Here is a 101,379-nt window from a genome sequence, read left to right as displayed (position 1 = left end):
GGGGGGGGGGACCCAAAAACTGCATTTTTCCAACACTACTGTGTCGATCTTAATTAAATTTTGCATGTACTATACAATAATGCGAATCCAATTTAAACACCTGGCTACGTAGTGTTTCAAAAATGTCATGATAGATAGATAGATAGATAGATAGATAGATAGATAGATAGATAGATAGATAGATAGATAGATACTTTATTAATCCCAAGGGCAAATTTACATACTCCAGCAGCAGCATACTGATAAAAACCAATATTAAACTAAAAAAGTAATAAAAATGCAGGTATAACAGACAATAACTTTGTATACTGTAATGTTAACGTTTCCCCCCCTGGGTGGAATTGAAGAGTCGCATAGTGTGGGGTCTCCTCAGTCTGTCAGTGGAGCAGGACGGTGACAGCAGTCTGTCGCTGAAGCTACTCCTCTGTCTGGAGATGATCCTGATACTGATAAGGAAGGGTGGTTATAAAATGGGGGAGCAAAACACATTAATCACACCAACAGCATGAAATTTTGCATGTGAATAATTGTTAATACTGCTTAAATTATAGATGTTAAGGCCCTTTAAAGGTTCCATTGAGAAATGGGGCTGTAATGAGTGGTGCAAAACCCAAACCATTAGGACACTAAATGGGTTCACCTGATGGTAATGAATTTGACAAACTATTGAAGTGATTATAGTGAAGGCTCCATTCTACATCAGAAATTCATTCAAAATGACAGTGGGGTGTTGTGATTGGGAACAAACACAAAAATCAGTCTGCTTTACAAAATTTGGTATTTAAATTACTGTCTATGAAGTTTAAAATATAGGAGTTTCATGAGTTTCATTGGGGGATTTTAATTGGTGGACCACCAGCACAAAAACCACACATTATCAAAAACAGTTGATTGGATTTTTGTGAAATTTTGCCGTTATATCATACCATACTAATTTTTAAGCTTGTGTAATCCTGAGTAAAATCGTGGGGGAGCAGCTATGTTATGGTTATCCCAATATAACATACAGAATTTATAGAGTTTCAAAGGATTAATCATAAATTGGCATTTAAAACAGGGAACAACACAAACATATAGGTTAGTCAGCTTACATGCTCTATCAATGATTCAACAGGCCATCCAGTTTATTATTGTTGTACTAAATGTCTGTTTGTGAAACCACAGGAAACCAGGAAATACCAAGAAGTTGTGTTCATGGTTCCAACCCAGCAAGTACTGCAACTATGGAGTCCAACCACACAAAAAGAACAAATTCTCAACTCATGAAAGAAGAGAGGTAGGGTGGATCATGGATGGGACACTTCCATTTCAGAGAGCAATGACTAAAGGGTTGCTTACCTTAACCCATGATAGAAATACTAACTGTGCTACCTGTCTATGATGGGTTGAAATCTAAATGAATGCAGAACTCAATGATAACATTTGTAGTGCATCACGCAATGCAAATGTCTCTGTTACATGCCGTTTGGTTTTGTCGTCGGTCGGTAGTAAGGATAGAAACTCAGCAGAGATTGTTGGTGTGCTAAATGGGTCACTCTGTTTACTCAAAAAGGTTTTTAAAAAAAGAACAAGTACTCAATGGGACAAAGTTAACCGAAATATATCCAGCGATTGCCTAACACAAGGATGCTTTTATGTTGCACTTAGAGTCGTGTTTCACAGCTACATATTGCGGGTTAATTGCATTCCAAATGAGACATGTCCTCCTGGAAGAGCCCTGTTTTTATTGCTTCTGGATTGGAAGTGTGGGATCTAGTTGCCCTAATTGGGCGTCTTCACAGATTTCTAGGTTGAAATGGAGATAGGTTAGTGATTGCACCCCCCGGTGTCCCAGGGTGATAGTACTTACCCTTGATGAGCACGGATGCGTGACAGTATGGATATTTTTAAAAGCAGTCGTAATGTATGTAATGTGCTATCTGTTGGAATGACCGACATAGCAAATGGACAGACAGACAGACAGACTAACAGACGCCTATCTTTTTATTTAGGTGGATAACCAGTCAATGCCAAGTACTCTGGCTAGTGTTTAATAAGGCCAAAAGGAAGCTCTCATAGTCACAAGTAATATTACTAGTATGTCAGAGGCTCTTATCTCTCTCTATTATAAAAAAAATCTTGGGATGAGACAAGACTTTTTTCCTAGTGATGAGACGTGATTTTTTGAATAGAGACAGTGAGACACTTTCACGTCCTACAAGATGGCCAAGTCACGTCATACTTGCAACCTTTGGAAGCAAGTCCCATGATACACATGCAGAGCAGGTTAGAGATAATGGAAGTAGGAAGATTCGAAAGTCTCAAAAAAATAAGGGTAAAGATCACATTAGCACAAACAAACGGAAAATATTACTCAATGAAATAACGGAATAGTGAAAAGAGATCGAATAGTGTTTGAGGATGTCTGGGGGAGAAGAGAGACAAGGCAGTGAGACAAAAGGACAGCTGCTGTACAGGCTTTTAAACATTCGAAGTGCTGTGCGAAATGCAGATCACGCGGCACAGCAGCAGCAGCAGCAAGCCAGTAGCTGATCGAGCAAAGAGAAGGTAAAAAAAAACAACTGTTATTTGTTTCCCATTGTATCACCGTTTAAGAGGGGTTTCGGGGGAGCGACCGCATCTCCTTGGGGTGCGTTCAGCCCCGTTCTTCACAACGGTGCATAGTGCTGGCCTAGGGGTTGGAAAGTGAAGCGAGCAGGGGGAAAAACCTCTTACTATTTATACAATACAACATCTATCTATCTGTATGTCTGTCCGCTTTTCATGAGCGAACTACTTAACAGATTTATATCATGTGTTTTTCAATAATTTCCTTGAACATTCCAGTTGATTTTGTGACTTCTCTCATTGCGCTAAATATCATAGCTGACTTGAAGGAGCAATTTATTCGTGCTAATCCGACACAGAGGCTGCGGGCCGTGGGGAGGGGGAAGCATAACATCAGGAGTAGGGAGCCGGGCACGGCCCTCCTCACTCACGCGCCAGCCTCCGTTCAAATTGATCTCCCTCTTGCCACATTTTGGAGTGGATCTTGCCACTGTTTAGCTAGCGATACCTTTTTGTTTATTGATTTTAAAGTTTGTCCTGTTTCATTACTATGCGGGAGGAGTCACCGGGGACAGCTAGTTATGCATAATATAAACAACCTTTCTATAATATTAATGCTTTGTGTTATTAAGGCTCACAAAAGCCTTTGTGAAGGTCTTATTACATAACTAGCTGTGTAAGTATAAAGTCCAGGGTCCTAGAAACTATTGAAATCATCAGAACAAAATTGAAATGTAGAGATGTCAGGTAATTGAAAGGAACTACTCTGGGCATCTCTCTCCTAGGAGGATTTGTTTTGCTGACATGCTTACATTAGTGGCGAAAGGAAAAGTAAAAGGGATACCGTTTTGCCAATGTTAGTGGCTAAGCAACTTTGTCTTTCTTCTGAGGTTTTATTTTGCTGACATGCTGACCTCGCTTGTGTTATTAGCAGCTAAGAGAGTTTTCTGTTTCCTCTGAGGTGGAGCACTTACCCCGATTCCACCTCTCACTTCCGAGCCAGACAGAAACACACACGCACTTCCAAGTGTAGACATTTATATATAAGATGTTTTGTGATTAACCGATGCACTATACTGTAGGTAGCATCTAATCCTAAGTGTTACCAGATTCCCTTAATGTTTCTATTTATTCAGTTGGTTTTTCAAATCATTGTAATTTTATCCCTGAATTTCTTTATTTATTAATCTGGTTAATTGTTATTTATTTTTTAAATTTTATTTTATTTGACATTAATTGTCAATTATTTTCAAGTAGTGTCATTTGTGGAGAACAACCTGACGACGTACTTCTGTGGTCCATTTGCTCAGAGTTACAGCTGCTAAGGCAGCTATAGGTTAATGTTTGAACCTTTAACCTTCAGGTTAAGACTGTAGTGTTTAAGGCCACTAGATCAAGTCTAGACTTGAGGTATACCATACTAATAATTGAATGAAAGAATAGATTTAAAAACATCATTGCCCCAAATTTGGTAGAAGGGGTAAAGCTGATTTCCTGCTGCTCCCCCCTGAAGAAGAAGCATTTATAAAGAACCACATTACAGCGATGTTGCCATCACCGCCAGGAAATACTTGATGAAGTCCACATGGAAATAAATGTAATTGGCTCAATCAATTCCACCTCGGAAACAAAGGCCCGTCCCGGGAGGAATTGGGCTCATTACTGTGACTCTGAGCGAGCAGACTGCCAATTCCGCATAGCCTGAAGGAGTACTGCAGTAAGCATCTGCTGGGCTGTGAGAAATGTGGGCTTGGGCTTTCTTAGGAAGCATGTGGCAGCTGCTTCTACTGCCTACTTGAGGTACACTTTGAAGAAAGGTGCTGCTTATAGCAGTGTTATTCTCCTTCAGAATATAAACATTTTCTTATTATATTGTTCTTCTTATGTTACTTCTAGGTTGTTTTATTACCTTTTTTCCATCCATCCGTTTCCTAACCTACTTTCTACTTTAGGGTCATAGGGAGCCCTAATGGCACTAGGAACATGGCAAGAACCATTGATCTGAGTCCATTGCAGAGAACTTTAACCCACACACTCACACTAAGCCAACTTAGATTCCACAATTAAGCTGAATTGCATGCCATGTAGGAAAAAAGCAGAGAATCCTAAAGAAAATCCGTAGAGATTTACTAGGAGAACTTGCAGACTAGACAGATAGCAACTGAGTGGAGATTTAAGCCACTGGTTCGTACGGCTGCATCACGGCACCAAGAGTCTGAAATCTAAGTAGTGCAGCCGATATAAAATGGAGGGAAGGGCAGAAGCTTCCATGGTGTGCTCAAATTGGGAGGAATACAATGAATTTTTAAATTGAAAATGGTTAAAAAGAAGATGAGAGCTTGAGATTCAGGTTCTGGGATTCTTTTCTATTTCGCCTAAAGAAGAAGCCTAACAGGATGGTGAATGAAAGCGAAAGATACTACATAAACTGATAACTGACTGATTGTATTCATTTCAACAGACTACTAGGTCCCATTCAGGCAGTTTCTGCTTTGCATCTGTTGCTGGTAGAATAGGCTCTGTTTCCTGGTCACCCTCACCAATATTTGGTTACCTGTCCCATATGTCCCTTTGACTCGGTAAACTTTCATCTATGAATCTAGACAGACGCTTTCCTTCAAAGACAGATCTTATGAGCATTGAATAGCAACAAGTCTATTGCACTTTACGATGCTGGCAGGATAGCACATGTTGTTTTATTTTCCATTACAAAAGTGCTGATTACTCTCAGCCATATGTCTTGAAAATCTGGTTTAAATTAAGATGAATTTACAGAAAACCCAAAATAGCAGAAACTGGCAAAACAACATCAAGAAGGGACCACCCGGCTGCTTCTTCGTGACATGAAATGTGCTGCACCTCTGTCCTCTGTCCTTCGAAGAGCTTCCTCACACATATGTGTGACATTCAAATAGATAAATCAGCTGACACTCAAAAGAGCCTTCATGAATAGCCTGGGGAGCTTGTGAAGTGTGCCACATGGTGCATTTTCATGCTCTTCACCACAAACTCTTGATTGTCTTAATTGTTGACTCAACCCTAAGGGGGTGAAGCCTCACATCTCAATTAGCAGGATGAAGAGAATGCAGCCCAAAGAAAAGTAAAAGGAGTCTGAGCTCCACTTACACAAAGGTGCAACCCATCTAATGGAGTGGAGAAATTATGGTCAGTAACATTCAATACTATAATCTTGGAGAGTCAGAAGGATGAGAAAAACAAAATGGACAAATTATTAAGCTGTGCCCATATTTAGGAAGCGTCTCAGAATTCCTCCTAGGAATTGCACCACAGTCTGTATAGGATAGTAATTTGTCCTGTCTCAGAGTAGGACATGAGAGGTTGTTATGAAGCATCCTACACCCACTCCCTGCAAGGTGCAGAAGTTCATATTTGAGAATGAATGACATCGCAGTTTTACAGCACCTCAAGCTGCAAACATAAAGGTGTTTTGTAGTTTCCTTGGAAATCATGATGTTGTTTTGTAGTTTTTTGATACTAATGCTAAGGCTTCATCACAAAGATTTTAATAGTAATAAGAAGAACATTCAAAAGCATGTGATTATGTACAAATTTAAGGTTTATGCTGCTCTGATGAAGTAGTCTAGAGTCGTGTGTTGCACTGGGCCACTTCGCAACAACATCAAGAATAATACTGTAATGAGTACTGAGATGGAAAGATCAAGACATACACCGCGTGACAGCTCAATAATGGGCACATTTATTTAACAGAATATGCCATCCTTCCAGAACAATCATCTTCCCACTGTTTAGTCCATGGGAATTGCCTTGCAACATAAGTTTGTGAAACTAGCCATGGCTATTCTTGTGCTGTTTCTGAAGTCACATAAATGTCTTCAAAGTCACGTGCAGTCACTTTCTCTGTAAACCAAAACTCTTATATTCTGCAAGATTCTATTTATCCAAGTCTTGGAACTGAACCTTCCTGGGCTTGTGCAACATGAAAGTTCTAGAGGCTCCTGCGCTGTGTACCTCTGTGATAGTTTGCTGTCAATCATCCATCCAGTCTACCAATCTTCAAGGTAACATGCTGGCTACTGCAATACAGTTTGCACCCAAGACCACCTGTGTACTTATACCACTTGCAATTCAATGTGTACTTATCCACACTTGGGGCGATGATCTTTATGAGTGTACAGTCAGTCAAACCATCATTTCAAGGATAAACGATTTGTATGAATGCGTCTTGCTTTAACATTGTCTCTAATAAAGAGGTGGAGAAATGTATAAATCTATGTATTACCTCCTGTGCTGTAAGGGCACTCAAAATTTTGGTTCAAAATACAGTTGACCCTCGATATACGACTGGCCTGACATATGAACAACTTGGTTTACGACCAAAATTTTTGTTTTGAATTACGACCAACGCCTTGGTTTACAACCCGAATGCAGTCACGTGTATTCGCTTGTGTGATTGTAAAGAAACAGCCGAGAGCATTCATAAGCGTCAGTGGGAGCCCAGATGCATATGTTTGCGGACATAATTTCACTCAGTGCAGTGATTTATATAATTTATTTCGATAATTGCTAAGGAAAGAAGAGAAGGTTACGAAGGTAAAGAAATCGATCACAATCGAAACGAAGAAGGAAATTGTGCGGAAATATGAGAGTGGCGCTCATGTGACCGATCTCGCTAATATGTACAGCATGTCGAAATCCACCATCTCGACAATTTTACAAAGAAAAGAGTTGTATAAGGAAGCTCCTTTCAAGCAATAACCATCTTCCATTTCATTCTCCTCCTCCTCCCTTCCTGCAAGCCAAAGATGTCAACTTAAAAGGTGAATACAGCATGAAATTTTGTTTCTGGCAGGCTAGGCACTTTTTATAACTTTTTGGCTAGTACATTGGAAAAATTATTGGTGTTTTTGGTAAATTATGTACATTATACAACCCTTTTTTTATTATGAAAAGGTTAAGTAAATGTTGCTGTGGGAGGTTCAGAACACATTATGGGTATTTCCATTATTTCTTATGGGAAAAATAGTCTTGACTTACAACCAACTTGAGTTACAACCAGCCCTCGTGAATGTATTAAATTCGTAAGTCAAGGGTCCACTGTACAGGGAGATTCTAATGGGCAGCCCCCCCGAGTTATGATGTGTTACTCACATAATAATGAGGAGATAGAAGCGAAATGAATACAGTGCATACCTTGATAGATGTGTAAGTGATCCAATCACATTCGGTGTTGGAAATGGTCGCCTTCTTATTGCAAACACAGATTGACATGGCACTCCATATTGGCAAAGGTATCCTCAAGCATTGTAGGGGTTATAGCAGCAATTTCCCGTTCAATGTTTTACTGTAATTGTTCTGCTGCTTGTCAACAGTCTCGACAGAAGAGCACCATGCCTCACTCGTTTGAACATTTATCCAGGAATACCATGATCTTTATTTCATTTGGATTTCTTCATTATTAAGACAGTAATCCGTCATAACTTGGGGTCCTGCTCATTAGAAATGGTTGGTTGTGACATACTGAAATCAATGCTATTGCAAAGCTACATTTTACATGCAGTTAAAACACATAACATGAGGTATCATTTTCATTTTGGCTAACAGTGCATGACTTGTCTGCATAGAGGGAGTAATCATGGGGCATACAAGATGTGCTGAGGGGGAAATTGAATTTACAGGCAGCCAGTGATTATCATCAGAACAGCACTAATTGTAATGCAAGAAGCAAATGTGGTGGACAGTACACTGGTCCTTTGCAGGACTCAACCACACAGCAATTCAGAAAAGAATGGGCAATTCATTAACAAAAAAATAAAAATAAAGTATCAGTTTATTATTAATTTATCTATTTGCTATAAATATTTTTAAAACGTGTGATCTGGTGGCCTATAGGCTGGTGTCCATACCACAAATATTTGTGGAGCTCGTCTTTGGGAATGGAGAACAAGGGATGAGTGTTATTTATTTCAAAGCTCATGAAAGACTAGCTGTATTTTGTTAATGGAGAAGTATTACCAGCATGTTTATAGTTTTCACTGTTAAAAACACGTAGTCATCCGCTGTTAAGCACACTCACTGATGCTAACAAATCCAGAAATACACTGGCCGACTCCATCCGGACACTGGCACTGTGAGGTAGGAATGCAGTGTCTGTGTTACAAATGTGCCAGTGTTAAAACATCTGCACTAAACTTACTAAACGTTAACCTGATTCAAACTAAATGTTTACTTATAACTTTTGTTCAGTTCTTGTTGCTCGATTGCAAGCTACACTTGTGCTTAATCTCTTCATCATAGGTGTTCCAAGTGCCAGGCAGGATTATGTGGCAATCTGCTCGGGAGAAAAGGGGGACCCTTGCTGAGAAGGGAAGCTGGAATAGGACAGTGATGGATTGGCATGCCATTTGGGATGGGTATTGGACCCTTACATGGGTGGGAATACAAAACAAAGGAGCATTGTGGGAAGGTTCCAGTTTTGAAATATGTTTACCTCCCATCCACTAGAAGTCAACATCCCAGGACCTCACTAACCATGTGGACACCTGCAGGGCATGATGGGGAATTGTAGTTCTGTGAGTCAGCCTTGATGAGTCCCATGGGTGCTGTCAGGGGATGCTGTAGGGATTCATGATCCCTATTTTTTGGAGCTTCTGTTTGACCCAGAAGTGCTTTCAGTGGGCTATGCCCTGGCACTGGAAGTACTCCCAGGTACAACATAAAAGAAAACCATCCAACCTTTTCCAGTTGAGTAAGAGATGGGAGGAAGGAAGGCAACACTCTTTGGAGGGAGGTGGACAGAGAAAGAGAGAGAGAAAAGAAAGGAAAATAGATTCATTGTGCTGAAAATGACTCTTGAAACCTTTTGGAGCAACCTTTGTGAGATATCTTTATCATAGAAAGCTCTGCTTTGAACCTGTGACTGTATTTGTGTTGGTTGTGTCCAGAGTTTGGGGTTCTGTGGTGCCCCCTATCTGTAAAAGTGCATATAGCAAACAAGTGCACAACAACATCGGCATTTTCTGATTTTTTCTAGCTTCAATGGGATACTTCACTCCTTGCTCATCCAACAGGAAGAGACATTGATTTCCCGTAAAAATGCTGCAAAAATGCTCTTTTTTAATCCAGCCCTTAACAAGCTTTACCATTCACTTCAATGGATGAAACATTTGGCTAAAAGCACCCAAAAACTACTGCAGACAGGAGATTACTAAACCATTCCCTGCTAAAATGCTTACATGTGAATAGTTTCATAAAAAATAATGGCAATTAACTTTACAAGCTGTGTAGGAGTGCACTGGTCTACTGCTGTTTAGGTGTAAATGGGTCCTTAAAGTTAACATGTGACACCATAAAAGGGCTGTATGCACTAACGCCTACAGTGTCACTTGGTTTAGTAATATTTTGTAAAGGTCTGCTTGCCTTAAGAATTTAAATGATTAAAGTTTTCCTCCAAGCCTAGGGGATTTTTTAATTGTTTCATTAATGACAAAGGAAGGTTTTTATTTATTGAACAGGGGATTTGTGTTGTTATTTATGCAGTTTCAGTTTTAACATTCCAACAACTAAGAGTTGCATTTGACTTTCTGAAGGTAAATTAAGTGCCTTGGTGAGACAATTTTGATGTGGTTACAGGAACAACAGAAATCCAAATGCATCCTTTAAGATATGGACAGAGTGATGTCTCTCAGGATAAGGATCTGCGCTGCTATCCAGGAGGTTGTCAGTTCAAATCCCCATTACTGCCAAAAGAGATCCTACTCTGCTGGACCCTTGAGAAAGGCCTTTAACCTGCAATTGCTCCAGGGGTACCGTACAATGGATGACCCTGCACTCTGACTCAAAGGGGTATGTGAAAATGAACATATTCCTAATGCAAGATATTGTATAAGGATTAATAAAGAACAAAATATATATAGATACATACAGTATATATTAAAATGTGAGAATTTCCTCCATATTGCATGTTTTATAGAATAACAGAAGCTGGTTATTTGTGATGATCAAATCAGGCAAGTTTCAGCTGACATACCATTGCATGGAATTACCACTAAAATTTATTATGCTGACAATTTCACAATTTCAAAATGCCAATCTTATTAAAAACTGATTTGAAGGCATTGTAGGTTTTTTAGGGCGAAAAACAAGAAATACTATTCCCTAATGGCTTATCCATACTTCTGTGTTTTCTTGTGCTCTTTTCTACAACAACATAATGCATATAATCTATCAGTCACTTGAAACATCAATTGTATTTATGTCTCTTTTTTTCACATCCTCGCAGAAGTACAGTGCATTCTTTTATTGTAATGGATTACATACGAAGTTGTAGTGGGGAGAATGAGAAGGCAGAATAAGTCCCAAAATAGCTGGGGTGCCAACTGGGCAAACCCTGTTTAATTTCAAACCAATAAAGAAAAGATAAAAGAACTTACAGTGATTTGAAAAACTATTTGCCCCCTTCCTGATTTCTTATTCTTTTGCATGTTTGTCACACAAAATGTTTCTGATCATCAAACACATTTAACCATTAGTCAAATATAACACAAGTAAACACAAAATGCAGTTTTTAAATGATGGTTTTTATTATTAAAGGAGAAAAAAAATCCAAACCTACATGGCCCTGTGTGAAAAGTAATTGCCCCCTGAACCTAATAACTGGTTGGGCCACCCTTAGCAGCAATAACTGCAATCAAGCGTCTGCGATAACTTGCAGTGAGTCTTTTACAGCGCTCTGGAGGGATTTTGGCCCACTCATCTTTGCAGAATTGTTGTAATTCAGCTTTATTTGAGGATTTTCTAGCATGAACCGCCATTTTAAGGTCATGCCATAGCATCTCAATTGGATTCAGGTCAGGACTTTGACTAGGCCACTCCAAAGTCTTCATTTTGTTTTTCTTCAGCCATTCAGAGGTGGATTTGCTGGTGTGTTTTGGGTCATTGTCCTGTTGCAGCACCCAAGATCGCTTCAGCTTGAGTTGACGAACAGATGGCCGGACATTCTCCTTCAGGATTTTTTGGTAGACAGTAGAATTCATGGTTCCATCTATCACAGCAAGCCTTCCAGGTCCTGAAGCAGCAAAACAACCCCAGACCATCACACTACCACCACCATATTTTACTGTATGATGTTCTTTTTCTAAAATGCTGTGTTCCTTTAAACCAGTTGTAACGGGACATTTGCCTTCCAAAAAGTTCAACTTTTGTGTCATCAGTCCACAAGGTATTTTCCCAAAAGTCTTGGCAATCATTGAGATGTTTCTTAGCAAAATTGAGACGAGCCCTAATGTTCTTTTTGCTTAACAGTGGTTTCGTCTTGGAAATCTGCCATGCAGGCCGTTTTTGCCCAGTCTCTTTCTTATGGTGGAGTCGTGAACACTGACCTTAATTGAGGCAAGTGAGGCCTGCAGTTCTTTAGACGTTGTCCTGGGGTCTTTTGTGACCTCTCAGATGAGTCGTCTCTGCGCTCTTGGGGTAATTTTGGTCGGCCGGCCACTCCTGGGAAGGTTCACCACTGTTCCATGTTTTTGCCATTTGTGGATAATGGCTCTCACTGTGGTTCACTGGAGTCCCAAAGCTTTAGAAATGGCTTTATAACCTTTACCAGACTGATAGATCTCAATTACTTCTGTTCTCATTTGTTCCTGAATTTCTTTGGATCTTGGCATGATGTCTAGCTTTTGAGGTGCTTTTGGTCTACTTCTCTGTGTCAGGCAGCTCCTATTTAAGTGATTTCTTGATTGAAACAGGTGTGGCAGGAACCAGGCCTGGGGTGGCTACGAAATTGAACTCCGTGTGATACACCACAGTTAGGTTATTTTTAACAAGGGGCAATTCCTTTTTCACACAGGGCCATGTAGGTTTGGATTTTTTTTCTCCCTAAATAATAAAAACCATCATTTAAAAACTGCATTTTGTGTTTACTTGTGTTATATTTGACTAATGGTTAAATGTGTTTGATGATCAGAAACATTTTGTGTGACAAACATGCAAAAGAATAAAAAATCAGAAAGGGGGCAAATAGTTTTTCACACCACTGTAAATGGGACACGATGGCACTAGCAAATAACACTGGCAATGGCCCTCTAATGTTGTTTTCTGGGTACTACAGGTCCTCACAGTTGGGCTCATTTTATTCCTTTCGGGGATGTCTCCATTTTGTATCGGTTGGACCAGAAGGGACAGGGCTTCTCCAGCTCCGTTGCCCTTAAGGGTTGGTTTCTTCAGTGCTGAGAGGGAACAAAGAGACAAGACTATTATTGACAGCACCCCCTCTCATCCTGGGGTGGTACCACATACCTTAGGTGAGCCTGGCATGCTCATGTGACGAGGTGTACACCTTAGAGCCACAAAAAGGATAGAAATGTCCCTGGTTCTCAACCTCCTGTGAAAGGCCATTATTATAAAATGTGAAAAGTCTGAAAAGTTACAGACAACAGCTTTACTTGCAAGCTGCAGTGTGACAGAATTGTTGGCGGAGTTATCCTGGCAGAGAGCAAATGCTGTGCCTTTCTTTACAGTTTTTAAAAATACTGGCAAGAAACTCACATTGTGGCATCTCTCTCTGTCCATGCTTGTAAATGCTTTCATGTCTATGATGCAAAATAAAACTTTCTAATGTTAAGACCGTAACTATATGCTAACTCTCAAGCTGTTTTTCTTCTGGGAAGCAGTATCTCAAACAGAGCAGAGATCTACTGTAAGTCTGATCGTCTTTGTTATTTTCTCGACCAATGAAGTTTTTTTAATTATTTTCTTCTCCAACAGTGCTTCCTAAGCACCACAGCCACAATAATACAGGCAGTCAACAATTATAATTATAATCACAAGCACTATTCTCTTTTCTCCTCCACACCACTTGGCAAGCTTTGTCCACCTCCACCCAACTCTGGTTCGTTCCTGGGTTCACTGCAGTCCTTTATATATGGTCCGACCAGGAAGTGCTTCTGTCCTTCTGTCCTTCCGTCCCCGTTACTTGCCAGGATTTCCGGGTCAGATGGAGAACTTGAGTTTTCTTCAGCCTAGAAGTACTTCAGGGCCTCATCCCCATGACTTGGTAGTACTTCTGGGCTACTCCTCGGTTTCTCTTGCAGCATCCCCTGGCAGCACCCATCGTACCCAGCAGGGCTGTGGTATTAAACTATATGTTCCATGGTGCCCTGCGGGAATCCAGAGAACCACTGTAATGTCTTGGGGGAAGTAGTGTCCCAAAGAGGATGCCCTCCCCCATCCTTCCATTCTGTGGTCGTCCTGGCCAGGTTGAGCTGCCGGCCGTCTGTTACAACAGATATTCCTTAAAACTCTTAGCCGCCCCCTTTTTGGGATCAGCCGCAGGTTTGCAGCCTTACTGTGTGACATGCCTCTTGCATGAGGTTTGGAACATTTGAAAGACCAAACCCCGGCCAACCTAATGGCTCACTCTCCTGTCCTCTCTCCCTCAGACTTTGTCTGCTCCAGTCGCTGCTTCTGAGCCATTGAACCCGCTTGATGAGGAGGACTTTGTGTTCTGCTTTCTGTGTGCTTTTCTGCTGTTCACAAACCCCTTCTGGATAAGGTCTTGTGTTTGTACCTGCCAGTTGAGCAATAAAGATTTTATTCCTTGGAAACCTGTTCCCTTTTCCAGTCTCCTGTGCATCTTTGTGACCCAAGCTTCACAATGCCTGTTTCTTATTTTCTTTCCAGTTTTGATATTTACTTGTTTACTGATTCTTTTCCTTTACCTTTTGGCCTGGCAACTACCATCTATGGCAGAACAAAGAGAGCAGAAATAAATTATTAAAAAAAAAAAGAGCAAAAAAGCGAAAAGCTCTCAATTGAAATGGGAATAAAGGATGATGAAAATAAACCATGAACTCCACACTTTCAGAGTTTAGCAACACAACTGCTCTGCTCTGGTTCCCTAACTATAATGTGTACCTAGTGAATAAGGCACAGTCTTATTTGACCACTTAATGAAACGTTTTACATGAAAGCAGTTCATGTAATGACTGAGATAGCCGTGTAATAAAACAGGCGCCCATACACTCATTTTCCTCTGCTGCAAGACTAAAAGAAATATACAATTTACTTAGACTGCCATTTGAATTTGAAATGTGGCAACCAGTGTGTGTCCTCACAGACTTGATTACAGCTTCCAACAAATGGTTTTAATCTGCAGGTACAAGAGCTGAGTTCAAACATTAAGCATACAGACCCAGTTTGCCTGAACTGAACCCGGCAGTGTTTAGCTTGCAGCTTCATTATTTCTAGGCTCCTTCTTAAAAGAGACAAACATTGAAGACATAGGTGCCCTCTATATCTCTGGCTCTTTTGCTAGTGTTATGTTCTTAAGAATTACTTATGAACGTTTTGAAATCCCTTCAGTTTTTGTTGTCTAGCCCCTCCTGACTGACTGGTAGGAGAAAACTGCCACATATGATGTATTGCTCAACTCGTCTTAATGTCTAGTTATCAGATGTTGAGATTTTTGAAGTTACCCCCACCTTTTTCCATCTATACCTAAAATACCCTGATTTGTGGGACATTGTTGTGTAACAACTGCGCTCATGCTGAGAAGGCAGCAAGTTACCTGCTCCAGAAGTCCCAAATGGGCCACATCAAACTGTACTTACCCTTTTGATCCTTACCTGCTCTCCATCCCAATTGACAGTAGAAACAAATAAGTTGGTCAAAGATTAAAGGTTAAGTATGTGAAAGAAATGAATATATTGGAAAAGGATGAAATATAATACAGATGCAAATAAATAAAAAATAAAACAGACACGGACCTGACCTCCCTTGCCCTCCCTTATCTTAACCAGAAAACATATATAATTCACAAAATGACAAACAAACATTCATATACTCAAAAATACCAATGAAATCATGGAAACCGGGGAGTCCTAATTGATGAAATGACAGAAAATCACGACATGGACAGTGCTATCTTGGAGTATGAACCAAACGGTCTCAGCGAAGACTCCAGAATGCAGCCTGACAGCTCTGGGATGTGGTTGATGAACAGTCCTAAGCCCCTTACTGCTGTGTGTGTGTAACAGGGAAAACAGTGATGGTCCGTTGATGCCTTCGATGCAACAATAGCAGTGCTTGGTATGATGGTTATTTGATGCTTCCTTTTTCTTCTTTTTTTTTTTTTGAAATGCATGGTCCTGAATTATACTGTACGTAACCCAGAAGTAACAGGAACCCACACCTCCTGAAGTGCCGTCAAGTGCCGTGCTTGGTGACGTTCTTTGAAGATGCAGCAATAAACTCTTCTTCAGGTATATATGTTTTAAACATGGAAAAGGTCAAACAAATATGGCTGACATTTTGTGTTACTCTGCTACAGCTGGTCCATTTAGTGTAGGAAATTACACCCTAATGATGAAGACTAAATCCATAAGTGTGTTCAGCAAAAATGATCAGAATGACTTAAAGTTGTGGATTCCACATCAGACAACCCCAGGGGTTAACTCCAGGGGTTCACCCCTTAATGGGATGCGAGGGGTCAACATTAGTCCTTTTCACAAAACCTTGAAAAAAATGATGGATTGGTAATATAGGTTATGTGGAGTGACGTTTAATGCTCTGTGGAGATTGATAATCATGGATATGATAATAGTTTTGATATTAACAGGTTGATTCTTAACTGCCATAAGGATTAAAAAGATGGATGTGAATCATTTTAGATCATTTCAAGATCAGTGATTAAGAATATGATGTTATTTTTGATCGTTTAAGTAGTGCCCCCAAATAAGAGAGTGATAAATGACCCATTTTTGTTACAATCAAGAATACCTGGACTTTAAAAATTGAAAATGAAGCATACATTTTCATATTTTCAAATGTCAAATTTTTTATGCAGCTGTTTTTGCTTATTTTGTACTTCTACCTCATGAAGAAAATCATTACATTTTGTTATGAACAAACTGAATTGGCACAGCTTATGCTAAATCAGACTTTTTTAAAAACTGTTTTGTTATCTCATGGCCTCTGCAGAGCTCAGTACCCTGCAGCTGCAAGAAAGAGTTGGTGAACTCTTTGGAAATACCTGACTTTCTGTCTTAATTAATCAAAAAATCCGGTCTCATCTTCAGCTAAGTTGCAGTTCCAGACAAACACAATCTCTAAAACTAATACACCAAAACAACCATACTAAAAATGAACATACTGTTTAAATGTTCATAGTGCAGGCTGGAAAAAATATTTGAATCTTTGTATTCCAAATCGGATTAAGTCCCTTTATTACCAATAACTTCAACCAAATGTTTCCTGTAGCTGCTGATTTGACTTGCACAACAATTAGGGGGATTCTAGACCATTTCTCTTTATGACAAGTCAAGTTAAGTCAAGTTGGGGAGCATGCACTGGTATAGTGCGTTGTTGCACCCACCACACGACAAAACAATTCAGGATCCTGGTTGGCAACCCCCCAGGAAGACACGCGGGCCAGACCTACCTTCTGGAAATGACCCTCTATCTGCCACAGCCAGGTGTTACGTGGGCGACCCCTTGGCCTGGTTCAGCCACTCAGGTCCCCAACAATGAGGATCTTACGAGCCGGATATCCCTCGGGGAAACGAGCCACATGGCCATAGTGCCGTAAGTGACGCTCCCTCACAATGCAGGTAATGTGCCTCATTCGGAACTCCATGAGCAACTGCTCATTCGACGCAAAGTCAAACCAACGGTACCCAAGGATTTTCAGGAGAGACAGTACCAAAGGAGTCCAGTCTTCATCTCAGGTCACTGGATAGCGTCCATGTCTCACAACCATATAGCAAGACAGGAAGCACCAGAAATCTAAAGACTTGGACCTTCATCCTTTTGCATAGATATCGGGAGCGACACAAACTCCTTTCCAGCGACATCATAACACCCCATGCTCTCCCAATCTGTCTACTGATTTCATAGGAAGAGTCACCAGAGACATAAATGTCACTGCCAAGGTAAGTAAACTTCTCGACAAGGTCGACACTCTCTCTGCAAACAGACACACTGTTGATGGCTGTGCCCAAGATGTCATTAAAGGTCAGGATCTTGATTTTTATCCAGGTCACTCACAAGCCCAGGCACTCAGACTCCTCGCTCAGTCTCTCGAGCACCCCAATCAGAGCTTCCATTGACTCAGCGAAGATCACTCTTTATGACACTGCATTAATATTTATTGGACTGCTTTTGTCAGTAGCTCTCTTCAGGCTCTGATTTTGTTGTGACTTATTCACATACCAAAAGGCTAAAACCTTACCTAACACACCTTTACCATAAATATGCACAATGCAAGTCTAGCATCAGAGACTGCTAAGCAGCTTATACACTTTAGTTATTTAAACAATTAGGCATACAGTAGTAATCAACATAGAGTGGATGAAGAAATTATTCAGACCCTTTAATTTTTTCATATTTTGTTATATTGAAGTTTTATGCTAAAATCATTCCTTTTATTGGTTAACAAAAAAGATTGTAATAGGTGAGGCAACTCAGGCCCCTTCTTAGTTAGTCAATAATAGGTGTAATTTTGCTTGACTTCTCACTACATCCATAATGGTTACAACACCCTAATACTGCTAAAATCATTTAGATTAATTTTGTATTCATCATACAATATTCTAGAATGTCAAAGTGAAAAAAGGACTTTAAGAATTTTTGCAAATTTATAAAAAATAAAAACCTGAAATATCACATTGAAGCAAGTATTCAGACACTTTGCTGTGACACTTGCTATCAGGCTGAGGCGTATCCCATTCTATTACTCATCCTTGAGATGTTTCTTTGCCTGGTTTGGAGTCTAACTGTGGTCAGTTCTATTGATTGAACATGGCTACTGAAAGTGCCACAGCCGACAATGTGTATCAGAACAAAAACCAAGCCATGAGGTTGAAAGAATTGCCTATACAGCTTAGAGAGAGGATTGTGCTGAGGCATAGATCTGGGGACAGCTACAAAAATAATTCAGCAGCACTGAACGTTTCCAAGAGCGCACTGGCCTGGGGAGTAAGTTTGGAACACTTACAACTCTTCCAAGAGCTGGTGACCTGACCAAAGTGAGCAATTTAGGAGAAGGGTCATGGTAAGAGTGGTGACCAAGAACCTGATGGCCACTCTGGCTGAGCTCTATAGAAAGTGTTTGGAGATGGGAGAAACTTCCAGAAGCTCAATCACCAGTGCAACACTCTGGGCTTGATGGCAGACTGACTAAATGAGATGTTAAAGTCCACTTGAAGCTTGCAAAAACGCATCTCAAGAACTTTCAAACTATGAGAAACAAAATTCTCTGGTCTGACCAAATGAAAATTGAACTGTTTGGCCTCATTTCTAAGCATCATGTCTGGTGGAATTCATTCAATTGCACAATATTATTCCAATGGTGAATCATGGTGGTGGCAGCATCATGCCATGGGGTTGTTTTTCAGAGACAGGGACTGGGAGACATACCGGAGTTGAGAGAAAACTGAACAGAGCAAAGTACAGAGTTTTCCTTAATCAAAATCTGCTTCAGAATGTTCTGGACATCAGACTGGGCCAAACGTTCAATTTCTTAACAGGACAATGACCCAGCACAACAGTGGAGTGGCTAAGAGACAAATCTGTGAATGGCCTTGAGTGGCTTAGCCAGAAGCCAAACAAACATCTCTGGAGAGACATAAAAATAGTCGTCCACTGACAGTCTGCATCCAGCTTGACAGAACCTGAAATGAGCTGTAGAGAGAAATGGAAGACATTTACCAAATCCAGAAGTATGAAACCTGTCACATCAGAACTAAGAAGACTCCGGGCTCTAATCACTGCTAAAGGTGTTTCAACTAAGTACTGAGTAAAGGGTCTGAATTCTTCTGTCAGAATTTTTAATAAATCTGCAAAAGATCCTAAAATTCTGTTTTTGTTTTGTCATTATGGGGTAAATAATGGAAAAATGAATTTAAACAATCTACCTTAAAAAAGGATATGTGTCTGTGTGTCTGTCTGGTTGCTATGTCCCTGTAATTCTAACAGATGGTGCATCACAAACATTTCTAGCATTAAAATCCACTGCATTAGTCATTCCAACACATGGTGCACCACAAACATTAACACGGCTTTTACGAATCCCGTACCAAATGTCATATAATTCAGACATATTCATTGCTTTTGTCAATGCAACTGTCACAAACCTTTGTAGTATGTAGAATGTTTCATCTGTTGGAAGGACAAATATTATGCATTTTATTTGTACATGCATTATAAAATATATTCCAACAGATGGTGCACTACAAATGTTAACGCTGAGTTTCGTATTTATTTTTTAGATTTCTTTCAGTCTTAGACAAGTAGAACAGCTAGAGAGATATGAAAATTTGAAGAAAGTGAAGTGGTCTGAATACTTTCTAAAGGTACTGCATGTATGTTTTTGATCAGTTTATGGAAAGATTGAAACGGTCACAACACCAGGAACAACCGAGTGCCCACGCCTATGCAGGTAGTCTACTGGACGGATTATCAAGTCTGTCAAACAGAATCTTGTTGAAATCAGCTCCTTCTCCCTCGAGACGTGTCTTAACTAGAGAATAGTACTGAACATTTCCTTTTTTTGTTTTTTTTCTTTGCCTTTAACAAAGAAAATGAGTATTTGCATATTTTTTTTAATAAGCACTAAGGCCACTCTATAATGGCTGAACTTTTCTTTTTTCTTTTGTTACTGGATTGTTTTCCTTTCAACCATTTAGACTCTAATTAAATGCTGGCCTGGGGTGCCCCTAGATTAGAGTTTACAGCTTCTTCCATCTGGTTGAGGACATGCAGTTGGATTGATGAGTGGCTCTGAAGTGACACTGTGTCTGAGAACCACTGGGCCCACTCTGAGGTGTGTTCTGCATGCCCACATCGTACCTGACCAAAATAAAGACAGTAAAAATAGTGGGAGAATTTATAATACTTTTGCACTTTCTGAAAGCAAATTGGGTAAGGAAATGACTGTTTATGCTCAAGTCCTCCACAATTCTGTAACATATAATACAAGCCTCTGTGAGCTGCGGGGGTTTAAAGAGAACCATTCAAAGTGATTAAATGTTGAAACTGCCCCCTACACTTATTTTGGGCCAAAAACTAAAATCCACTATAATAGGAACCATCTGCATAATGATTGCATTTTCTGATGTTATCCAAAGTACATTTTATATCCTTGCTTGCATGTGAAGGCCAATCTGTTTTGTACTTAAAAGAAAGTATTCCTAACTTTTCATTTTTTATTTAATCCGGTAAACATTGTAGAGGGGGATCTGGTAGGACGGGAACTGCAGGTGAGAAAAAATAATATGATGAAAGACAAGACTTTACAAGGCAGTAACAACAACACAGAAATATGCACTGGCAATATATAAGCATGTGGCCATGCCCGTCTGATAATGAGGGCACTGCCAGAAAGTGGTAGACCATGGGGTGGGTGTTTCAGAAGGGCACGAGAAATATAGTCAGACTTGGGCAGAAACATGTAACATTCCTACAATACTCTAGAAATAAGATGACCCAACATATGTAAGGGTGTCCTGACACAGAGTGAAACAAGAAGGAAATGGAGGACACATGTATCCATATTTATCAAGTGTCTAAGAGAAGGAAATGGTAGTAGCTGGCTTAAAATTCTCAGAGTGATGCAAAATAGTAGGAGTAAAAGCATTTTATCAGTTTCTCTAATTTAGAAATCTACTTCTAACTTCACCGGTGTTTAGGAGAGCTTGTGAGCTGTCCTGACATCCTAGAAGCTACCAGAATATGGCCTTCAGGTGGAGATTGGCACATGCATCCAGAGAATATTTTGGCAATGCTGGAAAAAATATTAATGATAAAACAATACACTTGTGAAAAGATATTGATCTGACGGAGATGGAAAAATATTTATAACAAATCTTATATGTGATGTGTTCAAACCATCTACGTGGAGAAACCATGCACTGTCAGCTGAAGTAAAATGTGTTGGTAACTTTACTTTTCTGCACACAGAGAAAATGCAGCTTTGCAAAACTGACGATTTTTATGTGTCACAACCAATCATTTCTAAAATTTTGCTCCAAACTTTGAATGCCCTAACAAGTGTGGTAGAATAAACATCACTAATACAAAAATAAAGACTGTCCCAGTATATTGTCGTCCAGACAATATGAGAAAATGCAGTAATTCAAAGTCTTGAAAGTACAATGAATGAATTTACTGATACAAAATGGCGGTTATATAGCAGAACAAAACATGTGACAGGAAATGGTTGGCATTGCAGCAGGAACCGGAAACAATGTCATTCTGATGAGTCAGAAGTGAGGTGGTTTGTGGGTGCCGGAAGTGGCGTCATAAAGGTTGGCGGGAAGTGACGTCATTGTGGCCATTTTGGAACCCGGAAGATACTCGATTATTTCTCTTCTTGTTTTCTGTTGATGAAAGAGAGTTCAGGTAAGCACCACGTGACAACCCCTTATCTCACGATGTTTTACTCATCTTTAGGCTCTTTGACTGCCTCCTAATCGTACATGTGTGACACAAGGCATGAGGTAATATGCAAATGCATACATTTTACCATGAGTCCACATAGAAATTAATATTAAAGTAAGCTGTATTTATGAAAAGACACATAAAGATCATTGCCCCAAGTGTGGATTTGCACCCACATGAGAACCTCAAGTGGCATCACAGTATCAACACATTAGGGCTCATGGATGTACTGTAAATGTACTGTGGTAGTCGACTTATTACCCTGTAGCTAGGTGTGGTAGGAAGAGTGATTAACATCAAAATGTCACACAGTTTTGCAGAGCTGTGCATACCATGATCCCTTGGAAGATTCGTGTTGCACAAGCCCGAGAAGATTAGAGAAGGTGGAGATTCTTGAGGCATTAGATAAATAAAGTCTCACCGAAGGTTAGCAAAGATCATGGAGAGAGCAACTGCATGCAAGATTGGAAGATGATTGTGAATGCTAGATGAGTGAATCCAACTTATAGCTGTACTAGTTTCAGTAACAATCACATTATTGAGCAATGTCAGTAGTGGAATGCTTTCTTAAACATCAACTTCAGAAAGGCCTTTGACAGCGTACACCATGACACTGTATGGAAGACTCTGCATGCTTACAGAATCCCTCAGAAGATGGTTACACTGATTGAATTATTCTATCTGCAGTCCGAGTGTAGTGTCAACCTTGATGGCAACCTATCATCTCACCAATCCTTTTCCTGGTAGCCATTTACTGGATCATGACACAGACAACATCAGACAAGCTTAGAGGTGTAAAGTGGACTCTCTTCCAACAGCTTGAAGACCTTGATTTCACAGATGATGTAGCAATTTTTGTCATACATGCAAGTCCACCTACAAGAGAAGACCAATAGACTGGGCAACTTTGCCAAGAAAATGGGCCTCAACATAAGCATCACCAAAACCAAAGCAATGTGCATCAATGCATGATCTGATGAACCCATTATTCTAAATGGAAGCCCACTTGAAGATGCTGAAGAGCTCATCTAACCTGGCAGCCTTTTGAGCAAGGACAATGTTGCAGCTAAGGACATTAAGACAATAATAGGTAAAGTCCACTGTGCATTTACTAGACTCTAGCTCATCTGTAAATCCACACAATATGGCCTTAGAACAAAGATAAGTCTATACAACAACAACATCAAATCTGTTCTGCTTGTTGGGTCAGAATGCTAGCATGTCATAAGACTGACAAGAAAAAGATTAAGGTATTCCTTAATAATTGCCTCCATAGAATTTGCTGTATCTTCTGGCCAGAGAAAATCTCACATGCAGAGTTATATGAGAAGACCAACTAACATAATGTGGTAATGGAGTGACAGTGACAGTGACAGTGTGGAATGGAATGGCTTGGGCATGTGCTCCAGATGGACCAGAACCACATCCCAAATGTAACTATGAGTTGGACACTACATGGGAAAAAGAAGCAAACAAGACCAAAAACAACCTGGAGGCGGACTGTAGAAGCTGAACTGAAAGAACTGCACCTCTCATAGGGCGAAGCGTAACATGCTGCCAATGATAAAACAAGATGGAAGGAGATTGTCATGGCCTCATGTTCTGTAGGGAACTAGGAGACATAAGTAAGTAGTACTTTATGAGGTGCTTCCTGTGACCATAACAGCGGGAAGGTTATTCTTCTGAAGGTATGGCTGTGAATCATTCATTGCTAAATAAACATGTGTCTTCATGTTTCGATCTTGGTGCTCTTTACAGTATTATTATTGATGTTGTTGCAGTCAAGGGGCAACAGTTACATCAAGCTTAGCTCAAAATCCTTTTGCTATATTTTCCTTCATTTTTTTCTTCTTTTTACTCTGATTATTATTACTATTTTACTATTACTATTATTATTTCCTATGTGGTAAAGCTTTAGCATTAGTATCAGAAAACTACAAAAAGTCATCTTGAGTGGCATTTTGCAAGAATGGGTTGTATAAAATTGTGACGTCACGCATTCTGAAACATAGCCTCCAACTTAATGCTGGAACTGGGAGTAGAATGCTTTGTAATTACTTCTCATGTGCTAGCAGGACAAATTCTTATCCTAGCCTGACTTTTAGTGCAATTCCTAGAAGTACTGTTCTTCTGAGGTGCTTGGAAAATATGAGCACTGAAATTTTTAAGGTAACAGAAGTCATTACAGTAGCCTAGTGTTAATGGGCCAATTCTAACCCTGGAAGTAATTCTGGTGTTTACCCAGAAGCAACCCTGGGCTGCCTCATGGCCAGTTTGAATATTCGAGTTATGAGAAGTGTCACTGTTAACGGTGTGCAAAATGACCGGTGGTAATCAGGGGGTTCTGTTAGTCCAGCTGGCTAAACACAGATATATTATGCTGATTCTATAAATTATTCTATTAGCTATGTGGAATGCTATCTGTTAGGATATGAATATCTTAAACAGACTAACAGCATTGTACACAAAACAAAAGCCATGAGACTTCATACTACGGTTTGCTAAAGAAAAAGCTGAGAAAATGAAAGGAAGCTTACAAAGCTAAAATAGAAAGCAAATTCACTCAGAATAACATGAAGGATGTCTGGGATGGACTGGGTATAATTACAGGACTCAAGCAATCCAGGGCTCAGGTGCTAGAAGGGGACGTGGACAAAGCTAATGCCCTGAACCTATTTTTAATAGATGTTCCCTCCCACTGACACCTTCTTCCAATTGCCAGTCTCCCCACACCATCTGTAATACATCAACAACTCCTACCACATCAACTGGAATGGCCACTGACAAGTCCACCACTCACCATCAGTGTGGACTGCCCATGACTTAAGACCAAATAAGGAGACAACCGAGGAAGCCACACACAGGAAAAGCTGCAGGACCAGAAGGAGGTAGTTTTCAAGTTCACCAACTTTGTGGTGTCCTCTGTCACCTGTTCATTCTGTCCGTAAGATTTCAGAAAGTACCACTGTTATGGAAAACATCTGCATTGTTCCTATTCCAAAGAAGATAGGCACCTCTTCACCTAATGACTCCAGACCTTTGGCACTTACATCTCACATCATGAAGACCATTGAGAGACTGGTTCTAGACTAGATGAGTCCTCTTATGGTAGGGGCTGCAGTTTGCCTATTAGACAAATACTGGAGTGGAGAATGCAATTATTCTTCTGCTCCACAAAACTTATTATCGTCTGGAAAAAGCTGGCAGCACAGTGATAATGATGTTTTTTTTAATTCTCTAGTGCTTTCAATACCATCCAGCCATCTCTGTCAAGAGGTAACTCAAAGATATGCAGGTAGATGAACCCATGGTGCCTTGGATAATGGACTATCTGTCACTCAAGGACTGTGTTTCTGATACGAATGTGAACATCACAAGGAACAGCCCTGTCTCTATTTTTACTCTGTACACCTCAGACTATAAATATAACAGCAGAACATGTCACTTGCAGAAATTGTCGGCTGATTCTGCATTTATTGGGGGTGTGTATTGGGGTGTGTTGATGAAAGGGATGAGATCGAGGAGAAGAGTCGAGTGAAAAAGGTTGTTTCTTCATGCAAAGAGAATTGTCTGCACAATTGTCTTAACATCACCAAAACCAAGGAGCTTGTTATTGACTTTCACTGCACCAAAGAACCTCTATGTCCAGTCACTATTCAAGAAGTGTGTGTGAGGTGGTCCACTCCTACAAATACTTGGGTCGACATTAATGACAGATTTGACTGGTCTCTGAACATAGAGGAACTGTGTAAAAAGGGCAGAGCAGGCTCTTTATCCTTAGGGGACCGCATTCATTTAATGTGGGAAGTGACATCTGTCACATATTCTATAACTCTGTGATGGGCAGTGTGATTTTCTAAGCTGTGGTGTGTTGGGCTGGTAACATCACTTCAAGAGAGGTCCTCTGAATCAACAAGATAATTAAAAGCTCAGTTAAAGCACACACTCTTGAAACCCTGAAGGTAGCAGCACATCAACCCACATGGAAGAAGAAGAAGAAGAAGAAGAAGAAGCTGGTCTTTTGACTTCAGATTCTCTTCCTTAGATTTTTGATTTGGCCCCTAGGTTTAGTCAATTTTTGGACATTGGCAATTAAAGGAACAAACTCCATGAGGAAATGTGAAACAAAAACCTGGTAGAAGAAAGTTAAGGATTTTAAAACATACAAAGTTTTGAATTTCTTGTAAGTGGAAGTAATACATTAGAATACTTTTCTGAATGCCAAATAAGAGAATAAATAATTAAACAATAAGATAAATTAGAAATAAGGAACACACCAGGGCTGAACTAAAGAGCCACTGTTTTACACCAGGCAATAAAAAACAAGGAAAGCAGATGAATTTAAAACAAAACTTGTTCCATATTTTTACAGTTGAAACCTTAGAAGGTTAAGCAACTCTCTTAGGATTACACCTTGTGTTAGAGGTTTGGGATGAATAAGTAACGTCATGTTTAACAGTCTACTACCTCAGCCATTTGGCCTCAAGTGAAATACTTCACTACAGTGCTGCTTTTTGTGAACATTTGCTGATTAATTTAAATACATTTATTCTTAGATGGCACTCTTAATGCAAGACTGGGTTTAGAGCATAGAGAGAAATTAACAAACTTAAAACAATAATACAAAAAGACATATTGTAACATATACATATATACTGTATATACACATACACACACACACACACACATATATATATATATATATATATATATATATATATAAAGACACACTTACATACATACATATATACAGTATATATATAGTGGACCACCAGGGGGCACACCTGTTGCTCCATCCCAACACAGACAGATGCCAGACACAAGAGCAAGCAGACACAGTTTTTATTTTCCTTTTCCTTCCCATAGGAAACGCCTTCACCTGTTCCTCACCAGTACAGCACAGCCACAAGTACTAAATACAATTCAGCACACAACCTTTTCTTCTACTCTTTCTCTTCCCTCCTCCTGACGAGCTTTGCCTTCTCCCACCCGGCTCTGGCTCCCAGAATGGAGCTCCTTTTACTCAAGTCCTGGGAGTGCTTCCAGGTGGCTCATCAGTATTATCTGGAATCACTCCCAGGTGTGGTAGAAGTCCATTATAAGGCTCTGCAGCTGCCCATGGCAGCACCCATGGAACCCATCAGGGCTGTACCAAACTCCAGCTCCCAGCGTGCCCTGCATGAGTCCGTGGTGTTACAGCCGCCCAGGAGGGCTGCCTTTTAGCGTGCCAGGCGAGGTACTGCCTTAGTGATGCTCTCTCCCCCGGTTTTTCCATTCCGTTGGCATCCTGAACAGGAAATATACATATATACACACACACACATATACATATACTGTACATATACATGGTGATATATATATATATTGTGAACGCTGGCCCAGACACACACAGACGGACATCTTTGTTTCACCCCACACACCGTTTATTTACAATATATACAAGCAACAGTCACGTGCACAAAACCCCAGTGCCTCTTGCACCGATTCCCCACAGTCCAGGCCTTACAGTCTCTGTGCCTTTTCCTTGACCGCCTCCCGTCCTCTCTCCAGCTCTGTCCACTTCCACCCGACATCCACCTGACTGGAGGGAGGCGGCCCCTTTTAACCCGGATGGGCTCCAGCTGCTTCTCCCACGGACACACCCCCGTGTGGCGGAAATGCCGGCTGCACAGGGTGTCCCCTGTCGTCTTCCCCACACCAGGAAGTGCCCGGCTCCCGAGATAATCAGGCACTGGGGCGCGGCCACGGGTCCCTACAGGGCTGGGCTTCCAAGCCCTTTACCCGAGGCCCCCAACATGACCAGGACGGACGCCCCCTCGCGGTCTGGAGGAGGCACAAGCCCTCCTCTCGTCCTCCTGGGTGTCCAGCCCCGGCCGGGGACCACAATATATATATATTGTCAGGAATGCCAGGGGCAACGACCTGGCCGGGACACCGTGAGGGACCGGATGTGGGTCTGCGCCCACCCTGGATCACGTGGGGGCCGCCGTCCTGGTTGCTTTGGGGGCCACAGGTTCAGGGCATGAAAGGCCCCACCCTGCAGGGGCCCGTGGTCTCTGCCAGGAGGCGCCCCAATGCCTTGGGGACCTGTTACCTCAGCACTTCCGCCACACCCAGAAGTGCTGGAGGGAAGATTTAAAAGGACACCCGGAGAGCTGCCGGGAGAACAGCCGGCACTTCCGCCACGCTGGGGCGTGGCCAACGGTGGAGTGTCGGGAACACCTGGAGTTCATCCAGGGTATGGATTAAAGGGGCCGTCTCACTTCATTCAGGGCTAGAGTCGGGTGGAAGAAGGACAAGGCAGAAGAGAGAGTGGAGGCGGCCCGAAGAGAGGCATTTTGTGGCCAGGACTGTGTGTTTGGGGTTTGTAAACTTGACTTTTGTAAATAGTTGCTGTGTAAATAAACGTGTGGTGGTGTTCTACAACATGTCCGCCTGTCTGTGTCCGGGCCGCGTCCACTATATATATATATATATATATAGTGATAAAGATGACAAAAAGACCAGTCTCACCACTCGTATATCAATACGGGCATCCTAGTTGTAGTTGCTGTGCTGTATATGTATACTAATAATACAAGAGGGAATAACAAAAAAATAGATTTTTGAAATAAAATGGTATGTCATAAAAATGTAAAAGGTGGATTTTGTATGTTATACCATAAATTATGTGGTTTTATCAGGCATTTCCTTTAGTACTGAATTTAGTATTATACTTGGGTTTATTATATTTAATGCTTTTGTATATTCTGTGTTTATTTGTTTATTGCTCTTTGCAGAAACTGTTTGTATCATTTTGTTTTATGAGCCTTGAGCATGACAAAGGCGCTATATAAATAAAATGCATCAGTATTATTATAATTTTTATTATCAGCAGACCAAAATCCTTAAGATACACCATGTTAAGGAAGCAAATGCTTCATTGTCCAATGTAACCTGAAGCAGCATTGCCCCCTAGTGGAAATAAACATTAAATGTACAGAATAACAACAAAGAAGGACGAGGGTTTGCTGTAAAATATTTATTGCAGTATTTACTCTTCTTCTTCCTCTTCTTCTTTCTGCTGCTCCCATTAGGGGTCACCACAGTAGATCATCTTCTTCCATATCTTTCTGTCCTCTGCATCTTGCTCTGTTACACCCATCACCTGCATGTCCTCTCTCACCCATCCATAAACCTTCTCTTAGGCCTTCCTCTTTTCCTGTTCCCTGGCAGCTCTATCCTTAGCATCTTTCTCCCAATATACCCAGCATCTATCCTCTGCACATGTCCAAACTAACACAATCTCGCCTCTCTGACTTTGTCTCCCAACCGCCCAACTTGAGCTGACCCTCTAATGTACTCATTTCTAATCCTGTCCATCCTCGTCATACCAAATACAAATCTTAGCATCTTTAACTCTGTTACCTCCAGCTCTGTCTCCTGCTTTTTTGGTCAGTGCCACAGTCTGCAACCCATATAACATAGCTGGTCTCACTACCGTCCTGTAGACTTTCCCTTTCACTCTTGCTGATATTCGTCTGTCACAAATTACTCCTGACACTCTTCTCCACCCATTCCACCCTGCCTGCACCCTCTTTTTCACCTCTCTTCTACAATCCCCATTATTCTGTACTGTTGATCCCAAGTATTTAAACTCATCCATCTTCGCCAACTCTACTCCCTGCATCCTCACCACTCCACTGAACTCCCTCTCATTTACACACATGTATTCTGTCTTGTTCCTACTGACCTTCATTCCTCTCCTCTCTAGAGCATATCTCCACCTCTCCAGGGTCTCCTCAACCTGCTCACTACTATTGCTACAGATCACAATGTCATCAGAAAACATCATAGTCCAAAGGGACTCCTGCCTAATCTCGTCTGTCAACCTGTCCATCACCATTGTAAATAAGAAAGGGCTCAGAGCCGATCCCTGATGTAATCCCACCTCCACCTTGAATGCATCTGTCACTCCTACCGCAGACCTCACCACTGTCACACTTCCCTCGTATATATCCTGTACAACTCTTATGTACTTCTCTGCCACTCCAAACTTCCTCATACAATACCACAGCTCATCTTGAGGCATCCTGTCATATACTTTCTTCAGGTCCACAAAGGCACAATGCAGCTCCTTCTGGCCTTCCCTATACTACTCCATCAACACCCTCAGAGCAAACATTGCATCTGTGGTGCTCTTTCTTGGCATGAGACCATACTGCTGCTCACTAATCATCACCTCACTTCTTAACCTAGCTTCCACTACTTTTTCCCATAACTTCATGCTGTGGCTCATCAATTTTATCCCCCTGTAGTTACTACAGTCCTGCACATCCCCCTTATTCTTAAATATCGGCACCAGTACACTTCTTCTCCACTCCTCAGGCATCCTCTCACTTTCCAAGATTCCATTAAACAATCTGGTTAAAAACTCCACTGCCATCTCTCCTAAACACCTTCATGCTTTCATAGGTGTGTCATCTGGACCAACGGCCTTTCCATTCTTCATCTTCTTCATAGCTGCCCTTACTTCCTCCTTGCTAATCTGTTGCACTTCCTGATTCACTATCTCCACATCATCCAACCTCTTCTCTCTCTCGTTCTCTTCATTCATCAGCTTCTCAAAGTACTCTTTCCATCTGCTCAGCACACTCTCCTCGCTTGTGAGTACGTTTCCATCTTTATTCTTTATCACGCTAACCTGCTGCACATCTTTCCCAGCTCAGTCTCTCTGTCTCGCCAATCGGTACAGGTCCTTTTCTCCCTACTTAGTGTCCAACCTCTCATACAACTCATCATAAACCTTTTCTTTAGTCTTCGCCACCTCTCTCTTCACCTTGCGCCTTATCTCCTTGTACTCTTGTCTACTTTCTACATCTCTCTGACTATCCCACTTCTTCTTTGCCATCCTCTTCCTCTGTATACTCTCCTGTACTTCCCCATTCCACCACAAAATTTCTTTTTCCTCTTTCCTCTGTCCAGATGTCATGCCAAGCACCCTTCTTATTGTCAACCTTACTACATCTGCTGTAGTTTCCCAGCTGTCTGGTAACTCTTCACTGCCACCCAGTTGCCTGTATCACCTCCTCCCTAAACTCAACCTTGCAGTCTTCCTTCTTCATCTTCCACCATTTGACCTTTGGCTCTGCCCTCACTCTCTTCCTCTTCTTGATCTGCAACACCATCCTACAGACCATCATCCTATACTGCTTAGCTACACTTTCCCCTTCCACCACTTTGCAGTCTTTAATCTCTTTCAGATGGTCTCTTCTGCATAGGATGTAATCTACCTGTGTGCATCTTCCTCCACTCTTGTATGTAACCCTATGTTCCTCACTCTTCTTAAAACACGTATTCACCACAGCCATGTCCATCCTTTTGGCAAAATCCACTATCCTCTGACCTTCTTCATTCCTCTCCTTGACACCATACCTACCCATCACCTCCTCGTCTCCTCTGTTCCCTTCACCAACATGTCCACTGAAATCTGCTCTAATCACCACTTTCTGTCCCTTGGGTACACTGTTCATCACTTCATCCAACTTAGTCCAAAAATTTTCTTTCTCCTCCATTGCACACCCAACTTGCGGGGCATACACACTAACAACATTCATCACCACCTCCAATTTCCAGCTTCATAATCATTACTCTGTCTGATGCTCTTTTCACCTCCAAAACACTCTTGACATACTGTTCCTTCAGAATAACTCCTACCCCATTTCTCCTCCCATCCACACCATGATAGAACAATTTGAATCCACCTGCGATCCACCTGGCCTTACTCCCCTTCCATTTAGTCTCCTTCATGCACAATATATCAGCCTTCCTTCTCTCTATCATATCTGCTAACTCTCTCCCCTTACCAGTCTTTCTGCCAGCATTCAAAGTTCCTACCCTCAGTTCCACTCTCTTTACCTTCCTCCTCTCCTCCTTCCTCCGGACACGTTTCTCCCCTCTTCTTTTCCTTCTTCTTCTTCGGCCAATAGCAGCCCAATTTCTGCCAGCACCCTGTTGACTAACAGTACTGGTGGCGGTCGTTGTTAACCTGGGGCTTGACCGATCAGGTATGGAAATTTGTATTGTTGTCCGCATAAATTGGCAAAAATTTACACCGGATGCCCTAATTGACATAACCCTCCCCATTTATCCAGACTTGGGATTGGAACAAAGACACACACTGGTTTGTGCATCCCCTGTTGGAGAACATTATTGAATTAAAAGCCTGTTACACCTAAAGGAATTCATGGACTGTGCTCTGTTTACCTTGCAAGTATTTATTTATGTCATGCTTTTATGAAATCCTCCTTAAAACCATAAATTTAAGTATTTCCGTATTTTCCAAAGTAGTTTTAAGTCAAAAATAAATGAATGATAAAAGTATACATAACCATTGGAAGCCATATGCTGATGTTATACAGTGGATTAATAAAGTATTCAGACCCCTTCACTTTCTGCAATCTTTATTGTGTTATAGATTTAATTTTAAAATAATACATTTGCCATTTTCGCCTATTTATCTACACTCAATAACCCATAATGTCAAAGTGAAAATATCTTCAGAAAAGTCAGCAAATGTGTAAAAATCTAAATTTTAAATCTTTTATTTATATAAGTAGTCAGACCCTTTGCTGTGGCACTTCATATTGTGGTTGGGTGTTTCCTTTTTTGCTTTAATTGTCCTTGCAAGGTCAAGAACTTGATTGGTCCAAAAGGTGTAGTAAGGATGCACAAGTAGAGTCCACCAGCACCTCAAGACATCTTTCTCCTTCAGTCGAGGGCAGAAACAATGCCAGGTCAAAGACTTGTCAGCTCAGAACTGCAACGCAAAGACACATTGAGTGCCTAGACTTCTAGCACGAACGGCTGCTATCTATACCAGTTGTAGAGTTATGAGATATGACATCCATTTGGTTTGTGCCGAGAAACGGATCTGGAGAAGGCTACAAAAAATTTTCTACATCATTGAAGTTTCCTAAGTAATGTTCTTACTAATGCCTGATGTTTTATCTTGGTAGAGTAATATACTACTCTACTTTCTCATTTTGTATTATTAATATGTAGCCTTCTCACAGACTTACCACTGTTTATAAGGTATTGTACCATATAAATTCTACCCACCTTCCCTTCTACATTTATAATCTCAGACAATTAGGTGTAGTAAAAGACAAGCAGGAGTTAAGTTACACTTTAAATTATGTATTATTTATATTATTCATAAATAATAACGAGGGGGCTTTGCGTTCTGCTCACTTTGCTCACTAACCTCCAATCCTGCACTTCACACTGCCTCTTTGCGGTTCTGCCGCTCGTATATGGGGATGCGGATGTACAAATTAAACAGATTGTTATTTTCATAGGAATTGTTACATATGTGTAATAGAACTAACTATTTTACATTATAGCGAGTAATTTGCAAGTACTTTTTAAACTTACACTTTTACTGTAAAACTTCAAGAAAAACAATTTTTTGAATGAAATTTTCGTCAATATCGCATTTAATTTTGATTCTGTGTTTGGACTTTCGTGACAATGCAACATATAACTACCTGTGATTGAATTTCATTTCTTTCTCTCTATTATATAAAAGATTTTTTCGAATGTTTGGTTCTGAGCTTTGTTAATTGTCTTTACAAAAGTTATTCTAATGGGAAACTGTTAATGTTTTAATAAGAATGGCATACCAAGATCTCCTTTGGTGACTAATGTTATTCGCGGAAGATGTACTACATTTCTTGGATACATCCTTCTTTCTACAGTAATTCATGCAGAAGAAGACCGGACGGTGTTAACGGTTGTAGATTTTCTTCGGGATATTGTAAGTTGATGTTCTCATGTTCTGCATGATCACCAACAACTGTTTCAGCATAGTCTATTGATATGCATTAAACCAATTTGCTGTGTAACTGATCAACATTTTTGGAGTTAATTCATTTGACTTCATCGTTTCTTGGTGCTTGGATTGCCCATGTACTCATTTCTTCTCTTGATAACCCTTCGTGATGAAATTCTTCAATAAGATTTGGACATAATACATCTTTTTTAATTGTGAACTATAATGTTAAAATTTATAAGAGCTGTAAGAGCAGGATCTGTGTCTGACAAAATCACACGAATGAGAGGTGAGAGTACTGTGTGCCTGTTTGAATATGGTTGAGAGGAGGGAGTGACTTTAAAAAATCTCATGGCCAAAGTCTCAACTCACAGGACTTGAGAAAATCTTTTGCAAAAAGTCTCTTGAAAAAAAGTCTCATCTCATCCCAGGATCTCACGGGACTGGAAAAAATCTCTTGAAAAAAGTCTAGTCTCGTCCCAGGATTTCTTTATATAATACAGACACAATATGCAAAGTACATTTGAATATTGGCAACCATACAACCTGGTAAATGCTGATGTGTAGTTTCAGGGGGCACACAGACTTGTTCGTTACTTAAAATATCTCTAGTTAAGTTTTCATTTTTGGTCAGCTTTCTTCAGAACAGGCCACATGCCTGTCTTCATATTGCTGCCAAGCTGTGCTGTTCATTGTGTTGTCCTTTTCAGTTCATGGATTTTTGAGATCCTTCTTTATCAGTTGGTAAAAGAGAGAGAGAGCTAGGGAGGGGTAAAGTATGCAAATTTATAGATTCTCTGTCCACACCCTACAGCCAATAGGGTGTCATGGTACTTAAAGGCTTCTGATAAAGCTAATTCCAAACAGCGATACTTCAGACCACTGGGGCATAGAATACCTTCACATCTGCCTCCAAAACCATTTATTAAGGTGAATCTTGCCAACTAGGCAGTCTGGCTTTCCTGTGGGGGTTGATTGAGAGAGTCCTGCAGAGAATCACTTGCCAAACTGCTTTGAGGCATTTCCCCCCAACCTGTTGTAAAATTACAAAGACTCATTCCTAAAACAGGGTAGGGATAATTAACCGTACAAATAAAGATATACAAAATATTTATCAACTTATATGCAGAATTTCACACCACAACACCTGGTTTATACTAATCCCTACATTGACAGATTGAAGGCCAGATGTCCCATTGACCATCATCATCTAATTCTTGGATACCATGAGGACTGATTGAGGTCATTGATGTTAGGTAGAATGCCCAGTGGGGGCTGGGTGATCTCATGGCCCGCAGATTTTCTTTTCTCCAGCCCTCTGGATTTTTTTTCCTGTCCTCCTGGGCCGTCAGACCATACTTTCTTCTTTGTTACTTAGTATTGCCTAATCTTATTTTTATATTTTTATGAACATTTCTTTCTTCACCTTGTAAAGCATTTTGAGCTATATCATTTGTATGAAAACATGCTATATAAATAGATGTTGTTACCACGTGAAGCCGGTGTGTGCACAGTGAACGACCATAACACATTTCTACCCATTCAGTCAACACACTGATAGTCTCATTGTCAAAAAGTGTTTGGTCAGTTTCACATAGCAAATAATGTCACAGCAGAGGACATGAGACTCCACTAATGGAAAAGAGCCGTGCCTGCTATTACCGACTTAGGAAGAAAAGGAGCCGGGGTGGAGTGAAATTGATCAAAAGTGGTGAAGGACAGGTGAGTATAATATTCTCATGTGTTTGGGGCCTACATGATGAGCAGATGCATTTCAAATGTTTTAGCATGTTTTTCTTGCATTTCGATGACTTGTTGCATGATATTCAGCTCTTAGCTCATTATTCTGACACCCACATGACCAGCCTAACCATTTTGGACACAGGGAAGCTGCTCCGCGTATGTGGGGTGTGCCTCCAGATCTGACGTCATTTTTGGCGTGCAGACCTCACGCCCAACACGGATGCACCAAGTATAAACAAGGCTTTAGAAGACTGCATGAGCACAGTTTAGGTGTGTCGCTCACAAAAAGAGACAATTTTCAAACAAAATTAAATAAAAACTAAGTAAACTAAATCAATTACTTACCCAATTTAAACCAGTTCTAAACAAAATTGTGCTACATGAAACAGTCCATTCTGTTGTTTCTTTGTCACATTTGCCACATCTAAGTGAAAAGCTGAAGAGACCTCAAGCTGTACATCAAGAAATGGTGTTTAGATTTTAAAGTACAACTGTTGATGCCAGAGTGTTTTGTTAAAAAAGGTTTACCGCATAGCACCGAACAGCATGTGGTTCTGGAAGACAGATGACATAAGTTGTAAAATATGTTTGAAAGGAAGGTGAATGAACAAATGAACCCCAGGGAAGGCATGAAGCAAATGGGAAGTGGACCATCCAACATTAAACCAGAAATCTCTCATCAATTTAATCACAAAAAGGTTTGTTGAAAAAAATTAAAAGAATCAATGCAAGAATGTGAAGATAGAAAGAAGAGAATTTAAGCAGCGAAAGCAAATGACAAATGAAGAAAAAGTTTTAATAGGTAACGTTTTGCTGGCTGTGAAAATAAATTCTACATTACGGTTCAGGATATTCATATTGCTGCCAAATTGCGCAAAAATATCAAATAGTTGGCCAAGTAGGAATTACACCATTGAATTCATTGAAAGCATACATTCCACAATCAAACCTGACGTGTTAAATAAAATGAGAAAAGTCAGTCTGCCATACTTTAACATCTTCGAAACTCCAATGTCAATGTTATGTATTAAATTTAGGAGTGAAAGTGGATCTATTCATAAAAATGTGTTCATTGGCATAATAAAATTAACAGCATATGATAGTTTATCTATTTTTGGAGTAATTCAGCAGTTTTAAATGGAAATCAAGTTAAATTTAAACCAGATGGTAATGTTTACCTTGGGGGTACATTACTCATGCACAGTGTGACAGCAGATGGCGCTATACCAGCACTTAACCCGACACAGACAGACGCAGGAGGCTCACTTATAAAAACACAAATGTTTATTATTTATTCTTCTCTCGTGTGGTACGTCTTCCCCGTTCCCATGAGCACACAACACAGTCCCCAAAGCACAAAACACACCACAATTCTTACTCCACTTCTCTCCATCTACAGCAAGTTTCATCCACTACCACCCGACTCTGGCTTCCGGAACAGTGTCTGCTGGTATCTTATATAGGTCACCCGGAAATGCTCCTGGTGCTTGTTGACCTACTTGCAGGTGTGGCGGAAGAACCGCTCACACGGACTTAGGCATAATTGCAGCACACCCTGGTGGCACCCATGGATCCCAACAGGGCTGTAACGAACTCCAATTCCCATGAAGCCCTGCAGGAGTCCTAGGTACCGCTGCCATCTAGTGTTCCGGGGGAGGTGATGCTCTGTCCACACTTGCTCCCCTGGTCCTTCAAAGGCAGAGGCGTCCCAACCGGGCAAGGGCTCCGGCCATCCATGACAATGGCTAATGAAAAGGTGTAGCTGCTGTTTTGCACCGGTCCATTCCACCCTTACCAGAACAACATTGTGTGGCACATTGTGAGGACCTGGGTATGGATAATGCTTGGAAAAACATTCCTCTGATGAGTGCTATTGAGACTTAAGGGCTATTAGCACAATTTTCTGCAGGTCATCTGTTCAGAAGGCAAAGTTTCAGAGGTACATAAGATGACATTTATACCACTAAATGAGTTTCAAGATACCCGATTAAGGAAAAACTTGAAACTGTAAAGACACTTTCAGATATGGTTATATGTACAGTACTGTACTTAACAACAGGGTCACCTCAATGGGTTATTTTCAATTTTGGACATGTGTGGCACAATCCAGGCCTCAAGTGCTGACTGTGAAAGATGATTTAGTCTAACGAGCAATACAAAAATAAAATCTAGAAATCTCAGAGATGTAGAGCATTTAGAAAACTTGATGAGAATTAAACTCTTTTAATATTCTAGACAGTTAATGATCATAAAGTTTATTAATTATGGAAGACAGAAAAAGTCAGAAGGGAAACTTTTAGAATATTTAATGAACTTTTGAGTAGAAATTAAGTTTTCATAAATGTTTAGTATTGCATATCTACGTTTAATATTAGATATGCAATACTATGAATAACCATGTGTTATACAGAAACATATTAATAACATCAGCTCTCAAAAAATTATTGGTTTTAAAAACTTGTTGCTCACATAGACAAACAAAATGGACTCCCCAAGCCATTCCTTAAAGTGAACATTATTCCCAAGAGCAGAATGGCCTACATAATCCTTAAATGGAATTAACTTGGAACCACCAAGACTTTTTCTAAAGCTGGTCACCTTGCAAAAGTGAGCAAACAGGGGAGAAGGGCCTTGGTAAGAGACTAAGTAAGAATTCAATGGTCACTCTGGCTGAAAAACAGAGACTCCATGTGGGGATGGGAGAAACTTCCAGAAGGATAACCATCCTTGCAACACTTCACTGATACGGGCTTGATGACAGGGTGGCCAGACAGAAGTGTTTTTCAGGAAAAGACATTTGTAAAAAGGCATTTTAAGGAGACTCAGACTGTGAGAAACAAGATGGAACTGTTTGCTCTTAATTCTTCATATTCAGAAAAAACCTGGCACTGCTCATCTCCTGTGCAATATCATTCTAACAGTAAAACATGGTGGTGACAGCATCATGCTTGGGGGCAGTGGAATTGGGAGATGAGTCAAGATAGAGGGAAAGCTGAATGGAGCAAATATACAGATATCCTTAACGAAAACCTACTTCTGAACACTCTGGACCACAGACTGGTTGAAGGTTTACCTTGCAACAGGATGATGCTTCTAAGTGCAAAGCAAAGACAACACAGAAGTGGCTTAGGGACAACTCTGTGAATGTTCTTGAGTCACCCAGCCACAGCCTGGACTTGAATGCAACCAAACATCTCTGGAGAGACATGAAAATAGCTGCCTGCTGACAGACTCTATCCAACTTGACAGAGCTTAAGAGGATCTGCAGAAAAAAATAGTTTATGTTATTAGTGATTACCTTTCACACCTTCTATAAACTCATTTGAATTTTACTTTTTATTTTTTCAAATTTTCTAAAGTAGACTGGTGGCAAAAAGCTTCTGCATTTTTGTAGGATATCAACTGTAAATTCACAGGGGGAAAATACATTGTTCCTGTGCCAGTGTGAAGTTCTTTGGGATGCTCTTATTCACTTTTATGTGTGCAGTTTAGCTGACCACACAGTAGACAGAAAAATCCTACATGGCCAGTAGGATGTAATTAAACAACAGTCCCCTGTCTTTTGTTTAGTATTCCGAAAGTTTTTCTTTTAAAATAATTAAGCTGAAAGCAACTATATTTCGCATTTCAACTGTCAGTATTATTGTTACTTAACCTCGATTATGTTAAAAAAAAAAAATAATGCACATCTCACAGGCAAAATACCCAAAAGGAAACTAACATATTATGTCTGTAACAAAAATTACACAGTTAAAAAAAGAAACATCTTCACAGGAAAAACTAGAGTTCTTAATGTGAACTGACAATAATCATTAATAATGAATCTGGAGTTTTTCCCCCATTTCTGTTGGCATACAGTAGCTGAACTTATGAATGTCACATTGAAAAGTATTGCTTTCTTTGAAAATATCAAGAGTGCGAAGTATATATTAAGAACTTATTTATTTTTGGACATGAGACAATCTGGTAACAAACAATTCTCTCAGGCAAAAAAATATTTGGTCTTTTACAATAAAATATACATTTTAAGAACATCATTGTGAACACTAAAATAAAAAGAATAAAAACTTTGAAAAGGTACAAAAAAGTGCAGTAATATACAGTTTAAGTGTTACTTTAAGTCTTGTTTATTAATATTTTGCTTTATACACTATGTAAAGGAAAAATCTTATCCATCACTTGTCAGATTATTCCTTTCTTCAAACTGCTTATCTACAGCCAGTGACAGGGCATCAAGAAAAACCTCCAGCGTGACTGTGGGAGACTGGAAATAAAACGGATAATACTTTTAAAACCACAGAAATGATTTTCATGCATTTTAAACCAGACGAACAAACTATCAGAAAATAAAGGAAACGAGTAAATAAAGGATGAATAATATACCGAAAACAAGGTTCTAGGTATACAAGTGTAACCGTTAATATAAATATACAATCTACATCTTGTCATTTTCAAAGTCTGTAATGGTGGTTGCTCATTTTTTTTGGCCATCATAAATCAAAGAAAAGATCTCGGCAACGTTAAACAGAGCTGATTGTGAACAAGAAATTAGCTTTCGATCCATTCTGAAAAGAACTGTTTTTTTCTTAGCCTATTTAAAAACAACTATACATTGATATTGTTAGCAATCTATTTTCTCTGGATTGGTGCCCAGTCAGTAATTGTTTTCTGTGTTGTGCTAAATGCTGCCAGAGTATGGGACAGCCCTCTTTGACCCTGAAGTTCAGTAAGTAGGTTTGGAAATAGGATGTAATTTTAATCTTTTTTTCTGATACATGTTTCAGGAAAAAAAAGACTGTTTATGTGTCCCACAGTTTAATCAGTTCAGTTGCAAATGTGTTGGACAGAAGGAGAATGCAGCAAGTTCTTCAGGGCCAGAATACACAAATAACAGATTAACAGCATAAAGCTTTTGGTAGAGGGCAATTCCTCAGGTTTGGAGTGTTGATCTGTTAAACTATTAGAAACAACTGAAGAAGGAAAGTCATTTTATTAAACAAATGTGAATGTGAGATTAATTTGCAATTATTTTGTGGATTGCAAAAAAATGCTTAAATTGTATTAAGGATATCAATTCTATTGCTAGAATTCCGCACTAACGCATAAAAGTACTGCTATTTTGAGCCACTTAAGGAATACTTTTATAAAGAAATGCCTCACATATAGATAACCAGATAAAGAATACCTGAATATAAAGAGCATGTGCCAAAAAGGGCAGCTTCCGTAGCACCCTGCCACTGAGTCCTTTGCTTTTTCTAGAAAGAGACAACAAAATAAAAATACATTTAAATGTTTATTCAGCAAAGCACTTTTTCTGCATTTAGAAAATCATGGAGACTTGGAAATTGTACAGCTTAAAGCAAGCAGGGCAAATAAGATAGGATGGGAGGCATTCTTTGTAATAAGTTTCAAGCCTTAAACTATATAAACAGAAATTTGCACATGTCTGAGGTTTGAAAACTCCAGGTATTACAAAAAGTTTTAGATTCACTCTTTCTCACTGCCTCCTGGCTTTCGTTTTAATAAGAATATAGACCTTTCAGAACTGGCACTGATCAAATTATGTTATCATTACAACTTATTAAAATCTGCCTCTCTTTCACTCCAGAATTATTCCTTTATTGGGTCTCCATTATGCACGTAATCTCATTTGCCTATTTCTTTTTTATTCTATAATCGTCATTTGACACTATGCCATTAGTAGCCCAACTATGTCCCAATGCTGATCATGGCTGTGAGTTTTTTTTAACTTGCTTGTTTAGAAAAAATGGAGGGATACAAGCCAGGGAAAGATTAAATTCATAAGATAACAACAACCATTTGTGTAACCTTTAGGCAACAAAATGTCCAACATCTCAGGGCACAAGGATTTTGGCTGTATGATCCCATGATTTTCTATTCAGCACTATCCATGACATTCAAAGAAAACATTAGAGATCATTTAATAGTGTAGTGTTCTTGGAATCTGCGTTAATGAATACTTACATTTACATTTTTTTCCTCCATATTTTTTGTATAAATAAAGATTTCAGACAAATATTATACTGGGATAATTTGAAGTTGCCAAACAAGTTGATGTGCATGTGTTTAAGACATAGAAGTAAACAGCATCACCATTATAAAACCTAAACAAATAAGTGAAGAATGTGAAATTTTCCACAGACTTATATACTATTCAAGAATCAAATTTTAATTTAAATGCTAATCACCATGGTGCTGTGGCACCCTTATTGAGTTTCATAGTCACGAGAAGATGAGCTTACTGTGAAATTTTGTGCAGGACAATACTGAGATTGGACACTTTATTTTCTTGAAAGCATAACATCTCCAGCTCTCTTAGTGTAAGCAGCTGCTGTCGTGGATAAATTATTTGGCACTGGAAGTAAAATTAATATTAAAATTAACATTTAAGGTTTCATTTCTGTAGGGTGTATTTCATATGAAAAACAACAAAGTATGCAATAAAGTTAATTGCCTAAAGGAAAATTAAGGTACACAATTTAAATATTTATAAATTATCTATCACAAAGCAAAAGTCAAGTTATTAATATGTTTCCAAATCTTTGAGTAACTTAAAAACAAAAATTTGACGAATTTAAAAAAGTGTAAATCACCAATGAAATAAAATTACATGATTTCACGTTTGAAACTCCAGTTACTAAATGACACAAAAAAATACAAAACAACATTAACTGGTTTGTTCAGTTTTAATACAATAATACATCATAATGTTTTTTTTTCCAGAATTTGCATATGTTTATACACAATACTTAAACTGGTTGATACTGAAATGTCAACTGGATTACTTTTTAGGATGGTAAAGGAAATGACAGTTGATAAATAGCAACAAGACATGTAAATTCTTTACAAATATAGACAGTGGCACCAGAATTCATAATGAATGAAACTGAGAAAACTTTACGACAACAATTACCATTTATGTGACAGCTCCTAGCACATAATGAGGACAGGATGCCCAAATAGTAAAATCCACCATCTGTTTAAATGCATTGTCAGTAAATGTTTTCAATTTAAAAAGAACACTCAAATAATCAATTTTTACTTTAATCTAAGAAAAGGAACATTGCGAGAACATAATATACCTTTATAACACTTCACCATGACTACACTTTGATCTTTACCAAAGTCTTATGTTTTATTTTTTGCAGTTGCTGTTTTATATTTGAGTTGTGTTTTAGTTATTGTTTTCTGTTATAATATTTTTGGAGCTTCTGTAAAATGCTAAATTTACTCCTTGGGACAAATATTTATCTCCCTATAATATATAGTGCCTTGCCTTATCTATCTATCATTCAGATTATTGCATATTCCATATTCTATGAAGAGAAAAATACACACTAGCATTGTTTACTTCACATGCTAATTCAGTAGGTCTTACCTTCATTAATTCTTCCAGGCAGGACAAATAAATTTTGAAAATTGCTGAAATAGATGGTGGGCCAATGTATTGCTTTATGTCTGCTCGGTCTACAAAAGCCAAATCAACTTTTTCTGTGAGATTGGATGTAGTTAGTATTACAACATTTGGGAACCTGAAAATTAAAAAAAAAAATAATAGTCAGTTACTTTAATATTTATTCATATTTTGTATAGACAGACAGACAGACAGACAGACAGACAGACAGATAGAGAGATAGATGGAGAGATACTTTATTCATCCCAAGGGGAAATTCACATAATCCAGCAGCAGTATACTGATACAAAGAAACAATATTGAGTAATGTTAGCATTTACTCCCCCGGGTGGAATTTAAGAGTCGCATAGTGTGGGAGAGGAACGATCTCCTCAGTCTGTCAGTGGAGCAAGACAGTGTCAAAAGTCTGTCACTGAAGCTACTCCTCTGCCTGGAATTGACATTGTTCAGTGGATGCAGTGGATTCTTCATGATTGACAGGAGTTTGCTTAGTGCCCGCCGCTCTGCCACAGATGTTAAACTGTCCAACTTTACTCCTACAACAGAGCCTGCCTTCTTAACAAGTTTGTCCAGGCGTGAGGCGTCTTTCGTCTTTATGCTGCCTCCCCAGCACACCACCACGTAGAAGAGGGCTCTCGCCACAACCGTCTGGTAGAACATCTGCAGCACCTTATTGCCAATGTTGAAGGATGCCAACCTTCTCAGAAAGTATAGTCGGCTCTGACCTTTCTTACATGCTATCTAGAACATAATATTCTCAAACTAGCTTAATCCAATTCAGAGCTGAGCTAAAAAGCTTACCCTGGCAACACAAAGCACAAGGCAGAAAACTGCACTAGACAGGGCCCAGTCTCTCTCTCTCTCTCACACACACACAAACACACTAATGCAGAAACACAAATAAACCTAAGCAGCAAATTGTTGGGGATGAGGGAATATCCGTTGGCAAATTTATGCAGACACAGGGATAAAATTAAACTCCACATGAACAATGGCCAGGTGTGGGGGTTAGAGCTTAAGAAACTGGATCTGTAAACTTGGCATCATTACCAATTTTGCCATCAAGCCACCCTATTGTTACATGTTTTATATTACACTGAATCGGGAAAAACAAATATCTACCCACTTAAATTAACCCTGCTCAATAATAATGCAAAGACAAATACAAAAAAAGTTACGTTTCCAAAACAAAACACTGTGAAATGAAAGTTTGCAACAATCAAATAATAACAAATTTGAAAAACAAAAGGAAAAAAAATTACATATGAAATAATCCATAGCAATTTACAGAAAAACAATTATATACATTATTAAAATTTAAACACCATAAACAAAGAAATTACTCCATGAATATTTCTAACAAGGCAGCAAAATACTACAAATGGAAAGCTGTCAATCTAAACTTGAAACCTAAATGAAGCTGCCCTCAGGATATAAACATATACTTTAAGACAATAATTAGGATTAAGTAGTAAGTAAGTAGTAATTAAGTAGCAAAAATGTTTTGATGGACTTACCCCTCCTCATCACAATAACATGAACATTAAACCTCGCTTTACTGCAGAACTATGAATGATAAGGAACCAAAAGTAAATGATGCTTTATGTTGGCTGGCTATGTTTTTCTACTAGTCCAGTTGGAGCTGTACTTTATTGATCTTTAAGCAGTCGTTTATTTCCTGAAGTACAGTGGGATGCAAAAGTTTGGGCAACCTTGTTAATAGTCATTATTTTCCTGTATAAATCGTTGGTTGTTACGATAAAAAAATGTCAGTTAAATATATCATATAGGAGACACACACAGTGATATTTGAGAAGTGAAATGAAGTTTATTGGATTTACAGAAAGTGTGCAATGATTGTTCAAACAAAATCAGGCAGGTGCAAAAATTTGGGCACCACAAAAAAGAAATGAAATCAATATTTAGTAGATCCGCCTTTTGCAGAAATTACAGCCTCTAAACGCTTCCTGTAGGTTCCAATGAGAGTCTGGATTGTGGTTGAAGGTATTTTGGACCATTCCTCTTTACAAAACATCTCTAGTTCATTCAGGTTTGATGGCTTCCGAGCATGGACAGCTCTCTTTAACTCACACCACAGATTTTCAATTATATTCAGGTCTGGGGACTGAGATGGCCATTCCAGAACGTTGTACTTGGTCCTCTGCATGAATGCCTTAGTGGATTTTGAGCAGTGTTTCGGGTCGTTGTCTTGTTGAAAGATCCAGCCCCGGCGCAGCTTCAGCTTTGTCACTGATTCCTGGACATTGGTCTCCAGAATCTGCTGATACTGATTGGAATCCATGCGTCCCTCAACTTTGACAAGATTCCCAGTCCCTGCACTGGCCACACAGCCCCACAGCATGATGGAACCACCACCATATTTTACTGTAGGTAGCAGGTGTTTTTCTTGGAATGCTGTGTTCTTTTTCCTCCATGCAGAATGCTTCTTGTTATGCCCAAATAACTCAATTTTAGTTTCATCAGTCCACAGCACCTTATTCCAAAATGAAGCTGGCTTGTCCAAATGTGCTTGAGCAGACCTCAAGCGGCTCGGTTTGTGCTGTGGGCGGAGAAAAGGCTTTCTCTGCATCACTCTCGCATACAGCATCTCCTTGTGTAAAGTGTGCCGAATGGTTGAACAATGCACAGTGACTCCATCTGCTTGAAGATGATGTTGTAGGTCTTTGGTGCTGGTCTGTGGGTTGACTCTGACTGTTCTCACCATTCGTCGCTTCTCTCTATCCGAAATCTTTCTTGGTCTGCCACTTCGAGCCTTAACTTGAACTGAGCCTGTGGTCTTCCATTTCCTCAATATGTTCCTAACTGTGGAAACAGACAGCTTAAATCTCTGGGACAGCTTTCTGTATCCTTCCCCTAAACCATGATGGTGAACAATCTTTGTCTTCAGGTCATTTGAGAGTTGTTTTGTGACTCTCATGTTGCTACTCTTCAGAGAAAATTAAAGGAGGAAGGAAACTTACAATTGACCCCCTTAAATACTCTTTCTCATTATGGGATTCACCTGTGTATGTAGGTCAGGGATCACTGAGCTTACCAAGCCAATTTGAGTTCCAATAATTAGTTCTAAAAGTTTTGGAATCAATAAAATGACAACGGTGCCCAGATTTATGCACCTGCCTGATTTTGTTTGAACAATTATTGCACACTTTCTGTAAATCCAATAAACTTCATTTCACTTCTCAAATATCACTGTGTGTGTCTCATTTTTTATCGTAACAACCAACGATTTATACAGGAAAATAATGACTATTAACAAGGTTGCCCAAACTTTTGCATCCCACTGAACACAACATTCAAGTTTCAGTCTGCCCATATGTATAGCTATTTACTAATTTTTATCCCTGGTTTCAAAATTATTTTTCGCATTGAATGGATTAATTTCTTTGATTATGAAACTTATTTATGATGATTTAAAAAAATTCTGTTTTGTTTCTCATTTTCTTATACAGTATTAGGGTACTCATTATTATTTGTTAGCTGCCAAATGTTATTTCAGCAAAGATTTGTACAAATATAGAGAGTATTTCAAAGCCTATTGAAAAACATTTCATATCCATTGATCAAAGCCACACTGATGTCTCTATTTGTGTTCTTTCACATGGTTTCAAGGAAAACAGAAGAAGCCAAACTCATTATCAGTCTTCATTCACATTTCTCAAATGACTGCCTAATTTTGCATTCATCTTCTCTAGTGGCTGCTTTTCACAATTCCCTTTGTCTTTTATTTATTTAATTTCCCTCAGCTTTGTTCCCTTCATCCCCTTGCTATATATATACCTGATTTTTCCTTTTCAGTTAAACATCTAATTTGTCTTTACCATTCTTTTCCTTTTTCAGTATGGGAATAAACCTTTTCTCCTTCTTCAGCAGATACATGCTGATGCAGTCCTTCAACGACTCAATTTAATATATATTTGTTTCTTTTGTAAAACATTCCCTGATTTGCAAGTTTTGTTTACGGTAAATTAGCACGTGACTGGGTTTAAAGACAAATTTAGTATGATTATTTGAACATTTTGCAAGTGTTTACTACAATAATATGTCAATACAGATAGATTTTAAAACTTAAATTCAAAATTAAGAATGATGAAAATCTGTATATACAGTGGATTCAGTAAGTATTCAAACCCCATAATTATGTAAAGGCATATTTTCAGAAAGGTTTGCAAATGCAATAAAAAAAATCAACAATTGAAACCTCTCATATAAATGTTCAGAACTTCAGTTCAGTTACTTTGTAGAAACACCTTTGACAGCAATTACAGCTTGGAGTCTTTTTGGGCAAGTCTCTACAAGCTTTGCACCTGGATTTGGGCAGTTTCTCCCATCCTTCCTTACAGATCCTCTCAAGCTCTTTTAGATTGGCTGCGAAGTGTCTGTAAATAAAATAAACAGGTTTTTCCACACATGCTCCATTAGTGTTAAGTCTGGGATTTCCTAAACAAACTCAAGGACAGTCCCAAAGCCACTCCAGTGATGTCTTGGCTGTATAGTTGGGGTCATTATCGCACTGAAAGGTGAACCATCACTTCATTGTGCACTCAGGAGCAGGCTTTCTTCAATGACCCCTCAGTATTTGGCTGCATTCATCCTTCCCTCAATTCTGACCAGTCTCTTTGGTCTTACAGCTCTGAAGCACCCTCATCACCACCCCCAGCATGATGCTTCCACCACTACTGTATGCTTCACTGTTGGAATAATATTAGACAGATGATGTGCACTGCCTGGTCTTTGTCAGATATAGCCCTTGGAGTTCAGCCCAGAAGAGTCAATGTTTGTCTCATCAGTCCAGAGAATCGTTTTCCTCATGCTCTCACAGTCCTACCATTTATCAAGCTCCATGCAGGAGTTAACACTCTGCCATAAACACCTGACTGATGGAGTGCTTCTGAGATGGTTGTCCTTCCAATAGGTTCTCTCATCTCATTAAAGGACTTCCGAACCTCCGTTAGAGAGAACATTGAGCTCTTGGCCACCTCCCTGACCAAAGCCCTTTTTCCCTGGTCACTCAGTTTGGTTCGACAACTAACTGTAGCAAGAGTCCGGGTGGTTCAAAACTTCTTCCATTTCACAATTATTGAGGCCAAAGTATTTCTAGGAACACTCAAAGTTTTAGAAATTGTTTCATACCCTTGCCCTGGTCTACTGAGAGTTCCTTGGACTTCATGCCTTTGTTTCTGGTCCAACACACAGTGTGAATTGTGGACTTTATATACACAGGTGTGTGTCTTTCTAAACTATGTCCAATCAATTCAGTTTGCTACAGGTGGACTGCAATCAGGTTCTACACACATCTCAAAGATAATGAAAACAAACAGGATGGACTTGACCAGAATGTAGAGTGCCACAGCAAAGGTTCTGAATTACTTTATAAATTACATATTTCAGTTTTTGATTTTTGACAAATTGGCAAATCTTTCTGAAAATACTTTTAATTTGTCATTATGGGTTATTGAGTGTAGACTGAGAAGCAAAAATAGGCAAATGTATTTATTTAAAATTAAATCTATAACACAATTAAGTATGTGGAAAGTGAACAAGTCTGAATACTTTCTGAATCCTCTGCAAATTACTGAAATGAAGAGAAGTCATACCTTTTTATTTGATCTAGCTGTGTTAAGACAGAGTTGACTACACGAATTGCATCTGATGGCTCTGTTCCTGCGCGTGAAGCACTGCGAGCTGCAGTCAGACTTTCTACCTAGATTAAAAAAAAAATAAATTTAGAGATCTTTATTTTAGTATTTCTGAGTTTATGAAACAATAATATGAATTAGACCACCTTTATCTAGGTTTAACTAAGATAGCCAGTTGCATCCCAAATTACATTTGCCAGCTTTCCTTTATCTTGTTTATCCTTAAGGGTAAGAATTATTCTTCTCATGTCATTCTCCATTACTTTTGTCTAAAATCACTCTTGACTTATCTATTGGGTCTTACCTTCATCTCTATAACAGTGTTCCTTTTTTTCACCTTTTGGTTCACACAGTCAAAGCATCCAAGGCAGTATAATATCATCAGTATTATCTACATACAGTATCTGTCCTTTCTCTCAGCTGTAGAATTGACCTACACTCTTTAGTCGAAATTTGACACTTACTTCTGATGCTTCTTTACTTAATTTTCTCCACTTTTAGTTTATGGTCAACTTTAGCCTGCCATATCTCATTTACATGCACCATATAACTCAGCACAAAGCTTGTACAAACTGTTTCCTTCAATTTCAGCCAACCTTTAAGCCTCATATTGATCTAGAACAATACTGGTGAATGGGACATATTTGTTAATCCTTCTTTTTTGATACTCACTGATGCCCTGATGTAATGTGTCACTCAAGACTAGTTAACATCTTATAAGAAATGATAAAATTTGTTTCAGATAGTGGTTGTAGCATGTAAAACCACACTTGAAATATAGAAGTGTAGGAATATATTACTGATTGTCCTTATATAACAAAACTCACTTTGTAAGAGCAGTATGTAGGAAGAATAATTTACCTCATCAATGAGAACAAAAATAAGTGCATCTTTATCGTCGATTAACTCTTGAATCTTCTGAAACATTTTTGTCACAAGTTTACCACTCTAGGAACAAAATACAAAATAAGCAGTCTGAATGATTTTTTCTGGAACATTTTATTGAATTGGCTGTGTTTTTCTGGTTGGATATTTGAAACATCAAAAAGAGGCTGATAAGATTCAGAAGATCAATACAATTTTAATTTAAATTAAAGCAATATATTAACACATAGTATATATTTTTACCTTATCAGATGTGCCTTCTCAAATTTACACTATAAAATCCAGATGCAACATTATCATACTTAACATTTTCCTGCAGTTCAGCTTTTTTTGGGATGTAAGACAAACACGTTAGTCAGTCTACATCCTTATTCTTACCTATAGTCACAAGCTCTTGTTAGTGAGTGAAAAAACAAAATCACAGGTATAAGCAGCTGAAATAAGGTCCCAGCATAAGGTCTCATAGCTCACTATGCATGACAGTATGAGGAGGTTAATAATTCTGAGTAAAACTGCTGCTTATCCAGATTGAGAGGAGCCATGTGGTTTGGGTATGTAATTATTTCATTTGGCATCAGGGAAGTGTACAAAGCACAGATCAATGTATGAGAACCAAGAGGAAACACCCAATATTCTGGAGAAATGATAACTTCTGACTGTCCTGGGAGTGTCTAGATATGCCCCAAGAAGGGCTTGAGGAAGTTGTGAGGAGGCCTGGTCAGTCGAGCTCAGTGTTACCAATATGACACTCACCAGGAAAAACAGAATGATGACTATGATAATAAGGTTCACTGACAAAGCTAATCTGCTTGATCAAATGCATTACTTGTTTAAAAAACACACAAAATTGCCTCTGTAACAGTTACTCATCATTTTCCCTCTGTTAGGCATTCATCACCAGTATTTAACCATGGGACTTATCTGAGTTGGAAGACAGAAGATTAATAGCAAATTATATAGACTTAAATACACTTTTATAAAATTGCACTCATGGATGATGTAGCTCTTCTGCCTGACAAGAAACATTTTCATTCTTGTGTAACATTAGCCCATAATATTGAATAATATTGACTAATTTTGGTGGAAAAGGTAGGCAAGACCACCTTGCTTTACTGACCCAAGCACAGAAAAACATACTAAAATAAATGCTGTAAACAAATAAAAAAATATATATATGTATTTAAGATATAACTTAGTCATGGTATTTTTTATAATCTAAATCATAAAACCAAAAATCTCAATTAACAAAGAATTCTGAGCATTTAACCCATTTTAGGGTAATAGGAGATTAGAGCATATCTCAACAGTAGTGTCCATAAAGCAAAAATCATCTTATAATAAGGTACACATGTTTCTCATTGGTCGACTAAAAATACTGTAGGGTGAAATCAACCCAAACCCACCCCCTTCTGGGTAGGGTGGGGGGTCATCTTGCGGTCCTGTATGCATATTATTATCCAGTTGACACTCGGGACGACCACCAGAGGGCAAACTGAAGGTGACTGCCCCCATTCTTTATGTTTGAGTACCAACGCGCCCCTGTTGCTTTTGAAATTAAATAGAGTTGGCTGGTTCTGAGCATCAACTGAATGATAACATACATACAAGACTACAAGACAAGCACATTAGTGAGTCTTCATTGTTTGTTAATTTATTTTTAAAGTTGTGTGTGTGTGTTTTTTTTTTATTATATTTTTCTGAAACAAAAAAATAAAAAAAAACAACTTTATTTTCCTCCCAGGCAACGCTGGGTATTTCAGGTAGTATCACATAAAACATCCTAAAACCTTCATGTGCTCCAGAGATGATCTCTTTTGAGGACTATGCATTTTCTATTAAATGTACTTATAATTACACACTTTGGCAAGTATTCCATTTTTGTAGTTAGTCAATAATGGCGTGTTATTGTCGTTATTTCAGAAAGACTGTCTCAGCCATGTATAAAACTATGACAGTGATTGCAGACATGTTCAGCAGTCTTGTTAAGGAGTTGTACTATAAACCATTAGTTTGCCACTACAATACCAAAACTGACTTACTAAGCAACTCTAAGAAAATGACTACATCGGATTATTCCGGTTGTGGAAATATGACAGCAACTATACTCTGTAGTTGTGAAAAATACATTTAAATAAAATGTTTCACAATATTTTAAACACGTAAGGATGCAGGTTACATATGTGTATATTATTAAAATTAAAACAAGGAAACCAGTTTTCCTTACCTCAGAAAACCATTTGGAAAATAAACTATGGCTGTTTATTTCAACAAACTGTCCATATCTGTACCTATTTTAGAGATACAATATTAATTAAATATAAGTTATTACTAAATATATTGCAATACATTATACAGGTAAAATAATAATACTAGAGAGACATTATATAACTCAGCTTGTTATCATAAAAGAATAACTGATTTAAATAATTTCAGTTAAACTAAATATTAGTCAGCAAAAACATGGGAAAAAATAACTCTTAAAACGTACAATATATATCTTTCAATTTTAAAGTTGAGGATATCATTTATATTATACACCAATAGTTAATACATTAAGAGCATAAAATAACTTATCTTCTCAGATAAACCATTTTTATTAACTTTTCAGTAGATCTGACTAATCAACTAACAAGAAAAGCTCTATTAAAAGTAAACTAAAGGTATACCTCTCAGAGAAACGAATAGAAAGCTTTTGAGATAGAGCTTTGCATAATGATGTTTTTCCAGTGCCTGGTGGTCCTGCGAGAAAGCAAAATATAATTGTTACCAAACCAAAGTACAGAAGAATTCAATTAAAGCTCCAAGCTTAATATATGCATATATTTCATTCTGGCTTGCTCTATAACATACCTTTCAACGTACATCACAATTGATTAAATGAGATGTAACTTAAAATATACTGCAATTACTAAACCAGAAGCGAAGGGATAAATTGTATGCAGCTACATAGGCTTGAAACATAAGCCACAATCAACTATATGTGTATTTAAAGTAACATTACTGTTTTGGCAATGCAAAATATCATTTCATTCTAACAACTTCAAAGTTTTACAAATAACGCTTGTTTCTTGGTTAGTTAATAACTAACTTATGCCAGTATCTCATCCATGTCGTTTTCTCATCATCATATTCGGTGAGGAAATGACTGCATTTTCCTCCAAAGTTAAGATGTCATCTAGAGAAGTATGCAAATGTCAACCAAAAATGAGTGGAAGGCTGTGTCTCTTCAAAAACAAACCACATATATTCTAGCAAGAAACCATTGGTCATCCACCACTGACATTTCAAAATGGCGATTTAGAAATATGCACAAAGACAATCAAAGTAGCTAAATGGAAGTATGGGTGTAAACTAGAGACTGACCATAGCAGCTGTAAGCATGTGCAAACTTTGGCAGGGATTACAGATGCGTATGGACTACAAAGTAAAGACTGATCCAATTTCATCTCCATTTTCTCTCCTTGATGAACTTAATGCATTCTATGCAGAATTTGTTGTGATAACAAGCGGCTCGCCATTCGATTGCCTGCGGCTCCACATAATTCAGCTTTCTCCATTTCTAAATATACCATAAAGAGGATTTTTAAATGGATTAATGTCCAAAAGCCACCCAGTCTGAATAAAACTTCAGAGTGTGTTTTAAAAACCTGTAGAAACCAATTAACTGACATCTTCAGTGACATCTGAGGATAGTTTGTATTTTTCCAGAGAGTCCATCCTTACTGACTACATCACATCCTGGTATGTTACCTGCTTGACTCAAGAATGTAAAACACTGCAGAGGGTAAACATAGCACAGAAATTACCAGCACCAAAGTGCCCTCTATTCAGGACATACATAATAAACTGTGAACTGCTCTGAGGAGACATGCAAGTAAGGATTTTGCTGTAATGTGTAATATGCCTAAGACAATAAACTGGAACTTAAACATATAGAGCATACCAGTGCAGTATTGTTTGTACGTCTATTTTAAAACACATAGTGTAAAGTTCAAAATGCATTCTTAAAGAGAACAACACACACACGGAAAAAAGTTTCCATTAAACATATTTTGTATGTATAAAATATGTTTCAGTTAGGAAAAAACCATACTTGCCATGTAATAATACTACTCTGTTCCAGGTTATAACGTTGCTGTCCACATTCTTATCAGAGAACAACATGGTAGTGGACATGTAATCCAGAAGCTGTAAAGCATGAAAGTACAGTTACAAATATAATTAGGGTTGGTTGGTGTTGATATTATTGTATTGTTACATTGAGAGTTTTTCTCAGTACTGGCGTATACTTGCACAAATACATACAATCTTTAGCACGAGTTTAGCCATTATGGGACAGTTAGATCTAATTTTTGAAAAACAAATGATTCATTCACTTCCTTGTATTAAGAGCCAGTATCTGTAAGAGCAATTTACATTGCAGTGCTTACTGGAGTTATTGCTACATCCAAATGTTAGTTTTCTCACTAAGATTGTGTAATATTTGCCAACTATGATGTTTAATTCATTTATGATGTTGAAGAATGTGTCAAAATGATCTGAAGACAGAAAACATTTTTAAAAATCTGAACTGCACATTAGTTTTTGATTGTCATATATTGAATCAGTACAGGCCAAGTTTTAAATTTTCAACTTGTATATGGAGTCACTTAAGATAGATGGGCTAATGGAAAAATAATAGAGTACAGTTTTACAATGGTTCAGCATAATAATATACAATGTAAGATGAATGCATAATTAGTTCAAAGTTTCATTGTCAACAACAAATCATTTAATATAGTCAGAATCATGAAAATGCATACTTACATGAGACTTTACTTTATCCTCATAGATCAGACTTTCCCATATGCCATGAAATTCAGCTGCAAAGTAGAGGTACCTGAATTAATTCTCCTACATAATTAAATGAAAATGATAAATAATAATAATAATCTTTGATTCTCACCACCATCAATAATATATACAGCTACTGTACATTTCTATCAAAGATGAATGCTAGAATTTTTTTTTGTATTTACATAACCAAAAATATTTCCTGTAGAATTCAACACAAATTAAACTTATTCATATCATTCAATTCATGACCATATCTTGGCTTCTAAGGAAAGGTCATTTATATAATTAAGTCAAAGAAGGTTGCATAACCAATTCCAAGGCAGGAACTGGTAGGCTAGCTGGACTGGTCCAATTGACTTTGATTTTTACATGGATGTTAGACATCAAAGGTTACTTGTTGAAGAAATAAAACAGTTGTAAAATTTTTGTACATGCTGAACCATACCAGCTGGAAGTAGCCAGTGATTGGCTGCTGTTAAACTTTCGTCTTCATTTTCAAGGTTCTCAGTGCTTGGTCCATCATTACTAAGTGTGAAGATGTGAATTAAAAGGCTGCAGCTTTTGAGATCAATAGGCTGGAAAAAAGCAGAAATCAAATTAAAGCACAACAGCATACAAGTAGTGTCTATTGTGAAGCCCAGGGTGCGTACAACCCCCTAACCTCAATACAGATAAGCTGGAGACAAGTTTGCCCCACAGCACACAGTTTATTTACACGTGGGGGGCGCTTCCTTCACTCCTCACAGCACAGTACAGCACCAAATGGCACAAAATGGTCAGTCCCTTTTTCTTTCTTTCTTTCTTTCTTTCTCTTCCTGTCCATTTCTACTCCTTTTTGCAACCTTTGTCCTCCACCTCCCAACTCTGGCTTGCTGAGTAGTGGCTATTGAATCCTTTTATATGGCACCCAAAAGTGCTCCAGGTGCTTGTTAACCTACTATTGGCAGCATTTCTGGCTGTGACGGAAAAGCTGCATCCAAGGGCTCAGTAGCAGCTGTAGCACCCCTTGGCGGTGCCCATGGACCCCAACAGGGCTGCATCAAACTCCAGATCCCATGGAGCCCTGCAGGAGTACAAAGCACTGCTGCAACCCTGGGGGACTGCCACCTGGCGCTCAGGGGGAGGTAATGCTCTGGATAGGCTTCCTCCCCCAGTCCTTCCAACATGGAGGCATCCCACACTATATACAAAGTACATGATAAGTTTAGTAAAATGAGGAAATGAAACCATTCATGGAAAGGCAGCTGTATTTCCTCATATATCCAGGCTTTCACTGCAGCCACAGCTATCTAGTTTTTAGTTGAATGGTACTTCTTAGTCAAATTTAAAGATATACAGTATCTGTTAACATTGCATTGCATGGGGTTGCATTGCATGGAAAGCCTTCTTCTTTGATAACTGCTTCCCTGATCACTTAAATCCATTAACAGATCTTACAAAGACTGCTATGGCACCAACCACCTTTCAGCCACAACTCTTTGTAGTTAGATAGATAGATAGATACTTTATTAATCCCAAGGGGAAATTCATTTGCACCTCCCAAGGTTTAAACAAGATCATTTTAGACTCAATGTCTCCGACTTTTGTGGTGGGCTGGCACCCTGCCCGGAGTTTTTTTCCTGCCTTGTGCCCTGTGTTGGCTAGGATTGGCTCCAGCAGACCTCAGTGACCCTGCAGTTAGGATATAGTGGGTTGGATAATGGATGGATGTCTCTGACTTTTCCTGAGATTTAACATAAGCTTTTATTGAAGGTAAAAGCTCAAACAAAGACATTATTAGCCAGGCCCATTGAGGTAGCAGGACTACAAAAAAAAGTAGTTTGCACATTTTAAACATTCTACAAAAGGTTGAATAATTTAATCAAAAGGTGTAAAAATGAAAGTAATTTCCAAACTTTTTCTTTTTCTGCAACTAAAAAAGTATTCTCCATCTGTTAAATTATGGGTGGTGAACCCACATGATGATGTCTTGGGTCCATATCCCAGTATTTGACAAGGTTTTCCTGACAAAAACCCTATTTACGACTTTTGATTTTTTTTTTCCCATCTTGACTCACATCTTAATGCATTTTGCACTAGTAGGCAATGAGACTCCAAAAACATTTTAAAGGATGAATGAGAGGGAACAAGACCCCGCCCCCTTCACAATACAATGGTCATGGTTGTAGCAGTGTTATGCTAAATAAAAAAATAAATTAGCAACTGAGAAAGCAGAATACATTTGAAATTCGGGAAAAAATACATCTCATTGGTGCCTTACTTGTCTCAGGTCTGTATCAACGATGGCCACAGCGTTAACGTTATTTGTCAGAAATATGTCATCAAATTCTGACCAAGTAATATCACCAAAAATCACTTGGTGTTTATTCAGCATCTCAAGGACATGGAGCCTCACATCTTGTTTCTTGGCAACGCTAAAAACCAAACAAAAAAAACACACATAGTTGCATAATTAGATTTCTTTCTTTTTTTCTTTGGAGCTCTTTTAAGCATGCATGGCAGATTGCTTCAAAATATCAGCTCCCCAATTGAGAGAACAGGGTTTAAATGCTCTGGTAGTGATTAATATTTATTTACTGTACTCGATGAAACATTTTACTGTTCTATTTAACAGAATATGAATCTCTCTACTCCAAGTACATAACAATAATACAAGCCTAACTACAAAATTTAAAAACACATATTTGCAAAGGTTTTTTGTATGAATTCTGCCTTAAAATTGTAATCTATTTTACAATAAAGAATAAAACTATTTACTTTTTAAAATATTAAAGTCTAATTTAAGCACTCTCTTCATAACCATTCCTATCTTTCCCCTATTGCTCTGAGATTTTTCTGGTAAAGATGACATAGGTTTCAAGGTAATTTAGTTATTTCAGTTTTGGGCTAAGGCAGTAATACTCATTAATTATGCTGCCAGTGCATTGTATATTGATTAGCACGTTCAAGTAAGAATTACACAGTAGTACTCTGTACATGTAACAATACTGACCCTATGAATCTATGACAAGCAAGTATCACTACTGTTACATTAACACATATTAGAATATTAAAAATAAAAATAGAAAAAATGGGGTAAACCTCAGTCTTAAATAAATAAATATTAATCACCACATATTCTTCTGAGGTTTGTCTCTTGATTACAAGTAATTGTTTTACCAAGCTATGGTTTGAAAATGAAAAGTCAATCTCCTAGAAAGTCACAGAAATCAATTATGGCATCACCAGCAATCACTACTGTGCAGGCATTTTTTTAAGATAAACTTTCTTGAATGTCTAGTTAAACTGGCTGCACCCATTGATGAGAAACAGTAAAAGACTTCCAAGTGAGTGTACAGACATAATAAAAATTTAACACCAACTGATGTGTTAAAACAAATGCCTTATTGCCAGAATAAAAAAAGAAATACTTTACAATTATATTGCTTACGGTAGTAAGCCATTGTAGCCTTTATCATGGTTGTCTTACTGCTTCAGGAAGTTGAGCTTGACTTCCAATCTACTGTAGATTACATATTGGTGTGGAATTGGTGCTTTCACCCTGTGTGCACAGGGAATTATTTTTTGCCCTGCAGTTTTCCTCCCACCTGTTACAGCTATGCATATTAGATTTACTAGTAATTGTAAATTGGTCAAGTGTGACTTATGCTCTGCATTAGACTACTGTCATATTCAGAATTGGCTCCATGACTTAAGAATAGAATTGAACTGATTAACTAAATGGATAGATGGGTGTATTATTTGATGGATGAATTATTTAAAACCTTTTTGGCTTACTTTGTTTTCTGTTGGGATTTTATACTGTAATATTATTTTCATTGTAAAGCATCCTCTGATGAGCTTTACTATGAAGGCTGCTTTATAAAAGTACTGACAGGACTGGAATTTTCAGCAAACCTACCTGTTACTCTTAACATTGACCTCAATGTGTATCTGTAGTGGATTTGAGCCAGTTGGTAAACTTGGCTCTCCAGTTGCATCCATTTTGATACCTTTAAAATACAAAACATAATTATTATAAAAAAAATGTGCTCTTCCAACTGAACTTTTTCATAAGAAAATGCAACATATGCATTATTAAAAAGTACTAAAATAAATAAATAAAATATTTATTAATATCACATGCTTTTATGTTTCTAACTCATGGGAGGCATATTTCATATTTTTTGAGCCACATTTGAACAGATTAGAAAATACATTCTAAAATTAAAAACTCTAATTGGATCATCTATGCTAAATTAACTAAGCGTCATAAACTGAAGAGTGAATGTGTGTGTAAATGGGCCCTTTGATAGACTGACATCCTGTCATGAATTGGTTCTTGCTGTGCACCAGATGCTACCAGGATAGACTCTAATATACTATTTACATTTATATTTACTTATTTGGCTGACACCTTTATTCAAGGCAATTTACAACATTTCTGATACAAAGGAAGGACAGGCAGGTCAAGTGACTTCCTCATGGTCGCAGTTTCAAAGTAGCAAGATTTGAACAAACCCCATTCAGGGTTTGAAGCCCAAAGCCTTAACAACTGCACCACACTGCCTACAAGTCCCTCAATTATAATAAGAAGATTAAACAAGTAGGATTGGACTGTAGGAACTGTGATCAGAGATGCAATTATTTCTTTTAGCATAAATTACATTAATATTTCAAGTAGCATTTAAAGGAATAAAAACTTAACAACGATTATGAGCATTCAAACATTTTTTTAATTAAAAAAGACATAAGTAAGTGCAATGCAACATATTCCAGATAGAATTATGCCACAGAAACAACATGCTGCTTCTCCCTTCTGAACAATACATGTTTCATGTTTACAGTCAAATGGAAAAAGGCAGGTAGAGAGGCATTAGAATTATGGTTGTCCCTGCAAGTGCCCACAGTCTGCAGATTAAAGGTATAAACAAGGTATAGCTGTGGCTATTATTTTATTTTATAAATCGTTGGCTTTTGAATGCAGACATCTGAAGGCTCATTATTTGATTGACTTTCTGTACACTTTTAGGAAATTAACTACATAAAACCACAGTTATACCTAGGATTGATATTATATACCATAACAAGTTCTCTGCTATTTGAAAACTGATAATAAATCAAAGGTGCAAATAAAAAACAAAAGAGACCTAACGGTAATTCTTTTCATTACTTTTCAGCTTTTCTATTTCACTGTCAGCATTAATACCAAACACTTCTTGACTACATTATACTAGTTTTTTTTTTTTTTCCTGAGCCATTAATGGAAAAACACATATATGGTCTGGAAAACCAAGCTATTGTGCCATCTAGTTGCTCGTGCACTCATAGGTGCTTCCTTTTATTTAAATGTACAAGTGCCCTTACAAACTTTCAGGCTACCTCCCTGTCACTGAGAGAATTCAACTGTGTGGTCTTAGTCTGTTTCCTACCGTAACAATTTATAATAAACGGTCAAAAAATGTTCATCTAAGCAAACGCACTTATTACATCCCAAGGCAGGAAACAAGCCTGGATGGATACCAGTCAATTAGGACTATTGCACTCATCAATAGACCTAATAACATAGCATATTTGAGACCTGGAAGAAAACCAGATTGTCGCAAGAAAATCCTCGAGATTTTCGGAGATTGCTCTAACTAGTGTGTCCCCTTGTCGTCACTAAAGGTGTTCCACCGCTTGTTAAAAGGAGAAGACACGTTCTAACTGCGTTTTTCTTGATTTCCTAAAATGCGTCTGCAGGTTTTCGATTTGGGTAGGCAACACCCAAAAACACCACCCCGTAGAGTTTTCAGTTATACAGATCACAGGATTTATGGAATAACAAAAACAATCATTTCCCCGTAGAGTTTTCAGTTATACAGATCACAGGATTTATGGAATAACAAAAACAATCATTTGTTTAAACGGTGAGAAGACCACTAGACACTTACTGAATACAGGATGTTGTTAATCCGTGATATTTGGACAGAAAACTATTGCGCACGTTTAAAAACGTGCAAGGTTTTAGGAAAATCGGTACAATAAGTCAGAGATATCTGATTTTAAACCGATGCTGTCAAACTTCCTCCGACGAGACAAGGAGTTACGCTCAGAGACTTGAACAGCGCGCGCAGCGTCTTTGACCCGGAAGTTTCCGCTCCGTGCCTGCGCCCGAGCAGCTTTCACTTCCGTATCAGAACTTGCGCGGAGTCTGTCGTTGTGTTTTGTACGGATGATTACAATCATTTAACAGTATCTGCTAGTATCTAAGCACTTCAAAGAAAATGGGAAAAAAACACAAAAACCACAAGTCCAAATGGCGAACAGTGGATGGTAAGTGCAAATGTACAATTATGCAAATACCGTTTTTTAATAGACATCTGCTATTTGTTTGTTTCTGTTTGTGAGTGTATTGTTTGTATCGAAGAAATGCTTATGTTTTGACACCTAATGTATAACCCATTTAAATGTGCACATTTTTAGAATGTGTTTTCTGTGAGATTTTAATTATAATAATTATAATGACCGTTATAGAAACAAAGTCTTGCCAGTATAATTGTATTAAGAGTTTGCAGAATTGCTAACTGAATCGATTTATTTTCTGAATCCCAACTTTCCAGTGTAGGATTTACCTGCAGAAGGAGCTCGAGGTAGTCAATGAGTTTTTATTTTGTGAGATTATGTTTATCTAGCCATAAACTCAAGAGACATACAGGGTTAGAATGTACTTATTCATACATTAATACATGGAGGAAATTTAAATGTGAATTTTAGAAATAATATTATGACCATCGGGATCAGCCTAATTTATTTTGCCTTGTGCAGTCTCTATTATAAATCTAAACATTTTAATAAAATTAACGAATGAAATACTGTAGTAAACGCTGTAATTTATTCACTGTGGCATTATTTGGAACATGCAATTACATACAAAAAGTTCTTTAAAACTGCTTTGTAACAACACCCAGTTTCAAATCAAGTTTTAAAAACAATCAATATCAGCGATATTCATTAAGGTCATAGAATGAATGAAGAGCTTTCTTTTTTCTTTCTTCTTTTTTTAATTCAGTTTTTTATTTTCACGTTAGGGAAACGTGGGTTGTCAGTAGGTTTTACAAAGAGACTATAACGTAGCTTTAAAATCTACAAAGAACATTAATTTGGTATAAATAATGAAAATATAGAAGTGAGCTTAATACTTAATGTATGACATTAGATCATACATATTTAGAGTTGACCAATAATTGACCTTCTTTCTCATTTTTATCAAAATTTAATGCCAGACTTTATATATTTGATTAGAATCTTTTTAATTCTTAATACAGGGTGGCCCACAAAAAAGTAGCCCGCCTCCCTGGCGAAAAATGGCGCCCTTCCATAAAGAAAGAACTTGAAATGCAAAAATCTTTACTCACTCTTTACAGAAAGTGCTGAAAATGATTCTTTGTGGAATGGAATACGTCGCTCAGCTCGTACTCACACGTTTGCACTACGTCTACACAGCTTTCGTGATGAGGGTAGTCAATCGGCGCGCCACTCTGGCAGGAAGGCGGGCTACTTTTTCGTGGGCCACCCTGTAGTTTCTAAAGTAAAGCACAGTATACCTCTCACAACTGAACATTAAGTTCAGTTTCATAGAATTTTATTTTAGTACCCTTTTCTATTATCGTGAAGCAAATCGGATTTTCGTTTTTAACATTAGGTTTCCAAAGGGGTATTAACATTAGGGACCTATAGGCAACAATGCTCCACCCCCACTAACTTTAAAGTTAGTATTTGTGGTTGGGGTAGGTCAGTCTAATACAGGGGTCACCAACCTTTTTGCAACTAAGAGCTACTTCAAGGGTACTGAGTAATATGAAGGGCTACTTGTTTCATACAAACTTCCTGAATAACATAAAGTTGCTTGGTTCACCTTTAATCCATCCATCCATCCATTCATCCATTATCCAACCCGCTATATCCCAACTACAGGGTCACGGATGTCTGCCGGAGCCAATCCCACCTAACACAGGTTGCAAGGCAGGAAATAAACCCCAGGCAGGGCACTAGTCCACCGCAGGGTACACACACACACACACACACACACTAGGGACAATTTAGAATCGCCAATGCACCCGACCTGCATGTATTTGGACTGTGGGAGGAAACCGGAGTACCCGGAGGAAACTCACGCAGACACGGGGAGAACATACAAAGTGAACCTGGGTCTCCTAACTGTGAGGCAGCAGCACTACCCACTGCGCCACCGTGCCACCCTTCACCTTTAATAATATTATTAATATAATGGACATTTTCCTTAACTTTTCTGCCATGTTTTTCTTTATTTTTAGGGGGGAAAAACTGTGTCTAGCTCCCCATCGTAGCTGCACCCGTTTGCTTGTCTCAGCAAAGAGTGAGATGGAGGTTTGTCTCACGCACGATTTTGAACTTTGACCACAGACTACTGGGGCGGAGTGGTGGCTCTGAGGCTAAGGATCTGTGCTGGTATCCAGAATGTTGCCTGTTCGAATTCCCGTCACTGCCAAAAGAGATCCTAATCTGCTGGGCCCTTAACCTTGCTTTAGCTCTGACCCCAAGGGGTATGCAAAAACTAACAAATTCCTAATACAACAAATTGTATAAGGCGAAATAAAGAACAAAAAAAAAAAAAGCAAGTGTTATTGATTCAAAGAGAACAGCAACACAGTTAAATACAATTTTTAGACAGACCAACACAGTTAAATACAATTTTTAGACAGAGTTCCATGGTGTCTAGTGCTATTTTTAGAACATGCCCTGTGGGCAACTCAAGTGGTCCTTGCGGGTGACCAGGTGCCCACGTGCACCATGTTGGCTACCTCTGGTTTAATAATTTAAACTCCAAAACTTAAGCAACCGGGGCACCTCCCCCACAGAGCCCAACACTAGAATGGGTAGGAACTGCTGTCCATTTAGTATACAAGTACTGTACTGTTATTTTTATTCATGACTTGTTTTTCTATTTTGTGGTCTCCTTATTAACTTATAAATAATGTCTGAAGAATCTGCTTGTAGCTTACACACATATGTCACAATGAGAGATGACTGCTGCAAACCAATAATTGTACTACTTATTTTGACTCTGGTGTATATAGAGTTTTGTCGTTAATGCTAGGTTCTCCAAACTAACATATAAGAGCAAAGCTGACAACAGATTTGATAAAAGACTTATTAAAATGTGTCGGTATAGTTTTGTCTGCTTTAATTGAAGTGATTTTCTTTTTAATTTAATGCAGTTGCTTTTTTAGTGCTATATTGAGATCAAAGGTCAATGATTGGTCCATGACTGTTCTCCTTATCTTGTAGCAGACTCACTATGACCACTTGTCATCCACAAATTTAAGATTTGTCATGCTGTTATTTTTATACAAAATTATTATTGTATACTTAGCAATTTTAAGGAATAGCCACATTAAGATTTCTACATTTTCTTGAAATATTTGCTTAAATATCCTAGGTTTTGTTATCAGTTAGTGCACAACTCTTATATTGTTATCCTTGTGTTGAGGGTTCTGAACTAGTGAATAGTGGATAGAATATTATTTTTAAGCGGTATGGGCGTCTTTAATTTTCAGAAGAACTGTCTTTGACATTTGTACATTTCAGCCTTTATAAGGAAATGGTTTTAGGAAAAAATATCACAGCAATACACACTGTATCTTAAATATATTAATTTTCATGTGGTTTCAATATAATATATAGAATCGTTTTTTATCTATATAACATTATTGCATAATGTTATTCAAATTAGTGAATTATTTTGAATTAAGTTTTTTAGCCTCGTTTCTAATTACTGCTTTAAGAGTGGGTCATCTGTTGTCTAAAATAAGACCCCTGTAAGTCTGTACACATCATTTTTTAATAATGCCCCCACCCATGTCACTTTTTATTACAGTTATCAAGTGTTGTGATTATGTTTTAGTGTATACAGTAGTTATATTTTCAATTTGAAAGCAAAATGGTATTTGAAAATGTTTTGTCTGTCTTAAAAATACCTGAAAGACTGCATTTTCATAAGTGTCCATTTTTCTTTCCTGTTTTACATTTATTAGAGCTAGATTATGCAGATAAAACTCTGGAGAAACCAATAAAGCTTGTACTAAAAGTTGGAGGAAGTGAAGTTACAGAGCTTTCAGGTTCTGGGCATGATTCTAGCTATTATGATGATAAATCAGATCATGAGCGTGAACGACATAAAGAGAAGAAGAAAAAGAAGAAAAAAAAGTCTGAAAAAGAAAAAGATAAGCATCTTGATGAAGAAGAAAGAAGACGACGAAAGGTATGTGAACAAAATTGATTGATGGTTGTGCCAGATAACACCATTTTATGAAAAATATGATTAACTTTATACATATATGATCTGCTTCAATTCTAAACAAACAATTTTCATGTTTTAGACAAAAAAAAAAATTGTCTACTTTAGTTCGGAAGAAGAAAAAAAAAAGGAATAGTCCCCATTGCCTCATATTCATTAATTAATTAATGTGTGTTAGGGGGAGCAATGATATCTGGGTGTGTAATTGTTGTCTCAGTCCTTGCCAAGTGTTAATACGTGGTGTGGCAGTAGGGGGCGCTAGTGCTCCCTTGAACCCTCAGGTACAACTCCAGACACCAGGTAAAAGTCCAAGACCTTTTATTGTTTTCTTCAGTGCACCAAGCACCTCCCACACTACTCATATATTTAAACTATTAAATGCAATACTACAATAATACTATAAGCTACTCCTCCTCGCCCAGACACTTTGCTCCTCTCCCACCCAGCACAGCTCGTTGTCTGGAGCGAGGCACCGCCCTTTTATAGCCCCTGACCTGGAGGTGTTTCTGTCCCAACAGTCCACAGTTCCTTATTCCTTCCGGGTCAGGGCAATTAGTCCTTTACTTCAACCCGGGAGCACGACATTTCTTTCTGTCACGTGACCGTGACGTACTCCCGGGTCATACGGCATCACAGAGCCTATAAGCCCCCCCAAAGCGACTCCTGGTGGTCTCCAAGGTATCCAGCAGGGTGTGTATAAACACTACAAAGTCCATAAGGCCCTGCTAGACTTTGGGGCACGATCCTGCTGTCGGGAGAGCTCCTCCTGGCGGCCTGGGGGTGTGAACCAGCATGGGAAGCCGGCAGTCCTCCACAGTGGTTGTAACGATCAGCTAATCCTTGCACCTGAAATTTCAAGTAGGCCAAGCCAGTATTCCAGTGGACGAAGAAACATTCCTTAGCTTTATTGAGTATACCTTGGTGACTTAAATTATCAAGAAGATGATTTTGAAGATGTTCAAACTTGTAACTTGAATGTCAAAAAACTCGACCAATGCCAATTAATATTTTCTTTTGTCAATATATTAGTAATTCATGTAGTATAGATATCAATTCTTAGTATTTTGGTTGGATTACAGTTTAATAGCAATGATTCAGAGGTATTGCAAGTGTGTACTGAGTATTTGACATTGATATTTCCTTTAGGTTGGTATGTTTTCTTACATTATAATGGGAACAGTCAAGTTTTGCTAGATTTTAGTAGTACAGTATAAAGTACTGTTTCCAGTGAGAACTTTGAAAAAAAAATCACAGTGACAAACAGCGCAACAATTTTCATAAAAATGACAAGTGATTCAAGCACAAAGAGGCAGTAGTGTTATTCTGTATTGCACCCTACATTGTATAAGATACTGAACAAGTCTAGAATGAAGTAATATCTGCAAATAGTATTCAGTCATTTAACTCTGTAGTCTTAGAAAAGTTCTATTAAATTATAAAATTTACTTTCATTTCTAGATTTCCACTCTAATTCTAATTTAAGAATCTCAGGGGGGGAAATAAAGAAATAAGATTGCACTATAATTTAATACTCATTTTAATATTATTTGGAAAAATTACAAATGATCAATTTTCTGTAGATTTTCTTTTCCCCGGTTTAATTTTTTACAGAAAATGAGTTAATACTAATCAGTATGTGGACATAATCGACCACATATCTGTACAAAATAATTTTTGTTTAACTAGAAGCACTTGTAATTAAGCCAAATGTAATCTGAAGAAGTAGTACAAGTAGAATGATGACTTACAAAAGTCAAATCATGTGTTTATTGTATTTAATTGTATTTTGTACTTTAGGGCGGATATTCACAAGTATACTGTACATGTATATGTGGATCTTGTAAAACATTTTAAAACTGTATTACATTTTCTTTTTGGAAAAGCACAGTTCTGTTTACAGGATACTGAGCAAAATTGTTAATTTAATACTTGTCCACCCAGTATTTTGGTAAGCTGGTTAATGATGTATGTTTTGTTAATTGGTTATAATTAATCTAAGAATGGCTTCTTCTGTCTAAATATCATGTTACAGGAAGAAAAGAAACGCAAAAGGGAAAAGGAACAGTGTGATGCGGAGGAAGAAGTTGAAGACTTGGGGACAGCAAAGAAGACTGAGGTCTGTAATGTAATTTGGCTGCAATTTGCACCTCTGAGAAATTCACAGCAGTTTAATTAATTAATTTAGTAATGTCTTTATCCTCATAACTAGTCATCCCCAAAGCCAACAGCTGTGGAATACTAGGTGTGTGATAGTGATTTCTGGGTAGTCTGGCCACTTTAATAGGAGGAAAAAACACTGTAAATATACATTAACATATATATATATATATATATATATATATATATATATATATATATATATATATATATATATATATATATATATATATATATATATATATATATACTTATATATAGTATATATACATATACAGTACATACATATATGTATATATATACAGTATATAGAGAGAGAGAGTAAAAGCTTTGGCACATGTAAACAAACTGATTATTTTCTTGAGACCTCTGAGGATGCATTTGTCTCAAGAAAATAATCGGTTTGTTTGGATATGAATTCTGTACTGTTTTCCTCAGCTAATGACAGGGGGTTGAAATGCCAGCTACGGGTTGAGTGTGTAAGACACGGTCATTTAAGCTCCGTGGTCAGAGATAATGATCGCGTTGTATTTACAAGATTTTATAGTGTGCAAAAAACTATTGTCTATGAGGAAATAATAAATTCTTGAGTAACAATGATGTACAGGTAAGAAGTGGGAGTATGCTTTGAGGTTAGGATTTATAAGTTGTGATCTGTTACAAGTATGTTGTTTACATACATGTTTACAGTATTAGATGCTGTTGCTGTTGAATCTGAGGATATATCTAGGTCTGAATTTAAAACACAAATCTCCATCCATTATCATTTTGTGAGTGTTCACATTAGGAGTAAATGCAAATATATTTTGGAAGATAGCACTTTTGTCCATGTTAGGTGCATAGTTATTAATATTTTGAATCCCTGTTTCCCCTTTGTATGTTCTGTGGTTAAAACGAAAGAAAATATTTAGTATCTACCAGAAACTGCTCCAGCACTTTTTTAATCTTTAATAGAAAATGTGAACTCAGAAAATCGACAGAGAGCTAAATATAGAATCAGTACTTGATTCCATATTGAACTCTGTATTAGGTTCAAAGACTGTTCTTATAAACACGCCTCATATAATTATAGGAAAGCTCTGCACTGATATCAAACTTTTTAATAATTTTACATAAAAAATAATATGCCTTATGTATAACTTACTTTCTCAGTTTGTGTATAATTGTTTATCAAGGAAGAGTAAAATAATGTCATAACATAAGTAGATTTCAGTAGTGGAATCCAATAGCCATTATGTTCAAAATGTGCTTTTTTTTTTTTTTTAGGAAGAAAAAAAAAGGAAAAGAGACAGAGAACATATGGAGATAGAAACCGAAGCAGATGGCGTTAACCTGGGACTGAAGATGGAGACTGAGCAAACAGTTGATAGACCTGTACGAGCATGCAGAACTCAGCAAGGTAAATTAGTTCTGTGTCTCATTTACTTTATGTGTTACATTTTTTTTGTCATCTGTTCTGTCGGTTCTGGTGAATGAAGTTGTGGGAACCAAATGAACAAGACAAAACCAGCCCAATTGTATGTTTTGTTTTGAGAAATTCCCTTTCAGGGTAAAGCATACAATTTCTTCATCCTTTCCTGAGTCCCAGTCACAGATCATATCAACATATTTCTCTCTCTCTATCTGAAAAAGTAATGGTTCTAATCAGAGGTCCTTGTGAATTACTTTGTTTTTCACTGTATCCTAAACATTGAGAGTCACTATTCTATGATCAGGACAATATTTAAGTTGCTTCCCCTCAATCTTGCACTTAATTATCGGCCATAGGATTACTTCTACCTCATTCGCAGAGATCTTCCAAGGAGGTTGACTTACATCCTTTATTTTCCATTTTTTGCACAAGACACTGAGAATCAATATTATTCAGCACTTCCCCAGAAATTTTTGCTTCTTCTGGATCCACTACTTCTTTCATTACTGTAATTGTAACTTCAGAAACTCACCTATTCCCACAGGGAGCTTTGACGACACTGTTCTCTATGGATGGCATGTTTGCTGGATTTATTTTCTCAAACTTCTTCTTTCACTTCCGTACAATATATTTGCCCTTTCTGAGAATGGTGACACACTCACTTTGATACCAGTGGATGTCTAGACAACATGACAAGACAACATCCACATCCATCTTTGTTTGCAGGAGAAGCTCTAGGAGAGGTGTACTTCTAGCATAGGCAAATCAAGTTTTCTGAGGATGCCTCACTATCTGCCAGGCCAGCCTAAATAACACTTTGGCTATCTAACCTAGCTTTCCACCAAATACCATAGTTATTAGGCGATAATCCAGCTTCTTTCTTTTGCTAATTATTTAGAACATTCAGCCTTACGTTTGATGACACATGATTGTCTTTGTTCTATGGTGCAATGGTACCAGGTTCACTTGGAAGAAGCGTTTTGTTCAAACATAGTCTTCATTATTAACATCTAGCTGAAATACCCAGCGTTGCCCGGGAGGAAAATAAAGTTTTTTTTAATTGTTGGAGAAAAACATAATAAAAAAAAAAAAAACACAACTTTAAAAATAAAAATAAATTAGCAAACAATAAATCTGGGTTTGCTTCCTGGGTGATCCCTGTTTGCATGTTCTCCCTGTGTCTGCATGGGTTTTCTGCGGTGGGCTGGCGCTCTGCCCGGGGTTTATTTCCTGCCTTGCGCCCTGTGTTGGTAGGGATTGGCTCCAGCAGACCCCCGTGAGCCTGTAGTTAGGATATAGCGGGTTGGATAATGAATGGATGGATAATGACTCACTAATATGCTTGTCTTGCGTGTTGTATGTATGTTATCATCCAGTTGATGCTCGGAACTGGCCAACTGTATTTAATTTGAAAAGCAACAGGGGCGCAGTTTCCTGGTATATACTAACTTTGTAAGCCCGTGGTGTTAAAAGCATGGGATCCTAGAAAGTATTTAAATCATCAGAACTACTCTCAGCATCTCTCTGGTATAAGGTTATTCTTGTCGCCAACATGCTTGCATCTTTTGTGCATTAGCAGCTAAGCGACTGTCTTTCTTGGGAGGTTTCGTTTTGCCGGTTTACTGGCCTCGCTTGCGTATCCTCGGAGCTGGAGCCCTCACACCAACTCTACATCTCACTTCTGGGCCGGACAGACACACAAATTTAATTTAATTTATTTTAAAAGCAACAGAGGTGTAGTGGCGCTCAAACAAAGCATGCTGGCAGTCGCCTCTAGTTCGCCCTATGGTGGTCGTTCCGAGTGTCAACTAGATAATAACATGCATACAAGACCGCAAGATTACCCCCACCCTACCAAGAAGTGCGTGGGTTACGGCCGATTTCACCCTACAGTATTTTTAGTCGACCAATGAGGAACATGTGTACCAAGTTTCATGAAAATCACTAGCCGTTCGGACGTGATGCTGGAACATGCATACACACATTGACTTTACATACTATATATATATATACAGTAATCCCTCCTCGATCGCGGGGGTTGCGTTCCAGAACCCCCCGCGATAGACGAAAATCCGCGAAGTAGAAACCATATGTTTGTGTAGTTATTTTTATATATTTTAAGCCCTTATAAACTCTCCCACACTGTTACCATTATTAGAGCCCTCTAGACATGAAATAACACCCTTTAGTCAAAAGTTTAAACTGTCCTCCATGACAAGACAGAGATGACAGTTCTTTCTCACAATTAAAAGAATGCAAATAGATCTTCTTCTCTTCAGGGGCAGAGAATTTCAGAGGGAGAGAGAGAGCGCTCACAAAGAAAAGCAAACAATCAAAAAATCAATACTTGTGCTTTTAAGTTTGCCGCGGCATTTTTAGAGGAATGTTAGTATCTTCTAAGCAAACAGCCTCTGTGCAAACAGCCCCTCTGCTCACATCTCCTCCGTCAGGCGCAGAGAACGTCAGAGAGAGAGAGCGAGATTAAAGCAACAATCAAAAAATCAATACGTGTGCTTTTAAATATGCCAAGCACCACAATAAAGCGGCATTTTTTTAGAGGAGCGTCAGTATCTTCTAAGCAAACAGCACCTCTGCTCACAGCCCCTCCGTCAGGTGCAGAGAATGTCAGAGAGGATGAGAGAGAGGCAGAGACAAGCAAACAATCAAGCTCCGCGCGGGATGCATATCTTATAGCATTGAGGAGTTTTAGTTAATATGTAATACATGCTCTGATTGGGTAGCTTCTAAGCCATCCGCCAATAGCGTCCTTTGTATGAAATCAACAGGGCAAACAAACTGAGGAAGCGTGTAGCATAAATTAAAAGACCCACTGTCTGCAGAAATCCATGAACCAGCGAAAAATCTGTGATATATATTTAGATGTGCTTACATTTAAAATCCATGATAGAGTGAAACCGAAAGTCAAAGCGATATAGCGAGGATTACTATATATATATATATATATATATATATATATATATATATATATATATATATATATATATATATATATATATATATATATAGATATATAGATATATAGATATATATATAGATATATATAGATAGATAGATAGAGATAGATATAGATATAGATATAGATATATATATAGATAGATTCATAGCTAGCATAGGAATCAAAAAAGGTTAGGGCTAATTCAGAATTCCTTTTAAGAGTCTGAAACATTTAAATTTTTTATTGCAGTTACTGCATTTTGGGTTAGAGCTGCTTTGAGAAGGGTTTGTGCAGTTCGAAAATTTAAATACCCAGTAAAAAACATTTACATTTTGTAAAATTCATGTGAAAACAAATACTGCAGTTAATGTACATAAAAGGTTTTAATATATATCGGCTATAAATATTTAAGGCAACATTTGAAAAAATATATTTAATGTGAATTCCAGTAATGTGTTGTGCTAAAATTCCTTTAAATCAATAGTTTATATGGACATTTAATTATGCTTAACATAAAACAATGCAAAATACAAACGTTTTACTAATTAATCAAAATAAGTGGGGTCATTACTGTTAATTCAGAGTTTAATTTAAATTAAAATTCATGAACTGAGCTAAAATTGAACTTCTAAACAAACTAAAGGCACCTATGGGGGTAAGTTCTTTGTTTCATTTTCTTTTAGGGAAGAGAACAATGATCTTTTATCATGCACTTATGTAAAATGATGTGTTTATCTTCAATGATTGGTGTTTGAGACTATACACTGTACATTGAAGAAATATATGACTTGAAATACCACAGTTCTGGGGGATTTTGCTGCATTCCTGTATTATGTCCATATTTACACAAGTAACAGTCAATGCAACATATATGTAAATGGTCTTGGGAAGCAGCTTTGCCTGAGCAGAAATGTGCCATACTACTACACCCATCAGTAATGTTAAAATCTGTCTCAGAGTTTCCACACCATTTGATAATGCATTAAAATGAACATCCAGGTGTTCCATTCGTGCAATTATGAAATAAATTTAATATTAATTTTGCTATAGTGTGCCCAATTATTATTGTTACCTTATAATGACTGAATATCTCTGGATTGGTATTTATTGTGTTCATTTTCTCATCATCGTGATTACTTTTACAAAGGTGTGCTTACTTTATAATGAAAGATAAATATCCCACGACTTTACTGCTTTTTTTATTGGATTAAAGCAAAAAAAAAAAAAAATCATATAGAATTTTCTTTTGGCAAATTACACAATTTTCTAATTGAGTGAATTGAAGTTGCCTTGCTGTTTAAAGGGATGCATCCAAGCTTATTTGTCCAAAATTAAAGTTACATTCTTGTTTCAACCATAGTTTTAAGCAGTAGATGATTTCAGGGTTTTCTGTATGTGCTTACATGGTAGTTGATGTATACCTTTTAATTACTGGAAAATTGACAAAATAAATGGAATTCTCAAGCTTTTAATATATGGTATTGATGGAGTGTGATGAGTTTAAATAGCATGTCATCAAGACTTCATAACAGATGCATACTGCCAAAATAAAAAAAACTCGCTAGATATCACTAAGCATGGTAATTAGGATAACTCCTCTATGAATGAAAAATAAAGATGATCATATTTCCCAGTGTTTTTAATATATCTATAATAAGACAGTTGCATTTTTATTGCATGGGTAATATTAACGTTTGCTTTCTTGTTTAAAGTAAGAACCCAGCACAGTAACATGCCTTTAAACAAATACATTCCTAATGTTGTAAGAAGCAGATGGTTAATTTTTAATTTCTGCCTGATTTTATGTTAATACAGAAAATGAGTGCACACCTCTGCAACAACTATTGGAACATTTCTTGCGTCAGCTTCAGAGGTATGAATTTATTCATATACATGTTCTCTTTCACACCAAGTACACAGGTAAGCATGCATAATTAATATTTGTTTATTCATGAGGATTGTAATTACCAGACTCACTTTAGATTATCTTTTTATGTCTTGCCATGTTCTTCCATTGGGTCCCATGGTTTTTTTTTTCTCATCCTACCACATATACCATCAGTTGGACTGAAATCTGCTGTTTGAGAGGGCTGCTGCATTAAGGTTCAAGTCATGTTCTTGTTGCATGAACATGACAGTAAGAATTTTGACAAATGATAAACTGTGCAGCCCATCAAATACTTTTTAGCCTTGTTGCTGCTTGCTTTAACCTGTTAAAGTCTATTTATAGATGGTTATTGCTACTATGAAGTAATACACCTCGATTTTTCCAGTCCACATTTTCGTTTTAGATGTTACTATTTTTGAATATATTTGCATCAGTATAAATGTTCTTTCTTTTTTTTCTTCTTGCGATTAAAACATTTCAATTGTTTAATTTTGTGCTGATTATGTTTTGCTCTTAGAAAAGATCCTCAAGGATTTTTTGCTAATCCAGTTACAGATGCTATTGCACCTGGTTATTCTATGATCATTAAACATCCCATGGACTTCAGTACAATTAAAGATAAAATAACAACAAACGAATACAAATCTGTTACAGAATTCAAGGTAAATGACATAGTTTATTTACATAATATAAAACTAAGATTCAGAAAAAGTATCTTATCAATGATTTTTGTAAAGTGGAATTTTAGTTAAGTACTGCACTTGCAAAAATGACCAGATTTGTCATGGTGCAATAGTTTTCAAATATGTTATAACATCTGGCAAATAACTGAATATGAGGTCTTTGCTGTAATGTGACTAAATTAATCATTGTAAGACTGATTGATTCTTTTTAAGTTTAACTGATACTTAACAGCATAGTTAATTTCGGAACTGGGAATACTGGTGTGATACAGTAGCGAATAACTTACTTTTTAATGACACATTTTAGTTTTTTTTTCTCTCTCTCTCTCTCAGTAAATAAAATGTGTTAATTTATTTAGTCAGAACTGGACTGTCTACATTCAACACTAATTCATTAATTTTCCAAGCTCAGTTATTTCATGATTTTGTCCCAGAAAGGCTTATCCTTTGCTGGCCACATCGAGTGCAAAACAGGAAGTAAGTCTGGATAAGACTCCATTCTGTCATAGAGAAACTTGGCACTCAGCACCTACTTTGACATATATATGGCCAGTTTAAAGTTGGCTTTCAATCTATAATGCATATCATTTCTAATACAGATAGGACTTGTACCCAGAAAGGTTTTGCAGAAATGACGGAAATGTATTTTCTTTACATAGATGGTTTGCGTTGGTCTTCTCCTGGAGTGTAACTTGAAAGTAACCGCTTTTGCTGGGTATTCTGTCCATCACCTTACCACAGCATAATTATGTGAGCGTACTGCTCTTGAATAAGTATTTTGTCCTATATTGCGATGAAGCTGAGTGACTTGTAACAAGGGCAATATTCTTATCTTTCTATTATAAAAGGAAATCCTGAGACAAGACTCTTCAGAGAGATAATTTCAAGTCCCGCGAGATGAGACTTTTTGCCAAGAGATTTTGACAAGTCCTGCCCTCCTCGCAACCATTTACAACCATGCCCACGGTCCCACTCATCTCTCATTCGTGTGAATGCTATTGTCAGACAGTTCTTGTGCTCTCAGCTCTTATAAATTTTTACGTTTTCCTCATTTTAATACAAGACATACAATGTATTAATTTCCACCGATGTTATCCTTTTCTGCACAATAATTTTATACGTTGTAGATGAAACATCAACAACTAAGCAAAGAAGAAAGGGCAGCGTGTCGAAAAGAGGCCCAAAAGCGTTGGAGAGAAAAGAATTAAAAAAAGAACAATAATAATCTAAGTGCAAATTCAGAAAATAAGGAAAGTAATAAACAGCCCGGACAAAGTGGAATTGAAAACCTAGCAGGTCCAAATGGGGTTGGAAATAAAAGACCAAGAATAGGAGACAAAGTAGAACGTCGTAAAGGAGTTCAAAAACGTTGGCATGATACACATGCAGAGCAGGTTAGAGATTATGAAAGTACTAAAATTCGAATGTCTCAAAAAACTGATAGTAAAGATCGCAGTAGCGCTAACAAACAGAAATTATTGCTCTGTGAAAATAACGGAACATTGAAAAGAGATCGAATATATGAACAAAGGTGATATGACAGAAGTATGTAGATATGGATCAGCTTTAAAGTTTAAGTCGGAGACTTGTAGATTGACTAATTCGTGTTACCATCAGGGAAAAGTAGTGTTTCTTCCCAGTGAAGGGGCATATCCGCAAGAATCGAAAGATTTATTTGGTGAAAGTAAAATCCACAAACAATACAGGCAGAATATTCAAATCTACAAAAATATTTTTGTGCTTTCATCATTCAGTGCTCAAAATGTAGATTTACACGATTCAGGACCATACGCTATGAGAATCTGTGGTCCCGCAACAATTAAAGCTACTACAAGTTTAATTTCAAAGAAAACCACAATTCGGTCAGGTTTATATTTATGATCACGGAGAAGCGATGCAACATAGAATCAAATGAGTTAAACGATCTGACATATTAGAAATTCTACAGCCAATGATGGTATTCATATTAAACGTTTACAGTTTCCCGTTAGAATAGCTTTTGCTATGACAATTAACAAATCACAAGGACAAACATTTGAAAAAGTTGATTTATTTATTAGAGAAACAATATTCACTCACATCCAGTTATGCTTTGTGTTGTCACAATGTAAGTCCAAACACGGAATAAAAATTCAGTGCAATTTTGTCAAAAAGTTAATTCCAAATGTTACAGCAAAAGTGTAACTTTAATAAGTATTTGCGTGTTAATTTCAATGCCAAACAAAACAAAAACTAATAACTCAACGGATACCTCTAACGCAACATGAAACATAGTTTTCTTTCAATTTATTACGTTTTAATATTTTTTACTATGGTTAATTAACTCTCTCTGATGTAAAATAGTTAGGTCTATTATGCACATGTAACAGTTCCCATGAAAATAACAATCTGTTTCAATTGTACATATGCTTCCCCATACGCAAGCGGCAGATCTGGGAAATGACTAGCACATAGATCCCACGTGGGGGTTGGCAAGCAGGGGGCAGAGCCCCCTAGTTTTTGTAAAGATAAAGTATGAATACATCTTTTGGTTACCTAATCAGAAAGTGTACTAAACAATTCAGTACATTCTAATCTTACATTTTGTTTTTTGTTATGTTAAATTAAACCTAGACAATTTCTGGGTATGTGTCTGTGTGTGTGTAAGTTGGTATTTCTGGATTTTCTTAACATTGTGTATCACTTTAATAAAATACAATCATTTGAGTAAATTAATTTTATCATTTAATTTATCAAATTTGTGTTTTATCATGGTGGTGCAGTAATTATCAATAAAACTTTAGCTTAGTGTTACCTATAATCCACCTGTTAGTCACCTACTGTTATGTAAAAAAGCATCATGGTCTCTGTAACACAAAGCATCAAAAGCAGTATGTGCTAATAGATGCATTATATTTAGTACTTAATATAAAGTGTTGCTGATAATCTGTGTTTTGTGTGCGTTTACACATGGAATTTTCCCTTAGTAGTGCAGTTTTTTTTACTGTTGTGTTCCAAAAAGATATGTTTCAAGTTGCTTGGAAAGTGGACTGGCTTCCTGAAACTATAAATTGACCAGGTGTGTCTGCCTTGCAGCAGACTGGCTTCTTGTCCAGGTTTATTTCCTGCCATGTACTGATGCTCGCAGAATATCCCCCAGCTGTTAACTTTAGCTTTCCTTTTATGTACTAAATATACAATATTGACACCACTAAATTCCTGGGGTTAATTATGTTTCTTTGAATGTGCCTTTATCTGCTCCAAAAATCTAAAGAACTAGTGCTCTTTATTTTGGTTAAATTTTAATATGTATCTCTCGGGCACACACACCCACACAATTATTTTGCTTTTGTTTTTTAGGCTGATTTCAAACTGATGTGTGATAATGCAATGGTTTATAATCGACCTGAAACTGTATACTACAAGGCTGCGAAGAAATTACTTCATACAGGATTTAAAATGATGAGTAAAGTAAGAGGCATTGGAAGAAAAAAATAATAATTGAAAGTTGTCAAATGTGTATGTTTTCAGTTCCAGTTTCGGAAAGTCAGTATTGGATGCTTTTCATTAATTTTTTCCAGCTCTTCATTTGCCACACATTTAGTCCAGTTAAGGGCCCTACACTGAGATCAAGTTTTTTTGTTTCTAGAACTTGAAAACTTTAAACCTTTGTGTTACCACCCTGTCTAAATTTTGTTCATCAGAACATTGACCATGTTCTGTTTCTGCAGGGAAATTCTTTTATTGCATTTTGATGGTCTTCACAATTCCAATATAGACCCCATTTCATTTTACCATCCTCTTAACTTTACCATTTTTATTCAGAAGAACATTGACTTTCCCACACTCTTTCCTTAATGTAATATTATTGTATGGCTTGCTGCATGTTGGTGGTCTTCACAACTTCAAAACAGACCCATTCCGTTTGCAAACTCAAATCAATGAGATGTTTCTCAGTATCCATCCCATTCCATGATCATAGCACTCTTGCTATGAGGAAAAGTAAAGTCCCTCCGGTCCTGTTATTTCTGATTCTAGGAGCGGCTTTTAGCATTGAAGCGCAGCATGTCGTTCATGCAGGACATGGATTTTTCTCAGCAGGCAGCGATTTTGGGAGATGAAGACACAGCAATAGAAGAAACTGTTCCTGATGTTATTCCACTGCCTGTAGAGACTACAAAGAAATCAAAGAAACCAATCAGAGATATGAAAGAAGTCATAAGGTAAAGTGTCTGTAGTAATTCAGCTTTAAAATACACTAATAATACATACACATTTTGATGTCTTTTTTTAAACAACCAAATATGCCTTTGATATTAAATAGTATAAACACACCATCGCCTGATTGGGAAAAGTAGTACTGTAATATGCCAAACTAAAAAATCATTCACTCAGTATAGCTAAAGTTTACACACAACTTTAACTATGTATTTTACTATATTAAATCATCAACTTTAGAGTAGTGCTTCATATTGCCAGCATATGGAAATATATTGTGTTAGTTTAGTTCTGAATAGTTACTCTTAATTAGATAGGAATTTACATCTATGAACCTTGAATTGCTGTATATGAGTAATGTACATCAGGAAGGGAATCTTTACATTTTGTTTGCGTGTGTGTGTATAATAATTTATATTTATTCCATTGTAAGTATCAGGAACCATTTATTTGGATTCAGCGTATTAAATATTGATTGACAAATAGGCGTACGTATATTGCTTAAGTGTGTTAAATGTTTTTCAAACTTTTTCTTAGTATGTTTTTCAAAAAATAGAAACTTGGTATGGAAGTATTAAAAAAATGCACACATTATTAAAATTGATTAATTTTCTTCTCCCCCCCCCCCCATCAGCTCCTTATATGAGCCAGAGGGAACTGCCTGTAGTTTAACAGACAGCACAGCTGAAGAACACGTACTTGCCTTAGTGGAGCATGCTGCAGATGAGGCCAGAGACCGTCTCCAGAGATTCCTGCCGAATAGCAAGGTAGATCTTTTAATAATGGTGTTTGGGACACCATTGAAATCCATAGTGACATTTATTTTTACTGCTAAAAGAATCAAAATGTTATGCTTTACCATGGTTTCATTAGTTCGCATTCATGTTGTAGGAATCATTTTCATTCCTTTGTCGAATTGACAGTCTTATTTTTCATTTTCATTTGTAAAGTTGTTTTTTGTAATTCTGATGACTATTACTTAGATGTTCTTTGGTTTTAATGTATTTCTGTGTGAGATAATTTTGAAATATTGAAAGCTTCCATACTTGATGATGAAGAAATGAAGGAATTCTCCAATATTCGTATACAATATAATCCAATGGAACCATGCAATGCACTGAATATCCTTTTGTAATCTATGGCATTTTCATTTTTTGCGCTTCTTTCTTAAAATTATTATTGTGATTGGTTTAAGGCTCTATTTTAACTGTATACAGTACTTTGTTACTTGCTAAAAAATATACTAATTTCTTTTGTATTCAATATTTTTATGTTCTTTGGTTTCTTTTAGATTGGCTACCTAAAGAAAGATGTGGAGGGTTGTGTTGTATACACAGTAGTGAATCAGTCCGATCCAGAGGCTGATGGTATGTTTTACTTTGGTGAAAATGTCAAAGTGCTTTATTAAAATTCTCATCTATATAGACCCTACATGTTTAATAATATGAACAAAGTATAAGGGTGGCATTTTGTAGATTTTCTTTGTGTAAATTCCAGTGCTTTAAAATGATATCTGACCATGGATACCATGGTTGTTAGATCAACTTTCAAGGACCATGGTAATTAGGATTTTAATTTGGAGAATGTGTTAATATTAAGGTTTATACATCAACTTATGATGCCTGTAATTGCAAATGTTTGGTTAATGGTGATTGCATTTTTTAAGTTTAAATTAATATTCAATATTTCTTACAGAGGAGGAAACCCATCCTGTTGACTTAAGTTCACTTTCACATAAACTGCTTCCTGGTTTAACAACATTGGGTTTTAAAGATGATAGAAGGCATAAAGGTCTGTTTTTAAAGTAAATGTATTTGCTCTCCTGCTTAATTTTAAATAATTTTAGATTTTTATTTTAGTTTTATTGCAAGATTGAAGGTTAAAAATATAACAAGAAATACCATCCTTGTCAAATATTGGGCATGTTTGGATTGGTTAGAAAGACCATATGGATCATGAAATAGTTATACAAAAGTCACTAAGGTGAATTATTAATGTAATTGTAAGTTTTTATTATAAGGAAATTTTAGTTTTGAATTCATATGTTTAGCACCATCATGATGTATTGTACAAAGAATTTTAAATGCTTGTATTAAGAGATCAGAGCCATGTGAAGAATAATGTAGTACCTTTTATAGTCCTCGTCATACTTTTATTAGCATTTTTATAATTTTTACGTCTATATTGGCTTGTAACTTATATGGGAATTAATTACTTTTTTAATACATGGATCCAGTGAAGCTATGTGACTGATTATGAATGTACCCTTTGCAGTTACTTATCTGAATAGTGCATATAATACACAGTCCCTTCAGAACAATACAATTTTCCCTGATCTTCAGCCAGAAGAAATGGACCTATTATATTCCGCCTATGGAGATGAAACTGGTGTACAGTGTGCCTTAAGGTATAGTATTCGATAGTTCAGATTGTTGGATATTTGCTTTTTTTCATTTGAAAAAAAATATATATTATTTTGGAATATACTTTACATTCAGTACTTAAGCTCCCTCTTTGTTCTAAATGTATCTCTTTTCTGTATACTGATTAGTGGGGCTAGAACTTGTCAAACCAATATTTGAGTCATAAACAGTAATAATGCAATTTTACATATATATTTAAATATACAGCAAAAACAAATCATAATAGTACTATTTGCCAAGTTTCATTTTATTTTTATTCTATTTAATTTGAAAAATGTTTTAAGTGTATTACACCTAATAAGAAAAAATTCAGTTCATCTCATGTAAATCTTTTTTTTTTTTTTTTTTCTTTTTTAAATTGGGAATACTAAATTGTGGTATATTATACACATATGTACAGTGTCTGAGGTCTCTTGTGAAGTAAACCCTTATACCAGTAGTAGGCTTGCCAAACCAATAACTGAGATTACAGTATTTTATTGTTTAAAATAGTATTTGCTTATATAAAAATTGAGACTTAAAATTGTTCAAAATACATAAATATCTGTTGGCATGAGGTACTGTACATGTAAATCTTTAACATGCTATCATTACAAACCGGACATGTTGAATACTAGTGAAGCCTTAAGTACTGATGAAAATTTCTTGTTTATTTACCATAAGAAAAGGGGATCTCTCTCTGTCTCTGTTCTTTCCACACATTACATAACTTAACCAATTTAGGATAACAGCAACAAAGCATCTACAGAAGCTTTGGAAATGCCTGTGTATTTGCTTTCTTTTTAAGTAGGTTATTCATTCTAAATTTAATATAACTCGGCATTCAAGTGCTTCTCTCAGCTTTAGTAGGAAGACCGGCCTTGTTTGTACCATGCCAGAGTACATGATTTTAATATGTGGATGGTTGCAGATTGAATGTTTTTTATAAAAATATTCCTTATTTGCAACAAAAAAAAAAAAAAGAGCCCAAATTCTCAGCATAATATTCATACTGCTGTAAAGATGATTATATATATATATATATATATATATATATATATATATATATATATATATATATATATATATATATATATATATATATATATATATATATATATATATATATATATATATATATATATATATAATATACTAGCAAAATACCAGCTTCAGAGAGAAGTAGTGTGTTGAAGAAGCAATGAAAAGAAAAGGAAACATTTTGAAAATAACGTAACATGATTGTCAATGTAATTGTTTTGTCACTGTTGTGAGTGATGAGTGTTGCTGTCATATATATATATATATATATATATATAGAAGAATACCAGCGCATGCGAGAAGTAGTGTGTTAAAGAAGTTATGAAAAAGAAAAGCAAACATTTTAAATATATTGTTAATGTAATTGTTTTGTCATTAATATGAGTGTTGTTGTCATATCTATATATATATATATATATATATATATATATATATATATATATATATATATATATATATATATATATATATATATATATATATATATATATATATATATATATATATATATATCAAAATACCTGATTGGCAGCGAGAAGTAAAAGAAAAGGAAACATTTTAATAATAACGTAACATGATTGACAATGTAATTGTTTTGTAATTGTCATGAGTGTTGCTGGCATATATATATATATATATATATATATATATATATATATATATATATATATATATATATATATATATATATATAGGGCTGGGCGATATATCAAAAATTTATCGTTACCGAAATTTATGACTCTCATCGATGTCATTTTGCCCATGTCGGTAAATTCGGTATTTTAAAAAAAAAGAAAAGGCATGTGCAGGTTGGCGATGTTCATGTCCCTTTAAGACGCTGTGCTACGTTACAGACTTGACGGGTGGAGTCACATGACTCTACTACCTGTAACAAGACGAGACACGGGTGAACAAATGGAGGACGATTTAAATGTTGAAGCAGCAGCGGCGAAGGTAGAGCTGGTGGAGGAGGAAGAGGAGACGCTTGTTAACAAAAAATGCATCATCAATCGCTTTGGCAACATTTTGGATTCAACAAGGATGATATTGATCAAAAATTGTTAAATGTAAACTCTGCAAAAAGACTGTTGCGTCAAGTCAAGGTAACACAACCAACCTCTTCCACCACCTGCAGCACAACCATGTGATTCAATTCAAGACATAAAAAAGCTCAAAGCGAGAAGAGATTAGGAGGACCAGCAAAAACGTCTTCCTCCACCAGGCAGCGGTCAATAACGAAGCATTTGCTAGTACTCAACTATATGAGCGAACTTCAAAAGATGGCAAGAAATCACAAATGCTATAGGCTACCACATAGCAAAAGACATGGCTCCTATTGCTACAGTGGAACGCAACGGGTTCAGACACTTCATGAAAATAATTGACAAGAGATACGAACTCCCATCACGAAAATATTTTTCAAAACTATCATTCCCAGCATGTACAGCACAGAGAGGAAAAAGGTTGCTGCTGAATTGAGATACGTTAAGCGCGTTGCAGCCACATCCGATCTCTGGTCCAGCCGCACAATGGAGCCGTATATTAGTCTCACAGTTCATTACATCGACAACAAATGGGAGCTGCGTACCAGAGTGCTCGAGACGGCCTATTTTCCATCTGATCACACGGGGGAGATGGTTGGACAGGGTTGAGAGCGATGCTGTCTGCATGGGACATCAGTGAAGAGGACCTTGTTGCTATAACAACTGACAACGGCCCAAATATTGTGAAAGCTGTCAAGCTCAATAAATGGACACGGGTGCAATGTTTTGGGCACAGGCTGCACCTGGCAGTCGGTAAGTGTGTACATCTTAATATATTTGGGTGGTGACATCTGGTGTGTTTTAAAGTGACTTTAATTCTGTGTGTCATATTCAAAATTGAAAGTATTAATGTTTGAATAATGTTTATATAGGCATAAAAATACTTAAGACTGCTGAGCAGCAGTGTATCCAGAAAGTTTTTACAGAAGACTTATTGTGAGCCAGTGTTGATCATGTTGTGCTGTGAAATGTAGCAAAATACATGATTTTTAAAATGTTTTATTACTGTGCCAACCCTTTTTAATTTTGTAAATATGGTCTGAGAGGTCTTATTTAATTCTTACTTTATTTTGCTTGCTTTATTTGAGAATTAGACCATGAATTGGGGTGATGTTGGGTGTGAAGATTTGGATAGATATGCTACCTCAAGGCCTTAGCAGAGATAGGCCTTTGTCCATGATGGCATTACATTTGCACAATCATTGTTTACTTTGTGAATAGCCAATGTGAAACATATTTATTATTAAACTATTTTGTTTACAAGGGATACACATTTTTTAGAGAGCATGGTTACATATTGTATCCTACAACTTTTATTTTGTTCAGTTAATAAATCTTAACCACTAAAAGTACTTACTACTATTGTCTTCATTTATTTTCAGTGACATTTTACAGTCCTTTAAAGTGGTAATAATATAATTGCAATGAATAGGTCTAGGGGGAATAATATTATCAAAATAACTGGAGGAACTATGCTGCCTGCCACAGCCCCATCAAATGAAAAAAAAAAAAAAAGTTTGTTTTTTTGGCACTTGGGGTGGTTATCGTCCATTTATCGTTATCGAGGTTAACTGCTCAATTTATCGTGATATTGATTTTAGGCCATATCGCCCATGTTTAATATATATATATATATATATATATATATATATATATATATATATATATGTATATATATATATATATATATATATATATATACACACACACATATATACATACTGTATATACAACATATACATATCTACATATATACTGTATATACACATATATATACAAATCTACATATATATATATCTCTACATATATATATATTTGGGGTGGGACTCGATTAAAAAAATTAATCCAATTAATTAGAGGCTGTGTAAGAATTAATCTTGATTTATCGTATGTAGTCGCACGTAAATTTGCCCCAAATCGCAAATGTTTTTTTTATTATTTAAAACGGTTTTAGTGGGCGACAGAATCAAATAATAGACATGGACATGAATATTGTAAACTGAAGCTGTTTTAATTTCTGAAAAAAAGCTTTTAAACTGCATTTGAATTCAAAATAGAAACAAAAATATCATCCCTGGTTAAAATTGGGCAGACTTAAAAATAAAGTGGTAGTTTAAGTACATTTTCAGAATAGTATTGTCTTTAAATAATAATAACCAAAATTTCACCATAAAGTGCAGTTTTTCTTCTTAAAAAAATAAGTCAGAAACATAAAAGGTAATTTGACCAGCTTACTCTTTAAACTCTGAGTAACATTAGCCAAAATTATTTTGTACATTAGGCTAAAACAGTGTGATCATTGAACATTTTGTAATTAGATGTATTTAGAATTACTAACGGTCACGGAAGTCCAATGATCCCCAGTAAGAGCCACAAAGTCAGCTTTCTGTAATGCATCTAATTTTGCTTGCTTTTCAGTGTGCACAAAACCATGCTTTTATCAAGGCTTTCGGGTAGTCGAAATGATCAGTCGTAGGAACGCGCTTTATTCCGACTCTAACATTTTTGTAGCTGTGATGTGTGCATCAGTGTAATGGATGTACCAGGAAATCATGCATTGACAAAAGTTCCCGTTTGCTTGGAATTGAAAGTGTGATTAAATGCGTTATTTTTTAACGCGTTATGGAGTACATGCATCGAAGCTTCTCAACTGTGCTTGTGCTAAGAAAGGGAAAATTTTAAAAATAACGCAACATGATCCTGCGTTAACCTAATATTTTTTCATACGTCCCAAACCAAGGAGATGTGAAGGTAAAATGAATCGGGTAACGCGCGTACATACTCAGTACACCCCCTCTCGGGAATCGAACCTCGAATGTCGGCGTTAGAGGCGAAGACTCTACAATTGCGCCACAGCGTGTGGCTTGTCTATGCTAAAGTATGTATTGTAGATCGGGCTATATATATACATTTATATATATATATATATATATATATATATATATATATATATATATATATATATATATATATATACCCGTGTATGTGGAGAAGTAGAAGTTATGAAAAGAAAAGGGAACATTTTAAAAATAACGTAACATGATTGTCAATATACAGTAATTGTTTTGTGAGTGTTATTGAATGTTGCTGTCATCAAGGATTTGATTATCATTATTTCTTTCAATCAGGCTCGTATTTGTAGGATGTGTTCAAGTTACATTCCGTGTTTGTCAATCGTTGTAAAGATAAGAGGTTTCATTCATCGATTAGTTCCTTACTGCATCAATAAACAGCTCGTCTTCCTTTTATCTGTGATGTGACAAACTGCATGCACGGGTTTTTGTTTTTTTACACTGTCTTCCTTTAGCAGGACATTCACTTTTTCCACCGTGTGCTTTGTTTCCACAGTAGCTGCACTTATGAATATGATTGTATGTATAAGACGCTTCATATTTTTTTGCTGCCTTCTCAATTGTGTAATTCGGTTTTTGTTCAGCACTCTTTGGAACTGTTGCTTTTTGTCTGTGCACTCGTCAGTTCACGTGAGCCGCTTGGTGTTCTTGCATCGAAGGTTCCCAGCTGTACTGGTGCCATCTCGTGTAATGTCAGCTAAGACCCGGCACTTAAAAGTTTCTCTCGCAGTTTCAATGAGTTTGTGCCAAACACCACCCTGACCATCTCATCTTCCTCTGCATAAGCACAGTCCTTCACACGTGAATATTTAGCGGCAGTGTTTGTATTGGATTGCCGCTGATGGGCGGCCTTATATGGGCAGGCACTAAATTACAAACGCTAGTGGCAGCCTGTCTATGAACTTAATTTAATATAAACTTACGGTTCACGCCGTGCTTTGTTTCCGCATATGCATCATTTGCTTCATAATGTTTTTCTGCCTTCTCAATTGTGAAATGGCGTTTTTTGCTCACCGCTGGGGTTATTCCTTGTTCTGTACGTACTTACGTAGGAGGCGTGATGATGTCACACAAAACTCCGCCCCCCGCGGCCATCTCCAACTCAAGACTCCATTACATTATATGGGAAAAAATAGCTTCCGGTTATGACCCTTATGCGTAGAATTTCGAAATGAAACCTGCCCAACTTTTGTAAGTAAGCTGTAAGGAATAAGCCTGCCAAATTTCAGCCTTCTACCTACACGGGAAGTTAGAGAATTAGTGATGAGTCAGTGAGTGAGTCAGTGAGTGAGTGAGTGAGGGCTTTGCCTTTTATTAGTGTATATATATATATATATATATATATATATATATATATATATATATATACATGCAAAAAAGTAACTGTTTCCTCAGTGTATCAGTAGTATATTAAAATAAACCAACAAAAAAATCTAGCAATACCTACTGTATATATTTTCTCCTCCCACTATTGATTAGCATGTTCATCCCTGCCACGCCCCAAATTAGTCAATAATGTTAGTTATACTTTGTATGCATTTTACTTCCGTAGATCCCGGAATACAGGCCGACCCGGTATATTAGCCGAACCCCTTCTCTACCTACTAAATTACATGTATTTGCCGATGACCGGTATTTAAGCCGAACCCCTTCTCCAAGCAAAATTTTCTAAATTTCCTTATAAGTGTCTCTTCGGGTATATTCATAATGTTTAACGGCAAGAATTTGAGACTGCCGGCATTTTTGATATATAATATAATGTGCATAATTTACCAAAACACCAATCATTTTTCTAATGTACTAACCAAAAAGTTATAAAATGTGCCAAGCCTACTTCGATTAAGCTAGGAGCAGGGCGGCACGCATGGTCAGCGGCTCAGGGCTCTCCTTTTCAGTGCACTTTTTTGTTGTTTTTGTACTTTTTTTTTGTCCTTGTTTGTGCACGATCGGTTTGGTGAACATGCGCTACACCATTCAGAACCTTATAGACATCGGTGTCCAGAGCCAGACATCTGTTTCGAGTGTTTTTTATCACACGCACAACATCCCAGACAACATAGCGAGACCAGTGGGCTCTCCGTGGATTGTTGTCGGGTCTAGTAGACAACACAGACAGAGGAGGGAAAGAAAGCAGCAGCGGGGCCGCAGATCCGGCATTATGCTAAAGCTAAAAAACAACCATACAAGCCCTATACAGAACTTTTTTCTGCACTGAAGGAGCTGCTTTTAATCTCATTGTAGATGCGTATAGTGACAATAAAAGGCATTCTATTATAGAAACAATTTCATACTGTACTCACCATTTAATTTGACATCTTTGGGCTGCAGTAAGGGAGGAGATATTTCCACGCAATGTTCATCTTCGTTTCGATTGCGATCGCTTACTTTTACCTTCTCTTCCTTCCTTAGCAATTATGTGTCTTGCTTGCATGGTCTTAATGAATTATATATATAGGTAAATCACTGCAATGACGCAAATTACATCCACAAACACATGTATCTGGGAGCCGACTGACGCTACTAACGCTCTCGGTTGTTTGTTTACAATCGCGCAAGCGGATACACGTGACTGCATCCATTTCGTAACGCAAGATGTTGATCGTAAATCAAAGCAAAAAAATTCATTTTAAACTTTCTGATAATTTATTATAAATTTTATTAATTAAATCAACAACTAAAACACTTTTTTGAATAAATTCTTTATTTAATTTAAAGTACCGGCATGCAAAGTTACTTCTTCATCTGAAAGATGGCTCTGTGGTTTAGTCATTATTTACTTCCATATTCATCGGCAAAACCAGCATTGCGCTGGAAATCTTGAATCTGAAACGATACTCGTTGTATAAACCGACCCCCCAAACTCCAAGCCAAAAATCTAGGACGAAATTCTCGGCTTATATAACGGGATCTACGGTATTTGTTTTATACAAAGTAATGATCACAGTCATTAGACCTCTCCATCTTGCTTACTAGGATTCATCTGTAAATGAAGTGGTGGAGTTTCAAACACATTGCTCCCCTAAAGCTGAACAAAATCTATTGCCTAATTGTTGACCATGCTATTAGAAGTGGACTAACCAGTTATGAAGTGATTATTTTATATAGCATGCTTATGTTAAAAGGTTTACCATAAGCTAGTTGCTGGGTACTTTGCAGTATTTTGACCTGAGAAATTGCTTAATTGATTTTTCATATATGCCTCCTGTTGTCCGTTTCGGAAGTAGCCAGCATATGTGAAAGAACCTCCTGAAATAGTATTTTTGAATGGCATAAAATTATTCAGTGAATGCTTTTGGGTAAAAAATATTAATGAAATTTGGAACTTTCTAGCGGAGCGTTTGTTTTTTTTGGTCTACTGGACACTTTTTCTTTATTTTAGATGCTGTTTTTTATATTTCATTCAAAGATTTGTAGTTTGATCACTGAAGTGGAATAGATACAGTATTTTTTCTTAGAAAGTAGATCATCTTTAAGTAAAACAAATTGGCATTTTTGTTTTTTTCACATAACTTAGTTGTATTTTACTTTCTTGAAAAATTCAAAATTGAAAAAGAAAATCTATATTATTTACACTTAAGTATTTCTATTTAATTTTTTTTAGTTTACAGGAGTTTGTAAAAGGATGTGGGAGTTTTACAAAAAAATTTGTGGATGACCTTCTTGACCAGATGACAGGAGGGGATCATTCCAAGGCAACTTATCACATTAAACAGGTTTGTCGGAGCATTTACAGATTCTCACCAAAACAATCTGTCATTTTACCCTTGTTTAAAATAAGGCATCAAAGTTTTGGAATAGAATTGTAGTACTTGTTTGTCATAAATTAATAGAAACAGAAAAATAAAATGCATTTAAACAGATATCTGTGAATATGTTAGTCTTGTTGGTATTTGATCTAAAACTTTACATTCTGGTCTTTGCAACTATGCATTTATCTCGCATTCATGCTAATTTTTTTTTAACGTTTAAAAAAAAAAAGAGAGAGAGAGACTGATATTTTTTTTTTCTTTGCAGAAACGAAATATAGCAGTTAAACATCCAGATGAGATTAAAGTGAATCTTTCTGATATTCAGGTAAAAAATGCAATACAGTGTTGACTAAAAAAACTGCACAAAACTATTGGCTTATTGAGTATTTTCAATAGTTTAGTGTTATGTTTTCTTTTTGTTTTATAAATGTGCATGCACATACGTGTATTATATTCTTTTAAGTCTACCAAGTAGTCTACTTTCCTTAAGGGTGGGGAAGTCAGTTCCATGTCAAAACTGTCTACATGGAATTTTTTTTCCTCAAGTAAAATAGAAATATAGCCATATTTCTTTCAAAGTTTGTCACTTTAGCGTTGATTCTGGGTATACGGTATTGTTTGTTTTTGATGAGTGGTAGAAGCATACCTATTTTAAACTTAATAAATAGAGATTCTCCGATCAATCAGCCTCTGATCTAAATTGGACGATTTTTCACAAAAAAAAGACTTGATTAATAATTTGGCTGATCACAAAAAACATTTTTTGTTTTATGAGAGAGAGAGAGACAATTGGAATATTAACCTCTACGTTAAAGAAAGTGGAGTAATAAAACTGCAAAAAAGGAATCTGAGAATTTGTTCTGTGTAATTAGACACATGGCAAGAAAAGCTACTTTAATGAATTCAGATCTTTGTATTTTGTTATTTAAATTAAATATACACCATTTGAGTATGGACAGTGAGCTTGTTTTAAGTACAGCAGCTTACATTTTTAATTGAGAACAGAAAAAACAAAGATGGCTTTGAAATTGCTGCTAATTTAACAAAAGTATTGTTAGCGTAACAGCAAAATGTGTCTTGCTTATAAATTGTTAAGCATGTTAGTTTTGTGTCTCCTTGTAAAACAACTTATGAACATTTGACATATTTGCCAGCTTTTTTTAAAGATTTGTATTGTATTATTTGTTGCTCTCTGTCATACAGTATAGGTTTTTCATTATTGAAATGGTCATCCATATTTATAATTGCACTTCAATATTTCTGAATGTCTAGCTGATACAATGAAGAAAAAAACAGCTGTATGAATATAGTACTATAGTGCAATTAATGATTAAAGCTTGTAAGTGCAGGTATATTTATATTTAAGAATTGCTTAATTGGCAATACCAATTAAATGATTGTGTGTGTATGTATATGTGTGAGATATATATTTGATTTTGTTAGAAAATGGTGAAAACCATTTTCTTTAATAAGCCTTGTTTCAGATAGTTACATTACAGAAAAAATAAAACAATATTACAGCTTGTAATTATGAGAAACATTTTCTTTTTTATGCCGTATGTATTATGGATAAATATTTTTGTACATATATATTATTAGTATGTGTTTATTATAGTATTTTTATGGTCAGTGAATGATAAGCCTACAGAATTTAATATTGTTAATAAAAACGAAATTAACACTTGTCATCTATAGTTTTAATTATAAAAATGAATTTTTTAATATAGGACATAAGGCTCCCATGCATCTGATTATGCAGGAGCTTAATGTAATTTTTTTTAAAGGGATAAGGGGGAATCTGAATCGGTCGATTAAGTAACATGAAATCGAAGATCAGTATTGACCTTGATAAACCTGATCAGAGAATCCCTGCTAATAGAGATGTTTTATCCTGTTGTCCTGTTGATTCTTAGTTATATATTTAATATTTAGAAACAGGAAAATGTGATTCTTAATGTTTAATTATACAATTTCATATTTTTAATTATCTCATCCCTTACATAACAGTCTGAATTAACAATGCTACAGGACTGCTATTATTTGTTAAAGTCATTTGATTTTATGGAATTGTGTTTAAATTGGAATTATAAGCTTGTATTATGTAAATCATTTTTTATTATTCAAAGTTGCCAGTCTGTGTTTGCTTGTTTCAGAGATATTTGCACGTGTATATAGTATATTGATCTGTTTAATTCCTCAAAAGTGATAAGCAAACCTTACTGAATTTGCTTCACCTTAATTTCAGTGAAACTGCAGAAATGTTCACCAAACTGTGTAAAATAAACTGAAGTCCATTGGGAAAAATAAACTGAACTATTTTGTGGCTTTTAACGGTGCAATGCTTTTAAGTGTACTTAATGGCTAAGGAAATGTCTACCAACTATGCTAGATTGGCTAACCACTGTACAACTGTACCTCCTTTAATTAACATTAATATAATTTAATGTTACAACACTAAAAGTTTACTGCAGACAGGAGGCATGTTTCTCATTCACTTCTACTGCTACCAGATTCACAACACGCATATGGACTTTTCAGTCCCTCCTGTTTGCACCACCTGCATGGCACTCTGGGTAGAACTATTAAAAGGGTAGGATTAGTATTATCCAGCAGTCACATGCATGCACCGATTTAAACACATGCTCTATACCCTAAACAACTTAAGCAGTGTTGCAGAAATTATTTCATCGTAACTGGCTCATAGGTACAAAAAAATAGTTTCAAATAGCAACCAGGGAAATGTGTGGAAGATTGCCCATTCCTGCCTTTTTTGTACTTGGTGTTTTGGACCAAACATCTCCCTCCATACCTGACACTATGTTTTTCCTTACTATTTTCCAAACACATGTGCCTTATGCTGGTCAGTTACTCAAATTTTACTGATAGTGCTTTATTCTGTATTGTGTCACATGCTGCTAGGGTTGCCTCTATCTCTTCCAATGTAATAATTTAATCATACAGGATCAAATGTGGATGGATGGATGGATTGTAGTCTCTTAGTAAACTGAAGTATATTTTGCTTTTTCAGCATTATTGAAGTAGTTCCTTTTGTTAATTACTACTGTCCAAAGAAGTCTTGAAATGTGTTGTCTTTAAGAACCAAGAGGTAGTCAGAAAATTTGTCAGGTGTTAATCACGACATAATTGTATTGATATGTGTTGCTGAAATGTGTTTTTTTTTTTTTCTTCTCTTAAATGACTTGTATTTAATATGGAACATTGGTAATGTTTAATTTTTCAGACATTAATTGTAGTATGTTGTTTTATTTAGGTGGGAGATTCATCTTGTTTGGCTGGAGACAACACATCCATGGTAGATTTTATGTCAGTGAAATCCTACTCTGATATGTCTCTTGATATGCCAATGCTAAACACTCTAGGTTTGTGGTATTTTAAAATTCTTCTATGTCAAAGGTAATTACATACTATTTATGGGTCAGTTGTGATCTTCTTGGAAAACATCCTGCTTAAAGATTGAACTATACATTTTAATTCAGCACAATTTTGACAAATTTTTACCAGAGATTAAAGACTTTTTTAATATAAAAAGATGAAAAAATATGCTGCCTTAATTTGTTGTCTCCTACCTTTATACTCTTTAGTATGCACTGACTTAAATAATTAGAACATTGATAATGAGAGGAAAATCTTCAAAAGCGAGGTAAAACAATAACAATCTCTGTGAAACGCACAAATGCTTGCTACATTATTATAAATATTTAGTTTAACCAAGTTTCTAACTTCTGGATTTGCACATAAAGGTATCAACTGGAAAATAACAGTATGTTTGACTCAGGCGGGAACTCAGTTAAAAACAGAAGATGAGGCTGGAATGAAAACTTGCAGCCACAAAGGACACTTAGGTCTGAACTTTACAAATAGTGCTATGGACTCTGGAAGTCAGAGGAAATAAATTTGGGGAGCAAACAGCCTTCCAAGCGTAAATTCTAATAATGATCATTAATTGAATGAGAGAAGTGATTCATTTTAGATTTCATTTTAATGCAGAGGTTGGGTACACTATAATATAAAAGGCATTTATACTTTTTATGTCTCCATTTTTATTAATCAGAAATTTAATTAAATTTGTAATCAGATCTTATGAAGTGGGCTTCCTTAAAACATATGTCCCTTTTGAATTCACTGTCTTTAAAAAGAAGAATAATCATCTTTTTGTATTTACAGGAAAAACTGTGAAGAAAGAGTTGGATCATGATGATGGCCATCTACATTTTGATGAGACCACAAAGATGTTGCAAGACCTTCATGAGGCTCAGAATGATAGAGTGGGGTCAAGGCCCTCTTCTAACCTCAGTTCATTATCCAATGCTTCTGAGAGAGAACAACATCATCTAGGTAAAGGCTCAAATAAAACAAGTAAGCAAAACAGAGGATTTCCTAAATGTATTTGGATTATTCCCCCTATAAACTAGAACATTTAAAATATTCTATAGGCCTTCTAGATTTGCCCTCCTGTCTTCATTTTGCCTCACCCTTTATTTAACTCTAGTATCAATTAAAATTTAAGATATAGCTAAATGGGATCTCAATAGCAAATACTAAAATCAATATTAATTCTCTTTAATAAATGACTTCTGTACAAATGCAGAAATGTTTTGCAAAGCTAGTTACCTATCTGTGAATGAACATTTGTCTTTCACAAAAGTACACTGCTGCGTGCATCCTCTTTTTCTAGATGTGACAGCAATTGGTCATCTCCATTTTTCCATATATATTTTGTAAGGGTTGCAGTGGCAATGTGCTCCATTTGACTTTCTGATCCTTATGGCATCTGCCGCAAGGGAATTGTCAGGTGCTTCAAGGTCAGTTGAGGAATATAATCTGTCTCGTATGTCATAGGTCTGTCTCTGGGACCTCAATCTTACAGCTCCTCCAATAAGACAGCCCCAGCTGTGATTTCTTTAGCCTCAGCAGAACCTTTGTCTACAGAATTTCTAAACTCTCAACAGCCATTCAGATTGCCTTGCCAGTAAAGAACAAATATTGCTCCTCCTGAATATTAAGTTAATCTGTATGTCAGTAGCCTATCAAAGATTTTTCCACTAAAGCTGATCAGTGTGACTAATTTTTAACTGGAACATGCTGCCTTTTTTCTCTTTTTTAAATGATGATCCAAAAACCCTGTCAAGCTAATCTAGAGTTTATCTCACCTTCTGTGGAATATTAAAAATGTACATTATTCAAGATGCACAGCTAGATGATACTTTTCCGGTTTTCTGCATAGATCTCAGTACCCAAAGTCTTCTGAGTGCTGAGCTTGTCAAATCCTTGTGTGACTACAGCCAAAGAAGACAACCAAGGTGCTTGATAGTGTGTGCTGCAACTACCAGTGTGCTCAGACATAGGAGTGGGTGGTATGGCCCAAAATATCAAATCAAAATATATCAAAAATGTAATTAAAAATTCTGACAGTTTGGGTAAATGTCACCGTATGTATCCGTTCCAGACAAACTTATTTTTCAGCACATAACAAATGTATTCCTGATTAAGGTAACTAACACAGATGTACCTCTTAATTACCCAGAGAAACTCTTGTTAATGTTCTACTACTCTACTACAACAGAAATCTGTGCAGCCCGCATGACAGATCCTAGTGAGCACTAAACTTGTACAAAATGATTACTAACATTTGTTATTGAATCATTCTGCATCTTCGGTGTTACTTGTTGACTTTTCTTACTTCTGCCTTCTGACAAAAGCGCGTATTCCCATGGCATTACAGTACCAGAAACGTCATCTGCTTGTATAGTTGCAACTGCAGCATCAGCTCCTTGATACCCTAGGCATGACACTAAAACCCCCGTCAATCCACACCACCCCCATATGAGCCTTGAACAAAGTCAATGAGCCGCGACTTCACAACTGAAGTGCTAGGCTGCAGCAGCCTGTCAGGCTATGGGCTCTACATCGGTCTGTCGTGGTGAAAAAGGAGCTGAGCCGTAAGGCAAAGCTCTCAATTTACCGGTCAATCTACGTTCCTACCCTCACCTATTGTCATGAGCTGTGGGTAGTGACCGAAAGAATGAGATCGTGAATACAAATGGCTGAAATTAGTTTCCTCCACAGGGTGTCTGGGCTTTCCGTTAAAGAGAGGGTGAGAAGCTCAGTCATCTGGGAGGAACTCGGAGTAGAGCCATTGCTCCTCCACATCAAGAGGAGTCAGATGAGGTGGCTCGGGCATCTGACCAGGATGCCTCTCTGGTGAAGTGTTCAAGGGACGTCTAACCGGGAGGAGGCCCCGGGGAAGACCCAGGACACGCTGGAGGGACTATGTCTCTCGGCTGGCCTGGGAATGCCTTAAGATTCCCCCGGAAGAGCTAGTAGAAGTGGCCAGGGAGAGGGAAGTCTAGGCATCTCTGCTCAAGCTGCTGCCCCTGCGACCTGATCTCGGATAAGAGGATGGATGGATGGATATTTTCATGTTTTTTTGCTCTGGTTTTAATTTTCTGCTAGTTTTGTTACGAACAGTTAGTGTAGACCACAGCTGAAGATCTGAAGTGGACGTGAGAAGTTGGTGAGTTGTTAACAAATTTTTGTGATTTTGAGTTTGTAAAATTAGTGTAGGTCGGGGGGCTTTTTGCATATCGGCTTATTTTACAATATAAACTTTGAAGTAAACTTAGTAAAGTAAAATTAGATTTTTGGAGGATTTGCTTTCCAACTTGAATTATTCAGCAATGAATTCAGAGAGCGTTTTCATGATTTCAGTTTACACGAACAGGACTTTGAGCTGTTTACGTCACCATACTGTTACAACATTGAGAATGCGCCTGAGAATATCCAAATGGAATTGATTGAACTGCAGTCAGATTCTATTCTGAAGGCAAAATACAATAAAGTTGGTGTGCCAGGCTTGTATGCTTACCTGCCACCCTCGTATGTGCCGATCTGTAAGTTGGCATCGAGAATACTGTCTATGTTCGGAAGCACTTACCTTTGTGAGCAATTGTTTTCGTTAATGAACAAAACAGACTGTAAGACTCCTATATAAGGACCTAGCTTAGAGGCTAAGACTCTAATTGTACACTGTTGTACGGAGATTGTATGGAAATAAATTGCTTTCTCTTTAAACTTTAAGTGTTACATTTCAGTTTTCAGTATTGGAAAGAAATCTACAGTAACTTTGTATAATAGTATTTGTTACAGTGTGGCCCACTGACCCATGTATGGCAGTCGAAGCGGCCCACCAATGGTAGTGAGTATGACATGCCTGGATTAGACTGCAGGTGTTCACATCTCTTGAACTGATAAATGTACAACTTCTTTCTCTTCCACTTCTCCTCTCTTTCTTACTCACTCACTGATGGCTTCTTCCTATCTCATCTTTCTGTTCACACTGACTTACCGAGGATTAACCTCTTAACACTGTGAAAAAGGGGGTAAGCCCACTTATTACACACAGTTCAAATCCATGCACAGAAATATTACCTTAAAGGCAGTAATACGCTGATCCAAAATCACATTACCTGTTTCCTTTCAGGGGAACATTTTTATGTTTAGGTTTATTTGCAGGCTTTTCAACAATTTTTAGCTAATGATAAAACTGTTTTCTTAAAATCCTTACCAGAAGTAGACTGACTGGCATACTGTATACTGCCCACTTCTACACAGAGGGAGTGTACCTATAAGGATGGTTTATTTTTTGTTTTAAACCCACATCCACCTTGTCAAGTACAGTATGGGATTTATCTCTGCTTCCTCTTTGTAAATCATCAGATGGATTCCCAAACCTGAAAGTCATTCTCAGAAGTCCAAACATGATTAACATCTATACATGTGCTTTGGCTGCTGTTGCATCCAGTATCTTTATTTTTGTTTTTATTTTTTTATATACATACTTTCTTTGCCATCAGAAACTGTAATTATATTTAAAGAAAATTAAGATGGTGTTTATGACACACCTTCTTGAATTAAATGAGCATTTGAGATTTATTACTACTAGAGCTCTGCAATATGCAACATGTGGCTTAACACTTTTTATGGCTGTTTGTTCCCAATATAGAGAAAGAGGTAATATTCACAAAAGGCCTGCGCTGGTGAATAGTAACTATAATTGCTCCTAGGTTATTTACAAATATATAGGTAAAATTATAAATTAGTGTTTATCTTGCATTCAGTGGTAACGAAGAAAGTTTACCAGCATCCATCAACAAGATAAATTTGCTTTTTAATTATAGTGGAACATTTTAATTGTGACATTCAAAAATATAATTCAACCAGGAAACAAACCTGGGGCCCAATTACTGCTAGACGTATCTTTATGACCATTGTAATGCATTAGTGTCCATTTTAGGATTGTTATCTTCATTAGTATTGGGAGTTGCAAGTTTCTTATTAAAGAAGCAGCATATGTTACACTTTGGTTATCAACACCTATAAAAATGGCATGCAAATAAACTAATTGTACAGGTTTTTATATCCTTATGCTTGCTACATTTTCGGTGCTTTGGGCACATCTTCCTCTGTCAACTAGATTCAGGCTGAACTACTACTGACTTCTACTTAATTTGAGGTCAAACTGCATAAACTTGCTAGCATACAAAATATCAATGTCCAAGTGAAAGTGAAGAAATCTGTGCTCAGATGAGCAGTTTATACTGTTAAGTTTATGGGGGCAAAGTGTACTTATAAGAAATTTAGGTGCACAATTAGTGGTAGGGTAGAACTCCAAATTAAACTGTTAGTCATTTAACACTGTTAGACATTTATAATTTGTATTATCTATTAAATAAGTGAAGTTCAATATTTTAATACATTCTTGTTACCATGGTGCCAGAGAGTGATATGTTACATGTTGGTTTGACATGAAAGTAATAGACAGTACTCTGTACACTGTTTTAATACTACTACATAAGAAATTTTCCAAACGAGTGGTGAAAATTTATTACATCAAGATTGTACATTTAACGAATAACTAAGCTGTCCCAATACTATTTACAATACTATTAACATTATACTGCCAGGCACTAGAGCACATAAAATCAGCTTCTGTTTTTCAATTCTTTGAAACTATGCATATGTTTGTGAACTGTGATGCTTCAACAGGACAGACACTCTCGCATGCATTCCAGAGTGACATTTAATTTACTATGAAGATATCTTGATAGTGCACACAATATTTTTGGTTTACCTAGATCAGCCAAAGTTTGTTTCTGAAGTATAAATGTGACCTTTCAAATGTATTCACCTTGCCTGTCAAGCCAGGTAGCTCCCCTGTTATACAGGTAATGTTTAACTTCATTTATAGTAAAACATAGCAAGAGTATTTTAGTTTTGAAACTTTCAGTTCAACTTAGAATATTGAAACTCCAATAGGAGTAAAAGTATACATCATATTTTGATTTGAACGTGATATTTGTAATTGTCATAGTCCATTAAATTATATATGTCCTTATTGTTATTTTCTTAATGAAGCTTTTCAAAATACAATCTCTGAGCACTAGGGTATTATAATACTGTACTTAATGAAATACATGCTTTCTTTTAAATGTTGCAAACTGTATTGCAAGGTTTTCTCAATGCATATGTAATTTTCTAACCCTTACAATCCAGACCAGGTTTGCTGGTGCCTGTCCCAGCCAGCAGAGAGGACTCAAGGCAAGAACAAACCCTGTAGAAGGAGGGCACCAGTCCTTCACAGGGGAACATGCACACATACACACACACACACACACCAACCACACACTAGGGCCAATTTTGCATAATCTCATGTGTTTGTGGAGTGGGAGGCACCTGGAGGAAACCCACATGGACATGGAGATAACAAGCAAACACCACACAGAGACGGCCCCAGGGTATGAACCTTGGTCTCCTAACTGTGAGACAGCAGTGCCACCTTGCTGCCCCTCAAAGCATATTTTTACAGTTTTAATCTTTTTAATATTACAGTAATGTTAAGGTAATTTTGGTCAGATAGTATTTAAATAGTCATACATTATTTGTGAATGACAGTGGTGTATTTTAATCCTGCACTGTTTAGTGTGTGTGTGTGTTTATTTAAAAAAAAAAAAAAAAAAAAGTTTAGTAAATAGAATTCAAGGTTGGATATAATGACTGAAAAAATACTATTTCTGATTCCTCTAAAATGAAACTATTTAGCCTCTATTACTGTACTGTACTGCTGTACTATTCCAGAGTAGTATACATTTTGTAGTACTTTATCTACAATCTGTGTCAGTTTTCCATCTGTAGGCTCTCCTAATACTTTCCCTAAATTGCATTTATTTAATGTGACGTTTCAGATTTTAATAATGTAAAAAATGTTTGTAAAGTATTGTATACTATAATGCATACTGTACATGGCTATAATGTGTTTATAAGGAAAATAACATCTCATCATAGCCCACTTCTTTTATGTGTGCTGTAATCAATTAAAAACATTTGTGTACTGACATTTGCATGACCATTACTGTAACGGTTCCTCCTTCTTGTCTTGAAACTAAGATACTCATTAGTTTTGTTTGTCCTTTCTTTTTGTTCAACCTTAGGAAGTCCTTCTCGTTTAAGTGTTGGAGAGCAAAATGAAATGGTACATGACCCATATGAATTTCTACAATCTCCTGAGCCTGGTTCTACTGCTAATAGCTAATGTGTGTCAGTTTATATGCTTTTTGTTTGTTAACAAAAAGATTTAAATTAGTCCTTTTTGGGGCACATATGTATATATTTATGAAATAATAAAACAATCTCTGTGTATTATACTTGTAGATTTTTAATGATGTATATTTACTTTTGGCAAACTATTAATAGAGCTATTTATATAGATAAATATGTTTGTCCTGAGTGATTTGTTTTTTTGTTGGATGTTTTACAGTTACATCAGTTAACATCATAATTATATTTTGTGTTTTAAGGTCGTTGACAGAACCCAAGTATATTTTCAGAGTTGCACAAATCAAATCTTTATCAGGATAGTGTACACTGAAAAAATGCAGACAAACATATCTCAATGTGGAGATTATTTTGCTGATGAAATCAGGTATCAGTTGACTGATTCACTTACACTACAAACTAGTTTTCAGTTAGTTTGTTACTCATTAGTGTAATTTGTTTGTATGTTCATGCATTAAAGATGATTAAGTATAATTCAGTTGGACTGAAAAGTGTGTCTGTATTTTATTTATATATTTCACATTTTTAATTCTTTCATATGACTAATTTTATATTGTACATCAATGTCAGTCAAAACCACTCATTTGCTGCTAGAGAGTAGGGTTTTGAATAAAGCACACAAGTTCATAAATTTTATCTGTATTTTATCAATATGTGAGTTTTCCTTTTGTTTTATAATTCATTACTAAATATCTTAACCCAATAGTGTCCAGTTCTTCACTAAATTGGCAGTTTATTTGTAATTCCTTGTAATGTAAATTGGCTTTTTTATGTAAATTATCTGCTCTATAGAATGTACAACAAATAATGCATCTTTTTAAGCATGTGTATATTGCCCTGCAATAAACAAGCTATAAAATGTTAATCCTGAATTATTTGTTTCAATAACTTTGAAGATCGTACATTAATTGTCCAATATATGTAAATATAATTTCTTATCTGTAAATATACTGTATATACAGTATTACTATTTCCTGACATTATAGAGTATAATAATGTTCAGTAGTGATTAAATTGCCATCGCTACAAGACAGTAATAATAGGAAAAAATCATAATGATTTGTGTGTGTGGGATAACACTGGTGGCTAGTTAACTGGCTACCAGGTAACCAAAAACAATCTAATACTAAATGGTAGTTGGTTACAATGGATGCCACAGTCAGCTGCTAAAGCTTCTGGCACATTTACAGGAGTATTGTGGTATTGTACCTCTTGGTGGACTGATATTTTATGAGTCCTTTCAAAATTCTGCACATATACACAGTTTTTGAAACATTTAAATATTACTGAATGTTAATGATGTGCTTGGAATTGTGCCCAATTAAAATTTTCTTTCACTTTATTTAATCATAAATTGTAATTGAAGTGGGCTATGTAGAGTTTATCACATACCTGACCACAGACATATGACTTTTTTAAGTTTTAATTTTTATATCACTTTTTTTAATTGGTTTTCAATAAAAATTTAACAGTTTTCAAATTGCTGCCTAGTATATGAGACTGCATCATGATCCAAATGCACAGAAAATATATATTTGTACATTGATGCAATTTTGTTTGTCTTTTAATATGAAAATAAACAAAACACCATTGAATTTAGGATACTGAAATGTAATTTTTAGCAGCCCTAAAGGTGCATGGTCTGCTGCATTAGTGGAATGATTGCAATTTAAGTTTTTTGTTTCTTAATTGTGTGTATAGTTTCTATCATGTATATAAGTTGTTATTCTTAAAGACTTCAGT

The 101,379-nt window shown here is 36.9% G+C and overlaps 2 protein-coding genes across 7 annotated transcripts; one reads left to right on the top strand and one right to left on the bottom strand.

Moving 5' to 3' along the window:
- Positions 1-39,518: 39,518 nt before the first annotated feature.
- trip13 (thyroid hormone receptor interactor 13) lies at positions 39,519-60,407 on the bottom strand. Its single transcript, XM_039736250.1, has 14 exons — positions 60,241-60,407; positions 58,230-58,320; positions 56,589-56,742; positions 54,774-54,903; positions 54,299-54,354; positions 53,590-53,680; positions 52,159-52,231; positions 51,717-51,780; positions 49,469-49,555; positions 48,566-48,672; positions 42,915-43,068; positions 41,779-41,891; positions 40,701-40,770; positions 39,519-39,779 (listed from the first exon to the last, which is right to left on the bottom strand). Exons 2-14 carry the CDS (start codon positions 58,310-58,312, stop codon positions 39,684-39,686), a joined length of 1,278 nt encoding a protein of 425 aa, XP_039592184.1. The 5' UTR covers positions 58,313-58,320; positions 60,241-60,407; the 3' UTR covers positions 39,519-39,683.
- Positions 60,408-60,473: 66 nt separating this feature from the next.
- Positions 60,474-100,114, top strand: brd9 (bromodomain containing 9). Of its 6 annotated transcripts, none has more exons than XM_039736245.1 (17): positions 60,474-60,622; positions 64,363-64,589; positions 66,658-66,741; positions 68,049-68,181; positions 72,965-73,022; positions 73,555-73,699; positions 77,060-77,170; positions 77,738-77,922; positions 78,552-78,684; positions 79,209-79,284; positions 79,613-79,708; positions 80,192-80,324; positions 88,857-88,968; positions 89,270-89,329; positions 92,276-92,384; positions 93,190-93,360; positions 99,513-100,114. In XM_039736245.1, exons 1-17 carry the CDS (start codon positions 60,574-60,576, stop codon positions 99,611-99,613), a joined length of 1,983 nt encoding a protein of 660 aa, XP_039592179.1. In that variant the 5' UTR covers positions 60,474-60,573; the 3' UTR covers positions 99,614-100,114. The 6 variants fall into 6 exon arrangements, with proteins under 6 accessions (XP_039592179.1, XP_039592178.1, XP_039592183.1 ...); XM_039736244.1 differs by having other exon boundaries at positions 93,190-93,381; XM_039736249.1 differs by having other exon boundaries at positions 60,475-60,622; positions 77,801-77,922.
- Positions 100,115-101,379: the final 1,265 nt, after the last annotated feature.

Source organism: Polypterus senegalus, chromosome 15 (assembly GCF_016835505.1).
Source record: "Polypterus senegalus isolate Bchr_013 chromosome 15, ASM1683550v1, whole genome shotgun sequence".
In the NCBI taxonomy this organism is placed as follows: Eukaryota; Metazoa; Chordata; class Cladistia; order Polypteriformes; family Polypteridae; genus Polypterus; species Polypterus senegalus.
This window is presented reverse-complemented; position numbering and strand designations above follow the sequence as displayed.

Bases quoted from the DNA above. Each gene is read 5' to 3' on its own strand.
- brd9 (XM_039736244.1), top strand. From the start codon at position 60,574: ATGGGAAAAAAACACAAAAACCACAAGTCCAAATGGCGAACAGTGGAT. The intron at 77,171-77,737 runs GTAAGAGGCATT...TTCTGATTCTAG, and splicing joins GATTTAAAATGATGAGTAAA to GAGCGGCTTTTAGCATTGAA. The intron at 92,385-93,189 runs GTTTGTGGTATT...TTGTATTTACAG, and splicing joins GCCAATGCTAAACACTCTAG to GAAAAACTGTGAAGAAAGAG.
- trip13 (XM_039736250.1), bottom strand. From the start codon at position 58,312: ATGGATGCAACTGGAGAGCCAAGTTTACCAACTGGCTCAAATCCACTA. The intron at 54,904-56,588 runs GTAAGGCACCAA...GCTTTTTTCCAG, and splicing joins TTGATACAGACCTGAGACAA to CCTATTGATCTCAAAAGCTG. The intron at 49,556-51,716 runs GTAAGGAAAACT...TTTTGTTCCTAG, and splicing joins TTTCCAAATGGTTTTCTGAG to AGTGGTAAACTTGTGACAAA.